Source organism: Cimex lectularius, unplaced genomic scaffold (assembly GCF_000648675.2).
Source record: "Cimex lectularius strain Harlan isolate CLEC.00 unplaced genomic scaffold, Clec_2.1 scaffold2, whole genome shotgun sequence".
Taxonomy (NCBI): Eukaryota; Metazoa; Arthropoda; class Insecta; order Hemiptera; family Cimicidae; genus Cimex; species Cimex lectularius.
In genome coordinates this window covers 3,991,335-4,095,667 of record NW_019394219.1, presented here as the reverse complement: position 1 = coordinate 4,095,667, position 104,333 = coordinate 3,991,335, and the positions used below count along the sequence as shown (strand labels likewise).

Genomic DNA, 104,333 nt, shown 5'->3' with positions numbered 1-104,333 from the left:
AACGATGCCTACAAAAATAAAAATTTTCTCTGAAACCTATGTATCATGAATTCTCAAAATAAACCTTCTTCAGCACTAAATTGCATTTATTCTGATCACTTTTGATGCATGAATAAGAGATTAAAATCTATTTTTTTCTAGATAGCTATACCATTCCATTTTTATGCTTAGTACTCAAGTTTTGCATAAAAATCTACAAGTTCGCCATTTTATTATTAAAAAATGTTATGCAAAATGTTCTGAAATATTCAGCCCTATATTTCAACGTTGATCTATTAGTTATTAGTATTTAAACCTTTTAACTTAATATTTTTTTCATTGCTGTGTAAAAAAGAAAAAACATCCTACAAACTATCCAAATTACAAAGCCTTGCAAGTTACGATAACAATTCAATTTCTGCAAAGAAAAAGAACAGCAAATCCTACAAAACTAGACAAAATATAAAGCCCTGCAAGTTACAATACAGCTTGAACAGCAACAAAGAGAAAGAACAGAACATCCTTCAAAACTAGCCAAATAACAAATCTATGCAACTTACAAAAAGAGTCAATTTCTACAGATTAAAAAAAAATCCAAAAACAACTTATAAAAATGCTTGAACTGCTACAAAGAAAAAAGAACTTGTTCAAACAAACAAAAAAAAAAGACCCAACAAAACTAGCCAAATTACAAAGCCCTGCAGATTATAATACAGCTTGAACTGCAACAAAGAGAAAGAACAGAACATCTTTCAAAACTTGCCAAATAACAAATTCTTGCAACTTACAAAAAGATTCAATTTCTACAAATAAAACAAAAAACAAATCCTACAAAACAACTTATAGAAATGCTTGAACAACAAAGAAAAAAGAACTTGTACAAACAAACAAAAAGAAAAAAAAAGACCCAACAAAACTAGCCAAATTATAAAGACTTTCAACTTACAAGAAAACCTGAAGTGCTACAAGTTTTTTTCTTTCTTTTTAAGACCATAATAAAACGCAAGATGTACAGAGAGTACATCTCCTTCTATCTCTCTCAAACACATGATCTGATATGACACTGGGTCTGCTATGGAAGCTTTCGACTTCCTGTCAATTCAGTTTTTTTGGGGGGGAGCGATGTTTTTATTTTTATATTTATAATATTTAGCGCAATTTTGAATTTTTTCGACGAGCAACGTACAGACAGAAAGGGAGATAAATAATTATGTATTTTTGTACACATCTTTGTACTTGTTTTAATTTTAATTTTTTTTAACTTACGTCGAATATTCTATTGTGGTTTAAAATTAAGCAAACATGGTCCTTGAGATTCAATGTTTTAGGCTTTTTAAAATTTTTCTCCCTTTTATGAACATGTATTATTATTATAAACGTGTAACTTTTGTGTGGTGAGCCTTTTTATGAACATGCTAATATTATTATTATAATGATGATGATGATGATGATGATGATGATGGATACAAGTAAGTAAAGGTTTTTGTTCTCTAAGTACAGCTGCCTTCTGCTTAAGTTCAGTGCAAAATAATATTAAGAAGTTTGCATATCGAATATTTCTAATCTCAAAAAATTTTGGGTTTTTTTTGCGAATTTTTCTAACATGGGATCTCTAGAAGAGAATTGATCTCTTTCGGTGGCAATAGCTTGCAAGTTGCCCCTTCGTCAGAAGGAAAAAAACTGCAAACGACTTGTTTTTGAACATCGCCGACACTTCTTTTCCGAGAGATCTCAAGCGGTGCCCTTCAGGCTAGGGTGTCCCAGCTCCGAAAGGGTGGAAAAACCACCCCCGGGTCCGCCCCGACCCGCCCCACGGTCCCGTGCATCGATCAGTGGATTGAGAAGGAAAGCGGAAAGGGCCGCCGCGAGGGAGGAGGACTTCCAAAGCGCATGCACTGAACGTCATAGTGGGAAACGGCAACCTTTCGCCAGTCACATCCTGGGAGTCTTCGGGGATCTTTCGTTCATATGAACGTTTACCACTGGTGAGTCTACAAGACTAATTTAATTATAACTATTTTTCAATATAGGCTGAAAGTTATATTTTAATTTCACAATTTTACATGCCACACATTTGGAATACGCTGACACCAGTACATTTTTTCTGTTTAGTTTTAACGTCTTTTTCAATATATATAACAAAACTGGTAAAAAATATTTAAACCTTTATTTATTGTTAAATTGAAAATATTCAATCATATACAATATAAACAATAAGGCCAAGTTGGTTTATAATCGTACAAGGTATCAAAAATTAAGGGTGGAGATCCGAAATGGAACCCTAGAAAAGTAAAGTATTGCCAGTTTATTTTAACAGCTACAATTTTGGATCATGACATTTTTTTATCATTGTATTTTGTCGTTTATACAAATATTTTTTTTTAAATATTTAAGGGGCAAAATTTGAAATTGAATAATGAAGATAATTAAATACGTTTAGAAATTAATGACGTACGTACATCCAGCCACATTGTCACTAATTTAAGCAATAAGCTGATTAGAAAATAATTAAATAACTAAAATATATTCAAAGTATTTTTTGTTTTTCAAATTCCGCCTCTTTGCTTTTGATATAATTATAAACTAAGGGTAAAATACCAGTATCAATTATGCCATATCTATACATGTAGAAATGAGCTATAAATTAAGAATGGTTTTAGGGAGTTGACCAAAGCTAACAGGGCTTAATGTATTAAAATGAAGATCTAATTAATCATTTTATCAATGGTTACATTTGTATAAATAAACAATAAAATTAATTTAGAATTTAATCACGTTCAAGTCTTGACAACAGGCCACATTGTCTTTACTTCAAAGTATTATTATTATTATTATGCTTACAAACCACATTATGCTTACAAAGAATAATAAAACATTGTCTCTTTGCTATTGCTATAAAAACACATAACAGTTAATTAACATCAATTATGCCACATCAATAAAACCAGAAATTACGAATAAAAAAGGTAGTATTGCGGAGTTGGCTAAATCAAAAACTTAAGCTGCGTAATTAAGTTCAAGTAAAGAATTTCATTTATTCCTGAAAACTTTTGGATAAGTAAACAATACAATTGCTCTAGAAATTAAGCATTACCTCGTCGTAAATGTCAATGCCATTCACGTTGTCTTTTCTTCAAAGAGCCTATGCCTATAAAACGTAATCGAATAAAGTGTGAAATTTCATTAAGGTTTTTCAGCGTTTGTCGACTGTGCTTCTTTGCTTCCCAGCGGAAAAATAGAAATAAAAAAAGGAGACAATATTGAAAGAATTGGCCAAATCATGAACAAGACTTAATGTGCGCACTTAAACTTCATGTAGTTATGTCAATAGAAATTAATCGGATAAAGTAATAAAGTAAACCGATTCAAGCTTGATTTATTAACATTTTTTCGATACTGCCTGATTTCCTTTACTATAAGTATAATTAATAATGATTATTTCATATTAATTTTCCACTGAACAATTTGCCACAATTAACACCAATTATCTCGTATTAACACAGAAATAATTTAAAAAACGAGACAGAATTGGGTAAAACAAGATCAGGTCACAACGTAACAAAGGTTCAACTTAAGCATATTCTTGATAGTATTTGAATAAATAAACAATACAATTTATTTAAAAATTATGTACGGAGAAGGACTAAATATCATGTGACAACCGCCCACGTTGTCTATTTACAATGTATTTCTTATTTAGGACCGATATTCCACAGTTTTTTTGGTGCTGCCTTTTGGCTATTGCTATGACAACACATAGAAGTTAATTAACATCAATTATGTCACATCAATAAAGTCCGAAATGATGAAAAACGAGACAGGTTTGAGGGAGTTGACTTAATCAAGAATAGGACTTAATGTGCGCAATTAAATTCAAGCTAAGTTCGTTTATTCTTGTTCGAATTTCATTTGGTTTCTGATTTAGCTAAATTCTTCAACACTGTCTTCTTTTTCTTTCTATTTGTGGCTATATTATTATGAGATTAATCATATTTATTATATTTATAGAACTAACGAAATTGCAAGACAAAAAAATCCATCTTGTTTCGGAAATAGTTTGTACTTTATTCGATGATTCTTTATTGGCATTACTGCTTTGAAGTAAAGTAAGAGACAGCATAAAAAAAACATTGGAAAATCAATCCTAAATCAGAAATACTTCGTGATTTATTCGATTATTTTTATTAGCATAGGTATATTGCAAAAGCAAACAGGCAGTATCAAAAAAACCCTAAAAGTCAGATTACTTTATTACTGTATCCGATTAATTTCTATTGACATAACTGCTTTACTTGAAGTTTAATTGCGTACATTAAGTCTTTTATATGATTTGGCCAACCCCCCCTCAATACCGTCTCTTTCTGTACATGACTGAATATGACAGAATTGAATTTAATTATATTTATATCAAAAGCAAAGAGGCTGTACCAAAACACTTCGGAAAATAAATTCCTTAGTTCAAGCTTTTGAGCAATTTATCCCCTTCATCAGGACTTTGAAACTCGAGTAAAGTAGATCCCATCAACTCTTCTGAGCTAAACTCATAAATTCGTTATGGTTGAAGTCATAATTTTTAATATTGTAAGTAGATGTTTACTTTTATTAACCGTGTAAATCATCAGCCTTACTGTCATTACAGCTTTGAAGTAAAGACAATGTAATGGCTGCTTGTCACATTGACATTTACGCCTTGTACGTGCATAATTTCCAAATGTGATCGAGTTTTCAAGGTTTTTTCGAACTGCCTCTTTGCTATTGCTATAAATATAAATTAACATCAGTTATCTCATGTTGGTGTAATCAGAATGAGAAGAAAAGGAGACAGTGCTGAGAGAGTTGGCAAAATCAGGAATAGGATTTAACGTCCCTAATTAAAATTCAAGTTAGCATTTATTCGTGATAGTGTTTAAATAAATAAACAATAAAACTGATTTAAAAATTAATCACGTACGAGACGTAAATGTCAATGAAACAACTAACAACATTACATTTACCTCAAAGCAGTTATGCCAATATAAAATATTAAAATAAAGCACAAAATATTTCTCATTCAGGATCGATTTTTCAGTTTTTTTCTTACTGACTTTTTGCTATGGTTATAAATATAAATTAACATCAATTATCTCATGTTAGTACAGTGAGAAATGAGGAACAAGGGGAACAGAGGAAGTTGACAAAATGAGGAATAGGACTTAAAATGCGCAATTAAAATTCAAGTTAGCATTCCGTTTATTTTTTATAGAATTTGGATAAATAAACGATGAAACTGATTTAAAAATTAATCACGTATGAAACGTAAATGTCAGTGTGACAACCAACAACATTACCTTTACTTCAAAGCAGTTATGCCAATAGAAAATATTCGACTAATACACTAAGCATTTCTCGTACAGAATTGATTTTTCTGTTTTTCCTATTGACTCTTCACTATTGCTATAAATACAAATTAAAATCAATTATGCCAGATCAATAAAGTCAGAAATGGATTATAAAAAAAAGAAAGTATTGAAGGAATTGACCAAATCATGAACTTAACGTGCTCAATTAAAGTTGAAATAAAGCATTCGCTTATTTGTGTTTACGTATGGATAAATAAATAGTAAAGATGATTTAGAAATTAATTACTTACAAGGCGTAAATGACAACACAAAAACACCTTTTAAAAAATTAATCAGAGAAAGTGTCATATTTTGGTTTCATACTGGCTCTTTGCTTTTGATAAATATCAAGTATGTCAATACAGTATACAAATAAAAAAAGAAAAAAATAAGGCAGATAGGTAGTTGGTTAAAAAGCTTTTATTCCTGACTACATTTGGATACGTAAACAACAAAATTAATTTGGTAATCGATCACGTACACCGCATAAATGTCAATGTCTTCTTTCCATTTCGTTATAATTATAGAAATAAGCGTATTTAAGATCAATTGAAATAGAATCAATACAAATAAGTCACAAGAAAGAAAAACAATCTGTATTTTTATTCCGCGAGCTAAAGCAAGAGACAAGACTTAATGTGCGCAAAATGAACGTCAGATGGACCGTGACCAAAAGACGATAAACAGACAATAAAATTGATTTGAAAATTAAGCACGTACACGGTGTAAATGTTAATGTGACAACCGTCCACGGTAACATTGGGCCCCGGTCACAATGACACGACCAGAAACGAGTCCAGCCACTGTACAAACAGAATAGCTGTTTAATTTTCCAGCCTGGAGTGTTGATAATCGCTATCCGAAACGATAAGACCGATATTGAAATCGTATCGTTTGTATTCGACTTTTCTTTCACACGTATAACATAAATATTTAAAACGGAAATAGCTTACTTTCATTTTTTTAAAAGCTCCGTCCGGTTTATTGTATGTAACTTTTGCTTAGAAAGATAGCATAATTTATAGGAATTTTTTTTATAACTAAAATATTTTATTTATTGAATCAATTTTATCTTATCTATTTATAACAGTTAATAAATCGCATATTAAAGACATTATTTAAAGGTATATTAATAACAATCATGTTTTGATCCGTTGAAATCTCCCTCAGTACAAAAACTCCCATGGGAACGATTCATCTACAATACTGTAAGAAATTAATGTTTTATTCTTACTTATTTAACTTTTAAAGAAAAAACTAATTATTTTGTAATTTTTGTTATATTATAATTATCAATCGTGTTATAAGTTACTTGTGCCGATCATCAGTCTATTAATTGGTCATAACCTTTTGAACTCCTGTTTCTTACAATAATGGTGCAGTGTTGTGGTCGTCCTCATTGACATTCTGGTTTTTACTGGTCGGTTAATACGTACGTTTTTGCCGGGTTCATCCACACGTGGCAATCATCGAGGGTGGTTCAAACCAAAAACCCAAATGGTCGAGGGAGAAAAGGCAGTATCAGTTGCTAGCAGGCACGTCGCAGTTTCAATTTCGGACGAAGCAAAAAACGATTCGTTCAAACTTTATTAATAATGACAAAAAGCTTATTAATACAAAGAAGATATTAATCCCTTTGATATTAAACCTTAGGCCCAAAAAACAGTTTTTATTGTTATGAATGTCTTGCGTGACTTGATTCGAAACATCCACAGTCCATAAATAAAAAATCTAAACCCAAAACGTTTTCTAGTTCATTGAATTGATCAATAATGAAAAATCTTTCCTACGTTCCCCTAAAATCGTCCAAATCGCTAGTTGACGTCAATCTTTTTGTTATTTGGGCTCATCGTTCTTAACGCTGTCATGTATCAGGTTTTGGAGAGCTTTTTTCACACGTTATTGCCGTTTTCGGATTACAAAACAATTTATACCTAAATTTGATCAAGCAATTTTATTCCCTCCATGTGTCGGTACCGTTTTAAAACGTTCTTAACATGACTTAGGACTTAAAGGCATGACGTAAGTTGAAGTCAGGCGAGCTGCTAAGGTGGTTGTTTTCCCATTCCCTAGTTTCGTTGACGTCATGTCCCTCATCCATTTTCTTCCTCCAATATTCTGTCTGTCTTTAACCGAAGAGTTTTGTTCTTATTCCACCTGCCAAATTTACTGAAATAAGTCCGTTTTACTTAAAGCACTGTATACAAATTGTCAATAGCTCGGAATAGTTGGAGCCAGTCTAATTTAAGTGTCTTTTTACATGAGATAAATTTAAGAACATGAGTAATTTGAAATTAGGCGTGATGTGCTTTCTTTCGTTGCCGTCATCATCAAATCTTACAATCTTCACCTTGTCCTTATATTTATATAATCGGCCAATTTCGTAGAGTAATAAGTCAATTTTCCATCAATTGTATGATAAATAGTTAATGTACTGGTCTGACTGATATCAGTATAATTTATTTCTTTATAAGACTTAAGACTTAAGTAGACGTAAAGCCGTGCTGTGGTGTTTTCTTAAGCTACTTGTTTAGCTCTTAATTTCATTAGTTGCATAAGTGCCTTTAAACATTTAATCTTTCACTATTCAGTTTTTATTAAGCCGAAGAGTTTTGTAATTATTTCATCTGCCACATTGTAGTGTAATAAATCCGTTGTTCAGTATTTTATGCCAAATTTCCTACACTTCAAATTTGTTATTGTGATGCTTGCTGCTCAACCTTTTTCCAGTATTATTTATGAGTGGTTGACATGTTCGGATTTTCGTTTGTCTTCGTTTATTTACATTTCCAGCCTATTCTATGTCCTTTTTTTTTGTTTTGTGAGGCGAAGGGTTATCCTAATTCCATCTGTCAACTTTGATGTGTAGTAAGTTCATTCAGTATTTTATGTCAAACTATCTACTGTTCAGCCTTGTGGGTGACGGAATTATTTAAATATCCTTCATATGACTTAGGACTTGTATAATGATGTTAGGCGTTAAGCCGTTAACTTTGCCGTTCGACTCGTGGTCTGTGTGCCTCGATCCATTCAATATTCCAATCCTCATCATATATTAAATCGAAGTTCATTTTTATTCTATCGACCAAATTTATAATGTAGTAATATGTCATATGGCTTTACATGACTTAGGAATTGTTGACATCATACTTGTATGACGTAAGTCGAAGTGTCTAAGATACTCGTTTGTTATTTGTTTCTTTCTCTTCTTTAGATCATACCTCCATCCAAGAAACTTCTAAACTGTATGCCTTAAGTCAAACTTGGCAGTAGATTAAGTTCGTTGTATTAACTATCGTAAGAAAAAAATTGCCTACAGATCAGCCTTGTTGGTACCGAGATATCCCCTCCTTTCCGTCCAGCTCTTCGTTTGATGTGCCTTTGACGGAAAGGAGGGGATATCTCGGTACCAACAAGGCTGATCTGTAGGCAATTTTATTCTGACATGTGACCTTGTCTTGAGCCATATTGCTTATTAACGGCAGAACCGCTAAAACCAAGACGTGTTAGACTATAATGATAGTGCGCGACACTGCAGTCTCCGGAGGCGATAGACTCGAGGTGCAGAAACAAGCATATACAGGTATTATTGCCAGGTTATTAGCTTCAACCTGGTTTTCGTGTTTCAGTGTATTTTGGTTGGCCATGTGGTTTATATTCTGTGGTGACTGCCTTTGGCCATGTTGTCTGATAATACAAAGGTTTGACATGAAAATGTTCAAAATTTGTAATTGTGTAATTGTAAAGACTGCTTGGTCTTGAATTTTCTGATAGCTTCATTTCTAACCTATGATTTGTAAGTTTGCACGTTAGTCTTTATCAATATGAACTAAAACCTTGTGTATGAAAGTTTAAGTAAAAGGGGTTCTAAACAAAAGCCCCTCCTTCGAAATCCCGCCGGTTCATGAAGTCACCGAATGCTAATTTTCTACGCAACTAATTAACTTGACAAAGGAAATATGTTTATTAGCTTGATGGGAAAATCAATTAATTGGCCTAAATTTAACCTTTTTAATTATACGACGAAGGATGCGGTTTATTAGACTAAGATAATTAATTAACATTATTAAAACATAATACAAGCCCATCTTGATCGACTTTTTGTTAAAAATATTTATTATATAATAAAATGCTCTGTACACATTCCGAGAAGTTAGAAGTCATTTGTTAAAACAAATAATAATTTTGTTTAAACAAAAGACTATGGTATTTGAAACAATATAAAATGTAAACTTAGCCTGAGGGGAGTCGGTGGCCACAATGGTTTAGGGGTTGCTCGGCGCTCGTCACTGTAAGGTAAAAGTACCGGGTTCGAATCCAGCGGACCTGTATTCAAAGCCGGCATTCCTACAAATAGGCTTTTTTCCAAAAACACTGGCACCCCCAGTGTTCATTTAACTTCATATTTGAAATACCCATCGTAAAATAAATAAATAAACAAAAAACTCAGACAGAACAATATTTCAAAGGAATACATACAAACATTAGAATGGAAAATTGTTCAAACGGAATGAGGGAGAAATAAAGAGTTTTGTTAAATCTGGTAGCGAAGATCTTTGGGTTTTGTTTTCGTGTTTTCTTTGCATCCAGGTGGATTATCTATTATAAACTCGTTTTTCACTCATGTGAGATTGAATGATGAAGTTTCATTTGAAGTTGACACAATTGGATGGTTATTAAAGGGGAAAATTTTGTGCGAACTGCTTTTAGGTAAGAAAACACACAAAAAAAGAAGTCAAGGTTATTTAATTTATTTATTTTAAGTTAAGGTCATTGGCTATGTGATAACATATTTCATAAACTAGGATTTTTGTTGTAAAAGTTAGAACACTATTCAGCTTTAATCTCGTTTAATCTCTCATCTAATAACCCATCTATTATGACTTCAGAAACGTGTTACTATGCATTAAAAGTTTATTAAAAGTTTTAAATAATTTTCCTGTTTTACAAAAGGGTGGGAATAAGGTTTTCGTTTTATATACAGGGAGGGATAAAAAGATATAAAATAAATAATATAATAAGGATAATAATTTATAAATAATATAAAAATGATAAAAAGATCTTTGTATCTTTTTATAATAACAAACCAAGTTGTATTGTAGGATTGCCGAAAATCTCAAGGTCCATCCATCCTTCTTGATCAGACGGGTTTCACCGATTCCACAAAAGTTGGTTTTCCCAATTAAAATTTATTCATGATCTTTATTAACACAGTTATTTTTACATTTCTGGATTTTATATTGAAAGAGTTATAAATTCATAACAACCTGCTGCCTTATAACTTGGATTTACTCTTGTTTCCGAATGTTAACCTTAATAAAACAAAAAAAACATTGCAATACCTCATATAGTCTGATAAGTCTCTTACCTATTTTTATTTTATTTTTTTTTTTAGGAGTTACACCCAAATTGTAGAAAAGTTTCTTTTAAAAAGAACTTTATGCACTGGTCATTCAACTGTCCAACAGTATCATCGCGTCCAAGACATCTCTTACTCTTGAGTTGGGGAGGGCCTTTCTGGGATTTTTCTTGCCAGCTTTTGATCAATTTTGGCATCCGGGTTTGCTGTTCATGCAAGGATCCGTCCCTGTACCTAATTAATAATTCACTACCCCATTGACTGATTTGTCGTCGTCATTGAAGGCAGTTCCTTCTCGTATTACCCTACGCTGGTGCCCCCCATACTGAATCAATTATACACAACCATCTCGTACACAAGCATCTTTTCATTTGCAGACAATACAGCAGTTCCGTCGAGTAACACTAAACCTGTTCTTTCGTCTTGAAAATTGCAGAATTATCTCCCTCTGTTGGGATCTTCCAAATCTTCCAACGTAACCTTTGACCCTTCGTAGCAAAATTAGTCCTTTCGTATATTTTAAGAACGTTTTCCTTTCAACAGCAGACAAGGTGTGATACCTAGGGATGCACATAGACAAAAGACTGTCGTGGAATTCACACACACCGTTTGAACGATAAGATCTGATGAAATGATACCAAATCCTCTCACGACTACTTGACAAACGTCAACCTAACCGATCAATCTGTGGATTCTTCATAAAATACTCGATGGTCCATTTCATGTGTCAAATAAAACAACTACATACAAAGATTTAAATTTTCCCTTTGTCCATGAAGTCCACTCGATCCCTTTAGCTAACATAAAAAATTTCTTATCATTAAGCATCATTCATTTCAAAACAAGAGAGTTTTCCCAAACAGTGGCAGTAATGAGTTTGTCAAATTGCCACAACATTGTTACTTGTATGGGATAGTTCCAATTTGAATTGATTTTTAAAAAAACTTTTTTTACGATGATGCCTGATCCGAGGTTGAATTTTAAAGGCGTGCACGTTAAACGTCCCTTTTCCCAGCCTAGCTTTGTATCGTTTCCTTTTTGTACTTTAATCGTCTTTTCTTTTCACAGATGAAGTGAAACGATTCCTTCATTTTCTTAGCCTTTGTCAGCCGTTTGCATAATGACTAGATTAATGAACTCGAACTCTTCCCATTCTATTGTCTGACGCGATAGATTCATGGAAAAAAGAAATGAAAGGAAAATCTTACTGTTAATCGAAAAGGTGCAATTAAAAATCAGATTCATTTTGGAAAAATCGAACGAAAAGAGAGAGAGTGATGGGATCGAGCCGAAATATCCTTTAATCATTCAATAAAAACTCTCTTTAAGAAACAAAAATTTGCATAACGTTAGACCATTGTTGAACTTTAAAAAATTCAAATTGCTATTCGAGAGTTTTCGTTCTCACAATGAAGCGTGCAAGTGTTTATCGACGTTACTATTTGTCACAGAATATGATTGTTATCTCTGTCCTTCATTTGTGAAATAAAAGCTAGTTAAAATTTTTTTAAGATACTTAGGTAAAATATATATCACATATTTAAGCGTTTTATGTCAAGAAAAGTCACCACCCTTTTCATTTTGTTTATCAAGCACTGTTAAATCTTTTTTCGTATACCACATTACTACTCCTACGCCCAACACTACACCCGGAGGACTCGGATTGTAAGAATCTACTCAATGATGGCAGTCGGATTAACAAGGAGGTCTCGGGGACATCGTCGTTTTAGGCGACATGGAGGGTTTTTGAGATGGGGTGTGGTAGAGAGTGCTTGGAGCAATGGGCTAGGATTGGTTGAAAGATTGTAGAGAAACTGGATGAAGCGGAAACGTTCAATGAAGGAATGTTTTGGTCATTGTGGGTACTGAGGTTAGAAACGTAGTAAAGAGGTTGGAGAGTTCTCTTGAAGATTTTTAATTGAAGGCTTGAATTAGCTGGGTATTAATTAGAAGATAATCCGTTTATCCAAAGTACTGCTTTGCACAGAGTTAGTTTGCTCTTTACAGTCATGTCTGATTTCTGTCTTAGAATTCTTCGTGGTTGTCTAAGTCGCTTGAGTCTTGTGTTATATTCCACGCCGGTCTATTTTCTAATTATAATTCTAAGTAATTGACTTGTGTGAATTTCGGTAGTTTTTTGCTGTTAGTATGTGTGTATTTTTATTCTGATCACAACCACTAAGGACACCACTACGCACAGGGTACGAGTTAAGAATGAGGCGAGGAGAATTCAAGGTGATCGTCGTGGAGGGTTCGCAGGATGGATCGAAAGCTTAGTGTATAACTTTTGGAAGCGGAAATCGGATAGTCCGTTGACAAGAAGTATGTGAGGTCATTGTGGATATTTAGCTAGTTACGTTATACGCTTTGATCATTTGTTTAATTGGATGCCCTGGCAGAACCCCACAGTTCTTCTGTTTGGTCAAAAGAATCTTAGTAATGCCTTGAGTAGAGAGAGTTACTTGAGCTCTGATGGTCAATATAGATATCGGTCCTAGAAGGTTTTGTAGTTGTCTAAGTCTTTTGTTAAGCCTTATGTGAGGGTCCTAAGTATCTGACAAGGTCGATTTTTCCTAATTCACTCTTGTCCTCTACTTTTCGCACATTTTTCTTTGATAAGCTAAAAATCTCCTTGGATGTTGACGGTAAATACGATTCTGTCTAGAACACATAATTGCTGTGTCATCCGTTCAGGTGGATTAAGATGGTTTTGGGATAAGAAAGTCAACAGTATAAATGGTATACAGGATGGGGCCAAGATTGCTTCCTTGTGACACGCCGGCCTGTATTGGTTCGACATGGGAACTTGTGGCCGCACATCACTCTGGAACAGTGGTCAGTTAAAGCGGATTCCAAGATAAAGTAAGATGCGTTTACGTTTATAAAGGAAGCCCATAACCCTTTTCATCGCCTTGGCTACATCCAGGAGCATCTAGGATGGGTATAAATGTTTTAAAAGAAGTCTGTACCGAGAGAAGACTTATAGGTCTGTAGGAGGACATGTGGCTGGAAAGTAAGAGGGTGAGAAGACTGATTGACGGTATAAAGAAGCATTATGAACTGGTTTACCGTGTTTTAGAATTTAAGGTCGATTGATTCAAGATTACAAGTAATTAATTAGGAAAAATAAAGAGAATTAGCGATATTGCCGAGAAGAGTAGAGCTTCGTGTTAAAAGCGTAAAAATAAGATCTTAAGATTCATAAACCATAAAAATTTCCTGAAGAAAATTTGCTTCATTCCAGACGACTCAACAAATACCAGTTCGACGCATGATCCCCGAAATATAATTTTATCTTCAAGATAAATCTCCCCGGAGCAAGACATGCTTAATCATCGGAAATTTTATTATTTTATCTTTATCGATATTATGCAATTTGGGAAGTTCCGAGACATCCGGTTCCAGATGGGCAGCAAGCTTTAAACCTTTTAATTTTTTTTCCGGCGGATCCTTGTGTCCAATGCTATTGACCTTATCCATACGCATATTTTGATTTTTGCTTTAGTTGAAATTTTTACAGATTTATACCTTATGAAGCTGAAATTTGGTCTATTTGGTTAAACATTTCTCCGATTTTTTCCTGTTCCCCCTCTTGTTCGAACCAAATCCAAATTTTAGTAAATGATATGGGCTTATTGGACTTGAGTTAAGTGTAAAAGAAAAAGTCCGATAAACTGTTATATCAAGTATCATCGAATCTCAATCACAATCACGGTAATTTTAAAAACGTCATTCTTTTGTTGTCTTCGACGCTTTTTCGGCGTTAGTACCCACGGCTACGTGTAGGACTCAGCAAACACCCCTCGTTAACAGAATCGCGAAGTTCCCATCCATTAAAATATGCAAATTTCACACAACTATAATTACAAAAAAAGAGAGAAAAAAGAGAGACGATTAAATCAAACAGGGAATGTTAATGAGTACATTTTTTATAATGTGAGAGAACGGTATAATTCTTAAGATAACTATAATTCAATAAAAAAGTTCGGTAAAACAGAAAACATTTCTTTAAATTTGTAAGATTTATCTAGTCTCCTGGATGACGTACCTATAATTTACGCTTTTTACGACAAAAATGATCTAAAGCATCAATAATTTATTTAAAAACCATTAGCTTATTAGTGCAATTACTCTGATAGTCTATTCAATGAATAATTTTTTTAAAGTATTATCCAATAGTACCAGGAGGAGATGTAATGGAAAAAACTATTGATCTCATAGTTGAAGTGGTTATGTAAAGGCCTGTAAATGGCGTGAATTCACTGATTCATGTATCCAAAGTATCTTCAAACTTTATTGTTAAGTCCAATTTACAAAGAATGATTACATTTTTATATTTCTACTTGTCTGTTTTGATTTTTTTAATAGTGCATAACCTAACAAAATTGGAGGTTTTTACTACCACCTGCTTCATCGATAATAAAACAAAAGGCAAGGAAGGATCGTTAATTGAACCAATAAACAAAGTTATCGTCCGGATAATTTTTCGAGTCATTAATCACACAGTTATTTGTCTTATTGGATTGAAAAGTAGTCGTCCTGGAGACGCCAGACCAGCGGGGCATCAACGGAGATCTGATTTATTTCGCGTTTACATTTTTCCAAGGCCGGATTCCACGGGTAAATTGGGTATTTCCTCGTGAGATGTTATTATAACCCTTGTTTCCTACTTGAATACCTGGAATTAAATAACCATACGCCTCGGTGCGTCGGTGGAAATAGAAAAAAGATATGGAAAACTGAAACATTTTCTAAATGTTCAAAGTTCCGGTCGGCGTGGGGGCAACGTGCCTATCATTCGAATTGAAATCCGTGAAATGTTCACTGGAGCGCCTCCAAAGAAATTGCTTTTGGGTTTTTTGATCTATGATTTTGCAAAAAAATATTCCTGAAGTCCCTTTTTCCGCTGGAGATTCAATTCCTATCGGAAGTGAATCTGGAAAATTACTCACTCTGGAAACCAGTTAAAATACTTGAACATAAAAAAGAAAGCACTAATATAGCTATAATCCTGAAAAGCAAGCCGTGCATTACTGAAGATGAGAAAGTAAACGTAGTAGAAGAGTACTTCAGATCCGTTCACCATCACACTATTGATCAGGGGCCTTGATACTTAAGTAGACTTGTCACCCAAAAAATCAGAAGGCTCATGGACACGAATGCACTCTGGCCACTCCAAAAGCAGTTCGTAACATCATTCAATCCTGCAAAAATAAAAAGACACCAGGGTTTGACCAGATCTTGAACTCACTGCTTAATCTTCCTAGAAAAGCTATGGTCCTTCTTACCTCTCTTCAATGTCATCCTTCTCTTCTATTTTCCTGAATGATGAAAAGCTTTGAAACTTAAATAAACTTCATTATATTTAGTGGTCTAATTACCAAATTACTCCTTTCAATTAATTAATCTGTATATGTAAAGTTTTTGTTTGAAATGAAAAAGTTAGTGTCACGAGCGGGATTCGAACCCACGACCTTGAGCAGCGGCGTATTTAGACCAAAGTCTTGGGTTCGAATCCCGCTCGTGGCACTAACTTTTTCGTTTCAACAAAAACAAAAACCTTACATAAAAAGATTACCTATTTACATTTTTTTAATGGTAAACTCCATGAAATTCCTTCAAACTACAAACAAATTGGTTTACTCAGTTCTCTGTGTATTATATTTGAACAGGTCATGTTAAAAAGACTTGAATACCACATATCCACGCAAGATCTAATAATGGAAGAATAATTTGGTTTCCGCCCTGAGCTCAGTACAGTAGCATATTGGCTTGCATAGTCCATAAGGTCACAGAGGATTTCCACCATAAACAACATACAGGTTTGTCCTCCTTACCTAGCACAGGCCATCGACGCTTTGTGCCAGAAAGGGATTGTTTACCGGTTGATTGAGCTCAGGTTTCCAGCATATCTGGTCAAAATTGTGCACTTATACCTCAAAAATATGTCTTTTCGCATTGCGCTGAACAACTAATTTCATATTTTCATTATAGCACCAGGTTTTCTTAAGGGCTGAATACTGGGACCGACACTGTTTTCTATTTTTCTGAACGCTTTTCCAAAACCCAAATTCTGCCAACTAGCGCTGATGACATTGCGCTCCACTGTACATCATGAAGAGTCGGTGTGATAGCAAGCATGCTAAATAAGCAACTTGTGCGAATATATAACTTCATTACCTATTATAATAAATTTTTACCCACAAACAACAATAATTGTGCACAGTTAATACCATACATTAATAATAAAACTATTTGTCCCTTCTATTTTGAATTTCTAATAATAAGGGCTTATTTTAGCAATAAAATTGTTAACAATAAAATAATTTTTATTTACTAAAGAAAAAAGTAAAATATAATTTTGCGTGAGAATCTAAAAATTAAGTCAGTTGGTGAGGAGGTCTTTGATTTCCAGGGATTTAGCCAATTATCATACACAGAATGTCTATATTTGGCAATTATTATTATTACAAAAAAATCAATTTATGTTCACAACACTTTCCCGACATTTCTTCTCTTCTGAGACGAGGAAAATTTAGCTAGTCCTAATCCACTTCTCCAGCGTCATACCCTGGAGTCCTGAGATTCGTTATATATTTTTTAAGTAGTAAAGATAATTTTCTCTGACCGACTTCTATAGTACATGCTGCATATTTAAGAAATAATAAGATAATTCAATACAAAATACAATTTAAAAAGTTACAATTTGAGATAAAAGGGCAGTCCATAAAGAAATCAATTCGTAAGATCTTAAGACCTGGAAAACCGACCGAAATCGACTTTTAACATTTCTTTCAGATTTGATTTGTGTATCTGTGCTTGTATCTCGAGTGATATATTACCGTGTCAAGGGAAAGACCTTTCAAAACGGACGAAAGCCAGAAAACATCTCACGGTGCTGCGTCACAAATCACAACGTCAAAACACCTACGATCAGCAGAAAAAATGCTGGTAGTCGAAAATGATAAACCCTTTAATAAACTGGCGAAACGATCAAAATATATTCGATCATGTAGCAAATAACATTTAGTTTAATTGAGACCAGAAAAGCTTTTATCAATGGATATTTTTTTTAAGAAAGGATAAAACAGGACATACTCAAAAGTAAACCTGCTCAAATCCAGATTTTGAAAAACCGGTAATAAAAATTACAATAATAATTCAGGATTCGGTTTTTGTAGTCCAGTTTTGGGGTTTTTGTAGTCTCTAAATAAACTCTAGGGGCCATCGGTGGCCGCAACGGTTTAGGCGTTGACACGGCGTTCATCTCTAAAGTAAAGGTCCCCGGGTTCGAATCCTGCGGCCCTGCATTCGTAGTTGAAAAAAAACAACTAAATACTTGTGAATTTTAATTATTTTTAGTTTTAAAGGGTTTTAATATCTATTTCGTTTAATTATCTATATTTCTGTTCAAAGTTACAATGATAGTAAAAAAAACAGGGTTTTGAACTGCTTATTTTATGACATATTTTTACAATTTTTACTGCATAAAAAACAGGTCTCTGTAAAAACTAAGTTAAAGAAAAAGATTTGAAAATTGAAATATTTTTCTGGTTGTTTTTTATTTATTTATTTTTTACGAGGGTAGTATGAAGTTAAATTAACCCTCGAGGTGCCGGTACTTTTACAAAAATTCCTTTGTAAGTATGTTGGGTTCGAATTCAAAGCCGGTGGATTCGAACCCGGTACTTTTACAGTGATGAGTCGCTGAAGACTTTTTAGAAGCGACTTAGCAAGTCTTAAATATAAATGATCATATATCTATACATTTATTTAAGTACAAATGTTATTCTGGTCTGTTTAATTTAGCTGACTGGATGATACGGTTTTAGGTTGTCTAAAAAGAATGTATTTCTCAATTCTCCTCCTTTAATAATTATTGAAAAGTTAAATTTAAACCAAATCGCTTCCACCCCCGCTTGTCGATACTGCTGTCAAACGCCAGGCAAACAGCCAAAATAATAATGGGTGCTCATTTCGCCAAACCTTTATCGTAATTGCGGTACATTGAACAATTTCCTATTTATTAGAATATCGGCGAGATTTTCCGATATAAAGAAAGTTTGGACATGTCCGTAAATATACCAATCGCATGTTAGCAGCCCACAAGGTCAATTGACAGAAAGCCAATTTATCTGAAACGTCAGCATATTCAAGTGAACATTGCAGAAGAGAAAAGGGGAAGGAAGGGAGATAAAAAGCCCCGATTTCTAATTAATCATTTAAAGCCAACTCTATTTATATCATTCACTTGGTTTTTAAAGCTTTGTTTATTTTTGTCTCATTGGTTTAATTCGCCTTTAAAGAGGATATAAATTCACGGCTGTAGTGAATACTGGTATTATACGACGGGTTTTACTCTCTTTAATCCCATTTTCTCATTTTCCTCGACCTAGAGACCGGCTACAAACCTTTATCCTTCATCTAGTTTTCTAGATGTAAGTGAAAGAAATAAATTTAAACAAGACGTTTTATTCACCAGCGCAAATTCCCTTTCTGGAGATGCTAGATTGGTCAATATTGTCGAGATTGTTAATACGAAACTTGATAATTTGAATTTCTTGATAATACGAACTCCTCATACAAAATATTTTTCGTATCAGAGGAAAAAGTGATTTTATATTATAAATCGAATTTTATTTTAATAATGCATAACAGTGTTCACTTTTACAGTTGATCTATTTTCACTTTTTAATTATAGTATTTAGTGTGTAGTATTTAGTGACTGTTAATTAATGATCGTGACACACCAGACCGCATCTCACGATCTTCAAATAACTTTTTAATTATTTTTACCATGTTTTATACATGTACAATTTAACTCTTAATAATTCGATTTTCTTTCCTCTTGATAATTCGAACATCTTGATAAGTCGAATTATTCTTGTGGTGCCTTGGGTTTTGAATTATCAAGAGTCGACTGTAATTTTCAAATTCTAAAAATCGACTTCTTTAGCCCGGGTAAATGTAATTTGCCTGGTTTTCAACGTATTCGCTCGTATGTTTGTACATTGGGCGATGTTAGACGGTTTGAAAAGTTATCTTTAGAAAAGAGCAGTTAGTGCCATGTAATTCATACATTAACGTAATAAATATTTATCTATGGAAGGATGACTTCAGAGTTATTAGTGATTTCTTTTTAAAACGCATTTATTATCTTTTCTGTTTAACACGGCTTGATAATGAACAGAAGTGTAGTTAATATTAACTATCGTTGCTATCTTCATGTTCAGTGCTAGGCTAAACGATAAATTTATACACAAAGTAATAAAATACAACTAATTGTTTTCCAGAAAAGATACAATTTCTCAGTTCTAATAGATTATTGTAGCGATCATTTAGTTTGAGAGAGAGAGAGAGAGAGAGAGAGAGAGAGAGAGAGAGAGAGAGAGAGAGAGAGAGAGAGAGAGAGAAGAGAAAGAAATAGAGAATAAAACGTGAAGTGAGTGAGAGAAAGAGAGAGCGTGAGAAAGAGTTATTTAGATTCTTATCCCTTCATCGCACAAAGATCCATTTGAATTAAACTTTCCATACCTCATGTATATGGAAATATGCTAGAATTTTGCGTTCGACTCACACTTTTGAGAGAGTGAGAGAGAGAGGCGGGAGAAAAAGAATGAGGGAAAGAAACAGATAGGAGGAATAAAGAGATAGAGTGAGAGGCGAGAAAAGGAGAGAGGGAGAGAGAGAGAGAAAGAAAGAGAGAGAGAGTGAGAAAGTAAGATAATCAGAGGCGCAAGAAAGAAAGGAAAAGAGGAAAAATAACAGAAAGAGAGAGAGAGAGAGAGATATAGTGAGAGAGGGAGTGAGAGAGATAGAGAGAGAGAGTGAGAAGTGAGAGAAGGAGAGAGAGAGAGAGAAAGTAAAATAATCACAGGCGCAAAAAAGAAAGGAAAAGAGGAAAAATAACAGAAAGAGAGAGAGAGAGAGAGAGAGAGAGAGGAGATTATTAAGTTAACTAATTTTCAAAAATGTTAAGTTTGTTGTTAATCTGTTCTCCGCGTAGATGTTCGTAGAAAAGACAATTTCGCACTCACACATTAGTTTCACTGCTTCACGGCAAAACATGAAAATGCAATGTCACCTGTTCCTAACCCTAAAACCACCTAATCTTACCTTGCCCATTACCGTAACCATTTTTAACCCAACTCAAACCCGACCCCTGACCTAATCTTGCCCAAACTATCCTAACCATACCCGTCTCTAACCCTACTTGCCTATCCATTCCCTAATCTAACGTACCATAACCAGTCCACACTCCTAACTCTGCTTAATACATCTTTACCTAATCCTAAGTATTTCTCGGTAACGCAAAATCGATGACGAGAAAATTATCACGGGAAAATGTATGTACATGTCCATGTTAACAAAAGAACCGTGAAAACCTTCAATGAAGATTTAAAATAACATCTGGTACAGGGAATTCATGTCCTTATTTTATCCGACAATCCACTTTAGGAAAACGTTTAAATTTACGAAAGATTTTGTAAAATTGCATGAGATTTAAATATACTACTAATTAAGCAATATTAAATAAATGAATTAATTACATAGATCCAGTGTTTTTAGCAAAAGGCAGCTTCTCATGGACATTATGTAAGTGTACAAATTGGGAAAATTTAATTTTCCCCTAATGGAAGTTTTGTCGACACCTGTTCGTAATTAGTGGATTTTATCCGTTGTGGAAGTGTTCAAAACGCTTGCATCCAAAGCAATTAAGTAATTTATGGGAATATCAATGTTATCTAACCCGTCCCTAACTAACTTTACTCGACCTAATCCTAATCTATTTTAGGACGTTTAAATTTGAAGAAGATACTGCCAAATATGCGGTTTAAATAGGTTATTTAATTTATAAGGTACTAAAGTAAATGAATAAATAAAGTGTATTAGATATTAGAGCAAATATTTCGGCTTTTTTTTACTTACCACTATACATTCTCGTTTGCAATTTTCTGAACCTCTACACTGAATTTTAGGTCCTAACCGTTAAATATAACTCATGTTCTATACTTTATGAAAAGTATAAAGTATGTATAAATTATGTTTCATAATAAAAAAGCACAGTTTGTTAGATATTAAAAAACAAAAAATATTTTAGTTTTGTGTTTCAACTCTTTCTTCTTCCATCGTGAACATGTTCATAATCTCTACACAAAATTGTAATATCCTTAAACAAATTAGGATCCCAGCGGTTTTGTTAAACGCCAACCTCCCCTGGGCAGAATATGAACGGTCAAATTAGGGAAATTAATTTATCCCAGGTGTAACTTTCGTCAAGACACCTCCTGGCTCCTGTTCGTTCAGGCTATACCAAATATAAGCTGCATTGTACAGAAGAATTATAATGATATAAAAACAATGTAATTACTAGAAAATATTTTATCCCGACTCAGCCGTTACCAGTCAAGACTCAACGAAGTCACAAGTGGTCCAATTCACTTACCGTCGCCTGTCAAATGAAGCAATTTTGTAGCAGGGAAAAACCGTAATATCTACAATATCGGTGCTGAAAGAACCTGGACCAAAAGTTAATATGGGAAACACATTAAAAATTTAAGAGTCGGCATCGAATGTACACATTGAAATATCTCCTCGCCAGTAAAACCATCCCTCTCCACGTAAAGCGGCATTTGCAAAATGACCATAAGGCCTATCATCGGCACCATATGATCATCGGTATCTGATTCACAAATTAAAACGGTGCGGACCATTCTCTGTGGTATGTTCGGAACCGTATTATCCGCAAAGACTTGGACATACCTAACGGTGATCAAGGACACCTAAAGTCGACACCACCGGTCCATCAAGGCACACCACGACCAAATAATGCAAGAAATTACCAAGCACCAACCAACTTCAAGATCACAAACACGGCTGAAAAGGAAGAGACACTACGACCTTGTACCATCCTAAACTCGTATATATTACTGTTAAATAATTAATTTTGTAAGCTATTGTTACCAAATTTATTAATAATCCAATTAAGTGAGGAACGCCTCCTAGGCATGTTTCAAGTCATATTTTATACAGGGCTACTCGTGTTACATACTTTGCCAGTAGTACATTCATGAAAACCAATTAAGTCCTAATTAACTATGGTACGAATCCAACAGTTTCGGAGTTATTCCACTTTTTCTGATTTTTTAAAATTTCACGACCTTGCTTCAAATAAACAATGATAACTCCAAAATTAAAAAGCTCTGGAGAAATCCGTTGAGGCATTGAAAAGTACGTTAAATTTCCAGTATGTTGTAATCAATATTAAACTTGTAAACGTTAGTGAAATAAGGTTTTAGTAGCGAGAACTTTGAAAAATAATTTTCTTTTTTCAAAGTTGAAAAACTTACTATGGTGATTCTAAACTACTATTTCCAAACCTAGAGACCAGCAAATTTCAGAAAACGTACTCCATTTAACATCCTTTCTAGTGGTGCAATTGCTTTTTTAATTACTTTTTTTCCACCTTCAACCACTTTTATCTTTTCCTTCATCAATTTCTTCATATTTGAAAAAAGTAATTAAAAAAAGCAATTGGACCACTACAAAGGATATTAAATGGAGCCCGTTTTCTGAAATTTGCTGGTCTTTAGATATGGAAATAGTACGTTACCATAGTACGTTTTTCAACTTTGAAAAAAAAAAATATTTTTCAAAGTTCTCGCTACTAAAAAAGCTTATTTCAAGAACGTTTACAAGTTTATTATTAATCACATCTTATTGGAAATTTAACGCAGTTTTCAAATGTATCAGCGGATTTGTCCAAAACCTTTTAGTTTTGGAGTTATCATTGTTTATTTGAAGCAAGGTGGTGGAATCTTAAAAAATCAGAAAAAGTGAAATAATTCCGAAACTGTTGAGATTCGGACCATAGTTAATTAGAGCTTTTTGGTTCCATTTTGAATGTAGAATCACTGGCAAAGTTTGTAACACGAGTAGCCGAACACCCTGTATTGAGTAAACGATGACAACAGTGCTGTGCAATAAAGTTTAAAAAAACAGCGGAAAATTTCAATCGGAAGTGTTAAACATGTGTTCGATATGTTTAATAAAATAATTGTACAAACTACAAAGTATACTGTAATTTTTTTAAAAAAATAATGAAGAAACGAACTTATTTTCAATTTAGTACAAAATAAAGAGTTGATCTTGTGCAACAGTTCATAAAAGTGCCTTTTGAGGTAGTCATGCCGTTTTGTACTTTGGGGCTTATATTCACCTATTTTCTTCTATCTACACCGTATATCAAACGATATTCAAATATCCATTTTAGGTTATGCTTGGACGGTGAAAAATCAATTTCTATTTTCAGTCATTTATTTAGTGTGCATCATTCATCACGCGAGGCTTATTCCTTTCAATTTCGATACGCCTTTACATTTTCCTCGCTGGAACGGATTTGATAACTAAACAATAGGGTTCTTTTTTATATGCAACCGATTAAACCCATAGATTTAGGCCTTTCGATAATCGTTATCGTAAAGACGCTTTTATTGTCTGTTTTTTTACATTAGGCCAATCGTTTGCCGACCGTTCTTCAATCAGAAGAACACCTCCTGTTCCTAACGCACGTTTTGTCCTAACGCAATCCACCACGGCGGATGACAAACGATCTGACAGCTGACAACAAAACTTTAATGGATCTGAAATATACAATAACAAAAAAATGAGAGAAAAGGTCATTTGTCTGTTCAATGCTTGAAGTTATTCTTTATCCACTTGATTACAGAATAAGGCCTGTTGGGTGGAGACATTTTCATCTTTAACTATCTTCTTGTACAATGACAATTAAAGAAATAAAGCCAAAAAATCATTAATGTTTTTTTAATAGAATTTTCAGGTCTCGAGGGGGGTTAAATAACACAAACCTTTCTGTATCCATAGGAGAAATTTGTTTGATTTTATTTTAAGGCTTTAAAGCTATGTTTAATTGATCAAAGTTTTTTGGTGAAAAAGTTCTCTTATGTTATACATATTTAAATAAAATATTTATTTAAAAAAACAAAACATGTAGTTTAAGAATAGTTTTATTGGCAAGTATGTATGACAGAATTAGCAAGGAATATGGTCCAGTGTGTTTATTTTTCTTGAAAAACGGTATCCAAGTTTGTTAGAACTCATTCTTTCAAAGTGCAGTGCTTTTGAAAACAAATGCTATAAGATTTAAATCCGAGTGGTAGGTTGCATTCGGTGTTCGGGAACTTTTCAACATCAAGTCCTGAGCTTTAGTTAAAACAAGAGTCAACTTGGACAAAAAACAAAAATCCAAAAGAAGCTAATCTACTAAATTGTACTTGCAGAAATAGGCGAAGGGTCGGGGGAGGATGACGTCCCGGGCGAAGGAAAAAGTGGTCTCGGCTTTCAACCGTATCTTCAGGGGGGCGGAACGACTGGAAAAGGAGCCCGGGGCCGGGGGCGTCCAGGGTGGCTCCCCCGGGAGGCGGCTTATAAGACACGCTGGCTACCACGTTACGCCGGCTGAGGATGGCAAGCCGGGAACCTCCAGGCCGTCCTCCCAAGGATTTTTCAAAAAGAAACCATCCAACAAAGGTAAGTTGGATACACGTCCGAGACACGTGGATGTTTATCTGTTAAACATGACTTCTTCACTTCCGCCCTCGTTGTTTCAATTTTTAAAAAAAATTGTCAACTATTTGAATCATATGGTATACATTTTCTTTCTTTTTTTTTCTTCATTTCAAAACATCATTAAATAAGTTAAAAGACAAATGAGCTTAACAGGAAAGGAAAACGCCATCTTGTAAATTTTTTGCACAAGTTTCCTATATCTTAAAATGTCCTATTGATCAAATAGCTAAAAAGAAAGATAAATTCTAATTTAATAGATAACTTATTATCACTTTAAAAGTAACTTATAATATACAAAATAGTTATGCAAAGCTTTAACAGGTAATCGGGTCCTAGTATCCCCAAGCAACCCACCAGCAACAGCCACAACGGCACTGTTCAGATTTGATCACTACCCATTTGCATATAATTTTTATTATCCTATTACTAGACACATACGTTGGATGTGCCCCATCCCTCATGGAGCAAATCCAACTCTACATCGTTCCTGTCCAATACAAGAGGCCCACCATCCCAGCCACCCACTGGGCGACTGCCAGACCCGAACACCCTTAAGCCCAATTAATTTCTTGCTATTAAAATTTAATTGTTCTTTCTTTTATAAATTTATACATATATTTATATATTTCTGTCTTCTAGACTTAGTATTTGGACATAATTAAATGGACAATTCATCAAGCTTGTCACTTTTTCGAGCATGTCTTTTATATGCTTACTACGTTTAGAGTAGTTTATAATTATATGCTCTGGTGTTTCTTCTATCTTACACATATGAAAAAATACAGGTATGAAAAAAAGTTGAATGTCAAAAACATATCAAGGACAATTTCCTTTCTCAATAAAAAAAAAATACCGAACAAAAAATCATGAAAAATTTTAAAATCACATTCAATCCAATAATAATGAGGAAATAATAAAATCACACTACAAACCTGTATCAAAAATTATAGAAATTGTGTAACAATAAGGTAAAAATATATAAACTTACATAACTAATTAATATTCACATATAAACATTCACTTTATAAAGATTTGCATGATATTGAATATAAGTAAAACAGATAATACAATAACAGATCAGAGCAAATTCATAGAAAACACAATTGGATTTTAATTAACAAGGTCCGTACATAATTTCGAATATACATTTGTGTACTTCAAAAGAAGAAACGATTCAAAATGGCTAAAAAATACTATTAATTATGACAGTGAAGAGTGACGAAATCCCACCTTGTACCAATTCAATGCATTCAATAAAGTTTTCAAAAAATACTTTCACACTAAAAAACAAAACACAAGTACGATGCCCTCTGAAAGAAAATCTCACAAACTTTACCAATACAGTTAGAAACTACGCAAAAAGAGTCACACAAAACTTTCCAAAAGCAAAATATGTAAAACTTTTAAAAACAAAACTTAATTAAAAATAAAAACCTATCCAAACTACCAACATAACGGAAATATAAAAAAATGGGCATACTAAAACTGCAAAAAATAAAAATGTAACACTCAATAGAAAAAAAATCTCATTTGCACACAAATAAATTTAAATTTATAGACATTCATTTACCCAGTAAAATAGAAAAAAACTGCATAATATCAAAGGTAAATCAATGAGCAGACTCAATTGTCTGGAACGTTGCACAAAAAATTGAATCCATAATTAACAAGCGAGAGGAGAAAAACAGACAGGCCAGGACACTCAGAGAATATACATATAATATATAATAAAACAATTAATATATAAAAAATATAAATAAAATTTAATGAAATAATTTAAAAAATCATTAATTAAATGGTAATTATTATTTAATAGGTTAATTCCTTTCTGCCAGGGAGATCTTTTATTAAAATGCTTGTAAAAGAGCTATCTACCCCATTCCAAGTTAATTTTGGTTTGCCTAGGGCTCTCATTGAGGATCTCCAATGATGAGTCGGTCGTTAATAGCACATAATTTTCTCTCTTAGTTGATGGCCTAAAATTATTTTGCCAAATTTTCTGGATCAATGTAGTTTACTTTAGGAAAATCTGGACGAAAATTGTACAAAAATCAAATAATCTTAAATTAAATGGGAATAAGTTTAAGGTCATAAGTTGTAAAAAAACAACCTGCAAATGAGATTGATATTGGTACATAAACATGATAGAAGAAACATCTCCCTTATCCTGGAGGCTGCTTTACCTTGAAAGTTAAAAAAAAACCTTGGCTTAAGCTTTGTTTTTCAGATACTTATCACATAAAATTGTTTCTCCAAATATCTTGTCCACCTATGGTTTTAAAGTCCTGCATCACCAAATTGTTCCCATGCGTTGTTCTGTGCCCCCCCCCCCATCATAGGACTAATCTTGTCTCTCTTGTGTGGTACAGGACCTCAGTCAATATGGCAAGAAAATTCTATGCCATCTTATAAAACGAAAATTTGATTAGCTTTAAAACCTTTATAGGTAATCAGGTGGCTCTAAAAACAACTACCTCATCCATAGTAAAGTCCATAGTCATTTAGGATTGCATCAAGGCCCTAACAGATATTGTTGACAACACCAAACTCAGCCTTGTTTATATACCAGGACAGAGGAGCAACGAGGAGGCTGACAAATTGTCCAAGGATAGAACTCAATGATGACACCTGTTGCCCCCTAAACATACCAAAATGTCAAAAAGTAGATTCAATGGATGAAAAATAAGTCATCAATTCATTGGGAATATATTTTTGGCATGTTTAGCAAAGGGCCACCACAGAAATTAACGGCAGCATTACTAAACCTAGGATGTTTAAGGCTAGAAGAATTGGACTTCTGACTCTGGAGGCATACATATAGACTCGAAGCAGCAGAAACAAGCCTGTTCATTGCCAGGAAGAAGAAGAAACAGCAGAACATGTCCTCTGTTGTGTGAAGGCCTATGCAGGCTAAAATTCGTACTCCTGGGAGAGGAAAAGCCCTGACCTGAAAGAGAAGAGGGAGGCTTTGTCCAAGCTTTGGGATCTGATAAAAAGCCTGCTTAATAAAGCTCTAGATAATATCGGAGATTGCACATTAAGCAAATGTTCATTGCGGTGCATTAGATCAAAAAGAAAATTACCCTTTTTAATTTTTGGAGCCCTATTTTATTTTTATATTAGTTTATTTTTTTACTATAGACTTCGGTTTTTTTTATTTAGTTTAGTTTTATGTCAATTTTATACCATTCTTTTTCATTTGTTATTCAGGATTGTAAACATTTCACCTGTATTCAGTTTTTTCTTACCAACCATGGGTAGCCAGTAAAAGTAAGTGATTACAGTAGCCAAGTGGTCAGCGTGACCTCAGCTCGTAGACCCCATGGTCATGGGTTCAATTCCCACCATCGCCCCTGGCGCTTTTTTCATGATACCCTTTCTCCCCAAATAAAATAAATATACGTATGCACAAAAATATATTTAAAAAATATTTCTTACATGTTTATACTTTTTTTAAATATCTGAATTGATCCTTGCAGTTATTGTATGATTTTTGTCAAATCTATAAGTCCAAAAATTATTTGTTCAAGAAGGAGCACCAGCAATTGATCCCAGTTGCCAAAAATCCGTCCGTACCAGGAGGTTAATGAAAGAGCTTCAGGATATTGAGAGGAGCCAACAAAAAGATTCTCCGATCTTCACTGTCGAGCTGATAAATGATAACCTTTATGACTGGCATGTCCGACTCTACGGGATAGATGAGGAATCCGAGCTAGCAGCTGATATGAGAGAGTTCGGCATCAAGTGCATATCACTCCAGTTAACATTTCCGGAGAATTTCCCATTTGTCCCACCATTTATGAGGGTAGTTACGCCGAGGATCGAAAAAGGGTTTGTTATGGAAGGCGGAGCCATTTGCATGGAACTCCTTACGCCGAGAGGATGGGCAAGTGCCTATACGGTTGAAGCAATTGTAATGCAGTTTGCAGCAAGCATTGTCAAAGGACAGGTAACAAATCACAACACTCGAAAAAATGGCAAACTTTATTTTTCTATAAATTTTATTTCAGGGAAGAATTTCTAAAAAAACCAAAAGTAGCAGCAAAGATTTCAACCGTCATTCAGCAGAAGAGTCCTTCCGAAGCCTTGTTAAGACTCACGATAAGTACGGTTGGGTGACACCACCTTTGGCTGATGGTTAAATGAGATACCGTCTTAATTTGATAGTATAAAACAATATATTTTATCATGTTAGTCTTCATATTGAATGTTAACTACTACATCCTTTATATTTGTATGAGTGAACTTCATTGTAGTCTTATTTAGTAGCTCAGAAAGCTTTTCCACTTCTAAAAATCATAATTTATGACTTGACAATTGATTTTTTTTTCTCACAGTATCGCTGCCCAAAATTTAATGTTCACCTCATGATAACAAACCCTAAATACTTAGAAAGTCACCACTGTGAAATTTATAAGTAGTGGTTGTGGCATTTTCCCTCATTAAGAATATTACTTTAAAAACTGAGGATTTATTAAGTTAATAGTTTTAAGAAAAATTTTACTATTTACTATTTGAGTGTACAGGTATTATTGACATTCCAGAAAAAAATGTTACCAATAATTAGTAAGAAAATGTTTCTAGAAATAGTTGGCATTTCTAAAACTAAATTTTTTAATATTATTATATTTATTTCTGTAATTACCTTTCTCTTCTTTCATTTTGTGTTTAAGTTAATGGTGTACGGTTTAAATGATTATTTTTACAAGTCAGTTAATGGTTTTTCTCTTTTTAAAAACTTTCTCTTCTATTATGACATTTTTAAAAATAAATGTGTTCATATGACATTAAAAGTATTATATGATAATTAATTAATATTTTTTGGGGGTGAAAGCCACATTGAGTTTTTTTAGAGTAAGGTATTATAATTATAATTGTGCCAAAGTTATATTAGGCGTTACTTAATAGGTGCATTTTCTCATCATATATCAAATTTGATCCTCTTTGGTTTTTTCAAAACATTTGACCCTACACAGAACAGCATTTTCCAATAACACAGGGTAAACCCGGGAATAAATTTTAAAAAAATGAAGTGAAAATCGTTTAAAAAACCCATTTCATTGCTCAAAATATTGACACGCTATCCTTGTTGTATTTAATGTGTAATTAAATGTATTTGTATTTCATGGTTAAATATTGTTAAATGTACACAATTAAAAAAAATAATTAATACATTTTAAAAAAGTACGGGAAGATGGCAAAATAGCTGATGTGATAATTTTAGTAAGTAGTTTATGTTGTTTTTTCTTTCCTTATATTTCATTTTATTTTATTTTTTATAGTTAATAATAGTATAGGAGTATAAGAAAAGTCAAACTTGATCAGGTTTTAATACTTGATTTATTGAAATAGACTGATTTGACTAATAAAAATTTACATTTATTTATTAAAACAATAATTGCTTTTAAGAATAATCTAGTTATTACAAATAATTAATTTTAATTAAGGAGTTCACATTTTATTTGAAATGCAAACTTACAACACTTGAAAAGTAAACTATTATTTTCAGATAGTTGACTACTGAAATAAATTGTTTGCCCTAATATAATTTTAATAATTTAATAATAAAACATTAAGAATAATAAAACAAAAACAGAATTACATTGTTAGTCCTCATAAATTCTGCGTCCAAAAGGGTTGTGAGCCATAAGGGAAATAATTTTGTCCTAAGAAATTTTGTTATTCAAAAAGACTGTAAATACTTAATTTTTTAGTCGTTTAAAGTTAAAATAAAAGCTGTGTTGCTTAAGTGTTATGTAGTTTCAGGATACTTTTATCTACAGTGTATTTTTAAATGTTTTCCTATAATTAAAACAAATTTGATAAGAGAAAACAATATACAAAGATTTTATAAAGTTGACAGATTTTGTATTCTCTTATCAATCGCATGAAATTTTACCTACAAATTGGTGTTTTTAATAAGTCCCCGTTATGATAAACGCAAAGGGATGAGTTATATGTAAAATATCTTATATGTTGTGCAATTGTTATGTCAAATCATGTTAGCCCCAATAGAAAACAAAATATATGCATGAAAATTGTTGTTTTATATTTTTGATGTAATAATTTATCTGTTTTTAGTACAATATAATAAATGTATAATTGAAATGTATTATATGTTAAAGTCAAACAAGACCAACTTGTTACTTTTTTAGTTTTGCATCTAACCATAAATTTAACCTGGGTCATCAATTTTTTTATTATTAAGTTAATGTTTCTAGTTTTGAATTTTCTTAAGTTTTATAGTAAACCAGCATTACACTTGAATAATGAAGACTTATTCAAGAGATTTTTTGATTCAATGAATTGTTTAGTTAGTTTTAAACATTCTTGTGGCGATTAAAAAGCAGCAAATATCACAATATGTATAAATTGTCTGCACGCAGTTCTAATTAACATTAAACAAATCAATTAACTATATTTTAAGTTTGGGGTACTCGGAGGGTGAGGCCCTGTGGGGATGGTTTGGTTTGTGGACAGTGGGGAACGGCTCTGCTCTTGCTGGACGTGTATATGCCCATACTGCTGGGTGGTGGTGGACTTTTCCAAGGGTCAGGGGCAGTCTGTGGTAAGGAAAGAGGGCAGTATGACACCATTTTAAATGGGCAGCCTCAATATGCTATGTGGCTAGTCTCAGGGGCCAGTTCGGCTGTCCACCCAATATTAGTCCAAAGTCCAAATAAAAATACATTTAAAAAAACAGGGACAAAATATGGTATTTTTTGATATCTATATTGTGTGTGTTATACAGTTTTGTTGAGATTATTTATACAGTTTACATTCTACTTGAAGTATAAAACAAATAAAACAGAAAGTTTAGGTATATGATTTTATTTTAATTACAGCACACATGTATTACATTTTGTATATGTACATGTATTATATTTTTATATTATATACAATTGGTTTGAAATAAATGTTTTTCCATTTTCTAGTTTATGTCTAAACTGTAGGCAGTCTTACTGAAAGATTGGCAACTACATACGATACACTAGCCCAGAGTGCAAGGCATTTATCAAGTTCCTTCGAATTTTCAACTGTCATTCTATCTCCATCGCTGTGATGGAACCAGAAATATTTTTCGTTTGCATTTGCAAGTGCTGCAAGTGGTACTGGGCTGTTCGCCCAGACCATTACATCAGAGCCAATATCATTTGAAAGGGTAAAATCAGTCGCATTCATTGGTGTCATCAATCTGAAAGTTATTGAAAATTATGAAACTCAGAGAAAATTTAAGTAAAACTACGTACTTCATAACTTCCTTCATGATGCACACTGCTTTTGGAACACCTTTAAATGAGATTCCACGGGGACTAAAAGTGCCTTCGTCGCTTTCCATAGCAAGGACCAAATTATTCACCGGATTTGCGTTTTTGTACGCAGCCGCCCCAATCAAACCTTCTTCTTCTCCAGTCCACAAAACAGCTCTGCAAAATATTGAACATGAATTGTGATTTGGTAACAAGCTTATTCTTCATACCTTACTGTCCTTTTTGGTACAAGTCCTAATTGTTTCAGCAGAACAATAGAATACCAAGAAATGAAGGCACCACCACCATCGTCCATAGCACCATCACCTACATCCCAGCTGTCAAGATGGCCAGAAACTAACACATATTCATCTTTGTTTTCATGTCCAGTTACTTCAACAACGGTATTTCTTGACTGAACTGGATCCATCATATTTGCCTCCATCTTTAGATTTATTTCAATTTCTTCGCCTACATGATTCATGTTAGTGGATTCAAAGTTTAAACAGACAAATTCAGTGTACCTCGCTTTGACATTCTCAAAAGCATTTCAGCATCTTCAACAGTAATAGCAGCAGTTGGTATTTGTTTGACACCTTTCTTGTAAGCTTGCCAGCCAGTGTGAGGGCTGCTGATCGAAAATGGTGTAATTGACCTGATCAATGAAGCTACACCTCCAGCTTCAGCAGTCTTGACAGCTGCGTTCACACGATAAGTAACTGTTTTGCCATAGCTTTCCCATTTTTCTACAAAGACGACTATTTTCCCTTTTGCCTGAAATTGAAGTGAGCTCAATGATTACAATATGAATATGATCAAAACGAAGTTACCTCGTTTGCTCTATTCTCAAGTTCTTTGAATGACTGTACTACCAAGACTTTTGCTGTAATACCATCCTTTGGTGTGCTCACACTCCCTCCTAAGCCAAGCAATTTCAGGTTGGCCTGCCTAGGCTTCAAAAGTGTCGCTTCTTCATGGCCCCTGTTTGAAAATTAAAACTTCCTATATTTTATGCAGTACAATAAACCTTTACATATTTTGAATATAATCAAGATCTAGACCAAATATTACTTTTGGTGATGGTATAATTATTTCTTATACATTTAACGGGTAGTTTGTCATTAAGAAATTCTCTATGACAGAAAATATAGAACTTTAATTTTTAATTTTACACTGTTCATATATGCACATTTGCTTGAGAATTCCAAATTTGAATGTTTGCAGTGATAAATTTGGATTTGGGATTTTGGAAAATCCTATAAACTGTGGATACCCCAAGGGAAAGAACTATATGCAATAGAAAGCAAATACATCAAGAGTTTATAACTTGACTATGAAATCCCACAATTTTAGATTAAATTTTCCCACTTGAACAGATTAATTCATATATGTTTAGTTGTCACAATTGACCATATTAATTATTTCAATCAATTATTCTTTCTATCTAAGGTATTGTTTAGATGAAAAAGCTAGTGTCATGAGCGGGATTCGGGGCTTCAAACCCACGACCTTCGGCTACCTTGTCAAACCTAGCCGAAGGTCGTGCGTTCAAATCCCCGAATCCTGCTCATGACACTAGCTTTTTCATCTTAACCAAAACCTTTGATAGAAAGAATAATTAATTGAAATTCAAAATAGATTTTTTTTAAATGAACTATAATTTTTTTAAAGATAATATATATGCAGATAGGTACAATAGATATATATACGGTAGATTTCATTTGCAAAAAAAGTGAATTTGATTTCCAAAAGAATAAATTTAATTTAATTTGCAAAAGGGCAAACTTGATTTGTAAAAGAGCTAATTTAATTTCCTTTAAGTGAATTTGACTCATAAAAGAATGAATTTAACTGGCTAATGGGTGAATTTGAATAGTAATATAGTGAATTTAATATGCAAAATGGTGAATTTAATAGTTATTAGTATATAGGCTAGTCTCTGTTATTGATTGTTTTTACTATTTGCAATTCCAATTTTAAAAATGGTGTAAAACTTGCAGATAATTAAATTTCCTTTGGGGTAAATTCTTTTAAAACTTTTAGATTAGAGACATTAGATTTTTTTAAAAAATGAGCAGCCAAATACGTACGTATATTGTTGTAAGTAAAATGAGGGTAGACACCAGGTCTCTATATTGCAGATAAAATGTCAGCCAAAATGTTAAAGGATCACACAACTCCAACCGACATTCTTACACTTTTATACAAAGTGAAAATGCACATTAAAGCCGTACAACCACCAGTATCAAAACACCATAAAAAAAGTCTATATTTCCATCCTGATCTTGCAACCATAACTCATGTATTCATCGAACTGGACCATTAGCTGTCATTTCAAGATCATCTACGTGGGTACTCCAAAAGGCAGATAAACAAGCTTGACAGACAGACTAAAACTATTTTTTCACTCCATCAGTCATAATTTCGACTAAAACTTGTCTTTCTACTTGACAACCAAAAACCACCAGCATTGGAATCCCGGAAGAGCCATTGATTGACTACTTAGCATCCAACACCAACAGCAACCAGCTCTGTTCAAATGGTCAGGATTCCAGCCATCTACACAAACGTGCAAACGTGGTCACTGAAGAGGGAGTATGTGGATAATGATTTTTCAAAACAAGATCCAAATTAAATTTGTAGATAACATTTCATTTAACATAAAATCTTTGAAAATTTTTTAAATTTGAGACATATTGAGATAAAAAAATTATGTAAGCCGAATATATCTTCATATTACTCATAACTAAAAAGAGACTACATAATAGGCACCAGGTCTCTCTAATAAACTTACTATTGGTGTAAATTCGTTTTATAACTCAACAACAGTGTTTATGTAAATATTTATGCTGCAAATGGCCAATAAAATGACAATACAGCGTCAAAAACGCTTCCTTAAAAAACGCGTTTTTCCTACATTTTATTTTCTCAATGTTAAGTTTTTCAAAACAAGAACCAAGTTAAACTTGTAGAGAAAAACATTTCATTTGACATAAACACTGAAAACTTTTTAGATTTGAGACATACTGAGATAAAAAAATTATGAAAGTCAAATATATCTTCATATTAGTAAGTAAAAAGAGACCAAATAAGTCGGCATCATGTCTCTCTAACATGCTTATCATTAGTATAAATTCGTTTAATCAAACAACAGCAGTGTTTATACAAACATTTATGTTACAAATGATCAGTAAAATTAAAATACATCTTCAAAAACGCATTTTTTCTACACTGCAGTTAATATCTTAGAAACTATATAGATTATCTGCAGGTCGATCAACAAACATCATATCTCAGAAACTATTAACTTTTTTCAAAAAAAGAACAATGTAAAACTTTTAGAGAATAACATTTCCTTTAACATGTCTTTTAAAACTACTAATATTGGTGATATATTGACACAAAAAGTTATGAAAGCTAAATAAAATCCAAATTAAATCTTCATATTACTCATAAGTAAAAGAGACTAAATAATAGCACCAGGTCTCTCTAATAAACTTTTTATTAGTATAAATTCGTTTGATAACTCAACAACAGTGTTTATACAAAAATTTGTGCTACAAATGACCAGAACTACAATACAACGTCAATCACGCTTCCTTAAAAAAACGCGTTTTTTCTACATTGTAGTTAATATCTCCGAAACTATTCACTTTTTCCAAAAAAGAACAATGTAAAACTTGTAGAGAGGCCAAATATGTCTTCATATTAGTCGTAAGTAAAAAAGAAAATGCATAATAGGCAGCAGGTCGCTGTAATAAACTCACTATTAATGTAAACTCGTTTTATAACTAAACAGCAGTGTTTATGCAAACATTTATTCTACAACGTCAAAAACGCTTCCTTAAAAAACGAGTTTCTATATTTTAGTTAATATCTTAGAAATTATTAAGTATTCAAAACAAGAACCAAATTAAACTTGTAGAGAATAACATTTCATTTATCTATCATAAACTCTTTGAAAACCTTTTAAATTTGAGACATATTCAGATAAAAAATTATGAAAGCCAAATATATCCTCGTATTAGTCGTAAGTAAAGAGACCAAATAAGTCGGCATCATGTCTCTCTAACAAACTTATTAGTACAAATTAGTTTAATAACTCAACAATAGATTTTATATATTTATGCTACAAATCGCCAGTAAAATTGCAATACAACGTCAAACACGCTTACTTAAAAAACGCGTTTTTTCTACACTGTAGTTAATATCTCAGAAATTATTAACTTTTTTCAAAAAAAAGAACAATGTAAAACTTCTAGAGAATAACATTTCAATTTTCGCATAAAGTCATAAAGCTCCTTATATTTGAGACATATTGAGGGAAAAAGAAATGAAAGCCAAATAATATCTTCATATTATTCGTAAGTAAAAAGAGACTACATAATAAGCACCAGGTCTCTCTAATAAACTTTTTATTAGTATAAATTCGTTTGATAACTCAACAACAGTGTTTTTACAAAAATGTATGCTACAAATCACCAGTAAAATTACAATACAACGTCAAACACGCTTCCTTAAAAAACGAGTTTTTTTTCTACATTTTGGTTAATATCTCGGAAATTATAAAGTTTAGAAAAGAAAGAACAATATAAAACTTACAGAGAAGCCAAGTATCTTCATTCTTGAAAATGAGTTTTTTCTATATTTTAGTTAATATCTGAGAAATTATTAAGTTTAAAAACAAGAACAATTAAAATATATAGAGAATAACATTTCAACTTTAAGATAAAGTCTTAAAAACTTCTTACATTTGAGACATTTTGAGACAAAAAGAAATGAAAGCCCAATAATATGTTCATATTATTCGTAAGTAAAAAGAGACCACATAATAGGCACCGGGTCTCTCTAACAAATTTATTATTAGTATAAATTAGCTTGATAACTCAACAACAGTATTTATACAACAATTTATACTACAAATGACCTGTAAAATTACAATGTAACGTCAAAAACGCTTCCTTAAATAACGCGTTTTCTACATTGTAATTAATATCTCCGAAACTATTAACTTTCTTTAAAAAAAAAAAGAACCTTGTAAAACATAGAGATTAACATCGCTACGAATGACAGTACAATTGCAATACAGGTTCGAAAAACCTTCGTTATAAAACGTGTTTTTCCTTCATTTTAGTAATTATCTCAAAAACTGAACGGCTTTTCTAGTGTTGTAATTTATTAGCGCGAATGTGGAGCCCAATTACCCCGAGTAATATCGAGTACTCTGGGGTAGAGTGAATTCTGACCAGACTATTATGTTTTTGTGTATGCGTTTGTTATTTGTGTTGTTTTCATTTGACGATGCCCTGATATACAGAAAGGCCAGCAATAGGATAAAGAAAGAGAAAGTAAAGACATCAGAAACTAAGAAAATGAGGGAAAAAAAGTTGATATGCACTTTGTTTTGCGTTATTCTTTCTTTCGCTATAAATTGCAAAAAAGAAAATTTCGCTCATAATATTCTTTATATTTGGCGTGATGATAATAGTAAAATTAACGTACCTGACCCAATGTGGAACCGTGACTGGTTCGCCGTGAACATTGTCCAGACCTAGGTCCATTGACTTGTTCAGCATGTAGTCGATAGCGTTCTCCAGGTTTTTCGTACCTGACATTCTGAAGCCGAACTTATCAACGAAAGTCGCAAGCTCTTCGTAGACTTTCCCTTTCGCTTTTCCATTAGTGACTGCTTCGTTTATCTTCTGAACGGCCGTCTTGTACCCCTGAATTTCTTCGACCAGGGACGGTTCCAGCTCGCAATATCCCGCTGGCTTGGGCGTCGGACCCGCCGTCCCCTGGCCAAGCAATGCGAGAAAAATCAGCGCTATCATGCTGACAGGATATCCGGTCATTCTGAGTACGGATGATCTCTGCTCGTCGGTTTTAAACGTCTACCTACCCTGCAAATCCGGCCAGAACCGATCAATTACTCTCTTCGCTTTTGAGTTTGAAATTTGATAAAACGCGAGATTAAATATTATCTTCTGCGGATCTGCTAAAATTTGAACTTTACCCCCGGCACAAACATAACAAACTTTTCATCAGTGAATGTTGCTTTAATGAGTGATGACTCCAGTCATGACCTCGCCGGCCCTTCTCTTTTAACACAATCAAAGCGGAGGGGTTACATCAGCATCGTACCGTTTCATTGCGTCCTATTTTAAAAAGAAAAAAAAACCAAGATCATTATTCTATTTTTCTCTGTCAAATTCAAAATGACAAATGAGGATTAATACAGACAATTGACCGAAATTTGTTTAAGACAAAATTAACAGCCTTATGAACAACTTGGAGCATCACTCAATTTCAAGAGTCTAGAAACAAATCAATTATCTTTCTTTTTATTATTATATCACTGTTGATAGATATAATTAAGGATTTAGAATGTCAATATTTTGTTTACATTAAAAAACCATGTTTTAATCCTACTTTTTAAAAAGATAAATTATTTTTCCTTGCATAACCATCTGGAAATGAGTAAAGTCTGAGATATTTTTCAGCAGGACAGTAAATAAATGTTTTATTATTATTTATTTTGGGCTACCTAGCTCTCCCTACTTTAACCCAGACCAACAAACACTTTTCAAATCCCTGACATTGACTCATGAGATATTGCACTTAGGTGTAATAAATTATGCTTGGTCATTTCCAATCTATGGTTTTACTATATATTACTTATTTTGGTTTTTCACCATCTCTAGTGGTGTAACAGTATGGGTTTTTGTTAATTTCCTTTTATTGTGAATGATGTGTCTGTGTTGTTTTGATGGATTATGTCTATTTCTTGTCTCTCTCTCTCTCTCTCTCTCTCTCTCTCTCTCTCTCTCTCTCTCTCTCTCTCCTCTCCTCTCCTTTTTTCCAAGTTGGTCATTTTCCTGTATTGTTTTAAATGGTGTTCATCCCCCGCAGACTTGAAGGAGAAATATTGCAAGACTGAAAAAAAAAAATCAAGCACTTCTTCACAGTACACTAATCAGCCTTGCTGGTTTCATTCCACTGGAGATGTGGGGAGCCATTTCCGTGGATGCTTGGACCTTATGTAATTATAATTGAGCAGTTTTATATGTCAATGACCTCTTAATTGCTACACGAATTAATTAAATTTTCATTGATTCTATTTACCATGAATTGTGAAAAAGGATTTTCACGTTCATTTTTTTTTTTTTTTTTTTTTTTTTTTTTTTTTTTTTTTTTTTTTTTTTTTTTTTTTTTTTTTAAAGAAGGAGGTCATTGACTGCCGTTGCTGCAATACTTTCTCCTGGGTCGTAGTATCATGGCTTACTTCCCTTTTAAGTAGGAGCTTAAAGTGATATGGGTAGAAGTTTCTTCCTCCTCATTGCATAACCTATAAAAATGGGGTCATTGTTGGAAACACCTGTATTGTGTGTGTATTGTTTTAGATACATGTTGTATAGTATGTATCACTCCTATAATTGGTCCTGCAGATCCAGTTTGGCTGCTTGTTCGATACCCAAAATTTCTTTATACCCTGGGTTCCAGGATTTTTTAAGGTTATGTTGTCTTCCCTGGAATTAGATACATTCACCACTCATCTAAGAAGTTTCCTTTTCTAGTCTATTTTTCTCTCTTCTGTAACCATTAGATTATGTACAAGCCAGCCTTTTTACGACCTGTGCACCGCAACCAGTATTGGTCTATTGTGCATCTCCAACCTTTATTATCTAGAAGACCTTGTTAAGCTTAATGCTTTTTACCAGACTCCCAATCTCTTTCAAGGGCTCCCGTGTGTACTCTTCAGGTCCTGACTTTTCCTATCCCAAGATTAGGACTTTCATCCCACATAGGCCTTCACACCAACAGATGACATGTTCCGCTGTTTTTTCTTATTCTAGGTAATATCTGCACTGGCTTGTTCTGCCACTCTGGGTCTATACATATGCCTCCAGAGTTTGCAGTGTCCAGTCAGCAGTCCAACTATTCTACTCCTACCATGTTAGTACTCTTGAAGATGTTGATTTGTTTCTAGATTTGGGAGTTGTCGTTAACAACAGTTGCACCTTTGAGGACTACCATTTCCACATATATTTGTCTGAGCATAACTTTAAAGAGAGACAGATATTGCATCACTCAATGTTTGAGCATTAAATAAAAAAAGAAAGTATTAGAAATGCATAGAATTGTATCATAATTTCATTGTGCATCTGTTTAATGTACTAACTTATTAATAATAATAATTTTTTTAACTTTGTAGGCAAATATTTAATGTTCTGAAAGTATTATTGTGGATTTAGAACAAAATTCGACTGAATTCGCATTTTCAATCTATTATCCATTATCGTTGTACATTAGTATGGATAATTAGAACTTATCATAGTCAATCAAAAAAAAAACCATTGATCAAAATAATATGATATCCCAACAAAAATCTAACTGTGGCAAAAGGGCCAAGTTTCAGACCCGCTTCAAAAAAGACAACCTAGCAATGTGATAGTATAGTATTATTTATATTCGAGAACAGTTTATACATTTTATACATATTATACAAGCTGTAGAATACGTCAGAATACAAATATCGGCCTCAAAAAATTCTTGAAGACTATAGAAAGGGTTTTTAATAGCCAATTTACAATAATTTTTAAAGTATTTTAGAGGCAGTGATGTTTCATTATCAGAGAGTTATACAATTTAATGCCAATGTTTTCATAACTTCTACTGAGTGTTGTCCATTACAGATTGGCAATTTATTTGTATTTCTAGTATTATAGTTATGTACATTATTTACAGATTCATAATTTCCTACATTTTTCTTTAAGTCCTGAAGATTTAAATATATATACAAGTTTATCACAGTTAATGCGTTCTTTACACTAAATATTCTACAAGATTCACATTACACATAGTACAACATTATTCTTAGAATATGTTTTTGGATTAAAAGTATATATTTTATAAGATGGCTGTTTGCCCAAATTAGTAAGAGAAGTAGATTACTCTCCTAACTTCAAGAGAAACCGTATCCCTGATCTGAAGAACTTTACATTTTTCGGTGTTTGGATATTTATTACGATTTAGAGATACTATCATGGCATTCGATTTTTGATCATTCATTGTCATATAGTTGCTTGTAAACCATTTACTCATGGTACACAGTGTGGAATTTGTAACGGAGACCATACACTCAATACTGCTTGCAGAGACCACAAACCTATCCTAAATTGTGTGTGTTATACAGTTTTGTTGGGATTATTTATACAGTTTATATTCTACTTGAAGTCTAAAACGAATAGAACAGAAAGTTTAGATACATGATTTTATTTTAATTAGAACACACATGTAATATGTACATATATTATATTTTTATATTATATACAAGTGGTTTGAAGATAAATATTATTCCATTTTCTGATTTATGCCTAAACTGTAGGCAATCTTATTGTACACATATTAAATTCAATTGAATTTTCATTTTCATTCTCGGCATTATTCAGCACAGAATTTTACAGGATTACTCAGCTTTTTTTATTAGTTGCTGATGTTCTTTGTTTTAAGAATAAGTGTAAGTAGATGTATTATTTCAATTTTTTATTCAACGACAGTTGAGAAGAAAAATTGGAATTAATAATTAATAATAAACCGATAACTAATTAAATATTTAGATATATTAAGTTGAAGTATAAAATAAAAGCCCAATAAATTAATATTAATAAATTTGTAAAACCATAGCCCTTTTAAAAGAACTTAGTGTTATTTCAGCATAGTAATCACAGATCTCAGCACATCATGATTGAGCTCAATGTTTTCTTGGTGGACTTGGAGGTTTCAACTGAAATTATTATTTTTTAGTGTCAGTTCTTTAAAAATTAAACACAGGAGAAAATAATTAAATTGTACAATTAAGTGAAATGATACCACGTGCTACTTTTAGAACTTTTAGCACACCTACGAGGAGAAATCTCTCGAAATTGTCTACCATAGATTACTGTGTAGATTTAGTGAGGTAGTGTTTGCTGATGGATATGCTAATTGTTTTTCTATCATTTTTTTTTTTCAATGTTACAAAGGAAAAATGAACACGAAAATTTCATGTGCACCCTCCTCATCCCAAAAGCTATACGGAACACTGCTTTCGCTATCAGAGCGTTTAACGTTGAAATTGCACAGATTCCGGACAAAGCGAAGGACAAACAATTGGCGAGTGCCAGAATGGCATTTTGGCAAGACGCTCTAGATAAAATTTACAAGGGTCAGCCTCCAGAACATCCCGTAGCCCTGGAACTAGCTAGGGTGAGAGACAATTAGGTATTAACAATTCAAGTTTTTATTTTACATTTTAAAACTACTGCTTAAACACATTCTCCCCCCATCCTTCATTCTTTTAACATTATCTCTCACCATCAGTTTCGTTTCAGACATTCTTGTTCCACTATTCCGCGGTGCCTTCGTGTTGGGCACATAATCGCTACTGCTTTTGAGCAAAATGAGTGCCTCTACAGTGTATTCTAGATGTGAAACAAATCTTCGATTGGGTATGGCACTTGGGACTGCTCTGGAAGTTTAACAAAGTCCTCCATTTTGCCTATGATATCCTACCTAACCGACAGATACTTTCAAGCCATCAGTGTCTTTAAGCATAACACTCACATGCAAGGGTATCACAAGGAAGTATCTTAGGACCCGTCCTCTACACAGTATACACTGCAGACCTTCCTACTCTTCATGAAATGTCCTCACCACGTGATGAAACGTCGTTCTTTGTTCTTATAAAGTTCGTCATCTCATCCAGAAACCTTCAAACCCATATCTCATCCCTTGAACAATGGTTCCTGTAATAGAAGATGAAAAATGTGGACTTGTCACTTTTACCCTTGGGAAAATAATGCTCCCATCTGAAATTAGGATACTTTGAAATAAACTATAGCCTGGAATTTAAAATCACCTTGAATAATTAATTATGAACACAATATATTTATAAAGATTCAAGTCTGATAATGCTGTGCAAAGATGTTTATTTACAAAACAGAACATATAATGCAATGAAAATTAACTAAAAAGTGACAAGTAAAAATATTCAGTGCCAAGTTTTAAAGAGTAAGGACGTGAGGTAATCAAATGGGCTGGACATAAATGTTGATAGGTATGGGGCATGGAATTCGGTAGATAGGAGGCCCAAATGAGTAAGGAATGAGTGAACATTAGTTCTGTGTTTAGGAGTATAAAGATCAGAAAGGTGGGAGTGAGTCTGATGAGAGTATATAATGAAGGTGAGATCATATATGTAGGAAAGGAAATGTAATTGTATCATCTGATAGAAGGAGTTATGGTAGGAAGAAGTTGTGAACAAGTTTTGAAGATTATTCACATAGGACCTCCTTGGGGAGCCAAAGATAAAGAGAGTTAAACAGTTTATTAGACTAGGCTTGTCTTCAAGCTTTCTTATGAGTACCGCATACACAACACATCTGTAATCAAAGTTGGGTAGAATATGGAAGGAAACTAGGAATTTAGATGTACTAAAGAGGAGAAGGTGGCTGGCACAACTGACTGTTGAAGTGTGTGGTGTTTAGTGACCGTTAGTTAATGATTATTCGGACATCTTGAGGTGCAGTCTGGTGTGACGTAGGTTTTAGAAAAATTTTTCTTTATTGTGCCAACGTTTCGATCTTTATTGAGATCATCTTCAGGGCTCAAAGTGTTTGTTTTCTGCCTACTTGTTCTTGTGTGTCGTGTGGGCACTCTCAACATGACACACAAGAATGACACAGTTACGTAGAAAACAAACACTTTGAGTCCTGAAGATGATCTCACTAAAGGTCGAAACGTTGGCACGATAAAGAAAATGTTTTTGTAAAACCTATGTCACACCAGACCGCATCTCACTATCTCTGAATAATGACTGATGAAGGGTGGAAAATCAATGGGAAATATAGAGCTTACAGGACTAGGTCTGATCAAAGACAATCCCAATCCCATCAAGAACATGGGGCAGAAGGAAATAGGCAGGAAGGGACATAAAAACCTTGCACTTTTCTATGTTCAAGTTGATCCCATTTTCACCGACCCAAGAGTTAATTGAGTTTAAACCCTCCTGAATTTTTAAAATTTTTAAATTGCAGCAGTATTTTATGGATTTAGGGAAGACATTAATGTAACAGCAAAATGGATGCAGAGATAATAGTTCACCCTTGACGGTCTCCAGAAGTGATGAAGGCTTATTTGAGGTCACTAAGATAAAGTCTAGTAAGGAGAAAGAAAGAAATGATCTATAGTATCAAAGGCTTTAGGAAAATTGAGAAGGACAAGAATGGTGATTTTAAATTAGTGTCGATGGAGGTTTTAAAAAATTGGATTGCATGGAAATGGCAGGATGGTAGCGAGATTGTAGTGGAGCCAAGAGAATTGGGCTCTTTAAATAGATAGACATTTGTAAATTGACAAAATTTAACAAGGTTTAAGCAAGAGATTTAACGAGGTTGGAGAGGATGGATATAGGACAGAAGGACTAGGATTTTAAAAATATCTATATATTATTTATTTTATACATTTTTTTATGGTGGGTTTGCAACAGCAGAGGTCATATCAACTCCTGGGGTGCTATTGGAAAAAGCCCATTTGTAAGTCCTAACAGTATCAATACCTTAACCTCCAACATCCCCTCGAGTAGCTTCCTAGTACAATTGTCAGACCCGACAATAAAACTAGTAGTAGGCAACTAGGTTCATTAGATTTATTTTTTGGATTGGGTAGTTGTTAACCTCTTCTAGATTTAGTAAATTTAGTAATGTTTGAATGAGCCACTTTCCTGCATCAATTAATCATAATTGATTAATTTTTGACATTGTTATAAAAACAAATTGAAGTAGACAAATTCAAACTTAAGTTTAAAATAATTTAAACATTTGATTTGTACATTTCCCCTGAAAATGTTAAATAAATTGATAACATTTCAAATATTTGCATTTGAATTGATTTCAGGCAGTCAAGCATCACAAGCTGCATAAAAAACATCTTTCGCGTCTTTTGAAAGCGAGGTTGAACGCTCTGAACTCGGCGACTTTCCAAAACGTACAAGATGTTGAAAAGTACGCTGAAGAGACCGCCTCACCCATATTTTACATGCTGCTAAATGCCTCGGGCGTGCAAAGTATGGAAGTCGACCATGCTGCGTCTCACCTCGGTAAAGCCCAGGGTGTGTGCAATGTAATTCGTGCAATCCCTCACCTCGCAGCCCACAGGACTGTGATGCTGCCACAGGATTTGATGACAAAACACAATGTCGTCCAGGAGGATGTCATAAGACAAAAATGCATTGGCAACTTAAGAGAAGTTGTCTTTGAACTCGCCAGCACGGCTAATATTCATCTGAAAAAGGTAATCTAACAACATATATTTAAAAGATTGTTTTATCAAATTTTTTATACTTGTAAAAAGAACAATTTTGATTGATGTTAGGCACGCAATTTACAAGAGGATGTTCCAAAAATAGCCTCATCTATTTTCCTTCCTGCTGTGCCTTTATCTTCATTTTTAGAAACACTGAGGTACTTAAAATGTTTTATTTTCATAAATTTACTTTTTAAAATTGGCATGATTATTTTTCAGGAATGTTGACTTTAATGTATATGATGAATTTCTAGTTGAGAGAAACGTACATCTAGGATATTCCCTTATCTGGAAAAAACTCCTTTCCAAATATTAGGAATCTTCTAAAATAGTGTTGTATATAAACTATTATAGTTATTGATTGTAAATTACTTTGTCTGATATTTTATAATAATAAAATAAATTGTTGAATTGGTTTTAAACAGGAAGTTTTCGTTTTTTATTTTTCAAATTTATGTTTCCTGGGTCTGTAAATATTGATTATAACATTTGTATATATGTCTCACAGTGTGCTTAACTCTTACTTGGCAATGTTTCATATTTTATGCTAGGCGAACTTTCTATTTTTGTAATGTCATAACTCTTCCAATTTTAAATTTGATTGTTCCGTTTTGTATATGAGATTTTTCTGAGTCTATCTACGCATCAGTTTTCACTACAACCTTTGCTTCAACATTTGTAAAATATTTTTTTTGTCTACTTTTCCTCAATTGTTTGGTTAAACATTCATTTCCTTATTTATTTTTTGGGTCATCCTTTAATTGCAATGGTCAAAATATTCCTATATATTTCCTTATTTCATTTAAACTATTGTTAAAATTAAAATTATAATTTTAATTAATTAATATTTAATTTAATTAATAATAAATTATAAATTATTGTTTTTATGATCAATTTTTAATGACCGGAGGTGTTCGAATTTTTGTTTAATCTCAAAATAATTTGAATGGTAAAAATAATTAATTTTTAATAGTCAAAATATTTTTTCTGGATCAGATTATTTCTTTATTTAAACTTTTGTTACAATTAATATTATTAATTTAATTTATTAATTTAATATTATTTATTAAAATTATAATTATAAATTGTTGATTTTAATTACTCCATTAATTATACACAATTTTTCAAAATGAAAAATTTGTGTTACATGCAGGATTCGAACCCACGACTTTCGGCTAAATACGCCACTGCTCTACCCTGACTTCGATTGCTCATGCCATTTCGACTCCTCGTTTTTTGTAATTGTAAGCGGCTTCATATAGAAACACTTTTATTATCGATTGTACTATATTAGTGTGATTGAGTTTGATTCACAGGTGTGATTCTAGAATAATACTAACTTTTTAATTATTTTTTTCTTTTGGGTTTGCAGTATGACTGGTAAACCTCCAAAAAAGGAGAGGATACCAACGTTAAGAGATAGGGAAAGCTAAAAGATGAGGATGGGATGGCTAATTTGTTGATGTTTGACAAGCCAGAAGAAATTGTTCGACAAGAATGGAACAATGGAAATGAAAATATAAATGAATTCTAGAATTGGGAGAGCCTGAAGCTCTTGAAAGTGAAGAGCATGATTTGGCTATCATTGACCTACAGCAATCATTACATCAACCTCTAAGGCATGAAATGAGATACTAATATTATCATTCTTTTACTGTTTTCTTGTTGAGCTGGACAGACCAGAGGTTAGACTTAACCTTAATTTTAATATGTGGTGATTAATGACCGTTAATCGACAATTATTCAGAAATCGTGAGATGCGGTCTGGTGTGATGTTTATAAACTGATGTAGGTTTCAGAAAAACATTTTCTTTATCGTGCCAACGTTAATTACTTAATTTTAATTATGAGCCCTTCGGCACGACTAGGGTCTTAGGTCTCAAACACTGGCAATTCAAACCCAACTTAGTCAATTTTATTTTTTTCTCCTTTCCTTTCTTTCTTTTCTGTTATTAACCCTTCCACAAACATGGTGCTCAATTAAATTTTCTCCCTCTCCCTGTATTTTTCTTTACCCACCCCCATCTTAGCGTGCAATGGGTAATCCAGTTGTTGGCTGTGATTGAAAATACGAGGAAAACATTATCTAGGCACTAAAAGTTTCCTAGTAGAAAAGCTGGCCCTGCCTTCTCAGCCAATTATTTTGACAACCAATTCAATAGACATTTTCAATAAATTGGGCTGTTCACAAGTTGTCATTTAGTACAACCTTGTTAATTGGTTATTATATTATATAGGACATAATATAGAATCCACAAATGGTACATGGCACCATATTTTCACAAATGGACATTTGCAACAGCAATGATTGGTTTTGCCACAGCTTCTGTTGGAGAAATTATAGTCACAACGTCTTAACAATATACTTTGTAAAAGCAACTGATGACAAATAAAGAAGAAATTTTAGAAAAATATAAAGAAAAAGATGGTGGAGAGAGTTTCAGTAAAATAACAAGACATTTTAATAATTTATTATATATATAGAAATAAAACATAAAGTCTATTTTAAACATAACAACCTTTCTACAAAGGATAAAGAAGAATTTTATCATAGGCATCAATTTATTTTAGTCACATTTTATAATTCTACTCCTCCAACTACAAGTATCCCATATGTGCCAAGGTGCTGATTTGAATCACAGAATGCTCTCAAGTCAAGAGTCCCATCGTGCTCAGATAATTAATCACAGTTCATTTGATTTTCCATTGGTCTGTTCAAGATCAGTCAAAGGGGAGATTGGTGATTCTTCAAGCGATTTGACGTATGACAGCTGTTGGTAAGATATGATCGGTGTTTTTGCGACAGTCTTGAAATGTCGAGAGCAGAAATCGCCTATCCTCATACATGCTTCAATAAGTTGCTTTTCAGGTACGGTCAAAACGATCCTCATGTACCCCGAATAACCGAAGCACTAAAACGATAATTGAAAAGTAAGATTTTATTTAATAATTGGTAGAAAAATTATTAAATACCTCTCCAGGAAGGCAAAAAACTGATTCCTCGTTCACCATTTGTCTGACAAAATCTAAGCCGGTTTTGAATTTTGGGAATTTCGCCATATCAATTCCAACCTGTACGATAAAACTATTTCATTAGTACTATTTTATTCAATATATGAGTATATTATGTAGATTAATTAATTATTCTGTATTGAAGATTTTACTTTAACTAAATGGCGAATTTGTTTAGTTGATTTTTCACTTCTGATTCATTTTATGACAAATTAAAAGTATAAATAAAATTATACAAATACAGAACATTTTTCTTTCTACTCTAAAACACCCTTTAATCATAGTATGGACCAACATTCAATAGATGCAGAAAATTCCAACTATTACAATTTAACAAACATTGAAATGCTATTATAAAAAATCATAAAGAGTTTTTTGTAGTTGTTAGATCATCCATGATCATCCTTGCCTACCAAGGCAAAGAAATTCAGAGCATTTGGCCAAACACCAAGAAACTTCAACCAAAATTTTAAAAAATATTTTTTTTTATCTTGCAGACTATACTCGTACTTATAACATGATTGGTTAAGTTTTATCATTTAATCCAAGATTACTAGAGATTTATTATGAAAGGCAAGAAAGTAATTCAATCCTCGCATACCCACCATAATGTACATTGCTCCTTGTGGCATTACGGGTTTCAAGCCTTCGATTTCGGCCAGCATGAAATAAGCCAACTGAGCATTCCTCTGAAGAAAAAATTAATTAATTTTTTTTTCACTTTAAAATAACATATTGATGTTAGATATTACTTGTATAATAGCTATTGTGTCTTGAAAAAACGATTGTGGTGTTTCTTTTAAAATTTTTGGTATTGCCCCTTGAATAACCGTGCTACTTCCTATGATACGTTGACTTAATTTTTGAAGTCCTCCTCGAATCTAAACAAGTAAAAGTTTTCTCATATGAGAATTTTAGGTGAAACTTAACTTCCAAAACTTACCTCCCTACCAAGTACATTATTCCTGTCATGAATGATTATCCATCCCATTCTCCATCCAGGAATTAAAAATCTAAAAAAAAAAAAAAATGAATAAGTAAAATTGATTGGGATTTATTTTACTGTACAAACCTTTTGGTTAATCCACTGCAAGAGAGGATAGGAACATCATCCGATAAAGATGCAATAGGGATGAATTTTTCCCCTTTAAACACCTAAAATGAAAAATTAGCAATAAAAATCCATTTTTATAAAGTTCAAAGAAAATATTAACATACAAGGTGCTCGTATATTTCATCAGCAATGATCGGTAGGTAGTTTCTTGATGCCACTTGCACAATGTCCCAGAGATGTTTCTTGCTGAAGACCGAGCCACAAGGGTTCGAAGGGTTGTTGATTATTATTGCAACAGTGTTCGAATCGATCTGCGATTCCATATGGTACAGATCTGCCTCCCATCCTTTCTCAGGCTGCAAATTTAAATCGTTTCAACTAATCATCATGAGATTAAAATTATTACAGTGCCCTTACAATGAGATTGTATTCTTTAACATTGATTCCTAAACCCTCAGCCAAAGTCCTATATATGGAAAAACCGGGTCGGGGCACAAGGATGTTTTGCCCTGGGTTGGCTACAGCAGTTATACATAAATCCAAAGCACAAGAGCATCCACTACATAAAATTACATCCTGGAAAGTAAATAAAGTTAGTTCACGTTATAAAAAAATTTATTTTTCAGACTCACCTCAGCTTTTACGGTATATTTTTCGTTGGATGAGTATTCCGCAACAGCTTGTCTTGCTTCTTGGTAACCTTTAAAAACATAATTTTTAAATATTTTTCAAAAAATTATTTATTATATGAATTACCAGTTGATGCGGCATATCCATTATATTTAAATGTATCCAAACTCTCTTTCACTGCTTCAATGACTTCAATGGGCGGTTTTAAATTGCCAAATATAGTTGGATCTCCTGTAAAAATCATATTAATTAATATTGGGTTGTCCGGAAAATAATGCAGGATTTTAAGTTTTCATTAAAAAAAATCTATATAAAATATTCTGTTTACGTTTACAGGATTACTCATTTGTATGAATGTCAACACTTATTAATCCTCTTCCAAATGATATTGTTTGTTTACCTCTGTAGCATTCCGCTACTTGGAAATAATTCAGTCATCCTTATAATGTCAAAGCGAGAATTTCGTACGATTTTCTTTTACGAGTTTAAACTCGGCCGAAGCGGAGCCCAAACGGCTAGAAACATTAACCAAGTCTGGGGCGAGGGTTGTGTTAATGAGTGCACTGTGCAAAGGTGGTTTAAAAAATTTCGGGAGGGAGATTTCAGCCTTGAAGATGAAGAAGGTCGTGGAAGGCCTTCCTCTCTTAATGATGATGTTCTGCGATCAGTGGTGGAAGAAAACCCCAAAACAACTGTTCGAGAACTTGCAGAGCAACTCAAAGTCAGTAAAACGACCGTCGCTGACCACCTCAAGGCGATTGGAAAAGTGAAAAAACTCGAAAATTGGGTTCCACACTCATTAAACGATCGCACAAAAAAATCAGCGCTTTGATGTTTGTGCATCACTTCTTTGTCGAAACAAAAATGACCCATTTCTGGCCAGAATTGTTACATGTGACGAAAAGTGGATTCTCTACGATAACACTAGACGTTCTGGACAGTGGCTCGACAAAGGAGAAGCTCCAATACATTTTCCAAAGCCCCCAACTCATCAAAAAAAGGTAATGGTTACGGTATGGTGGGCTTCATTTGGTTTAATACACTACAGCTTCTTAAATCCTGGCGAAACCATCAATGCTGAATCATACTGTAACCAAATTAATACCATGCATCAGAAATTGGCAGTAATGAAGCCCTCTTTGGTCAATCGGAAAGGGCCCATTTTGTTGCATGACAACGCTCGACCACATGTGTCACGTGTAACGTCACAAAAATTATTGGAGCTTGGCTATGAAACTTTGCCTCACCCACCCTACTCTCCGGACCTCTCGCCTACTGACTACCATTTTTTTAGACACCTGGACCACTACTTACAACACATAATATTCAAAAATCAAACGGAACTGGAAAATGCATTTATTGACTTTATCAATTCTAAAAATTCTGAATTCTACTCAGACGGAATTAATAAGTTACCAACACGTTGGGAGAAATGTATTGAGAGTATGGGAAATTATTTTGATTAAAGAACATTGCTTTAAAGTAACTAGTTTCTTTTTTTTTGTTTAATACCAAAATCCTGCATTATTTTCCGGACAACCCAATAATAATAAGTTTTTTATAACTATTATTGTATATTACATTAATTGTAAAGAAACAATTTTTAAAAATATTTCGGTATGCTTAATTTGGTAATACACAATTTGTAATTCTTAACCTAAAATAAAAATAAAAAGATTTTTTCAAAATTAATGTTGTACATCTAATTCCTCATTAATTATGTTTACTAATTACTGTGCACAACAAAAAAAGGTGCAGATGTGGGAAATTTGTATTCTTTCAATTTGCAACTGTACAAAAAATGATAGTACAACTGAAGTCTTGTTTTCAAATTTAATTGTCGATGATGACCAAAAAATTAATTGACTTATCCTTCTGATCATAGTAAAGTTTATTACGTTTTTAAAACTATTGAAATAGATTAAATAGTACAATGTAGCCTAGTTAAAGAGGGGGAAAGGTGCAATTGAGAGAAATCGTTATATCACTATTGCAACTGTTCCAAGATGGTGGTACAACTGAGCATTGTTTTCAAAAAAATTAATTGATTTGATATTTCATTTTGATCATAGTAAAGTTGATTACGTTTTTAAAACTACTGTAATAGTTTAAATAGTACAATGCAGCCTAGTTAAAGAGGGAAAAAGGTGCAATTGAGAGAAAGTGTTATTTCTCTTTTGCAACTGTTCCAAGATGGTGGTAGAAATGAAGTCTGCTTTTAAATTGAGTGATGATGACAGTAATTCTAAAGACGTGATCTTGTCCTTCCGTCAAGTAGATTACATTTATAAAACTTTTGAAAAAGTTTAAATAATATTATGCAGTCTTGATAAAGAGGGAAATAGAAAAAAAATTGCAGTGTGAGAAATCGTTATTTCCATCTTGCAACTGTTTCAAAATGGTGGTAGAACTGAAGTGCGTTTTCAAATTCCTGTGTCAATGATGACCATAATTTAAGACTTTATATCCTTCTGATAATACTATAATTGATGAGATCAAGTTATTCAAAGTCAATGATGCGAAAAGGAATTTAAAGTACGTTCAGGCATTGACGTATTTTGGCAGCATTTATCTGTGTATGTTGCTATGAGGCCATTGGATGGAAAGAATTAAAAAAAAAATACTGAAAAAGTCGAGTTAAATCACTCAAAAATCATTTCAATGGATTCTTTTTTGCAGAGAAATTTTTAAATTCACACTCATATAATCTGCGCAGGGTGAAACTCGTAGTGGAAAAACCGGTATTGGTCTGGTCTTTGGCCGATCGCCAGCTATGCAAATATTTTGGCACGAGTTTCATCCGAGGTCGGCCCTTCGAAAAGTCGAGCCTTGATATTTTACCTTTTTCCTTTTGATGTTCGGGTGAAGAAGATTTTCCGGCCTTGATTAACCGGGGAAAATGCACTCCCAAATTTAATCGAACCTGACAACCCCATGAAAATCCACGTCGAAAACGAGACGAAGCAGGATGGACACGAGTCAACAAGTTATCTAACCGCGTTTGAATCCGTTCATTGGGGATCCTGCTTTCCTCTGTGTCATCATCATTGATTTTTCTACCGGTACGCGTAACAAAACGAGTTTCAGCCAATCTGGATCAATTTTCCAATAATATTCTTTTTTACACTTTAAGAAAAGTACTCAGTTTTATTAAATATTGTTTTCCAAGCAATTTCAGAGAGTAGAATTTTTTAAATTTAATTTTATATTTTGGCCTATTTCACACTTACAAATAAGTAAATTCATAACATGAACAAAACTGGAATAAAGAATAATAAAAGAAGGACCTCAAGACCTGAAAACCCATCTCAACGTTACCAATAAACAAAGGAAACTCCCAAATATAACAAAAATAATATTAAACCTGACAAATTCAGCCCAAATATATAAACAAATAAGTTGGCGTAATTACTGATAAAAATGGCAGTTCAGGGCGTCACCCCTATATTCGAAAACGCAGCTGAAGAGTTAAAAAATCTATAAAAGGCATTTCTTAGTTTATAAAAAACGTAAAACAAAACCAAAGATATATCCTAAGATGACCTTGCTGAAGACGTATCAAACAAACTGAAACAAGGCTAATATATAATATAAAAGTCAACATTTTCAATCGATGAAGTCATGAATGTTGTTTAGACCAATTGGAAAAGTAGAAAACATTTCGGAACCGTTCTGTAAGAACAATGACTTTTGAAGAGTACCCATTTTTTTCATTAGTATCTAATTGATCAGTTTGTCAGGCAAATAAAATAACTATTTCCCTTATTCTAGATATGCATTGACCTTTATTTTCATTTACTATTGTTTTTATAATTTCAGATTTTTCCGTTTTAACTGTACTTCAAAACAAAATCATGAATTATGTATAATATTATATGTATACAAAAATATATAAAACCGTATGTAAAAATATTTAAAATATATTTCTAAAAGTATTTTCCCGCTTTTCTTTTATTTTATTTAATCACCGTCGATATAACCGTTTGTTTATAAATTACATTTTTTATTTATGGTTTCCACCACTGCTGACAGGCTTTTTATGTCATTCCCTTTGTCCCATAAACTATCAGTTTTCTTTGTCAAAAGTCAACATTGGTAAACGTTTTTTAAATATACATAAATTGTTGTTTAATGTATGTATTTCATGCCAGTGACTGCGTTTCTGCCGAAGTACGTGTAGATCCAGAGCCTCCTCAATCACAAATTTTGCATCGCAAAACCCCTAGCGATTTTAATGTTGTATACGACTATATGAAGAGTCGAATGTAAGCCTTTTTGCCGTTTAAATCAAACTCTTTCTTAGAGGATCCGGCGTTTTTTTCCTTCCCTCCTTTCCAAGTTAAGTTTTATTGGAAGAACCGGTCCGGAGGACTGAACAGGCCCAATGGAATATTCCAGCACTGTCTATGTTAAATAGAACGATCTGGCACGGTGGGAGCACTAAACTGAAATTCACGCTGTAATTTATAATAAATACCATTTTGACTAATAAAGACGGAAAATAAAACAGATCAAGAAACAAAAAAAAAATTGGAACAGAAAATATTGGATGGATGAAGAACTAGACAGTATGTCTCAATTTTTCTATCCATTATTAATCATCATATTTTTTATGGTGTAAAAATGATAAAATACTAAAATGACCAACGTTAGATAAATAAACATAGACAGCAGATGTTCAACGTAACGGTGTAGTTAACACCACAACCACAAAAAAAGAAAAAGCAAATTATACAAGATATTTTCTTCTGACCTCTCATTTCAACAAACAAAACTGAATAAAAGGAAACTTCTCGTAAAAATATAAAAGTCGTAAATCACATATTAAATACCACTCATACATCATAAACTCAATTGTAATTATTATACAGAAATTAATGTTACAGAATATTATTAGAAAACTATAAAAAAATTTAAACTGGAATAAGCTTTTTTAAGGGTAGTGTATTTTTGTTTGGATTGGTATCGAATACATGTTTTTATTATTTTTTGATATTTTTGGACATAACTAAATTTTGAGATGTGTACAAATGCCAACGAATTTTAATAAAGAAAACGCTTAGACTCTTAGTAGCAAGTTAATTTAAAAAATCAATATTTACTTAATAATAAATATTCAGAAAATTGTGTTAATATTTCCTTAAGCAATGGTCAAACTTCTGAAAGAAAAAATTACCAGTCAAATTGTACCCTTTTGACGCAAAATTTAAACAAAAAATTGTTCCAGAAGATTTTTACAATACATGCTAACATCAAAGTTATGAGAACAAAACAAAAATAAATGTTTGAATTCTTTATATTTTAAACCAAAAGTTTTAGGACTCAAGTAAATGTTCATATTTTTAGCGTTGTGAATTATTAGTAATAATTTCTGAATCCCGATGTCGAGGATATATTCCTCGAAAATTTGACAAAGGAACTGGGTATTTTTATTTTTATTTGGCTTTATTCCTGATCTTTTAAAAGGCTGATGTCGATTATATCCATGCAATGAGGTTTCACATTTTAATAGAGCAAAAAATTATAATCGAATCCAAAATCGATAAAAATATCAATAGTAAGTTTAAAGTAAGAGCGTTTCACTCATGGTTAGAGTTCTACTGTCAACCGGAATAATTTAAAAAATCAAACAGAAATAAATAAACGTATTTATGTGATGTATTTGACCGTAGTTTCAATCGACAAATATATACAAAAATAAAGCACAAAGATTGTAAGCATCAATTTAAAAAAAAATATATTCACTTGGTACGACCATTCTTGGGTACTAAAAAAGATGTTGTTCATGAAGAATTTAATTAACAAAGTAATAGAATCAAAAATTTACAAATCAATTTACAAAGAAAATTTAAAAAATTCCCAAATATGCATGATGAAGGATTTACAAGATTCTGGTTGTGATTAGGCACAAGCAAACGTTGTATTGTCAATCAGTTATAGAAATTTTATTTTTACTCTAGTTGACTATCGTTGATTAGTTTTTAAAATATAAACTCATAAAATCATGTATAATGATCAGTTGTCAATCGACTATTAGCAGTTCCTCCGTCGTATTTCTATCTATCTAACCCAAAAGTGTCTGAGGAAAATTGACATTCAATTAATTCACGACTTATTTATTTAGTGCTCACAGTTCCTCATAAGATTTAAGTTTAAAGTTCCAAATTTATAAGATTGGAAGATTTTGGACTTGTTGTAAGCTCATCTTCAGTGCCAAAGGGACCACTTAAATCAGCATAACAGAAAAAAACTTAAGATTGGTTTGACAGACCAGCATAGCGAGAAAACAAAGACCAGGATGATTGGTAACGACCGGAAAGATTTGATGAAATTATTTGAGTTGAAAATTTTGTTGGAAAAAGACAGAAAAATATTTAGTATAATATGTGATTAGATTGTAATGAACATTTAATAAGATTAAGAAATTTTACAAGCTTTTTGTTTTTTGATAACTTAGGACGCGTGTCGGCTTCTTGCCATCTTCATTGAGGGACTGTGAGTCAAAAAGAACCAGAAAGAAACCAAAGATCGGTTTGATAGACCAACATAGGGAGGAAAGACGGCCCAGAATGATTGGTAAGTAAAAACCGTTATTATTTAACGACCCGAGAAATCTGAGAAAACTACACGAATTGAAAATTTTGTTAGGAAAACATTGAAATGCAATACAATTTACAAGTTTGGAGATTTTTGACCTGTTCAAAAAGTGTATTTATGATCACAACTGTCAAATCATCCAGCACATATACCACCCAAATTATAAACATTTGGAGAACAAAAATCACTGAGGATCCTAGTTTACAGAAGATAAATGATACATTTCTATACGATTTATCTAATTAATTAATTTTACTTTTATTAACGATCCTCCTGGCTCCACTCACCGATAGAAAGTGCGATCATAGGCTTGTCGGGATTCGGTTCCAGGTTTAGGTTTTCCACGATGTGCCTTATAGGGTTGTGGGTGTTCCTGGCGAAGTTGGAACTTTCTACTTCGTCCCAGCACCGTCTTACCATCTTGCTATCTATTTCATAAGTGAAGAAGGGGTTGCCGTCTCCCTGCTGGATATATTTGTTCGGTGAAGCCGCCTATTGGCCAGCAGCTTCGAAACAGCCTACTTCCAAGGGGCTCGTCATCTTATGTAACGCTATGTATCGAATCAAGGTCGAAACGATTGATTTTTTATTTTCTTTATAATGTAAATTGTTGTTTAAATATTTTCTCATTGGTGACGTCTTAGGTTTCTTTTACTTTTTGCCTTTTGGTAAACGTAAAAATGAGTAAGAAACACAAAGCATTTTGAACTTTAGATTTTTTTTCTACAATATTATTTTCATATAATTTTTTTTTTTATAATCAGGTTTTTAAACAATCAAAATCTATAAATGAATTTCCTAAACATACACATAAGCATAACAATTTCAATTTTTTTTTCTTTTGAACAGCAGTTCTGTCCAATTTGACTTTCAGGAAACAACAGTATTTAAAGAAAGGTCGAAAGTTTTGTTTTCGATTTTGAAAAGGTGGCGGAGAGAAGAGTCAATTTCGCAACAATACAAGAAATATCCTACACAGATAAAAGCGAGCTTGTAAAAAGCGCATCTTACTTCGTGGAATTTTATTTTTTACTTTATTAACAAACAAAAATCAAAATTCTATTAAGTAACAAAATTACATGTTGCATACAACTTAGAGACCAAATCACGTTATTAAAGCTTAATTAATCTCGTTAATCTATGAGAATCTCGCGTGATCTCTGAGTAAACAAAAATATCAACAAAAATTTAATGTAAATACAGATTATATGCTACATAAAAACGTAGATCATGTAATGCTAGAGAAAAGAACTCCAAATCATTTAAAAAAATCGAACCGAAAAAACATCAAATTTAATGGTTTATCATAATAAAACGTGACACGTCATCGCGTTAATGACTTAAAATGGAGAGGTTGAACAGCTTTTAACTTAGCAAAAATTTCATAATTTTTCCCATTGTATGCGTTGGTTTTGGTAAACGGATGCCAAAATGAAACCAGTATACAATATTTATTTAGAAATCGTGAGATGCGGTCTGGTGTGATGTAGGTTTCAGAAAAATATTTTCTTTATCGTGCCAACGTTTCGATCTTTATTGAGATCATCTTCAGGGCTCAAAGTGTTTGTCTTTTGTGTAATTGTGCCATTCTTGCGTGTCGTGTCGAGAGTATACAATGTTTGAGGAAGAGCCACAACAAAACATATTTTGTTATAATTATCAATAACTATCTTTAACATAGTATGTTAAGTTGTGTTATCTAAAACCCAATAATTAATTTGATCATTATTTTAAATGCGAATTGATTCTCAAGTAACTTTGATCATAGAGGAAGTTGATGCTAAATGGTGCTAGTTGCCCCAACAACAGGCACAAAAGAACATGATTTTTCAATCCTTTTTAAATTATTAACATTGTAATAGAATCACAAATCAAAACAATATAAAAATCTTCAAACGAAACTGCTCCATTCCATTATAAAAATTTTGTTAAAAAACATCATAATGTTCCAGTGAACGCGATTAGATAGCAGGTGACATTCGGAAAAGCTCGATATTCACAAGTTTCAAGGTACAAAGGCATTTTTGAACTGTTGACCCGGTTTAAACTAGCATCATGTGGCAACTCAAACTTCCTCCAAAAGTGCCAAAAGTTCCGACTTCACAGAACGCCCACCACACTATAATGTAGTACACATATAACCCAATCCTAACCTAACTCTAACCCTAACCTTAACTTACTTTTAACTTTAACCTAATTTCTATCTTAACCTAACCCTACCCATGTGCACTACCCGGCAACACAAAATCGATTTCGCGAAAATGTGTGTATCCAGCCCAAAACATTTTTTTTTAAACATAGTTCCTACTCACGGTAAGTTGTTTTCCAACGATCCTGATTTCGAGCTTTTAGCTCATCATCAGGTTGAAGGAGTTCTACAACCTAATGATGAGCTAAAAGCTCGAAATCTGGATCGTTGGAAAACAATTTACTGTGAGTAGGAACTGTCTTTTTTAAAAGGATTAAACACCGCACTAACTCCATCATTCATCATTTCTAAACATATTTTTTCTGACAAGAATCTAGTCTCGCAAATAAATACTCTCAATTTTAGACAACTTTGTTGCTTATGAGGCAGTATGAAGTTGCAATTAAAATTTTTCTGGTTTTACATGTTTAAAAACGCTCTTCTTGGAAATTGAACATCTCCATTTTTTCCACTAGGACTTTTGGCGTATAGTCAAAATATCACAGTGTCCAGGATTTTTGGAAATTTGAATTGCAAACCGTAAGCGTTGCATATATATTTCAAATATATAAGTCTGATATTATTAACTGCATAATTGTTATTAAAAAGATTTATTATTAAAACAAATTACATATTATATTTACTGATACAAAAGTTTTAAAATTAAAAGGGGGCGAGTATAAATGATTTGAAATAATATTTAAAAACTTGTAAACGGTTATAATTTCCAGTTATGTATATATAATATCAATAATGCCATTCAAATCTACTACTACTTTTTTATATTTGACCGATTTCAACCCACCTCGGGTGTTGGCAGTCTATGGTCAGACCTCAGTCCAGCCACTGTGGTTCAGGTGGGCAGTTCCTAGATCCAAACACATTCACACTTGCACTCATTACGTACATTCTTTCCCATTTACATACCATTCACTTAATAAGGGTGGTGGAGTACTCGATATTCCTCCATCACCCTGCACCTATTATATAGCCTTACGGTCGTACTCAATATTCCGCCATCGACCCTTCACACTACACATTCACACTAATAAATACATTCACTCGTAACAAACGTTAGGTCACAAAACGATCGTTAATATTGTACAACAAAAGAACCCTCTTTCCTACAAAAATCGGAACATTGTACCCAGATACTCGCTGCTCTGCTCAAGCACAATTCTTCACAATATTGGGTGGCTTTCATACTTGCTCTTTAAATGGATCCAAGGAATTCCACCTTTCAATGAGGATAAACACACCAAAATCTTTCCTTGCTTGCCGTACATACGTGAGCTTTGGCTCAAAAATCATTACGGTTTTACATTTAAAAATTATGTATTATGTCCCCGAACTTCATTTTTGTTTAAATATATATTAAGGTTGTATGTTGTGTTTTAATTGTATGTTAAAATAAAAAATTCGTATCTTTGGAATTTCTAAATTAATTTTAGTTACTTGATCTAAGGCTCGTTCAAGCTAATATATACAAGTTAATGCATTTTTTTTGATTATTTGTCTTTCTTACTTATGCCGTCATTATATCATCAGTCAGAAATTCTTTTGTAAAAGCTTAACATTGTTTTCACCCTAAATAACAAATCAAATTGGACTTATCGAATACGATTCAACATGACTTTTATTATCTCACATTCAAATTGATGCCCGAAATTATACTAAAAGTTACAGTTATGGTTTGTTTATATTGATTGGACTTTTATATTTTCAATTTTAATAAGAAAATACGCAATTTTTCAAGTTGTACGGTCACTTCCAGACGGCATTACTCAGCGATCTACTTAGCATAATGCTCAAAGATCATTCCAAGGTGACGATATAACACGTGTTACGTTTTAATTTGTTATTCTTATTTCTATGGTGAGATAATCTATAAAATGATTTAGAAATACAACACTATCACTTTTCCCCTGAATTTCCAGGTTTTCGTTTAGTTTTTTCTTTCTTTTATTTAACTGTGCTCTTGGTGAAAATGAACAATGGTGAGCAATATCATGCTGATCTATTTATTGTTACCCAAACATAATTTGAATAAAATAAAATGGAATGAGCAGTACTAGCAGTTACATTTTTTTGTAATTAAATTTTGTTAGTATTTTTACATGTTTTCTGTTGTTACCTCTTAAGCAAATAAAACAGTATTTAATAAAACGTGTGTTTTGCTTTTGGGTAATATCTAACCGTATTGACAAAGTACAAGTTAAGTTTTCTTTAAGTTTGATTGTTCCAAAATATACATTATTGACTTTTTTCTGTCATGTACACATCTTTTCTTAGCTGTTGAGCGACTGATGTACAACGTAAAATTATGCTAAATGCGCCTGATATACTTTGCCTTTTCTCAAATGTCAAAGCAAATGAATATAGTATTTCATTGAGAAATAATGACATTTTATATCTGGCACAGCAAGAATTTGAAAATTAAGTTATATTTTTATAAGAATAAGAAATTAATTGTTATTTTTCCGAAGAAACGATAATTTCTAAGCTTGGTACTATTTGAAAATGCTTATTCCTTTTGTTGTACAACTCGATGTCCATTTTTCTCGTCACAAAAGAAGAAGTCACTCGGCCGGTTTCGTTCTTTTTCTTCCTTTTATATCATTCTATCTCGGACATCAGTCGAACAAGAAAATCAAACCAAGATACGATAAAGCTACTATAAAATTATTACAATAATATTAGTCATTAAAAATACGAATTAAAACTATTTTATTCGAATAAAAGCATCACAAAAGTACTATATGAAAAGTAATAAGTAATAGATATTTCATCATCTTTTTATTTCATATTTATTATTTCAAGATTAGGTGTTTCAACGATAAAAAAATCATTTCAAGTTTAATACTTTTGTACCATTTTATTATTGAATTAATCAACCACATAAAAGTAATCCAGGTTGATTTTTTTGGTTGATCATCTTCCATCACAGCATACCGTTTTTTATTTTGTAATACATTAAATTACGTCCATATTACGCACATAAAATAATACAAAGAAGTGATAAAGAATTTTGTCTCGCTTCACAAAATAATATACAAAGGAAATGCACAAATAAGCAAAGCAACATAGCAAACAAACATATACAAATCACGTAAACAATCTGATATTCACAGTTCAAACGTAGTATTTCTTGGGGAAGAGATTGGCTACTATAAAAAAAGAAGAAGCTTTTATTTTATAAAAATAATAATTATACCATGTTAGAAAAAAGAAGAAAAGTTTTAAAGTGCAACAGTTGTAGGAATTTTCAAAAATTTCCTTTGATGTACCTCCAATAATAATTTAAATTGACCAACCTCCTTGGATTTTTCCTGGAGTAATGATAAACCATGGTTTCATAGCGAATTGGTTTATTTTTCACGAAAGCATATTAATACGAGATATAATTACTTTTAAAGCAAAAATGACCAGCAAAACGTTGGTTCACTTAAACTGAAAACGATTGAATCTTAAGGAAATTGGACCCTTTACATGTATGCATTACATTTTTTTAAATATCTAAATATGAACCAGCATATCATATATACACCATGTTCAGAATCATAAACTACGATGTATCAAGCCATAAATCTCAAGAAAGAATTTCCGAACAAACGCATGAAGTAAAAGGCCATGTATTACGAAACAAATTTGTTTTTTTACTGGAGGACCAAATTACTGGCTGAAACTTGCCATAACAGACAACAAAGATGTGCATAACTTCATAAATAATACCTTGCTGTCAAATAGCTCCGAATAAGCCAAAATAATATTAAAAATTCAAAGAGCGAAATGGAACAGTTCTATTCCCGCTCTACAAAATTGGTCTATCAAAAAAATGTAAAAACAAGTAATATGGTTGATGAAATAGCAATCACGATCTTTGGAGAAAGCAATGATGAATCCACCCTTGAACACTCCAATCTTCCGATTCAGAAATATTCTCCGAAGTAGAGAATCGCTGGAAATAAAATCGGCACATGTGGAAAATGGTCGAACGAAATTCGCAGCGAAAAACAACATAAACATTCTGAAAAATTATTGCCAGAGAGTAAGGTTCTCGTTTAAAACAAGCTACTTCTTTTCCAACAAGTAGTTCCAACAAATAGTAATATTCGCCATGTAGATTTATCCAGCAGACCAACTAAGATTACCAATAGTGAAGAGTCGATGTATCCTGGATTGCTGGTACGTTACAACTGAAGGTCTTCACAGCAATCACAAGTAGTCTTCAACTATCCTCAAAGCAACCTTGGTTTAAAGGTCACAAGTCAACGCCAAGGCTGTGCGACCACCAACGGACGTCGACCCCTAACCAGCCGGCTCAACCAGTCAAGTGGCATCACTTATTGTTTAAGACCAACCACCGATGATGGAGAACGCGTATGACAGACGCTTATAGCTGCAGGTTCTTCATATCTCATACTTTACCTCAATTAGCATCTCATGCGAGCATGAATCTAAATGGATACTTAACAGTATTTAGCGATAGTGAAAGGCACTGGCTAGGTGTCCGCAGTAGTGTGGTTCATTCCCAAAAATCACACTCTTGCGAGACAAGACGGTTAGCAGGTTTTTTAAATTTTGTTTTCATTTTTCATTTTCATTTTGTATTTTTGTTTAAAATAATCATTGATAGTGTGATTCGCTATGCCACAGTAGAGCTCAAGGCCTATCAGCAGTACAGCAGTCTCCTTCCTTGCAAGTGCGTCCACTCACTCATTGCCTTCTACTCCCACACGTGGGACCCAGCAGAAAGTTTCCTTCCTAAGCATTCCTACCTAATCGTTTTGCTTAGTTTTGCAATTCAGTACCAGCTTGGAGCTAACGATGTTTGAACTTAGTGCTTTGATGGCTGTTTGGATATCTGTCATGATAGCTAAATTGTTTTTTTCGTGTGTTCTTCTTGCGTTCTAGATCCATCAGTCGATCGGAAGATGGTTCCTTCCTTGATGGATGGGTCTTTCCCTCTTGCTCTTTTTTTTTTTTTTTGGTTGTTACATTTGTTTGGAAATATTGCTTAACTCCTGTTATACTCAGATATCCTGTTCATGTCCCTTCGGGCTATGATTGTTTTTAGTTTTATTTTTTGTGTGTGTGTGTGTGTGTGTGTGTGAGAGAGAGAGAGAGAGAGAGAGAGAGAGAGAGAGAGAGAGAGAGTTAATAAATCTTCGGTGCCTATTTTTGGCTTATTTTGACTATTTTTTAGAGACTTTTTCTAAACCTTTTACTACGTTTTGAACTGGTAATATAGGAAATCGTTTGGTTGTTTGCTTTGCTTGTATGTGCTTTCAAAATGTTTTTCTTATGAATTGCTTTATATTGTTGCCAATGAATATTCTTTTGCGTGGCGTCCAATCTCTTCTCCAAGAAATACTACGTTTGAACTGTGAATATCAGATTGTTTACGTGATTTGTATATGTTTGTTTGCTATGTTGCTTTGCTTATTTGTGCATTTCCTTTGTATATTATTTTGTGAAGCGAGACAAAATTCTTTATCACTTCTTTGTATTATTTTATGTGCGTAATATGGACGTAATTTAATGTATTGCAAAATCAAATACGGTATGCTGTGATGGAAGATGATCAACCAAAAAAATCAACCTGGATTACTTTTATGTGGTTGATTAATTCAATAATAAAATGGTACAAAAGTATTAAACTTTAAATTATTTTTTTATTGTTGAAACACCTAATTTTGAAATAATAAATATGAAGTAAAAAGATGATGAAATATCTATTACTTATTACTTTTCATATAGTACTTTTGTGATGCTTTTATTCGAATAAAATAGTTTTAATTCGTATTTTTAATGACTAACATTATTGTAATAATTTTCTAGTAAAATTTTAATATCTGATATTTGTATCTCCTCTGAAAGATGATGAAATACTTGTTGGATTTTACATGAATTGTTTTTTTTTTATGATTGCTTCACTATGTGACGGTTTGGTCAAGTAGAAATTATTGTTTTAAAACTGTATAACATCGTTAGTCGGTTTTGTGTTTAGACATTCTACGGAACAAGTTTTAAGTGCGTCTCAAGACGCAAGCAACCGGAGGAACGCAGAAAGGAAAACAAACCCCACCTTGTAGAACCGTTTTGTCGGCGAAGGTGACCGAATTTGTCCCGTTTCCTTGTCAAATTGCCCATCGATATCAATGTACAGTTTTTATGACAAGAATTTTCATTTGTTGTACCCTTTTGTATGTAAATTCTTTTTTTTTGTTTGGAATTAGGGACGGAAATTTGAAGATCTTTTCTTCTCTGTTTACTTTTTATCCCTAAAAAAACTTGTCGGACAATTTTCTACATTCCTATATTGAATCGAATGGTTTTCAAACTACTAATATTATCTACGCTTAAAGGAAACCAAGTGGCCACCCTTGTTTGTTTTTTAAAGTAAATACTTGCAATCCTTCTAATTTTTTTTTTTTGTGGTTTACTAAATATTTTTCAAGAAAAATGTTATAGCTATTTAAAAAACTAAACTGATTAAAACAATTTTACCAAAAATGTTGCAATGGAAACAGTGAAATAAAATTCAATTCAGTAAGTAGTATTTCCTCCTCGCGTTGATCACCGCTTGCATTCGACGTGACATCAATTTTATGAGATTTTGAATGGAGTGCTGTGGAAGTTTATCATACTCCTCCAACAGCGCCATTCTTAATTCCTGGAAATTCTCTGGCATCACTGGGCGACTTTTTACCCCTTTGACAATTCGTCCCTATAATGCCACATTTACACATTCGCACGAGTGGCGAGACGAACCTCGAGGCGAGTGACGAGGCGAATGTGTAGATGGTCCCCTCGTCATTCGTCTCGTGCTTCGCCTCGCCACTCGCAACGCGCGTTCTTTGGGGACGAGTCATAGGCTCGTACAGACGAGGCGAACTCAGTGTTTACACAAATTCAGTGATAGATATAATTCAACTTGAAATCTTGGAATGAAGACTTCTGTAGCTATCACCAGTAGGTAAAATCAACCAGGCGGACTTTAGCTGGTATCGGCAGTCTCCATTTAGTTTTTCTTTAATTGATTCTGCAAGGTTTGCAAATTCTCCACAGTCCTCATAGAGCATTTCTATAAACATGTTTTCCATACTTGGTTCTGTTGACATGCTACGATCCACCATCGTCTTCGGCGACGTCTTTCGCTTTGGTGAACTGAACAATCGGCAAGTGTGTGAACGGCCACTCGTGCTGTGGGGAAGGAACGTGCGAATACCTCTCGCGAAGGTAACGAGAGACGAGGCGAGCTACGAGCGCGAATGTGTAAATGCGGCATTAGATAGGTTTCAGTAGGGGCAACATGGTCTCTGGTCACTACAAGCATTGAACTGAAGCTCGTTCCAAGTGGTCACCACAAGCTGTGTGAAGCCTCGCATTGTCATGCATAAAAATAAAACCGTCACCAATTAGTGGCATATAAGGAACAACTTCTTTTGATAACACAACTTCAATGTATCACCTCGATGAAGATCAAATTTGTGCGACCTTCCATAGAAACGCCTGCCCAAAGCATAACACAACCACTTCCAATCCGTGAAAATGATTCGGGGATATATCCCTCTCCTGTTCTTCTCCAAGCCTCTCTCGTCTATCAGAAGACCTCAAACAAACCCTCATCTGAAAACAAGATTTCTAATCTTGCTCAGACTGATGTGCTTTCTTTCGAAAACCAAGCTGTTCTGTGCCTTGTCAGAAGTTCTGGTCGAATGGCAGCCCTTCTCGCACGTAATCCAGCTTCTTAAAGTCTTTGCCTTACAGTGCGTAAACTGACATTGAAGAATGTCGATTATCGATTATATGCACTCTCAACACGACACGCAAGGATGGCACAATTACACAGAAGACAAACACTTTGAGTGAGTAGAAATACTTTGTTTGAATATAAAATATATTTTGCATTGTAGAAATTCACTTATCCACATCCAATGTATTTGTTAAATGTAAACATTGTTTGTAAATCCCAGGCCCTGGAGATGATCTCAATAAAAGATCGAAACGTTGGCACGATAAAGAAAATGTTTTTCTGAAACCTCCATCACACCCGACCGCATCTCACGATTTCTGAATTACTATCGATTAACGGTCACTAATCTCTACACATTATTACACTATATTGTTTTGTAGTGCATGTCGTTTCGGTCTAAACAGAGGTTGTGTATTATTGGGCAATCAGGGTGGATTTATGGTTTATGTTAGATTTTGAAGTATGTATAAATAGCGAATAATTTAAAAAAATTTATTCTTTTATGTCGATACATATCATCGTTTGAAAATATGAAGTAATTATAAGTAATGGATAGACTGGTGTCATTTGTACAATCAATAAACCGTAATACCGTAGTTATCTCGTAAACTTCCCTTTTTATCTAATGAGGAAAGTTTACTCTTTGCATTATATTTTTAACATAATTAGTTTTTTTATTTTTTTTTATAAATATTATAAAGGCATACAACCACGATGAGTCAAAACTGCCTTGACGATGAATTAATCGTAGGGAGAAGAGGACAGAGAGCGATAGGCCAGGAGGGCAGGGACATCAAGAGCGGGCGCACCCCCACAGCGAACCGGACACCACAAGACCAGGCAAGAACCAGACACCCAGACCAGCTCCTCTCCACACAAGACCTTAGTGGTCAAGAGACAGTGGCAGACTTCTTAGAGGGCTGCGCATGGTGTGCCAGCATCCGCAGCCCTCCCAAGTTCTGGGGTTCAAACTCAACCCAGAGGCCAGCCCACGCTAAAACTATCATCTATCTGAGATATGACACGATGGCGACCTGATCCATGAATTGAGTAACCACTAATATCTTCGTTGCGACGGTAGACACTTCGGGCTGTTGTTCTTGGAATGTTAACCCCCTGACTACATACGTTTCGAACGTTTCTAGCCGAATCTGTATGACTTAAAACCCTCATTCAAACAAATTTGAAACTTAAAAAAGGGTACGGAACGTTAGAAAGAAGTTTTACAGAAAAGTCAACAAAGAAGAGATTGACTATTCAAAAATTTATTTACAAAATCTAACAGCAAACGCAATATTTTATCTGTGTTTTATTTACCTCTGATCCTTTAAAACAGACTAAATACTGTTGTAAGATAATCAATAGAGGATTGTCTAATAAATAATTAAAAATATTAAAGGCTGCCACTTTTTTTTCCACTCAGTGTATTCATCGCCCATCGCTCAGTCCGCCTCTTCTCGCCTCCCTCTGTGTCTTCATCTTTTATATCTTCATCATTCATTCATCTTAATGGAATGGTTACAAAATGGTGGAAAATCCTTTAGCCAATCCAAGATTAATTAAAGTTAAATTGTATCTTTTAATATAATTAAAAACACAATCGTTTTAATTATATTTAAAACATCCGACACATTCATCTCTGGATAAATATCTGAACATCGAGACGATTAAGAACCTTCAAATTACTTAAATGAATTAATTTCATTTACGTATAAAACATCTCTTGCTGTTATTGAAATAAGGTCAATTGAGGAAAATGAAGGCTGCCCAGTCTGGCGAATTATAACATTTTAGACAGGACTTTTTCCAAAAAAGCAACTCATTTGCATCATCACACTTGACAATGATTTCATGAGCATTGATTATGATTCCTTGCTTTTAGGGCCTTGATGTATCAATTATATATTTGGGGATAGGGATAGGGTTAAATGAGTCGGCCTCGAGGCCTTTCGCAGCTGAATAGATCCATTGTGCTCCTCAATTTTTTTGGAGTTGAACTGTGGGGTACTGCCAAATCTTCCAATATCCAGCGCATCCAGTCCTTCCAATCGAAAGTCCTTAGACAAATTGTCAAAGCACATTATTATGTCACTAACCTCACTGACCAAAGACCTGAACATGTCACCTTTTGTCAACGAACTGATCCAATCCAGATTCCAAACCTTCCACACCAACCTTTCGCACCATCCGAACCATACTGCTCGAGCCTTCTCCACTCATTCCCATCCTGACAACCCACCACGTCGCCTCATCCGACGATGACCTCGGGACCTCATTGACGCCTAATCATACACACTGAGTGCAAGCAATGGCTGGCTCCTCAAAGCATGTGTTTTACCGGTGCAGTGCTGGCATTAGTGCTATGTGCTGTGTAATATATTAATCATGTGACATATTTGTATAGTATACTTTCATGTATAGGTAACAAATAAATTTAAAAAAATTAATAACGCACATCAGCATATTGTTCCTACTAGATGGTTTCAAATGTCTTATAATTTATTCTCATAACTATATTTTATATACAATATTCTTATAATTATATTTTATGTTTATATTAATATTCTTATAATTTATAGTGTATAAATAAATGTCATTTAAAGATTTCTACAAAATAATATTGTTTTTACACATTAAAAACAATGTAGTTCATTTTTTTATATAATAAAAACAACAATGGTTTTCAAACCTGCCAAAATATATTCGACCAAAGAGATCAACTTGAACTTATGTATAAGTTTTAACATTCATGCCCATCTGTAAACTTAACAACCAAAACGTGATGTATTTTTTAAAAAACAGTTTATTATTTATATATTTTATTTACAAAGAGTGAGAAAATGTACATTTGCTTTTTAAAAAATAAAAATAAATATCTTCTGTAAAAAATAAAAATGAATTGTATTTTTAAACATATTCTTCGTTCAGGAACTCTTCAAGCGTGTGTTCGTAACAGGCGATGACAAACATGATCGCACCCCCGCAAAACATACCTCCCAGAACCAAAACAACGTCTAAAATTGTCTTGCATTGCTTTTGCATTTCTGGTACCTGACGAGGAATAAACATTGTTATTAGTATAGTTTTTTTTGTAAGTAAAGTATTGGAAATCTGCTGCTTACCAGTGTTGCTAAGGATATGTAAAGGAATGTTCCACCGGTGGCAGCATAAATCCAATAAGAAGCGTTCTCAAATTCCCCAAGCCAAAGTCCTGCTAGCACTCCAAGCAGACTGAGCACCGAGGACAGCAAATTGTACACAACCGCCTTGCGGATTGTCATACCCGTTTGGAGCAATATTGCAAAATCTCCTGGAATTCGAAAAATGGTAAAAATTTAAATAATATAATAAAAGCGTCGTGTATAAACAATCATGAAACTATAAACTATAAACAGTTGAAAATCGAACTTTTCTTCCTAAGCATTAAGTATTCTTTTTTATTATTCAGCCTTGCTAATTATTGATCAAAGAATTTACATATCAAGAAAAAATATGATCCTATTCCATAAATAAACAAAAGGAAAAATTCTTAATGTACAAATCTCTTTTATTTTGAAAAATTAGTTTTATATGTCCCTTGTCCCTTGTCAGAACATTGGTTTCACCATTTTTTGGGAATAATTTCACTAGGCTTATCTTTATAATCTTTAAGTTTATCTTTTAATGACTTTGCCCATTAAAGTATTTAATTTTTATAACCAAAGCACTTAAACGTTTTTTAACTAATTGAGCTGATAATTTATAAGTAAGGAGAATATCGTATTATTTGTAGTCTAATTTTCGTATGATTTTCGTCTATTTTTTTACAAATATATGAGAAATTATTAATTTTTTTCACAGACACAATAAACAATTGTTACAAATTTTAGAGAATTAAATTTTCTTTAAAAGTGGTCCCTTAAAACTTTCTATCAATGATACATGTTGAGATAAACAGCATTAAATTATGGAGCAATTATTCATGATTTTATATTAAGGTGATGCCTGAAATAATATTAAAGATTGTTTGTTTAATTAAAAATCGCGTTACAGCCCTATCTTCATATCCACAAAACATAAATTAGTGTAAACTAAAATTAAAAATACAAATGTAAATAATCTTATTTTAATCACACTGACTAATCCTTAAACTTTAAATTGTTCATTGTCACTTAATCCTTAAAAGGTTAATCATAAGAAAACTAAAAAGGTGGATAATAGTTTGGGAGAATTGTTTTTAAGTTAATAGTTTCTGAGATATTAACTAAAGAACAGAAAAAACACGTTTAAGCGTTTTTCACTCTGTACTGTAATTGTACTAATCATTTGTAGTAGTAAATATTTCTATAAAAAATGTTTTTAGTTATTAATCGAATTTATACTAATAGTAAGATTTTTAGACAGACCTGGTGCCTTTGGTAGTAGCTCTCATAACATTTTATATTAAAAATTGGTAAAAGAGTTCATGTTAAAGGAAAAATTTTTCTTCTCTTCAAGTTTAATTTCGTTCTTGTTTTGAAAAACTTAACAATTTCTGAGATATTAACGAAAATGTAGGAAAAACGCGTTTTTAAGGAAGTGTTTATGACCCTTTATCGTAATTAAACATCATTTGTAGCATAAATGTTTCTATAAAAAATGTAGTTTTGGGTTATTAAATATTTTATGACTTTTCTTTTCTATTCACAGATCAGTGGTATTAATGAAAAAATCGGATTACACCATTCAAAAGAACTCAAGGTTTTCTTAAGACGATAAAACTAAAGCATTTTTCATCAATGAAATAATGTATTCTTCTTGTATTAAGGAAATATCTTTTTATATATTTTGTTCTAATTTTGAAAAATTTTAAATGATGTTTGGACACTTTAAAATATATTAAATTGTTCAAAAATGTTTTTAAATCATATTAAAAAGTCAACTTTTGATTGTTTTTATAACATAATTGGTCTTATAAATTTCCATCCACTGAAATCAAGGCCTTTGTTTGCCTGAAAAATCTTATTTCGGTTATCTTATCTGGTTTTCAAAAATGAGAAGATATACGCACTCTTGTGTTGTGAAGGTCCACTTCTTGTCCAAACCATCTGGCTTCGAATACTTCGCCAAGAGAGCGACACAATGCACACGGTATATCTCACGAGTTCATTTTCTCCCGTTTTAGATTGAAAAGAACTAAATAATGCTAATAACCTTATTGTGAATAGCACAATATACGGAAACTGAAAATGTAACGAGTGATAAAACTCTTTCTTGAAATAATCCTATGTTTACGTTTGCTCCTCGCGTGTTAAATTACTTTTCTTAGTAAAATGGACTTTTTTGATTCCGTTTATTTACAGTGATTATTGCAATGTTTCAGCCTATGCTTTATCAGATTGTTTGCACATAACGCCAAAACCAGTATGATATATGCCAACTGAAAATAAAATGGGGCTAAAAACTTTTCCCTCGGGTAATTCGAAGGCCATCTATTGCAGATATGATTTTTTTAGGTTTACATTTTCTTTCACTTTGGACCAGAATCAATTTCTTCTTTCAGTAGTTTTCATCAATCCTCACAGCTTTTGTTAACTTTTTTTCAGAAAAATGAAAGCATCGCGGAATTCTATTTACTATTTATCTATGGTGCTTTTTCTCAACAAATCCAATGATTTGTTAAAATTGTTCGTTTGATAACGAAGTAGTGTTAATTATTAAATTTCCCCTCGTCGTAGAGATTGTTTTTATCGGTTTTTATTGATTTGATCTGTGATCCTACTTTATTGTTATTTAAATTTTAAAATAAGTTAATTGTATATGTATATATATATTTGGGAAACGTACTGTGAACATTTGTACCTGAAAAACTAAAAAAAGGTGAATTTTATTGGTTTTTTAGACTAATATGAGATGCTGAACCGAAAAAAAACATAATGTACTTCTGTGCCCAAAACACCATGTTGTTTAATTTCCTATTAAGGTTTTAAAGCCCTGAAGATGACAGTATAAAACTGTCGAAAGCTTGGCGAAAACCGTAAGGAAGTTTTCTCTGTTTTGACCTCTTCCGAAGATCCTCTGAAAAGACTTCTTATTAAATTTCCGTTTTTCCCAGCATCATACGTGCAAATGATGAAATGACATGAAAATAAAATGGGGCTAAATACGTTTCTGTGGCGTAATCCTACGTACATGTGTTTCCAACTTAGTTTTACACAAGGTTTTTATATTATTTATATTGTGATTATGCTCATTTCCGTCAATATTTACAATTAGTCCAATAGTATACATATATCTTTGGACTACCGCATATTTTCCTTAGATCTTGGCCATGTGTCAAGTGCACGTAAATGGAAAATAAACCCAGGCTAAAAACATTTTTTTCATGTAATTTTAAGTAAATACGTCTGTTTAAATATGAATTTTATTTTAGTTTTACGCAATAGTTACTACATTTTTGACACGAATCAATTCCTTTTTCCAACGAAATTTTCCAAACTTCATATCTTCTCTTTACTTTCATTTAATTCTCTGTACCGTTTATGCATTTGCTATATATCTTTGTACACGATGTAAAATAGTAATGTCAGTAATACATGTAAACTGAAAATAAAGCCTAACTCAAAACACTTCCGTGGGGTAATCCCACTCATACGTTGTTTTCATATCATTACTCGCGGTTTAACCTCACTTTAGGCCAAAATGAATTCTTTCTTCAAGTGGCATTTACCGCTTCTTTCATTTTCCGTTTACTTTTTTTATTTTGTTATTCTTATGTTTCTTCAATATGTTCATGTTTATCACCGGAAAACCAATTAATTTCTTCAGATTGTTGCATGACGGTATTCGTAAATGAAAAATAAAACGAGACTAAAAACATTTCCTTGGGGTATTGCTAATCACATGTGTTTAAATATGAAAGTGTTTTTAGTTTTACACAATTTACTCCCCTTTGAGTAACTCAGTTTCATCTTCTAGTGGCATTTACTAAAACTCCATAACTTCTATTTACTATTTTTATGTAAAACTATTCCGTCGGAGAACAAAATAGTTTGAAAGCCTTCAGTTTTTACCAGTATAATAATTGTAAATTGTAAATAAAACGGGGCTCAAAACACTTCCGTGGATAACTTCCACTCACGTAAATTGTTTACCCGTCATTACCTGAAGTTTTACTTTTGGATACAACCAATTCCGTTTATTTTATTTAGAGACGCATTGCAGAATTCTATACTAACGTTATATATTGTTATTGAGAAATCGTGAGATGCGGTCTGGTGTGATGTAGGTTTCAGAAAAACATTTTCTTTATCGTGCCAACGTTTCGATCTTTATTGAGATCATCTTCAGGNCTCTCAACTCGACACGCAAGAATGGCACAATTACACAGAAGACAAACACTTTGAGCCCTGAAGATGATCTCAATAAAGATCGAAACGTTGGCACCATAAAAAAAAATGTTTTTCTGAAACCTACATCACACCAGACCGCATCTCACGATTTCTGCATAATTATCGATTAACTGTCACTAATCACCACACGTTAAATATTGTGTTTATTGTAATTTTCCTTCTTCATTCAAGCGTTTGTCAAATTGGTTATTTTATACTCATATCATCAGACAACTAAATAATTTCCTTAGATTCTATGTGAGTTTATGAAAAATAAAAAATAAAACGGGCCTTAAAACAGTAGGGGTAATCCTAATTTGAAAAGTGTATTCAGAAAAATATTGTTTTGCAACTATATTCTCAGAGTTTTTAGCTTTTCTTTTACCTGAATCAGTTCTGCAAGTCTCATTTAGCTCATCTAGCTTCAGCAAACAAATTCACAACATACGAACCTCTTCCCTTACATATTGATTTACTAATTTGTTAGCAAGTTGTTTTCGAATTTAGATCTTTAAATTTTAGTTATTTTTTATTTATTTTTTAATTGCATGCAAACGCTTTGAGTCACAAAGTTTAATCTTATCGACAAATAAAACGGCATCGATAAAAAAAAAACAGACCAACCACCGAAGATAGGGAAACAATCTGACATAATTTTCAAAAACCAACAATAAAAATACCACAGAGTCATCCATTGAAGTTGTATAAAAATGCGTTTGACATTGTTCTGTCTTATCTTATAATTATCCTAGTGGGAAGTAGGAAGATAAAATTTTCTTTTATCTTACAATCGATATAGAAGAAAGTGCACAAATTATGGAGAGATATGATTTTGTCATTGACATACTAAACCTGTTATATTGTCGCAAAAGAGCTGTATTAAACAAAGAGTTGATTTGGAATTTTTATTAATTGACTAATTTAGAAATCTTTCAACTGTCAGATAAGGCTTCCTTTCCCTTGACTGTCTTTTATCTGATTTATGGCGACCATTTGACACAATTATTTTTTAGGTAAGTAAAGATTTTAGTAACTAAATGCAATACAGATTTTTTCTGTTATATGTTTGTTAAATAGTCTTTTTTTTTTTTTTTTTTTTTTTTAAATATATACCTAATTCGTGTGGCAGCTCGTGTGTCAAAACTGCTAAAGAGGTTGAAATGCCGATGATAGGCCCTTGGCTGAAAGCTGCGCCGATGGCCAGTCCGTCGGTCAGGTTGTGCAGTCCATCACCAGACATGACCATCCATGCGACCGCCTGACCACTGTTGGCATGGCTGTGACCGGCTAACGACTCTTCTCCTCCTTCAGCTTCTTTCATCGCTACTTTCTGTTGTTAAAGAAAAAAAACCGTTAAAGGTGGAAAAATATCATAGTTTGTTTGTTATTTACGTTTCGTTTTCCATGTATAATGAAAGCTTCCATAGTGAAGAAGAACATGATTAGGAGGAAAGCCACGGTCGATCTTAGAACTATCGTTTCTTCACTAGCTTCACTATCTTTCAGAGCCTTAAATAATATAGAAATTGCAACGCATCATCATATTAATTGTTCAATTAAAACATGATTGTATAAGTTCAAGACAATAGAAATTACATGAGGAAGGAGATGAAGAAGGGCATCGCCTGCTAGTGTCCCCACCGCCAGCGCTCCAAGAACGGTCAACAACTTTTGGAACATAGCTTTCTCTAGCAGAGGAACCAAAAGAATCCCAAGAAGTCCGCAAGCGCTCATCACCAACACACTGATAATTCCGAAGAGCCAAGCTGAAACGTTTCTTACAGATTTGACCCAAATAATTATTATTTGTGTCATAACTACCTTTGTAGTCTTTTTCGTAGACGTAGTTGTCCAGTGGGACCAACGGAACCCTCTCGGCACACACCTTCCTGTCCAGTTGGTACACAATGGCAGGACACATCTGCATAAAGTTCTCCGGTGATAATTCGACATCGTGGCCAGGGTCGACGCCATACACCCTCAGAAGATCCTCTGTCCTCAGGCACTTTTCTTCTGGAACTAAAGTCAAAAAGTGGTTTATTTGGAATGACGATTCATGGGAGTTTTATGCTGTTTTACTTAAGCTCCTCCGCCTCCTGGTGTGGTTGTGGTCATGGACGTTTAAACTGTGATGGACGTCTTGAAACCCGCCGTCTTTCGTTTTGTGCAAAGAGACGTTGTGCTTTGTGAAATCTAACCCACCCAGTCCTAAGCTTTCCATTAAATGTTCTAACCCCTATAAAAATAAATAAAATAACTGCTTTTTTAAGTTGTATGGTTATGCCTTATGTGTTGATTATTATTTAACTTTGATTTAGTATAGTATTGGGGAAAATGGTGTAGATGTCTGTGTAATAATACTTGATCGATTTATTTTGTCTACAGATAGTGTACGTTTCAGCATATTTCCATGTTCAGTGGTTGGCCTGTGTAATTTTTTGCTGTTGTCATACTAACCAGATACAGAGACAAGTATTCTAAAAAGTATTTGGAGGTCGTGAGATGCGGTCTGGTGTCTAGGTTTTAGAAAAACATTTTCTTTATCGTGCCAACGTTTCGATCTTTACTGAGATCATCTTCAGGTATTTATTTTCTGTATAGAGGTGTTATTATTGTATGTCGTGTTGAGAGTGCCCGGCAAAAACAAACACTGTGAGCCCTGAAGATGATCTCACTAAAGATCGAAACGTTGGCACGATAATAATAGTGTTTGTTTTCCGTGTAGATGTGTCATTCTTGTCTGTCGTGTTGAGAGACAAGAATGACACATCTAAAAGGAAAACAAACATTTTGAGCCCACAAGATGATCTCAATAAACATCGAAACGTTGGCACGATAAAGAAAATGTTTTTCTAAAACCTACATTCACCAGACCGCATCTCACGTCCTCCAAATAATCATTAAGTAACGGTCACTAAACACCACACATTTTAAAGAGTCTTAAAAATTTCAATAATTTTTCCTTTCAATAAATTCATTTACATTGAAAAACAATAAACAAGAACTGCAAGGATTGTACAAGTGAAACTGTAGTTTAGTGCAATTTACAATTTCAATTTCTTCTCCGAATCAAGTCATTAACCCATGACTGCCCTTGGCCCTTGATTAGGGTTTATCTGTTGTTTGAATAAAGGCGGATGTTTGGCAGTCGCCTTAGCAACCCAATTACCGGTAAATTGCAGAAGCTGGGTATCAACGAATTGACCAATGCTGCTTCCTTTCCGACGGCTTGAACTGTGCTAGTAATGCTAGCTTGAATTTTGCAACTTAAATTTATATTTATACAATTTGAACTAAACATTTTTTTAAGTACGTTCATTTACGATAATTGCGGCGTAATTACCCAGTTTGTGAGATTTTTGACATGAGATTTAATGACATTCTATCGTTTCCTAACTACATTTTTCATTTTTTCCAATTTTACCCACTCTTCTGAAGGCCATGATCATTGATTTTCCCTTATTGCTTGTAATTTTTCAGTGATCACAATAGTTCTCTTACTTTTTTTTTTATTACCGCAGTAATTTGGAATTTTCATCGCATACCACCAACTCCACAAAGAACCAAAACTTACAGAAGATATCTTATCCTGATTCCTTTAAAAAAATTCTTAACAATCCATTAATATATGATTTAAGAAAAACTTAAACAACAGCGAGGAAACAAAAAGTCTGAGATCAATCCAATAACGAACGCTAAAGTTGGGAAAATCATAAACTTCGATATCTAATAACCATCACACATTTTTGAAGTTTTAAATCAAAAACAGAGAATGAATAAATTGAACTTTTTTTAAGGCAAACCCATATTTCTTTTAAAATGGGAAAACCAAAATTTTCATAATTAAATTTATCTCTCGCAATTTTCATGGACATAAGAGATTACCATAGAGTCATCTATGTTTAAAATTAGACATAAATTGCATTTGGCTTAAGAAAAATTAAGAGAAAACAACCTGGAATCTACAAATGTTAATAATCATAATTTTGGATCGTCTGAATTGGGAAAAGTATGAATTTTCACAAGTGAAAACAATTATCTCTGCCTATTTTCAATATTATGAAAAATCGAATAATTTTCCAAGCAAAAAATTGACATTTATCGTCTACAGTTGCTGATCATTATGCGTTTACGTTTCGTTTTGTTGATGACAAATTAAAACGGCCGAGAGAAAAATTACTGCTTCTAGATCAGAAACAAATAAGCTCACATTCTTATTCTCGGTTTCCAATTAAACATTTTAATATCCCCATCCAGCTAAGCAAGGAAACCTCAGCGAAATAACATCTTTATCTATTTGTTTTCCTTTGGTATGTTAAAGGTATTAAGAATGGACGATTCATTTGAAGTGCTACAAGAACTTTTTGGCTTCTCTGCACTTTGATTTTTCCAGGATCTGATCCACTTATTCTAAAGGCCGCCACACACGATCAAACATGCTTGACAAACATGGTTTGTCAAACCTGTTTGTCAAGCATGTTTGATCGTGTGTGGGTTCATGTTTGAAGGTTTGAAGGCGTGTTTGATGGTTTTCAGGCTCTGCTAGAAATCGTGCTATCAAACATGAGGTTTGACAAGCAAGTTTGATCGTGTGGGCGAGCATCAAACCGTCAAACCTTCAAACCATCCAACAATCTTATCTTTCTCGACAACTACAACTGTTTCTTTGTATCTGTCATAGTTTGGTTGCTATGGACTTTCATAGTTTGGTTGATATGACTCATAATTTCTGTTCACATACTAGTTTTATTGATGGAACCATAAGAAGAGAGGTGGCGATAAGAACCTCTTTTCATCAACCACTGTTTTGTCCACACGGGCCTCTTATTCTTTTTACGGTCTCTCTCTCTCTCTTCGCTGCTTCACCCTCATCAGGCAGTAAATATAACTAATAAAATTAAAATCCATTTTAAAATGAACTAAACTCAACTAGCAACTATTTGAAACTGAAACTTGAAGCATGTTGGACAGACGTTTTTAACAAACAAGTTTGACCGTGTGGGTGCAACGTCAAACTTCAAACATGTTTGTATTTTAAATGCATAATACTAATTTCTAATTTTTATAACTGAAGAGTGGAAATTCGAAATGTTCTAAGCGCCTTCTGTTACTTTTTCAGGAAAACTATAGAACTACGAAAGTCAAATGGCAACTTAAAAACTTTATTGAAATTATTGTAGTGGTAATATAGGAGTATATTCTTTCGCAGTTAGTGCAATTAAAAACAAAAACAAACTCCTTAATATGGAAAAAAATAAAATATGGAAGAAGAAGAAGGTAATTGAAGATAAAGAAGATATCGAAGAAACGAAGAAACCGTGGTACATGGAATTCTCTGAATGAAAACTATATTGATAAATAGAACATAGTAAACTATAATTTAATAGATTTAAATGAACGTATAAAGATAAATTAAAGTTTTAATTATTTAGAATGTTTTGATAATAGTTTTCAGCACTTTCTGGCAAAAAATCTAACATGGCAGAAAAAACGTTTTTCTTGTCAACCGACAGGGATGGCTTCTGAATCATTGACATACAAACTTTTTTAATATCAAGAGGTTTAGCTTCTTTTTTAGTACATTAACACGTTTCTTCAAGTCTGTGTCATTGAATGTGGAGTTATACTGGATAAAACCTGGATCATCGTTGGAAACTTTTATCATAGTAGCCTTTTAGCTTTTGTAATTGGAACATTTACTGGTAATATAGTCACGGGCGTGTTTTAAGTCTAGAAAGTACGAATGTTCCATATGGAGAACAATTCCCCCAAACAACTGATGCCACAACATTTGGACAAAATCTGTCGGAGTGAAACATTTGGAAACCCTTTTCCTCTTTTCAATAATGGCGAAGTATCGACCACATGATAAAAAGCTATGACCGCTTTTTAGAAATTTCCGAACCATCTCTTCAAAATGATCAAGTTGTACCAAAAACGTCATTTAAAAAAATAAGGGTGCGGTTTTTATTTTGGCCTGCACAATTGTCTGACCACATAACCAGTTTCTTTCTACCAAAAATGTCATATGAATTTACTAGACGTAAAACGCAGGATCCAACTTCTGATTCTCTAACTGGCTGATACGCCATGGCTCGAACCTTTGGAAAAATCATACGTCCCATAATTATTCGGAAATCGTGAGATACGGTCTGGTGTGATGTAGGTTTCAGAAAAACATTTTCTTTATCGTGACAACGTTTCGATCTTTATTGAGATCATCTTCAGGGCTCAAAGTGTTTGTCTTCTGCGTAACTGTGCCATTCTTGCGTGTCGCGTTGAGAGTGGGCACCACATAGGTCCCGTACTTAGACCAGTGCCTTCTATGAGGAACGCAACATACCACTTTTAAAGAGGTTAGAACATTATTAGTGCTATTGGCGATGGCACATAGAACACATTAAGAAAAAAATCTCAGTTTTGAGGAAATTGGCACTTAGAATGTTTTGAATTTCCACTCTTCAATTAATAAAGTAAGTTTTTCATTAGTTCATTCATGTTGGTTTAATATTAAAATATTTTAACTTCAAATCGACTAATTCCACTATTCAAAATACGTAAGCCTTCTGACGTATTTGTTTTAAAAATGTGACTTTTGTAAGTGATGAAGCCAATTAAAGCAGTTTCACTTCAATTTCACATCCAACATGTTTATCATAATTTAAAAGGGTTTTCATTTAAAACAACGTATTTTGTAAGGAAAATTTACCATCATTGATGGAATGAATAACGAAAAGATGTATGTTATAGAAAATTATTTTCAAAAATATTTACTAAAAAGTCAGTTATTGAAAGAAATATTAGCATTATAAGATATTATTTTTATCATAATACCTAATAAACGTACAATTAAACTATTTATATTATTGGGTTGTCCGGAAAATAATGCAGGATTTTGGTATTAAACAAAAAAAAAGAAACTAGTTACTTTAAAGCAATGTTCTTTAATCAAAATAATTCTCCCAACGTGTTGGTAACTTATTAATTCCGTCTGAGTAGAATTCAGAATTTTTAGAATTGATAAAGTCAATAAATGCATTTTCCAGTTCCGTTTGATTTTTGAATATTATGTGTTCTAAGTAGTGGTCCAGGTGTCTAAAAAAATGGTAGTCAGTAGGCGAGAGGTCCGGAGAGTAGGGTGGGTGAGGCAAAGTTTCATAGCCAAGCTCCAATAATTTTTGTGACGTTACACGTGACACATGTGGTCGAGCGTTGTCATGCAACAAAATGGGCCCTTTCCGATTGACCAAAGAGGGCTTCATTACTGCCAATTTCTGATGCATGGTATTAATTTGGTTACAGTATGATTCAGCATTGATGGTTTCGCCAGGATTTAAGAAGCTGTAGTGTATTAAACCAAATGAAGCCCACCATACCGTAACCATTACCTTTTTTTGATGAGTTGGGGGCTTTGGAAAATGTATTGGAGCTTCTCCTTTGTCGAGCCACTGTCCAGAACGTCTAGTGTTATCGTAGAGAATCCACTTTTCGTCACATGTAACAATTCTGGCCAGAAATGGGTCATTTTTGTTTCGACAAAGAAGTGATGCACAAACATCAAAGCGCTGATTTTTTTGGCGATCGTTTAATGAGTGTGGAACCCAATTTTCGAGTTTTTTCACTTTTCCAATCGCCTTGAGGTGGTCAGCGACGGTCGTTTTACTGACTTTGAGTTGCTCTGCACCCACCACTGATCGCAGAACATCATCATTAAGAGAGGAAGGCCTTCCACGACCTTCTTCATCTTCAAGGCTGAAATCTCCCTCCCGAAATTTTTTAAACCACCTTTGCACAGTGCACTCATTAACACAACCCTCGCCCCAGACTTGGTTAATGTTTCTAGCCGTTTGGGCTCCGCTTCGGCCGAGTTTAAACTCGTAAAAGAAAATCGTACGAAATTCTCGCTTTGACATTATAAGGATGACTGAATTATTTCCAAGTAGCGGAATGCTACAGAGGTAAACAAACAATATCATTTGGAAGAGGATTAATAAGTGTTGACATTCATACAAATGAGTAATCCTGTAAACGTAAACAGAATATTTTATATAGATTTTTTTTAATGAAAACTTAAAATCCTGCATTATTTTCCGGACAACCCAATATTTATTAAAAATGTATAACTCGCCTATTTTAAAGACGGGGCTGTTGAATAATTTTCAATTTTATGTCAAGCAATCTGTGACAGTGTTTCACCTTTTATCCGCGTTTTTTGTACGCTCGTATCTTGAATTATGAGGCATTTTATTCATGATCAATCGTCTAAATCATAAAAAAACCTCGAGATAATATTTTATCTGTTCTGTCGCGACGGACGGGCCAAAGAAAAGTTTCGATGATTTTCAATATTCAGTTTTCATCGGCAACAACGTCGTTTCCACGCGTCTCATCAGCTCTCAGCTTTCGACAAGGTCGCGGGTCCCATTGTCGCGGGTCTCAAAAGAACAGTTTTATTCCAGAACAAAGGGCCCAATTCAGATTAATAAACACTCCAAGACTCCGGGCAAAATAACGCAAACACAATGGCGACAAAATGTGATTTCAAACAAAAGCACCAATTTCCTCGGTGCCGTTCCGGATACCGGCAATTCTGCAATTTCCTCAATTATACTCATTCCAAGGAGTAAATTGCAGAAAAAAAAACCAGTAACGTATATCATTAAAATTTGACGGTAAAAGTGACAGAATTACATGAATCACTTTTGCCTTTTTGAAAAGATTAAAAAATAATTAAAATCGAATCATTACAAGATAAAGAAATGAACGAATTATTAGTTGTTTTTGCTTCGTCTTTAATATAACTAAAATAAGGTAAAATTTATATTCTAATCAATACATTCCTTTTGTGTTTAAGGATAAAAAAATTCATTAAATAGTGAGAATTCCCTTAACAAGTAGCAAACTTTTTTCGAGAAAGCAAATAAGAGCGAGATAAATTCAAATAATTCAATACATTAATAAAACGAATAAGTAATTATTGACTTTTTTATAGCGATAAGAAACAGAATACAGAAGAAAACAGCAAACCAATTAAATGTACTTCTATATTTTAAAAAGTAAAATAAAAAATTGCACAAGAGTTTTGCAATTGCACCTATCGAATTTATGTTGTACCCCTCTTTTCCAGCTAACAAACGATGTAACCAATGGGCAATGTTCGAAAGTAAAATAAAAAAATAAATCAAATAGCAATAATTTATAATAATATATTACATTATGATAGAAACGGTTAGAAGAAAATTACTGTTATAACTCGTTATAACTCCTCGTGTGTTAGGAGTAGCGACTACTTTAGATTTAAAAAAAGCATATAATATAGCATGTAATGTAATAAATAATTATATATGAATTAATAATGTATAATATATATTTTAAAATTATTTATTTTATTTTACACCATAACTATTTTTGCACAGAATGAAACCGGTCTCTTGAGAATCCAAGATTTAAAAGTGCTGCAATTTTTTTTTTAAATCAAGAGGTGCATCTTACCATTGAAGAACCTCTGGTCCTTTACGCTGTTTGAAAAATGCCTTTCATTATGTCCTGAGTCAAAAAATGCATTACCAAATAAAAAATCGCCGATTTTATGGCAAATTTGGGATGCAGTAGGAAAAATCCTGCTCGTTTCTCCAGAGAAGTTGTACTTTAGTACCTATCAGTACACTTTTCACCAAAACTTTTCAACATTAACTATCTTTTTTTTTATAGAGCAATAATAGGCAAAATGCCGTAGCCAACAATGTTTTTAAAATAAAAACAGGGGTAGTGATATAATTTTTTGTGCATAAAAAAGGTATATTTCGTCACAGGATGTAGGCAAAAATTAACAATTTACTATTTTGAAAAACCTCCAACTAAGAATCCGTTATTGATTTCGAGAAAATGATACCGAAAAATGACAACTTTTCGGCCTCTGTTTAAATAAGTAAATGACCCTAAAATATAACTAAAATACGGTAAAATTTTAGATTTTCTTGCTTAAGCAGAAAGTAAACACTATTTTGAAAAATACATAACACAAATAAGATTCATTGAGTAGAAATAGATTTAAAAAACTAAGAAAAAACCGGCTGTTGGTACGAACAAGTATGCTACCCACTTAATAAATAACATAATGTTGAAATGTATACAATATTTTCTGTTTTTATTAGTTTGCCAAACTAGAAAACAAGACGTCATCATTAACTTGAGAAAAATGTCAACATGTCATTCTTTGATATAGAGAATATCAAGATATTTAAGTGTCCGTCTTTTTATGAACTATTGGTTTAAAACCACTTTAGAAAGCAATACTACTTTGTTAAAATTGTTACCTTCATGCAATTAACCGTAGCAGTTTTAGTTTCTGAGTGTTTTTTTACCCATAAAAATTCGTGGTAATAGAACGTACAAGATTTCGCTTAAAAGATTAATGATCGTAGGTATTATTTATCTGTGTTTATTTTTATGTTTCCTCGTACTGCAAAAAGTGTGAATTAATCTATTTTCATTAACTCGACAAATGTTATAAACAATCTGAACTATGATTATAAATATTTGATAGTTTTGAACTTTAATTCTCAAGTTTATATTTTTTATTTACACCAGCTAGTAAGACATGCAGAAATGTAGTTTTTTTAACGCTTTGTGAAGAACTTTAATCAGAAACCTTTTAGATAAGGTAATTTTGTATTACTCAATCATCCAGCTCATGATTGAAATATTTGTCTTCGGGTGAAAAGATACTCAAAATATTCAAGATTCGAAAATAATCAACATGTCTGATTTGTATTTATATTGTTCAAAATCTAAAGCACTTATTAATGTCTGGTCAGGCCTAAATAAATATTAGATTGATTGTTTCTTTATTGTAAAATGCTGATAAATGGAGGAGCCCTTGTGATACCGTTACTGTTACCGAAAAACCAAAGTCCGTGTGAATGATTTTTTGTTATAATAAAAGTTTTTGAACAATTTAATTAGATTTAATGCAAATTAATAAAAAATTCGTTTCTTAAATTTAATATTGCTTATCTCTTGAGATAAGCCAGGCTCCTATTGTTCTCTTGTAAAAAGAAAAAGCCAATCCATCAAAAGTATTTGTCGAGGAAAAAATCGTTTGTTAAAATTGTTATTAAAAAAAATTACAAACCTCAAAAGTGAGAACCTTTTTGTTTCCATACTTCTCGAATAGATGTGAAATGAAGTACTCGTCGATGCTTAGATCGGATTTGGCCGATGCTTGACAGAGCGCCGCTCCGACGAGTAACGCTGCCTTGAGCAACAACATGACTAGTGTCGAGCGTCCACAATCGGGACCAATTGGCTCAAAGATTAGCTTCTCTACCTCAGGAACACAACACAACACTAAACACTCTCAAGAATAACATCATCACCTTTCTTGAGCGACGGGCTTTTCAATTCTCTTTTATCTTATCCAGTACGCGTCCCCACTTTTCCCACTGCCCGGGAACTTTCTGAAGAAGCGGTTTGTTTTTCTTTATTTTTGTCAGATTTCTGAACAGTAGCGTTTATTTACTCATTGATAGGAAAATTTATAACCCCCCCCCCAAAGAGTTACTTACTTTTTTCTCCTTTTGTTAAATGTTCGGTGTTTAAAACCGAAAACGAATCATTAATAAATTCCACAACAAACATTTGACCTACATTTAATTGAAATCATAAAGAAAACATAGCACTCTTTTCTATTTATTCCTTTTAATCGAATAAAATAAAAAGAATTAACCGAATTAAAACGTGACTATTTTTTTCAATTCAATATGCGATTATGGCTGAAGGTTAAACGGCGTTTCTATATAACTTCCACAGCTAATCAATACATTTTTTAAAACATTAAACATTTTCTTATCTAAGAATGTTTTCAAAAGATTTTATTTCGTAGTCAATTTAAATTATAAAAAGCAATCAAATCAATAAATACTCGTACGTTAATTGTTCATTTGAAATTTAATGCAATTAAAACGTATTCCCAGATTCATGGAAAAGTTGAATCACTAAATTGTATTTCGTTGTTTCAAGAGATGTAGATATGACTCTAGAAAAATATTTGAACACCTCTTTATTAACATTGTCAATAAATTCACTAGTTTCGTGGTCCGCTTGACCAAAAATGGCAAAAAGGAGGGAAAATTCAAAAGGTGTGGTTGGGATAGGAGGTTGGTGTCCGAGTGGATCGAGGTCACGATAGTTCAAGTGGTAGAGCAGCGGCGTATCGAGCCGAAGATCGTGGGTTCGAATCCCGCTCGTGCCATTGACTTTTTTATCTCAACTGAAAACCTTAATTAATTGTCTATAAAGTAACAACTGGGCACATAATTACATTTTTGGGAGCCACGGTGACTGGTTGGACGTCCGACTCGTAATTGCCACACTATAGGTTCTGGGTTCGAATTCTGGCACAGCCCATAGAATTTTCATCGTAAATAACATGAAGAAAGTACTGCAAAGTGGCTTCATCCCTTGTTCACGACACCCAATGAGTAGCTTGGTTGACTCCCTCTTATATAGCCGGTATTTACGTTTCATTTATTTTATTTTTGACGAGGGTTCGAAACAGCAGAGGTTATATCAACGTCGGGGTGCCGGTGTTTTTGAAAAAAAGCCCATTTGTACGTATGTCGGGTTCGAACGCAGGGCCGCTGGATTCGAACCCCGGACCTTTATCTTACAGTGATGAGCGCCGTGTCAACGCCTAAACCGTTGCGGCCACCTTCACCCCTTTTATTTTATTTAAAGATATTTATAATATATGATATATAACGTGAAACTTTGGAAAACTTGACTCCTTTTTGTGAATCACAGCTGTGTACCACAGAAATGTATTTCTAGCAATACTCTGCTTCATAGAGTTTATTTATTTACTGTAAGGTCCTCTCATTAATCCCATACACCCACACATACAATTCTAATTATTACCATAGAGACACATTTAAATGTACATACCCACGCAATATAAACAACTATATATGTGTGGAAACACCCCTCTTTGGGAAGGGGAACAGGAGACCTAACCATTGAGAACAATCTTTATGGCAGGAACAAACCTACTCGCACCCTGTAACGGGCCAAGGCACTCTTCGATCAGATGTGACACACTGAGCAACTTTCTTTGCAAACAGACCATAGCGTGGGTTTTTTGTTCGAGTGTAAAAGTATTAGTTGAATAAGGATTTGTGTGAAAACCCTGGCACTCATTTATTAAGCACAATGTGCTGTAGAATTCATTGTACATAGCTGCAGTGATTAGGAGGTTCCTTCATTTTCACCACAGATTCTATTAGTGGGAATGTTCTTACAAGTATTTTTCAGAAAGCTGGATCATATCAGAGAATTTACAGAATGAAAAGCCATATTGTAAGGTGGTCTTGGTCTAACAACAAATCCCATATTCCCTCTCTTTGATGATGGTTTTTTAGTCTACTGTAGACTTGGATACGTGATATCCATAAGTAGTTGGGCCATTAGACTGATCATCTAGGGTTGCTTCTTTCAAGTTTATACTTGGTTCCATTCGTATACAGATGATCAGTTCAGCATCCGGCCGAAAACGATTCACATGCTCAGTAGGTTCGAACGTCAGATAATATCCAATAGTCAGGGGGTTTAGTCTTACTCAAAATCCCAAATTGCCTCAATTTTATGATAGTTTTCTAAACAACTATGTACATCATAGAAGCTTGGCAAACCGTGAACACTTGGAAAAGATGTGGATACTATTGAAGAATATTTCAAGGAAAACAAAGCGAAATGACATGCGTGAGGAGGTAGCCATTCGTGCAGTATCGTGAACATGGGCGAGAATATTTCGGACTATTGAATATTCCAGAATCCTGAATCCTTGGAATATTCGAGAATATTCTCTACGCTTTGAATAAGACGGATGCTGCCTAATTCCATTTCATTTGAGAGTACGACAGTAGTTATACTGATGGATGTGACTTAGTTGCTCTCTAAATCCCACGCTCTCTACCGTGAGGGATTTTTAGTCAACTGTAGTACAAATGGAAATTGGTAAAGGCTAGACTCATGTTGAGCCATTTGTCCCACTGATCCATCTGGCGATTCTTTTTGCAAGATATTAAACTTATATGAAGCTTTTTTACAAACTAATCCCAGTTTCAGGATTTTTTTTTTTTGGTTGTAATCGTAGAAGAGAAGGACATATTTTAGAGAAAGGTTTCAACGGAAACGGAAATGAACATGCCATTAACGTGAGAAATTCGCCATTTATGCTATAATAGTGCGGAGAACAACAATAAAAAGATTCTCCACTTATTTGAGGCCAAAATAAAAGTATAAGCACTTCTTAATAAAGAATCTTGAGTAGAAAAATCGAAGGTACAATGGCTATGCTTACTATCTCTGTACGTAGACATTCAGCCGATTCCCTAGAGAAAAACTCCAAAATCAACTTCAAATTCGGTCAAGCTGTTTTGAAGTTGAAATCTAACAATCAAGATGAGACGGTTCGGGAAAAAAGCAACTGCAGATAATGATGATCAGTCAACAGACTTCAGGTGCTTTTGGTATGGCATCAGTCATCACATGGGGAGGTATGTTTTCAAAACTTAAACCTAATAGCTTCATTGCTCTGCTGCTAGATGATGGCACTTCTAAAATAAGGTTTCAATAGAAATGATGTTATTTTATTATAGAATGTCATTTCTTTAGCGTGTTTATCAGCTTAATTTTTAAATTGTTCGATACCCTTTTGCAGGAGTAAAGACAAGTAAGCACATTACACTTTCTCTATTAATGTGTTTACAGTTCAAATATTTCCTGACTTTTTTAAATAATAGTTATATTTATAAAGAGGATCGCGGTGGCGGTTAGTCTCACTCGTATTTCACACGCTAAGGGTTCTGGGCACGAATCATGAATTTATTGTAAAGTGGTTCTGAGCCCTAGTCCTCGTTAACCAACTGGTAGTTGACGTTAAACCACCCTGTATGACATAAACTGTATCTATTTTTTAAAGTTTCTTTTTAGCTATTTGGCATTATTGGAAAGTTTTGAACATAAAATTCAATTCATTAGATTTCGTGGTCCGATTGACCAAATAACACCTTTCAATTAATTAATCTTTATGTAAAGTATTGGTTGACATAAAAAAGTCAGTGTGACGAGCGGGATTCGAACCCACGACCTTCGTCTAAATACGCCGCTGCTCTACCAGGTGAGCTACCGTGACTTCGATCCACTCGTACACTAACTTCCCATCCCGACCCAACTTTTCGAATTTACCCTCCTTTTTGCCATTTTTCAATTACTACTAATTACACTAATTAAAATTCAAATACTAATCCTTAGGTTTACCAAATGTTAACGATGTCATCCTTACTTTAAACTATTTATTGTCATTAGTAGTAATTGTTTTTAATTGCTCGCTCGGACAAGACACCATTTGATGTTATTATTAATATTGAACGGCACAAATATTATTTTAAAAAATTTGACGAAATTTTTATTGAATCACAATGAGTTTTCTAACGCCTCGTCCCAACACTCGACAGTGTACATCATACTACAGACTTTTCACAATCGTTTGTGTTTATTTGTATAATATATCTTCTAATGAGTCTAAAAGAACTGTTTATTACTAAAAGGTCGTTGTATTACAGATTGTTCTCTGCTACAAAACTTTCTTAAGCTTGCGTCAGAAAAGCCCTTGAAACGGAAACATTTTCAGAAAAAGGAAAAACGAGCTATCGTGCTAAGAAATTTGCAAAACGCTATTGCTCATAAATGATTTATAACCACGAGTAAAACACCATGAACTTTCACCTTGAGAAAATTTGTCACCACATATACGGAGATACAAATAAATAGTTCAACACTTTTGCCATTTCCCATTAAATTGTTTGTTTTCAGATAAACAGAAGCCGTTTTAATGACGAATTAAAAACAAAACCAGTTAATACATTGTTAGTTAACTTTACTCTACCACTAAATTAATTTCCGGTATTTTGATGAATTTTCTTTCACATCGTCATAATTGAATCATTTTTATTTCTAAAATTCGAATTTCGAATCTTGTTTCATTTAGTTTACATTAAAATAAGTGTTCTAATTAATATAACAATAAAAATACATATAGGTTTAAATAATCAACAAAACACGAGTGTCCAGTTTTTGTTTTTGAGTATTAGCGATCGAAATTAATTTTTTTATGATTGTTTATAAAAACGCTAAACCTTCAGTGCAATAGATAACGGAATAATGAAAAATTTTCTTTTTCACAAGGACTTTGTTGTTAAATAAAATAAATAATTAATTTTAAGAACAAGCACGTGAATAAACAGAAGATTACATATTTAATAAATTTGGCATTACATAACTAAATATAGAAATGTTATGAACTGAAAATAATATAATTATGTAATTCAAAAGGAATTTTAGTTATTACTGAATTTTCACTATATACTGAACTTACATTAACTGTTTAATGAACAATTAAAATGACCAAATGAGAGATGTAATCTTATAATTATTTGATGTTATCGAGGGAATAATCATTGGCCTTCATGATTGGATGAACCAAGGAAGAATAGGCCTGAAAGGCCATTATTTTCTTACACTGCATGTCACCAAAAAATATATAATGTCCGTGTTTTATTTTATTAAAATATTGTTTATTTAACATCTTCATAAACATATTTTTGGTAAAATGTCAAGATTTTCACAACAGGCTCATTCTAAGTTTTCACCATGAGCCTCACCACTGAGCCACTACGAGTGCATACCCATGTAGTTAGGCTTGGACTTGGGACGTTATGCTACCCCGTAGTTGAGTTGGTTATGCACCCTCCCCCGTCTGTGCAAACGGATCTTGTACCTAACACCCAAGCAAGCACCGCCATCCGCGGCTGACTCAAAAGCAACAACTGCGTGTACGCATTCGAGGGACCCTGTAGGCGTAGAATTCGCATCTTCATAAGCCTTACGCTCCCGATCTTCCATATGTACGCGGAGGGTTCTTACGGAGATGAGATCATGAGTACAGGTAAACACGAATAAAGTTTGTACTTTAGAGGATGCACCACGCTTTCAAGGCGCTCATTGAGTGAGGGTCTCACCGCTCTCATTATTTTGTGCCTGGAAACCCCACTTCCAGTCAAGGACCTCGATTGAGAAGGGGTAGCGCCTGAGAACGCAAGGCTCACCTTTTTTGCACCCCCTGCACCGGGCATAATTGTCGGTGGATGAAAGAAATGAGAATGGACATTCAAATATCCAAAGAATCGACCGCCTATCCTGACCACCCATCGCAAGGAACAATTCAGAGACTGTGTGACCTGTATTTGTTACGTCTTCACTGAATGAACAGGTTGCGATCCTCTTTTTGTTCGGTCTCGGAAGAGGCTTTAACAGTGGCGCCAGAAGAAGGCAAGAGGTCGCGGGAATGGGAGAGGTTACGAGTGGTACATCACCGTTCCGCACCCACTACCCCGTACGTATTCGAGGAACTGTTGGCATAGTCTTCGCGTCCTCGGACGTTGTACGCGTCCTTCGTCAGGTCATTACATATGCTGGTGCATACGGAGATCATACGCATAGCTGTAGGTGGATGGCCATCACAATATGACTCCAATGCATTAATCAAATCTGTAATTAGTTTGGTTCACAGTCGAGTAGGACCAGGTCATCTGAATACGGTAATAGCTTGACTTTACTATCGTCCTCCAGACAAACACTTTCATCTAGGTGATTCTCTAGATAGTTAATATAGAACAAAACCAAATTCAAGCTGAGCAGAAGGCCTCGTCCTAGTCCAATAACAGTGCAGATTAGACAGGCCATTAAAACACTACTCTTGGCTGAAGTATCCCGAAGTAAATTTTGTATATATACTTTTATTTTAGTATTCAAATAATTTGTGAATTGAAGAATGCGGTCAATACTATCAAATACATTCAACATAACATCCACGAAAACAAGCTTGTTTGTAGAAGAATAGGTCATTATTTTTTATTTATTTTATTTTAATATTTATCATTATTTTACTTTTTTAGTTTACTGATGGTGTTTATGAAAGAAATACCGCGATAGCTGGAGACCAAGTTTATGTTCCATTGTTTCAAGGCAGGGAATATTATACATTATATAAAACTTAATCCCGGATATTTTGGGGTGCAAAAACTACTATCAACTTGGTTTCTTGTTTAAAAAAAAGTTTTTTAACGTACTTTGCTACGTCGCACTGTTACAAAATAATAATTTATGGTATTTAGGTACAAATTTTCTCGCCCGAATTTTTGTCGTGTTTTTGCAAAAAGGTCATTGACACTAAATTTACAACATTAACTTTTAGCATTTTTTAAACAACTTGAACCAGAAACGCTTACCTGCAAAGTAAGTTTAATCTATCCCAACGCCGTGAATGCCACGGTTTGGAAATAAGTCTTTCAAAAGGTTCTAGTTAAGTCAATTAATTAAGGTTTTAAGTTGAGATAAAGTTCTAATTAATCTTCTTTGAAGTAAATGAAGATGTAGAAAGCAGTCAAATAAAATAATGAAGCGCTATTTAAATAAATCTTACTGATTGGGTTTCAGTGTTTTATTATTGGTTTGATTGTTATGCAATTTTGCCTAGGCTAAATACTAATTTTTATTTTGAATAAGGATGGAATTAAACCCTAAGTCAATCTTATTTAGGTGTTCAATGATTAAAAGGAATGTAGCTGATGTATGTGCATGAGTAGCAACTGAGAAATCGAATTGAATCAGATCCCTGACAAATCTGTTCAATGTATATGAATCAACGGCCTAGTATGACTTGTATCAAATGACAAAATTGGATGAATGGGTACGAACAATTTAACTGACTCTTATAAGCTTATTCTTTTTTAATATAGCCTCTTTCTTTTTTCTGCCCTAAAAATTTCAATTTTTCCATAAAATCTGTAGTTCGGATGAAAACCTTGTCGGGTAAAATAATTTTATTCGTTTTTATGAGAAAGCATTGATGGAGAACCTAATCAATTTCTTTTGCCTGAACTCTATCCGAAACTTTAACTGACTATTTGCTGGTTTGACAAAGATATATTTTGGGATTCAGATTGAAAAGTGCTTTTTTCGACCGGTGACATTCAAAGTTAAAACTTTTGAAAACGTTCGCCTGCTCACAGCAAAATTGTGATAAATAATCGATTTTTGATACAAAACTTTGTCATATTGTTCATACACTCCAGGCCTGTCGCAGAATAACCACTGTTCAAAGGTCTCGACAATAGGTCATAGCCAGACAAATTTTGAAAATGAAAATGGGAAGGTCTTGAAGCGGAATTTTCACTTTTTGTTTATTGAATAAGTAAGAATTATGTTTAAAAAGAAAAAGGATTGATTTTAGACCTTGATTCTTTTTAGCAGAGGATCATTGATACCAGTAGAGATTAGTTCAATAATATAATTACTCACTTTAAAAAAATAATGGACTCCTGGAGGACATTGAACATTAGTCGCTCGTTTATTTATTTTATTTTTTTAGCTTTCCAACAATTTCTGTTTGTTTTTATTTTTCGAAAGCTTTCGGACAAACACTCGGACCACCCTCAGTCTCCTCTCTTTTGTATACTCGAAAACGTAATGTAATGTATAATTTTTTACTAAAAAACTATAACAAAATACCATAGACTATTTAGATGAAGAAATATATTTTTGGCTGACTTTATGCTGTTTGTAGTTGACCTGCTTGAAAAAACCCCACTTTATTAAGTTCGAGACTTAGCCAATTAGGACTAGACCTTTGAATCTAGGAGTCAATTTGTAAAAATAATTGTTTTTGTTCTCGATTTGCTTTTTACTTTTTCAATTTTTGACAACATAGTCAAGAATATTGGCGGTATTTGCCCAAGTTTATTATTGACTCTAGCTCGTCAATAGAATACCATTTGGGAAATTTATAATTAGATTTAATTATAATCTAATAGTTTAAACATTTCATTATATTTCATGTTTTTCCCATTTCTATACTATATCGTACTTTTCGCACAAGAAATGTTCTTTACATTTAACAGGATATTATTGTTAATTTTTTTTATGGTTGAATGTACTTCTTTGGTTTAAAAGAAAATTATATATGGTATGATGTTTTATTTTTTGGACAAAACAAAATATACGTATAAGCTATCGCAATCATGAACTCTGCCATACATAAATCGATTGTACTGACATTTTGGCTGAAAATATCAACTTGCAAGATTTAACCAAACAAACGACGAGATATTTCTAAAACGGAAATATCCAAGAATAATGTTAAATCTTGTTCATACCGTCATTATATTTTTTCGTGACAAGGCAAATTTATCCACTTGGTCCGAATCGTGCGACCTACCCACGCCTTCAGAATACCTGTGCTGGCAAACGCAGAACTACATAAGCCAAAATTTATTTAAATCTTTGCATTCAAGAATTTTTTATTAGACATTCAGACGAATAGAATGGACTTTAAAAAACCTTGACTTTCTTATCATCCTAACATCATAGCATGACAACGGAACAAAACGTTTTAAAATATATCATTAATTAAATTATGGTTGTCATTTCTATTAAAGCCTATCGAAGAACCGAAAAAACACCGTTAAGGAAGACAAAAGGCAATACTGTTTCTTATTAATCTTAAGGCCGACCATTGTACCGTTACGGTTTATTGTCCATTGCTTTGCACCGATGAGTTGATGACTCATTAATTTCGCAGAGTTGTCCTTCTAAGCATTCAACAGCATTCGAATCATTAATATATCAAGACAAATAAATACAACATTCAAATGAACATAATTTCCATTATACATAATGGGTATAATAGGTGATAAGGAACAAATTCAAAAAAAGAAATATTGACCTAATCAGTTTTTGTATTAACTGTTAAATATTTGGGGTATAAAGGATAGATGAAGAATGAGAAATAACAGGATACAATGCATTTTTTGCATCATATAAAAAATGAAAATTAAGTAAACGTGGAGTTCTTAAAAGTATTGTTTATTTTGTCAGTCTATAATTGTTAATATCCAAAGAAATTTTAAAATTACATCTATTTTGGAATTTTTAGCTGTAGAATCACAGTTTCTTTTATAGCAAAATGGTTTGTGTGATATGTTTCTCTCTATTCTGTGTATTTGAAGGAGATGATATTTATGGTTTATTGCATTCCTTGTTTGCTCCAAAAAATGGGAACCGATTTGGCGGCCTGAAAGGAAAGTAGGGACCCTGGGTCGCTCCGTGTTGTTGAGGCTTGAATGGAAAATGAAAGCCCGGCTTTGGAAAATGGGGAAGTGGAAAACCGCCGAAAAGTCCTGGTTTGAAAAACCCATGATTTCCACCACCCTGAACGGACCCGCCGAGTCCGAATCCGCCGCTGGTTTGGTAGTTTCCACTGGCTCCGAGTTGTCCGCCTGCATGGGCCGTGCCAAAATTATTGGCCGGAGGTTGAGCGAAATTTCCTCCAGCACCTGCACCCCCATGAACGTTGCCCCCGGCAGCGAAATGGCTTTCACCATGAACATTTGATCCCGCTCCAAACTGACTTCCATGATTTCCTAGTTGAGACATTCCGTGAACTCCGCCTCCTGCGGCAAACTGTCCACTACCTTGGACAGCGCCACTAGCGCCGAATTGGCCGCTTACACCAGCGCTTTGACCTGGACGTCCACCGCCTTGGACATTTCCAAGTGGGTTGTAATGGCCGCCTCCTTGTACGGATCCTCCAGCCACATACTGCCCACTACCTTGCACTGCACCATTTACGCCAAACGCTCCTCCTGAGTGGCCTCCTCCTTGTCCAGCAAAATTACTTCCTCCTTGTCCAACATAATTGCTTCCTCCTTGACCAGCAAAGTTGCTTCCTCCTTGTCCAACATAATTGCCTCCTCCTTGACCAGCAAAGTTGCTTCCACCTTGTCCTACATAATTGCCTCCTCCTTGACCAGCAAAGTTGCTTCCTCCTTGTCCAGGATAATTTCCTCCTCCTTGGCCAGCAAAGTTGCTTCCTACTTGTTCACCATAATTGCCTCCTCCTTGTCCACCATAATTGCCTCCTTCTTGTCCAGCAAAGTTGCTTCCTCCTTGTCCACCATAATTGCCTCCTCCTTGTCCAGCAAAGTTGCTTCCTCCTTGTCCAGCAAAGTTGCTTCCTCCTTGTCCAGGATAATTTCCTCCTCCTTGCCCAACATAGTTACCTCCTCCTTGTCCAACATAGTTGCCTCCTCCTTGTCCTACATAATTACCTCCTCCATGACCAGCATAATTTTCTCCTTGCCCGACATAGTTACCACCTCCTTGTCCACCATAGGTGCTTCCTCCTGGACCTAAATAACTGCCTCCTACTTCTGAATTAACGCCATAAGGGCCACTTTCGTGTGCACCGTAAGGAACGCCTGATACTGCTGGAACTGGGGTTGATGGATTTTCCGAGACACCTTGGTTTGCGGGTAGGACAGATCCTTGTCCATAATTACTCAAATGAGGAGCTCCATACACCGGTCCATTTTGTCCTCCAGTAGGATTTTCATTACTCACTAGAGTATTTTCTTGTGAGGGAACTGTTCCTGAATTCTGTCCTGGTGTTACTCCTTGAAATTGTCCTACGCCATGAGCGGAACCACTAAACTGCCCTTGTCCGTGAAGGTTTCCATAATAACCTTCTGTGCCCAGTTGATTTCCAAAATTACCTTGGTTTGTAGCACCCCACGCATTGTTTTCGGCGTTGGTTCCATATCCTCCGTAGAAGTTACCTGGTCTCCCGACATTATTTCCGAACGCCATTCCTCCATGAAGTCCAAACGGCCTACCATGGCCATGGTTACCCTGACTCCAACCATATCCTCCTTGCATGACGAAATGATGGCCCCCGTTGCCATGTTGGCCAACGTAGTTGGGTTGCTCAACAAACGGACAGCAGTTGAGAGGGAAAGGGCCTGTCTGACCCCAACCTCCGTTAAAATTCTCTTGACCCGGCTGATAATTTACAGGCCGTCCCGTTGTATGAAATCCCATCTGCGGGAAATGATATTGCAAGTTCATTTTATCTTGTGTTTGGGGATACACCTGAGTTGGTACAAGGCTGCTCCCTTGCCCCACGACACTATTTTCTTCCTTAAAAACTCGATTTTCATTCGTTTCCGTTCCATTTGGAACACTGCTCTCATCGACGGCTGATGATGAACTTCCGGATACAGTTCCACCAACGGAAAATTCACCGTTTTGCCCCTGTCCAACACCTTGTACCGAACCATGTAAGACATAATTGCCGTTTTCGCTCGCCCCTCCTGTACCGTTGCTAGTCTTATTTCGGTTTCTCTGCAAAGATTGGTAAAGGAGATTGACCCTGTCTCTCGTCGGTTTTGGCACAACAGCCCTCTCCTTTGACTCGCTACTGTCAGTGCTCTCGGACGCGACTGCACCAACAAACGCAATCACAATCAATACCTGAAACAAACAAAACGGTTAGATACCAGATCAAGAGTTAAAATGTACACAACATCTTATTGTTGGCCTACTGTCTGGAATCTTTATTTGTCAAATCCTATGTACATAAAAGAAAATGTTATGCGCGCTCACGAAAGGTTTTACTTTTGTACTCACCTAAATAAACCATAATTGTTTAATTTTTTTTAAAATAACCAATTAATTTATTGCTGTGGTTTGTTTTGTAAGAATAATCGTAAACAATAAAACAAATCAAATGTAGAATCAAAAGTTGAATTATATGTCTTTATGTTCATTCTTCTCACACTAATTTCGTTTTTTCTTCTTTTTCGGTCACATTTACTTACACCAACTGAAATTCGAACACATTTTTTACTGAATGGCATAATTGCGTTGCGAACAACCGGACTTAGAACATCGACCAAAATTAGGAAAATTCAATTGGGAAAACTGACCAAGTCATAGTGGGAGTTGGTACGGGATTTAAAAACTGGATTTTCATTCTGCATGGTCGACACACACATTAAAATCGGGTCGCCGGATTTGAGAAGATACCATCCGACGGTACTGTGTCTGTAAATTACGGTAAACAAAAGAGGAGTGACAACGACAGTTTGAGGTATCTTCCCAGAAGACGATACGAGTACATAAAGGTACTTCTGAAGTCACTAAAGTTGTTAAGTTATTTGAAGGAACAATACTTCGTACACGGAATAAAAGGTAAAAATTATATTTTCAGTATTAGAAGAAGCAATCACTTTCTCACTCACGTACACCATACCTTGATCCAGAGGGTTCGTGGGTTAAAATTCTAGAGGGCATAGGGCCAGAGCAGGTCATGAAAAAGTTATACTGCTGAGAAATACAGAAATATTTTCAGGTTGGTCATCATCAGGTATTGAATAATTATTTTCCTGTTGCTGAACCAGGCAGGGTAACTGGTAAGCAGGGTATGAGCCTGGATTATGACTAGCCGTTAAGGGGTTTTGTGCCCTATTCGCTTGTCTTTCGCCCCATTTTCACTAATGTCCATATCGTGGTCATAAGATGATGTACATTACTGAGGTTTAAATGCCAATACTATTCCCAATATAGCAAGATTAAGCAGTTTTAACTTCTTCGTTAAATATGTCAAGTTGATACTATCAGATTCCTACTTATCCTGTATCAGTGAAAAAGACAGCTTTTGTATGCTTGACAGAGGAACAATGGGAGTACATGCTCAATGTTGTTTGCTCCCATTTACGCTAAGAAATGCACATCTAGTGCGTCAGAGAGAAGTTATGGCTCTATAAGGTCTATTATCCCGTGAGTATGTTACTGTGTTAAGGTGTGTGTATTCTCTCTATTCAACTTACAATTCGATTTTAGGAACGCAATATGTCGTGAAAACGGTTCAAAAAAATTTGATCCAGTAAACTTTTGTCGTTCAAGTCATATATCATTCCTTTCATGTTGAAAAATGACTTGCAACGAGTCAACATCTCAGTTGACTGTTTTCCGTTCAATTTTTACAACTACTACTTGTGATGTTTTATTTATTAAAAAACCTTTAAAAAGAAGTGCTTAAATGGAAACAGTGCACAATTGGGGGATCAATTAGCTGTTTTTGAAAATGGGTTAAAGATGAAAATATCAATTATTTATTCTTCATTGAACGTACCCACCAAATAAATAACACTAAACCAAGTTAAAACATGGGTAATATTCGATATGTAATGAATATGATGAATACTCTATAAAAACTAAAAGAATAAGTAGAAAAATTTGAGCACAACTTAGTTTAACACATATATTTTTTTTTTAATTTAAAGTGATATTTGAAAATTTGATGTTACCAACAAAAGACAAATAAAATTATCATGAAGCATTCTTCGGAAGTAACTTGAACAAAAATGTTCGTTAATTACTGTGTACCTGGGCACGAAACGACGCCAATTGCCATATATAGTATACCATCCCACCCCAGAAAAACTTTATACTTTCAACCGGCCTTTTTGATTTCCTCGGCTAGAAAATAATTGTCATACTATCTTACCTTGTAACGAAACATATCGGAGTTCACTGTGACTGACACCTAGCCAGGATTCATCTTATATATATAGGAACAGCTTAGGGGGATCCTTTGTCATCCCCTCCTGCCAACCCGGTTCATCCTGCCGCTCCTGCTGATTGAATTCAACCCCGGTTTTTTTCGACCTGTGTTCTATTAGATCGTCTTTAAAGAAAATGGATTTATTTATTAAAACAGGGATGAAATCAATGAAGAAATCCTTTTGACAGGAGGGAGGAAGTGGACTGAAAAATGCACCTTACAAAAGGGTTGTCAGACTTTAACATTTATTCAAGAACAAATTGAATTACTTTTTCTATAATGACTACATTCTTTAATTAACTCAATCAGAACTAACTCTTTTATTAATTATTTATTCACAGGAAAAGAACGAAAATAGTTTAAATTAAAAAATTAATACCAGATAAGCTTTTGTTAATTCGTGTTAAAAAAAATAATAGTCAGGAAAAATAAAATATTTATAAATGTAGTCCCAATTAAGTATATTTAAAAATCTCTCAATTTACATTATATACATATACATATATATNTATATATATATATATTACAAGAATATAATTTATCCATTTATGTGTAGTGATCTAATTGATCAAATTACTTATTTCAATTAATTATTCTTTTTATGTAAGGTCTTGGTTGAGATAAAAAAGAGTCTCACGAGCGGGATTCGAACCCATGACTTCAGCTCAAAATGCCACTGCTCTAACCACTTGAGCTATAATGTCTTCAATCTACTTGGACACTAACTTTTTCATCTCAACCAAGAACTTACATAAAGAGAATAATTAATTGAAATATAATTTATGTTTAGTGCATTAGTTTCACCATTGTGTTTGAGTGTGTGTTTTTTTTATGTACGTTTGTTATAATTTTCTTTATTTATAATAAAGTAGATTTTTGTCAACCCAAAATGATGCAGTATGTAAGGAAAAAGTTGTTTAAAGTTTTATGACTCTTATAAATATGTAACCTTTTTTTTTTTTGCGTTATGATCTATGCATATTAGCCATGGTGACAATTCATAATGTGAGTTCAAATGGGGGGGGTTATCGTGAAAAAAGGGCCAGAGGTGACGGTGGGAATCGAACCCACGACCGCGGCGTGAGAGTCTCTCATGCTAACCATTCGGCTACCATATTAGTACGTACTTAACCATAATGTGGCGGCCACAATCGTTTTATCAAAACATTGCAAATAACACTGTATTCTAATAAATGGAGTTTAAATTTTTACCACGAATGCATGAATACAAACAAATCTCCAAAGAAATCCAAGCTAAAAGCGATTATTTAGTTTAACATTCCCTCATCTAATGTGTTAATATGACCACCTTTCTTCGACCAAATATATAGGAAATTGAACAAGTAAGAAAATATATCAATAATTGCATACTTTTGAAGTGATATTGTTGGTGATAAAATATCTTACTGTTTGTCATATGGTGGTTGGGGTACAAAAATCTTAAGTAGTCGTTAGATCTTTAGATTCCAAACCCCTATATATTATAGTGTTGTAAAGCTGCTCGCCTTTATCCTATAGAAGAAAGGAACGGTAATGTGTTCGAATATTAACATCAGCATAAACATTACAATCCTATTTAGTCAGGTGGTTCCTACTCAGAGTAAGTTGTGTACTCACAACGGTTGTAGAACTCCTTCAATCTGTTGATGAGCAAAAAGCTCGAAATCCGGATCGTTGGAAAACAACTTACTGTGAGTAAGAACTATCTTTTTAAAAAGGATTGAACACCGCACTCACTCCACCATTCATCATTTCAATAAACATTAGAATCTTCTTTAAGATTATATTTTGTATTAAAAATAAAGATAAAGCCAATTCGAACTCAGATCTTTCGTCAGATCATCTAATTTACTTAAATACTTTATTTATTTTGTTATTTTAATTAATATTTCAATAGATTAATTTTTGTACTACTGTCAAAGTGTTTTGCAGTCATACCAGTGTTTTGCAGTTACATCACACGTTACCTGATTTTTTTGTGGTTGTCTTCCCCATCTATCTACCTTCGCCCCTGAGGACGGGAGACTCGATGATAGCTTTATATATGAAAACTATTAACAATTAATAAAATAAGCAATTAAGTATAATGATAGTGAACGCCTGAAATAAAACGATTATATTTATATTTTAATAAAAATATTAAATTATGAACAATCCTTGGAGTACAGAGAACGTTAAAAACCAAAATCAACAAAAACAAGCACGTCAGGATTATCAATAATCACCAATCAGAGGACAAAACTTGACTCGATTTCTCAAAATAACGATTTACTCTTTAAAAACCAAAAACATCTAGTCTTTATAAAAAAACAAATACTTTTTTAAAATTAGAGAAATAGAGAAATTTAGGGGGTCGTGTCCAAATGGCATTTGCCACTCTAGCGGTTCTGGGTTCGAATCTTGGCATAGCCTAAGGCTTTTTTAATTGTAAATACTATGAAAAATTATTGTAAGTTGGTTTGACCCCTCGTCCGTAGATGGTTTGAACTTACGTTCCTTTCTTCGTAAGTAAAGTAATTCCTGTCATACAGAGAGGGCTTAACCTGCAAGTACTCGTGGGTGTCGCGGAAAAGGAGTCAAGCCACTTTATAATAATTTTTCATACTGTCATTCATTAGTTATCCATGGGCTCTACCGGGATTCGATCCCAGCGTCGATTGTGCGGCAAATACGAGCCGGACACCCTAACCACCCGGCCACCGCGGTCCTAAGTTCTCTTGTATGACAGTGGTTTAAAAAATCTTGAAACAATTCTATGGAATAAATATTATCAGAGAACGTCTGTGGCTCATAATTAATTTTAACAGTTTTTCTTGACATCATGAATAATAATCGTTAACTTAAAGCACATCAGCCGATAATAAGTCATCATTTATATCATGAAACATTTATCATAAGATTAATGTTTCTACCGATGTTTTTATGCTTTTAAATTTCATTGTTTTTAATTGACATAATTTTTTCAGGATTTTTATCAAAAACACTTATTTTCAAGAACGAAAATAATTGATTTACAGCTCTTATAAAAATAAATAATCAGTATCCATTGGTTTATTTACGACTTTAAAATTAAGTTGAGCCTACTCTTGGAAGAGATTCACTTTGATTGGATCCCCTCAAAAATCTAGAAGTCTAATTAAAACGGAACTTGTATGAGGCAAAGAAGGCAAAAAATATAGAGATTATCCTTATCCTGGAGCTTCGAGATAAAATTTAGTATTTATTTGGACATCGACGTACTCTGGCGTAGGTTTAGAAAAATATTTTCTTTATTGTGCCAACGTGTTTTTCTAAACCAAATCTCATAAGACCCCCATCTCACCATCTCCAAATAATAATTAATAAAATTTTGTTCTAAAAGAAGGAAATGAGAAGAAAGCAAGCCCCAGTTGATTTTGAAAAGAGTGAAAGGATGAAAACTAGGTGTTACGGCCTGAAGATGTTTTCAGGCGTAAAGGAGATTGAAACGAGGAACCAACATAATATTTGAAGGTTTAACTTTTCTCCTTTATTGAGGAATAGTTGAGACGACGTTCTGCCGCTCTTCCAAGCTGGTACGTGGACCCTCTGCCTTTGAAAACAGACTCCTGGATCCTCGTTGGATCCAACCGATGAAAATGTAAAGAAGTGCTTGTTTGAGTGAACACCGTCGCGAACAAGTTGAAATAAAACTTGGAGAAATAACGAGAATGGAGTAGGAAAACTTGGTGCCGGTGACTACAGGGACCCACTCACTAGAATCCCAAGCCTAACTTGCGGGTGGCAGTAGGCTTAAACACAAGGGAATTCAAGCTATGAACGACGATGTCACCCGCTAAAAAACACAATGAGATGAAGTAGAGTTAGAGAAAAATGTTGGTAAAAGACTAACGAAGAAATTCAAGTTTCTGAAGCTGAAATGCGAAGTAATTTTTAACAATGATGAACTAAAAAAATTATTAAATTCATTAGTGTCGTGGTCCGCTTGACCAATATCTTACAATTAATTAAGGTTTTCAGTTGAGATAAAAAAGTCAATGGCACGAGCGGGATTCGAACCCATGATCTTAGGTTTGATACGCCGCTGCTCTACCACTTATCAAGCCGAAGATCGTGGGTTCGAATCCCGCTCGTGCCAGTGACTTTTTTATCTCAACTGAAAACCTTAATTAATTGTAAAAAAATTATGTTAAAAAAAAAAATTAAGTTATAACATATGACCTGAACTTATGAATAGTGAACAAACAACGGTGTGAAGTAGCTTCTTTGGTGATGCTTTTTTCAGTCTTTTTTCGTCTGTTTTTGAATTTTAATAACTGCCTTGAAGAACCTCTTTATTCCTTTATC

The 104,333-nt window shown here is 33.6% G+C and overlaps 6 protein-coding genes across 8 annotated transcripts; 2 read left to right on the top strand and 4 right to left on the bottom strand.

Moving 5' to 3' along the window:
- Positions 1-1,866: 1,866 nt before the first annotated feature.
- Positions 1,867-31,354, top strand: LOC106666786 (ubiquitin-conjugating enzyme E2Q-like protein 1). 3 transcript variants are annotated; one of them, XM_014394225.2, is made up of 4 exons: positions 1,867-1,964; positions 25,017-25,266; positions 28,836-29,254; positions 29,316-31,354. In XM_014394225.2, the coding sequence occupies exons 2-4, from the start codon at positions 25,041-25,043 to the stop codon at positions 29,445-29,447; spliced, it is 777 nt and encodes a 258-aa protein (XP_014249711.1). In that variant the 5' UTR covers positions 1,867-1,964; positions 25,017-25,040; the 3' UTR covers positions 29,448-31,354. The 3 variants fall into 3 exon arrangements, with proteins under 3 accessions (XP_014249711.1, XP_014249709.1, XP_014249712.1); XM_014394223.2 differs by lacking the exon at positions 1,867-1,964 and adding an exon at positions 24,699-24,892; XM_014394226.2 differs by lacking the exon at positions 1,867-1,964 and having other exon boundaries at positions 24,711-25,266; positions 28,839-29,254.
- Positions 31,355-32,166: 812 nt separating this feature from the next.
- Positions 32,167-38,627, bottom strand: LOC106666785 (carboxypeptidase Q-like). Its single transcript, XM_014394222.2, has 6 exons — positions 38,058-38,627; positions 33,386-33,536; positions 33,080-33,329; positions 32,786-33,026; positions 32,556-32,732; positions 32,167-32,500 (listed from the first exon to the last, which is right to left on the bottom strand). The coding sequence occupies exons 1-6, from the start codon at positions 38,405-38,407 to the stop codon at positions 32,248-32,250; spliced, it is 1,422 nt and encodes a 473-aa protein (XP_014249708.1). The 5' UTR covers positions 38,408-38,627; the 3' UTR covers positions 32,167-32,247.
- A 3,687-nt stretch (positions 38,628-42,314) lies between these two features.
- Positions 42,315-46,324, top strand: LOC106666845 (NADH dehydrogenase (ubiquinone) complex I, assembly factor 6). Its single transcript, XM_014394326.2, has 5 exons — positions 42,315-42,513; positions 42,578-42,800; positions 45,489-45,884; positions 45,966-46,054; positions 46,116-46,324. The coding sequence occupies exons 1-5, from the start codon at positions 42,419-42,421 to the stop codon at positions 46,210-46,212; spliced, it is 900 nt and encodes a 299-aa protein (XP_014249812.1). The 5' UTR covers positions 42,315-42,418; the 3' UTR covers positions 46,213-46,324.
- Positions 46,325-48,439: 2,115 nt separating this feature from the next.
- On the bottom strand, positions 48,440-57,638 carry LOC106666804 (tyrosine aminotransferase). Its single transcript, XM_014394265.2, has 11 exons — positions 57,477-57,638; positions 50,719-50,823; positions 50,595-50,662; positions 50,380-50,538; positions 50,127-50,318; positions 49,981-50,063; positions 49,852-49,921; positions 49,661-49,789; positions 49,514-49,597; positions 48,870-48,968; positions 48,440-48,808 (listed from the first exon to the last, which is right to left on the bottom strand). The coding sequence occupies exons 1-11, from the start codon at positions 57,607-57,609 to the stop codon at positions 48,581-48,583; spliced, it is 1,350 nt and encodes a 449-aa protein (XP_014249751.1). The 5' UTR covers positions 57,610-57,638; the 3' UTR covers positions 48,440-48,580.
- Positions 57,639-69,747: 12,109 nt separating this feature from the next.
- Positions 69,748-85,909, bottom strand: LOC106666838 (zinc transporter ZIP5). Its single transcript, XM_014394315.2, has 8 exons — positions 85,620-85,909; positions 76,565-76,721; positions 76,307-76,504; positions 76,082-76,251; positions 75,878-75,994; positions 75,599-75,815; positions 70,259-70,446; positions 69,748-70,187 (listed from the first exon to the last, which is right to left on the bottom strand). Exons 1-8 carry the CDS (start codon positions 85,755-85,757, stop codon positions 70,044-70,046), a joined length of 1,329 nt encoding a protein of 442 aa, XP_014249801.1. The 5' UTR covers positions 85,758-85,909; the 3' UTR covers positions 69,748-70,043.
- A 9,579-nt stretch (positions 85,910-95,488) lies between these two features.
- Positions 95,489-100,014, bottom strand: LOC106666695 (glycine-rich cell wall structural protein 1.8-like). The gene is made up of 2 exons (XM_014394051.2): positions 99,951-100,014; positions 95,489-97,912 (listed from the first exon to the last, which is right to left on the bottom strand). Exons 1-2 carry the CDS (start codon positions 99,963-99,965, stop codon positions 95,621-95,623), a joined length of 2,307 nt encoding a protein of 768 aa, XP_014249537.1. The 5' UTR covers positions 99,966-100,014; the 3' UTR covers positions 95,489-95,620.
- Between the last annotated feature and the right edge of the window lie 4,319 nt (positions 100,015-104,333).

Bases quoted from the DNA above. Each gene is read 5' to 3' on its own strand.
- LOC106666786 (XM_014394225.2), top strand. From the start codon at position 25,041: ATGACGTCCCGGGCGAAGGAAAAAGTGGTCTCGGCTTTCAACCGTATC. The intron at 25,267-28,835 runs GTAAGTTGGATA...TATTTGTTCAAG, and splicing joins AAAGAAACCATCCAACAAAG to AAGGAGCACCAGCAATTGAT. The intron at 29,255-29,315 runs GTAACAAATCAC...ATTTTATTTCAG, and splicing joins CAAGCATTGTCAAAGGACAG to GGAAGAATTTCTAAAAAAAC.
- LOC106666785 (XM_014394222.2), bottom strand. From the start codon at position 38,407: ATGACCGGATATCCTGTCAGCATGATAGCGCTGATTTTTCTCGCATTG. The intron at 33,330-33,385 runs GTAACTTCGTTT...CTTCAATTTCAG, and splicing joins TTGAGAATAGAGCAAACGAG to GCAAAAGGGAAAATAGTCGT. The intron at 32,501-32,555 runs GTACGTAGTTTT...AATAACTTTCAG, and splicing joins ATCATGAAGGAAGTTATGAA to ATTGATGACACCAATGAATG.
- LOC106666845 (XM_014394326.2), top strand. From the start codon at position 42,419: ATGATACCACGTGCTACTTTTAGAACTTTTAGCACACCTACGAGGAGA. The intron at 45,885-45,965 runs GTAATCTAACAA...GATTGATGTTAG, and splicing joins CTAATATTCATCTGAAAAAG to GCACGCAATTTACAAGAGGA. The intron at 46,055-46,115 runs GTACTTAAAATG...ATTATTTTTCAG, and splicing joins TCATTTTTAGAAACACTGAG to GAATGTTGACTTTAATGTAT.
- LOC106666804 (XM_014394265.2), bottom strand. From the start codon at position 57,609: ATGGTAAGACGGTGCTGGGACGAAGTAGAAAGTTCCAACTTCGCCAGG. The intron at 49,922-49,980 runs GTTTGTACAGTA...TTTTTTTTTTAG, and splicing joins TGCAGTGGATTAACCAAAAG to ATTTTTAATTCCTGGATGGA. The intron at 48,809-48,869 runs GTATTTAATAAT...TTATCGTTTTAG, and splicing joins TTTTTTGCCTTCCTGGAGAG to TGCTTCGGTTATTCGGGGTA.
- LOC106666838 (XM_014394315.2), bottom strand. From the start codon at position 85,757: ATGTTGTTGCTCAAGGCAGCGTTACTCGTCGGAGCGGCGCTCTGTCAA. The intron at 75,816-75,877 runs GTAAATAACAAA...CTTTAACAACAG, and splicing joins TTATACATGGAAAACGAAAC to AAAGTAGCGATGAAAGAAGC. The intron at 70,188-70,258 runs GTAAGCAGCAGA...ATTCCTCGTCAG, and splicing joins ACATATCCTTAGCAACACTG to GTACCAGAAATGCAAAAGCA.